The following is a 137,768-nucleotide window of genomic DNA, read 5'->3' as shown; positions in this document are numbered from 1 at the left end:
GGATGAGTTAAAGTCTTCAAATTTGAAACTTAAGTGGCATTTGACAGATGTAAAAGTTCCTATTGTGCCCTGAAAGAAAATCTTATTTCCTGTGGCTGCAGATTTGAGATTTTTGAAAACTAGAGCCAGAGTCTCATTGTGCCTATAGCAGATTTACAGTGAAAACTATAATCTCAACCTCACAAGGTGTCTTCTGTTAAAGTAAAGGTATTGATTGGAAAAGAGTGGGATCCTGAAACTTGGGATGGGGAAATATGGATTCATAATAATGGCTGTGAGCTCACTGAAACCCTGGATTCTGCTGTGTCTTTGTTACATATACCTGTAGTGGTCTGCCCTGAGGAAACAGCCAACCAACCTCCAGTCTGTCCTGAGTAGAGATACTTAACCTCAAGCCTGCCTTGAGGAAACAGCTTCCTGAACTCCAGTCTGCCCTGAGGAGCCTTCCATACAACCTCCATCTAAATGGTTAGCCCTTCGATTTCTTGCTAAACCTATAGTCACCTCCCCTGAGGAATCAGCCCTACCTCCTTTGTCTGGAGAGATTAATCCAGTTTCATGAGATGAAACTGCAATTGGATGTCCTGAGGTAAATGGCTTGAGGGATAATTCTAATTCTTTTTATGACCCACCCTTACCATCAGTCTTTGCTTCAAGACCTATAACTAGACTAAAGTCTCAACAGGCCCTGAAGGGTGAGGTACATAGTGTGACTCATGAGGAAGTACAATATACCACAAAAGAACTGCATGAGTTTTCCAATTTATATAGACAGAAACCAGGGAAATGTATGTGGGAATAGGCATTAAGGGTGTGGGACAATGGTGGAAGGACAATAAAGGTGGATCAGGCTGAATTTATTGATATGGGCCCACTAAGCAGGGATTCTGCATTCATAATTGTAGCTCAAGCAGTTACAATGGGTGTTAACAGTTTGCCTGTGTGGTTGGCTGAAATATGGATTGTGCTGTTTTGAATGTATTATGTCCCCCAGAAAAAGCCATATTCTTTGATGCAATCTTGGGATTAAGTTAGAATGTTTGGATTAGGTTGTTTGCATGGAAATTCACCCCATCCAACTGTAGGTGATAACTCTGATGAAATATTTCCATGGAGGTGTGTTCACCCATTCAGGGTGGTCTTGATCAATGGAGCCATATAAATGAGCTGACAGGCAGAGGGAAATCAGTGCAGCTGTGTGACATTTTGAAGAGGAGCTATAGCCAAGAGGAACACTTTGAAGAAAGCACAGGAACTGCAGATGAGAGACAGTTTGAAGATGGCCATTGAAAGCAGCCTCTTGCTCCAGAGAAGCTAAGAGAGGACAAATACCCCAAGTGCAACTAAGAGTGACATTTTGAGGAACATAGAGAGGAACATCCTGGGAAAAGCCATTTTGAAACCAGAACTTTGGAGCATAAACCAGCCACGTGCCTTCCCAGTTAACAGAGGTTTTCTGGACACCATTGGCCATCCTCCAGTGAAGATACCCAATTGCTGATATGTTACCTTGGACATTTTATTGCCTTAAGACTGTAAATGTGTAACCAAATAAACATCCTTGTATAAAAGCCAATCCATCTCTGGTGTTTTGCATTCTGGCAGCATTAGCAAACTAGAACAGATTTTGGTACCAGAGAAGTGGGGTGCTTTTGCTGCTGAGATTGCAAATTCCAAACATGTTGGAGTGGCTTTTTAAATGGATAAGGGGAAGATTCTGGAAGAATTGTGAGGTGCTTGATAGGAAAGTCCTAAACTGCTTTGAAGAGACTGTGGAAATATGGACTCTAAAGATACTTCTGCTGAGGCCTTGAACAGAAATGATGAATGTGTTGTTGTGACCTAGAAGAAAGTTGATCCTTGTTTTAAAGTGGCAGAAAATTTGGCAAAATTGAGTCCTGATGTCAGATGGAAGGAAGGATTTGAAAGTGACAACCTGGAATACTTAGCTGGGGTGATCTCCAGACTACATGTGGAGGATGTACTCTGGTTTCTCCTCGCAGCTTACAGTAAAATGTGAGAAGAGAGAGATAAACTTAGAACTGAACTCTAGAGTTCAAAGAAACCAGAAGCTGATGGCTTGGAAAATTACAGGATTCCAGGGGGTGGAATCCCAGAAGCTACAGCCCAACATCAGGATGTAACCAAACATGGAACCCAGCCACCATTTCAGTACAAGCCAAGATTGAAAAAGGAGTTAAGCAGAAAGGATTTGTGGAAAGTTCTATTGTCTGATGGCTTTGACTCCTGTGTGCTTCATGTGAAGCCAACAGAATTTTTGTGAGATCTTTATAGCAGAGCCATTGCCAGTCTGGACTGGAGGAGACAGACAAGGAACAAATTGAAGGAAAAATTTCTTCAAAGACAGAGCCATGGAAGTTGAGGTCTGAAGTCAAGGTGTCTCAGGCTGGGAGAGCAGAGTGGCCCACATGCAATGAAAGGATGAGGTTGTCCCAGAGGTCAAGGGTGGGTCTTCTGCCTCAATGCTCCAGAAGAGTTTTGTCATCCTAGGCCCCAGAGGGTAGAGCACATTCCCAGGGGAATGGGGAAAGCCTGGCTGCCACCCCACTGTTCTGAAGGGGTTGAGCATGTGTTCCAGAGCTGGAAGGGATTCCTGGTGCTGCCCCAATGTTTGAGGAGGGTGGGCCCAAAAAGTGGTCTCCCCAATGTGTAGATATGTTGGAGAACTCACCACAACATTTGGAGAGGAAAGAGCTGCTGAGAAAGCCCTTAGGAAGGGTTAGACTCCCACTCTCTCAAGCCCCAATGATGCAACATCTTTCTGTTAATGACTCTCAGACTTTGAAATCTGATGAAGTTTGTCCTGTGGGTTTTAGGAAGTGTTTTGGTCTTGTTAACCCTGTTTTCTTTACTCTTTCTCCTTATGGCAATGGGAATGCTTATCCTATGAACATCCCTTCTTTGTATATTTGAAGCACATAACTTGTTCTATGTTCACAGATCCACAGCTAAAGGAAAATTATGCCTTAGTACTGACCATGCCTATAATTGATTTTGATGGGGTCTTATTGTTACTGAAATGATTTAAGTTTCTGTGATATCATTGTGGGATGAATGTATTTTGTATTTGGAAAGAATATGTTTTTCAGGGGGTCCAGGGAGTGGAATGTGCTGGTTTGAATGTATTATGTCCCCCAGAAAAAGCCATATTCTTTGATGAAATCTTGTGGGGCAGACATATTAGTGGGGATTAAGTTGGAATATTTGGATTAGGTTGTTCACATGTAAATTCACCCCACCCAACTGTAGGTGATAGCTCTGATGAGATATTTCCATGAAGGTGTGGCCCCACCCATTCAGGGTGGGCCTTGATCCGTGGAGCCATATAAATGAGCTGATGGGCATATAGAACTCAGTGAGTGATATTTTGAAGAGGAGGTACAGCTAATAGGGACACTTTGAAGAAAGCACCAGAGCTGCAGATGCGAGACAGTTTGAAGATGGTGGCTGAAAGCAGATTCTTGCTTCAGAGAAGCTAAGAGAGGACAAATACCCCAAGTGCAACTAAGAGTGACATTTTTGAGGAACTGCAGCTTGGAGAGGAACATCCTGGGAAAAAGCCATTTTGAAACCAGCACTTTAGAGAAGACCCCAACCAAGTGCCTTCCCAGCTAATAGAGGTCTTCCAGACACCATTGGCAATCCTCCAGTGAAGGTACCCAATTGCTGATATGTTACCTTGGACACTTTATTACCTTAAGACTGTAACTGTGTAAACAAATAACCTCCCTTTTATAAAAGCCAATCCATCTCTGGTGTTTTGCATTCTGGCAGCATTAGCAAACTAGAACATGGATCAAAAGATGGCCAACATTACCTGACATCCAAATGCCAGAACTGCCCTACTATAATGTAGAGGAGGGGATTCAAAGGCTTGGAGGGATTTGAATGTTGAAGTGGATTTATCATGGAAGACCTGCTCACACACCCCAGAATGTCCAGAGGACACAACTTTTAACAAGGACTGTGAAGAACAAATTTGTGAGACTAGCTCCATAATCCCTGAAGAGCTCTGTAGTCACCCTTCTTTGTAGGTCAGATGCAACTTTGGGAACCAGTGTCACTGAGCTGGAACCCTTAAACACAATGGGGATAATCAGATCCCAAAGCAGCAGAAGCCATGTGGCAGCAGTTAATCACTGAAGAAAAGGTGGGCATGGCTACCATAATGGAAAATAGGCTCAAAGCAACAGTCAAACTAATCTGACTTGCAGAGGCTTATAGCATTGGCTAGTGAAGCATGGAGAACCTAGAAGTAAAATAAATGGGCAGTCTACTAAGTTATTTTTTGCTCTGTATAAGCCAAAATATTCAAGGTCAAGTGAAAAAAAGTCTACATTGAATTAAACAACTGAGAGCAATGACCCCTTAATTCTCAGACCTGAGACAGCTTACAAACCAGAGAACCATGAATTAGGAGAAGATGGGTACCCTTGGGAAAGGACCCTCTTACACTGACATATTTATATAATTTATCTTCTTCCCAGCCTTCCCCAGGGGTCCTACAGCCTTTTACAATGGTAATAGTGCATTGGGTGAAAGGAAATGATCAAATATTTCAGGGATTACTAGACACTGGTTCAGAAGTGACATTAATTCCAGGAGACCCAAAACCTCAATCTTGTCCACCATTTAGAGTTGGGCCTGATGAGATTCCCACCAAAATACCCATTCAACTCTCCTTTTTGGCCTATGCAAGAAACAAATGGGGTCTGTGGAAGATGAAAGTGATTATCATAGCACAACCAGGTGATGAATCCAATTACAGCTGCTGTTCCAGATGTGGTATCAATGCTTGTAGCAAGTCAACACATGTTCCGGTGCCTGGTAATGAAGCTTTGATCTGGCTAATGCTTTTTTCTCCATAGAGGTTAGTAAGGCCCACCAGAAAGAGTTTGCATTCAGCTGGCTGGCCAACAGGGAACTTGATCATTTATGCCTCCCACAAGACATCACACTGTTCAGCTATATTGATGATATCATGTTGGTTGGAACAGGTGAGCAAGAAGAAGCAACTACTCTAGATTGTTGGTAAGGCATTTGCATACCAGAGAATGAGAAATTAATGCAACAAAAATACAGGGGCCTTCCACCTCAGTTAAATATCTAGGTGTCAGTGTTGGTGTATGTCAAGATATCCCTTCTAAGGTGAAGGGTAAGCTGCTGTATCTGGCCCCTACTACAACTGAAAAAGAGGCACAATGTCTAGTTGGCTACTTCGAATTTTGGAGACAAACAAATTTCTCATTTGACTGTGTTACTCAGGCCCATTTACTGAATGACCAGAAAGTTTCTAGCTTTTGAATGGGAACTGGAAAAAGATGAGGCTGTTCAACAGGTCCAGGCTGCTATGCAAGCTGCTCTGCCACCTGAATCATATGATCCAGCTGATCCAGTGGTGGTGGAAGGTCAGTGGCAAATAGAGATGCTGTCTGGAGACTTGGCAGGCTCCTTATAGGAGAATCACAACATAGGCCCCTTAGGCTTTTACAGTAAAGCCTTACAATCCTCTGCAGATTCACCTCCCATTAAGAAATAGCTTTTTGGCCTGCTATTGGGCCCTAGTAGAGATAGAATGCATAACCATGGGTCACCAAGTTCCCATGTGACCTGAGTTACCTATCATGAGCTAGGTGTTGTCCCAATCCACCAAGCCATACCATTGGGCATGCACAGCAAGCACTCCCATCATAAATGGAAATGGTATAAACATAGGGCTTAAGATGGTCCTAAAGGCAAAAGTAAGATACATAAGGAAGTGGGCCCAATACCCATGGCCCCCACTCCTTCCACCTTCCTTTCACTTTCCCAGCCCCCACCTATGGCATCTTTGAGAATTCCTTATGATCAGTTGGACTGAGGAAGAGAAACTTGGGTCTGGTTACAGATGGTTCTGCATGATATGCAGGCATGACCCAAAAGTGGACAGCTCCACGCACTGCAGCCCCTTTCTGGGAAGTCCCCTGAAGGATAGTGGTGAGTCATAAATCCTCCCAGTGGGCAGAATCTTCCCAGCAGTGTATCTGGTGGTTCATCATGCTTGGAAGGAAGAAACTGGCCAGAGATGAATTTGATTAGTGATTCATGGGCTGTTGCTAATGGTTTAGCTGGATGGTCAGAGTCGGTGGAAGGAACCTGATTGGAAAACTGGTGGCAAAGAAAGCCTTGGGAAAAGGTATGTGGATAGATCTTTTGGAATAACAAAGATCATGAAGATATTTGTGGTCTCCATGAGAATGCTTAACACAGGTGACTTCAGCAGAGGAAGACTTTAATTATCAAGTGGATAAGATGACATGTTCTGTGGATATGTCTTTCCCTTGCCACTCCTGGCATTGCCCAATGGGCTCTTGAACAAGTGGTTCATGGTGGTAGAGATTGAGATTATTCATGGGCTAAGCAACATGGCCTTCCCTCACCAAGCCAACCTTACCACAGCCACTGCTTGATGCCCAATCTGCCAGCAACAGAGACCCAGACTCAGTCCCCATATGGCACTTTTTGCTTTGAAGTGATCAGCTTGCTACCTGTGGCACATTAATTTACATTGTTCCACTTCCCTCATGGAAGGGGGCAGCAATCTTTTCTCACTGGAATAGACACATACTCCAAATATACTTTGCATTCCCTGAACACAATGCTTCTGCCAAACTACCATCCATGGACTTATGGAATGCTTATCCACCATCTAGTATTCCAGACAGGATTGCTTTTGACCAAGGAACCCACTTCACAGCAAATGAAGTGAAGGAATGGGCACATGCTCATGGAATTTTCTGGCCTTACCATGTTCCCCATCATTCAGATGCAGCGTGTTGATAGAAATGGTGAATGGCCTGTAGAAGACTCAATTATGGTGCTAACTAGGTGACAATACCTTGTAGTGGTTGAGACAGTGCACTCCAGGAGGCTGTGTAATGCTTTGAATCAGTGTCTACTCTATGAGGCTGTTTCTTCCCATAGCCAAGATTCACATGTCCAGGAATCAAGGGTGGAAAAAGGAAGTGACACCATTCACTATCACTTGCAGTGATCCACTAGGAAAATTTTTGCTTCCTGTCCCTGCAACCTTAAGCTCTGCAGTCTACAAGTCTTAATTACAAAAGGAGGAGAGCTTACACCAGGAAACCAGCAATAATTCCATTGAACTGGAAGTTAAAACTGCCACCTGGACACTTTGTGCTTCTTCATGGCCTAAATCAACAGGCAAGAATGATTGGCTGGGATGATTGATACTGACTATCAAGGGGAAATACCACTGCACCTACACAATGGTGATAAAGAAGTGGTTTCCTGGAATACAGGAGATCCCTAGAGCATCTCTTATTACTACCATGCCCTGTGATAAAAGTCAATGGAAAACTGCTACAACCCAATCAAGACAGGACTACTAATGGCCAAGAAGTTCAGAAATGAATTTTTGGTTCACCCCACCAGGAAGGAACCATGGCAGCTGAAGTGCTTGCTGAGGGTAAAGGGAAACATGGAATGGGTAGCAAAAGAAAGTGATAAAGATGAAACTAACAAACATGTGACCAGGTTACAGAAACAAGGACAATGAGGGCATGCATATTTCCTCTTTGTTTTGTTGTATGTTTGTATTTGTCTGTAATCAATCATCTTTGTTTTTTCTCAATCTTATCCCCTTATCATATGACATGGGCTGTGTTGTTCATTTTCCAGCATTTAAGTTAAATGAAATCAAGTTTAAGAGTCAATGTTACCCAAGGACTTGCAGCCAATTCTGGACAGATTTAGTTTGCTTCCAGTTGCTGCCAGGACAGCTGAGTATTGTTAGGTGAAATATATGTCTCTTATTGTGCTCTACTTAGAGATAAATTATGGTTTAATGTGATATGTATAACTGCCAAGACTGTGATGGTTAGATTTATGTGTCAACTTGGCCAGGTGATGTTGACCAGGTCATGCAAGCATTGGTCTAACCATTATGGCAAGGATATTTGCAGCTGGTTAATAAACCAGAAGGCTGGTTTATTAAATCTTCAGTCAACTGACTGCACCTGTGACTGATTACATCAATGAAGGGTATGTCTTCTACAATGAGAGATTTAATCCAATCAGTTGAAGACTTTTAAAGAAGAGAAAGAGAAGATCTTCATTTTTTCTTCAGCTAGCCAGTGAAGCATTTCCTGAGCAGTTCATCAAACACCTTCATTGGAGTCACCGGTTCACAGCCTGAGGAGTTCAATGAACACCTTTCTCAAAGTTGTCAGTTTGTTGCCTGCCACATGGAAATTGGAATCATTGCATGAGACACTTTCATAAAATTTTATACTTACAGATATCTCTTGTTCCTTCTGTTTCCCTAGAGAACCCTAAGTAATACAGGGCTCTAAAGCATTTGAAACTAGGTTGTGCAGAGTGGAGGTCTCTGCTGCTCTCTCCAAAGGTCCAGAGGATTATCTCCTCCTTCTCTGGGGAATAAGGAGGGAAGGTGTAAGGTCATGCTTCCAGCCAGAGATGGCTTTTCTGCCCCTCAGAGATTCCTCCAGTTCCTCACTGTTTACTCTCCTCTTTGCATAGCATTTGGAAACAAGCAATTTCTTGAGTCTTAGAATACAATTATTTGGGGGACAGGAGCTCCTCATCCTGACAGTAGAAAAGATTTGGATTAGCTTCAAAGTTAGGGTTTTGTTGAGGTGGCAGCTGAGGTGGCTGAAAAAACTGCCCCCAAAATCTAAGGAGACAAGGCCTCTATGGGTAGAAGGGATATGTTTGTACACACTTAGGGCAATGTGCCCAGTCAGGGATGAAATTTCCTGGGCAGAAGGAAAGAAAGGCTGTGAAAATTTCTCCCATCTCCAGGACTGAATAAGGTCTTATGTAAGGGATGAGAAAGGGCTCTACCAGCCTCAGAACCTTGGTGAAACTCACCACAATTCAGTGAAGGGTGCAAAGGAAAAGCTCTACTCCTGAGCCATGGACAGATATATACTGAGCCTACACCTCTCTTTGTAGCCTTAGAGGGATGGGAAAACCAAAAGAGCCACACCCAGGACTGAAGGCCACAGTACAGGGCCCATGATGGAAGCTTCCTCAAAACCAATCACACAAAGGTCTTATCATTGTCAGCAAAGCAGCAGCTCAGGATCAGTATTTGTGCCAATTCTGGGGTGTAAACAACCACAGGGAATGTAATGAGGACCAGAACTCACCCACATATGTTGGGGTTGAGTTAGAGAGGAAACCCCAGGCTGAGGTCCCTGAGGTCTTTTACAATCAGCTGCCTGTACTTTTCCCTGTAAGAAGACATCATCATGGTAATAAAAAATAATGTAAAAATTAATACCTAAATCTGGCAAGGAATGCCTAGTTAAGTGCTCAGAGAAAACATTAAGTAGGAAGAAAATCGAATGGGGCAAAGAAAAAAGAGCATAAGAAAAGTCAAAGCAATCTCTTTTCCCAAATAAAGATATTGCTCATTATAAAGAAGAGAATAAAGCCCTCTTTTATCAAGGTAAAAATCAAACAGAAAATCTCCATAGAGGCTTCAAAGTGCCTCATGCAAGAATAAAGCATTTGCAAAAGAGCTTCCTAATGACATGCTGAAGAAAGTTGATCTAAAAACCTGAATGCATGCCTGACGCTGTCTGGTCAAGCATTTGGGATTGACACCCATGAATAACATGGTAAATGTTTGGAACTATTATGAAAACAACAATAAAAGAGCTTTCAAAAGTGATAAATAAATAAATAAATAAATAAATAAATAAATAAATAAGATATAGCTGATGATTAAAATAAAAGGTGAGCAGAATGAATGGGATGGAGAATAAACAGATGGAACCCTTCAGGTTGGGTGGTCCAGGAGCACCTTAAATGATTTGCTGGAGGAGGATATCAGTGGGTCACTGAGCTCTCTTGCGAAGCATGTTTTGGGCAGCAAGAGGCTCAAGGACAGGCCTGGGAGGTTGGAAGTTGATACTTGGAGAGCTGCAGAGGCAGTGAGGAATCCAGTGGGGCTGTAACTGAAGGAGGAAGGATGCATGGGAAATGGCATCAGGAATACTGGCCCTCTGGTTTTTGACCACATTCAGCTGTGACAATTATCTGAGGGTATTTTGGCTCTCCATTTTCTTCCTGGGGTTTGCAGCTGCCCTTTTATCACCTGCTGCTCTTCTATCACCTCAACATCATAAGTGTGTTTTATCAAGTTCAAGTGCTTATAGATCTCTGCTGTATTTGTGAAATCATGGTGAGTTGTTGCTTTCTGGTCATTGACTGAGGTTCTGTTTCTGGACCGGGTTCCTTCTCTGTCTTGCCACTTCTCCCCATCCAGCAAGAGTACATCTTCCAGGCTCTTTCTGGTCATTTCACCCAGGTCTTCTGTCTTCACTGGGTGGCAGGGGACTTCTGGGCTCTTCTTTCTGACAGAATCTAAGGTATCTTCCTGTAGCTATAGGGAAAGGCAAAGGGGTGGGGGTGGCTGAGATGGAGGCAGCCTCCACCATGCAGAGCATTCCTGGGGCCTCCCATCCATCTAGAGAAGTATCTCCTGTTTCATGGTTTCTCCCAGCACCTGTTTCTAAAACTCTATTCATAAAGGAAAGGAAACAACCACAAAATGGCTGATGTCACTCAGTGTATCTCTTCACATGTTTGGAGAATCAGGAACAAGTCTCAAGATCTTGTCTCCATGTGGATGGCTCCCAGGAGGCTGGGAGGGTGAGGAGCTGAGCTAGGCAGCATCTCTCCAGAACTTCCTTTTCTTATAGCACTGTTGGTTTCAGCTGCTGTTTCTATTCTCTTCACCTCATATCATTCATCAGAGCTGGAAAATTCTGAGATTCAAATGTCAGAGTCCAGGGTCCTGTAGCCCCAGGAGATGGCCCCTTCAGCCCCAGAAGAGCTGTGACCTCTGCAAACTGACACCCACAGCCCACCCTGGGTGCTCCTCACCACACCCTCCCCTCCTGTCAGTTTGGTCTCAGAGAATGTTCCATCATCCTCACCTTCCCCTATTCACACAGGCTTGGGTCCCAGGTTGTGGCTGCCTGAAGACAACATCCCACCTGAGATTACTGTAAGGCATGAACCAAGTAATCAAATTCCCATAATCATCTTTATGAATGCATTTTTACTGTGAACTTTAACACATATACATAACTGATAACTTTTAAAATATCATTTAACAAGTAGTTAGCAAATTTTGAAGAACATTATGGGTTATATTTCCACAATTGCAGTTCTTTCTTTATTATGAAATATAGCACATATACAGAGAGGTGAAAACTTTCAAAGCAGAATTCAACAAATAGCCATAGAGCAAATTTCAAAGAATGTTGTAGGTTACAGTTTCAGCACTTCAGTTATTTCATTCCAGCTTTTCTAATACCCTAGCATCTAAATATATACCACCCTAACTTTTTCACATTGAAAGGGGGTGTTGACAGCATGGGGAAGGGGAATGTATCTGATTCATTTCTTAGAGGCTGTTGCCTCTGGTTTTTATGACTGTCAGGCATAGGAACACTCTGGTGGATTTAAGTTTCTGAGAGATAAAACTTAGTGAGTGAATCTTATGTAGAACCTCAGAAAGGGACATAGATATTTTGGGACTGCTTTTGGTAAGGGCATGGCATACTGTGGCCATTTGGGATGTCTAGCTGGAGCTTGCATAAGGGAAACCTCCAGGATAGCCTCTCAATTTTATTTGTGATCTCTTAGCCACTGTAAACTTATTTTTTTACCTCTCTTTTTCCCCCTTTTGGTCAAGTAGACATTTTCAATCCCTTGCTCCCAGGGCCAGGCTCATTCCCGGGAGCATGTCCCATGTTGCCAGGGATATTCATTCTGCTGGAAGTCATGTACCACATGGGAGTTGAGGAGGTTAATGAATTTATTTGCTGAATTGGGCTTAAAGAGAGAAAGGTCACATCTGAGCAACAAAAGAAGTTCTCTGGGGGGTGCCTCTTAGGCATAATTTTAGGAAGTCTTAGACTCCCATTTACAGCCTTAAGTTTCACAAGAGCAAACTTCAAGTCTGATTGATTAAGTAGAGGGTTCCTAATTTCACATAATATAAATTCTGTCCCAAGATAAATGGTCAGTTTCTCACATTATCTTCACTTACTTGTAAAATCAACATCATTCTCAACTTTAAGCAATTATAAAACATCCCAGAGTTCTTATCAGCTGCTAATTATTCATCCCTAGTATTAGTGTAGTGCTGATAAGATACTCCTATTAAATATAGTCTATAATATGTAATGGGTAGTTTTCCATATACCACTCTGTTATTAACTCTTGGTACCAATGTCATACCTTTTAAGTATATCATGCTAAAACTTATTTATGTATTTAGTGTCACTCTGTGGATTACATGCCTTTCAAGAATCATTTATGAACGTATTCACCTTCAATGCATCACTGATACTTATAATCCTGTTAACAAACCATAATCACACCTGACCATTCCCATACCATTAAGTTCACCCTCATTATCATATCTCTACACACTAGCTTATCATTCCCCCTTCACTAGCTTCTATTTCTAGACCCCCTATATTCTACATTATAATACACTTATTTTACCTTTTTTAAGGAGTTTACATTAGTGGTAACATATGTGATTTCTCCTTTTGTGTCTGGCTTATTTCACTCAGCATTTTGTCTTCAAGTTTGATCCATGTTATCATATGTTTCACAACCTTGTTCCTTCTTACTGCTGAATAGTATTCCATCACATGTATATACCACATTTTGTTTATCCACTCATCTGTTGAATGACACTTGAATTGTTTCCATCTCTTGGCAATTGTGAACAATGGCACTATAAACAACAGTGTGCAAATGTCTGTGTCACTGATTTCTGATCTTCTGGGTATATACCAAGAAGTGAAATTGCTTGATCATAGGGTAACTTAGTATTTATTTTTCTGAAGAACTGCCAAACTGTCTTCCACAGTGGCTGTACCATTATAAAGTCCCACCAGCAATGAATATGAGTTACAATTTCTTCACATCCTCTTCAGCATTTGTAATTTCCTGTTTATTTAATGGCAGCCATTCTTATTGTTGTGAGATGATATCTCATCAGGTTCTTGATTTGCATTTCCCTAATAGCTATGGGAGATGAACATATTTTCATGTATTTTTTAGCCATTTGTATTTCTTCTTTGGATAAAGGTCTTTTCATATCTTTTTCCCATGTTTAACTGGTCTGTTTGTACTATTGTCAATGAGTTGTAGGATTTCTTTATAAATGCAATGCATCAGTCTATCAGATGCATGTTTTCCAAATATTTTCTCTCATTACATTTTTGCATTTGCTGCCTTTTCACATTTTTGCCCAAAAATAGAGAACACTTCATGAATTTGTGTGTATCCTTGCACAGGGACCATGATGATCTTCTCTGTGTCATTCCAATTTTAGTATACATGCTGCCAAAGCAAGCACCAATAGTCATATTTTAAAGAAAAAGAGACTGCAGAGAAGTCATTTCCTCAGTGATGTAGAAAGTAATTCCATTGCTAATCACCCTTCACATGGGGTGGAGGATTGCATGTCAACTTGCAATCCAAAAAGTAGAATTCTCTGCCTACAACAGATAATTATCACATCTTCCCTGAATGGCTAAACTTAGCAGGGATGCTCTCTCTCTCTCTCCAGAGTGGTGCTCTGCCAAAGCCGGTTGCCACATGGAGGGTGAAGCTGAAGATTCCCCAAGAGGAGTGTTTGGGAGGTGTCCATCCCTCTTGCCTTGGAGAAGGATGGAGGGACAGGACATGAGGCAGTGACATGTGGAAGGGGCTGGTAGGGGGTATGACCAGGTTGTGACACCCACTCTCTGGACATCATCCATTGCCTTCAGACCACTCATCTCTCTGGCTGGTCCTCACACTCACCATGCTCATGCCCACCTCTGGGCCACTGTCTGTTCTGTCCCCTCATCCTGCAGTGCTTGCCCACACTTTCCCTGCTGCTCAGATCCCCTCTTCTCAGAGGCCTCCCCTGACCTCTATTCTGAAGAGAGACCCTTTCCCCAAACTCATCACCCATTGCTCCTGCCCTCCCCTGCTCATTCTTCTCCATCACCTTCTCCTCTCCTAACATCCTGTGTATTCTCCTTAATTTTCATGTTTCACAGCTGCCCTCTACCTACCCGCCTCCCAAAATATATCAGCTCCAGGGAATAAGGACTTTCTCCTCTTCACTGCTCTGTCCCAAGCCCCAGCCTGGTTTACTTTCTGTCTTTTGAGGAGGAATCACTTACTTTCCTGTAACACTTTCTCTGCCATTTATCTCACATAGTGGGTCCCCCATCATTTTTAGAGTGTCACTTACTTGCTGCTTTTCCTCCATAGTCATTAATTCCCCCAGATATTTTCATTGCCCACCATGGTAATGTCATTTGTGACAAAAACAATTAATTCTGTGGATATAATAGGATTGAATATTCCTGTTGACTTTTGAAAGTCAGTTCTTGCTAAAGTGAAAAATTTTCAAATAACAATAATAAATATAATATATAGGGAAAAAATAGAAAAATTGACTTATAGCTTAAAAGATAAGTAAACAAATATTGACTTGAGAAATGTAGTTTGATTGCATCCACTTGAGTAAAATGAGTCTCTTACAGAGCCTCAGTTTCTTGAATGCTGAAGAGAAAGTCCCTTATTTCTGGGTATGTTCCCTGAGGTCAATACTCTGTTCATCTGAAGGGGGAATAGACTATGGAGGAGCTCACTCCTGGGCCCAAGAGGTGAAGGTGGAGGAACTCCAGCCCACAGAGGGTCCCCTAGGTCCACTGGCCTTGGTGACTCTCAGATGGAGCTTGGGGTGTGTGAATGCCCCTGGCAGGTGGGAGCCTGAGTGGAGGGGAGAGTCATAAGAAAAATTGGAGTATAGAATGTAAGCTTTATATCAATTCTTCAACTACAAAACTGCACTTAAGGGAATACCTTTGTTTGTCGGAAATGCACATGGAAGTATTGTTTTCAAGGGATATAATGTGTGCAACCTGCAGCATTTTCTTTTTAACATTTTATTTTGAAATACTTTCAAACTCTCAGGACAGTTACAAAAATAATACAAAGTAAATTATACTTAATGCAAAGTGAATTTTGCATTATTTAATTTATATAAAAATTTAATTTTTATTAATAATAATAAACCAATAAATAATGAGATAATAAAATAAAATTTAAATAATATAAAATAAAAATAAAATGATAAATAGCAAAATTAATTATTAATAATAAACTCCATGTATTAATTTTATTTTTATTAATTATTGTAATTATTTATTATTAAGTGTATTGTATACATCATACATAATACAAAGTAAATTATACGTAATACAAATGTATTATGTATAAATACATAAGGTGTACAATAACCGATCTTCCCCATGACGCTCAGAAGAATGCAGAAGTTCACTTAAGTGGTTCTTCTGTCCCACGTGGTCTCCACTGGAGACAATTGAAGGAGTTCAGGTGGTGTGACCTCAGGTTTCATAAGCCCTGATGGGTTCACCAGGCCTCGAAAGTCGTGAACAGAAGGCTGGGATCTGCTGGGACCCTCAACAAGTTACTTGCCCGCGGTCCCTCCAACATGGTGGCCTCAGGGTGGTCAGACTCCCTACATGATGGTTCAGGCATTAAAAAGTGTTCTAGAGGTGGAAGAGAAATATACCAGTTTCCCAAGAACTGGATGAGAAGCCTGTGAATGCCGTGCCCCAGTGAATTCCTTGTGCTTTACTGCCATCTAGTGGCTAAATCTTCTTTTTGGTCAACTCTAAAATCCTGAATTTGAAGTCCCCACAGCTCCTTATTCTGCTGAACTGATTCCTCCGATCACTGAGCAAGTGAATTGTGGTACCCCATTTCCGACCCCTACGGGGCTTTTCTTGGTGTTCCTTTGCCCGTTCTTTAGTTGACCCTCGGGTAGGGAAGGTGGATCTGGGTGGGGAACAGAGACCTGCATCTGGGCCCCAGTCCCCAGAAATGGGGCAGTTCCGGGCGGCCTTCTCAGAGGGTCAGCCTTGAGGGGAGTCGGGAAGGAGGCGTCTGCCTAGGAGCAGTCCGCGGGGGAGCAACCCCCTGCACCCAGACCCCACCGTCCACATCAGCCCCACATCCCGGGCTTTTATCCTGCTCCGGCTCTCCAGGCCAGTCTCTGGCTGAGGCTCCAGGGATGTCACAATGGGTCGTCTATGACGTAGTGCTGACCCCCACTCTATATCACTCCCCCACATGACTCCTTCTCTGAGAGCTGCCCTCCCAGAGTCCTCCCCCACTTCCTGCCCACAAACATTCCACATCAGATGTCCGCAGAGATCCCTGTGTGGACACAGAAATTTCCCATGTAGAAATAAAGGTCTGCCTCCAGGTGGGGGAGAAGGGCAGAGAGGGGGCCAGCTATGATTTTATGTATACAATTGTTAGGGTTTATATTTGCTCAAAGCAACGTTTTAAAGCGTCCATAACTATGGTACGGAAGGTAAAAGAGTCCACCACAAGGTGACTATGTTTAATAAGAATAGTTACAAGAGTAACACTTCCTAGAGGGGCGGGCACTGGGACTTGGATATGCAGGGGGAGGAGGCGAGGGCCCTCCAGGGAAAGTGCTGTGAGCCTCCCTGTCTTGTGGCTGCCTGTGCCTGGGAAGCCAGGGTCTCTGACTGAAGTGCATCCTCCTCGCGTCCTGCCGGAGCAACCCCCGGATACATAGGAGCTGAGAAGAGAAGCCGTGTTTGAGCAAGGCTGCCGGGTAAGCTGGGGACAGGGACTTACCTATAAAAAAATTTCCGTGAGTCTCTATTAAAGGGGCCAGTCCAGACAAGCTGTTCAGAGGCTTTCGGAGTTCGTTGGGAATTCATCATCATCATGATCATCATCATCAGTTTTTAGCCGATCAGCATGGCCAGCTGTTTTCCTCAGTCTGGGACTGCCATTTTCTTTCTAGAAAGCTCTCTCTGCTTTTCGCTTGTGGTGGCTGTTGCTTTGAATTTTTTTTTTTTTTTTTTTTTTTAAGAATGGCTTCTTTTTTAAAATAATGTTATAGTTTACAATAAGGAAATAGCTGAAACTATGGTATTGTAAATCAATACATCTTGGGAAATTTCCTATATAACTACTTGTTAAATCATATTTTGAAAGATATTTTCTTTTTTCATCTATGTTATATTTCACAATTTGGAAATAACTGAAACTGGAACTGTAACCCATAATATTCTTTGAAATTTCTACTCTAGCTACTTGTTAAATTGCATTTGGAAAATTATTTCTTCTGTGTAAATATGTTATATTCTACAATTTAAAACTGATTTTTTAAAAAAAGAATGGCTTCATTCTTGTATGGTATGTCAACAATCTCAATTAAATTAAATTTAAAGAAGTCTTCAAATGTGCACATATATTTCAATTCTTTAAGAAATTTGAAATTGGGAAAAATAAATGACTCCTCTTTTCTTTCTGTTCCCTAACCCTCACTTTTTATCTTCCCAACAATGCACAGCACTGCACCCTAACACCTTTAATGCTCTAATGATTGAATTCTCCTGCTGAAACATCAGCCCCACTACTGACTGTAAACTCCTGCTCTTCCAATCTCTTTCACATATATTCACTGCATCCCATAGCCAATTGCAGGCATTAGCATGATCAATGAGTGAATTAGTTCTCCAATGAGGAAATGGGCTGCATGAGAAATAAGCCTTTCTCATCTCTCCAGTGAAAAAAGAACCTTAAAAGTTTGGAACAAATTTGTGTAAAGTTGGAAAAGATTTTACTTATATTTTCCCCAGATTTTTCTTTTTATTGTGAACTTCAACTTATATACATAACAGTGATAACTTTCAATGTACAATTTTACAAGTACTTAGCAAATCTCAAAGAATGTCTTGGGTCACATTTCCACAACTTCAGCCATTTCTACTATTGCAAAATATAACATACATACAGAAAGGTGTCATCTCTCTATGTTCAGCTCACCAAGTAGTCATATAGGTAATTTTGTAAACTGTTATGTGTTACAGTTCCACAATTTCAGTTCTTTCCTTATGCAAAACAAGGTATTTATAGAGAGGTACAATTAAAGGAGCAGCTATGGAGCAAATCCAAAGGGATGCTATAGAATATAGTTCCACCATGTAAAATAATACATCCCAGAGCTCTTATCAGCTGCTAATTATTCATCCCTTTTATTAGTATACAGTCAGAACATTATTCCTATTAAATATAGTCATTAGTATATAATGGGTAATTTTTTCATAACCCTCTGTCGTTAATCCTCTGCACCAGTGTTATACCTTACAAAGCCAAAATTTTACAGTTCTAAGACCATAAAAGTGTCCAAACTAAGGCATCAACAAAAGAATGCCTTCACTGAAGAAAGGCTGATGGCATTCAGAACACCTCTGTCAGCTGTGAAGGCATGTGGCTGGCATCTGCTGGTCCTTTGCTTCAGGATTCTGGCTTCAAAATGGCTTTATCCAAAATGTCTCTGGACTTCTGTTTCCCTTAGATACTCTCCATTAGCTCCTGTGCACCCTTGCTCATTCTGTGAGGATGTTTCTCTCTAAGCATCCGGAGATCTTCTCTTAGTTTCTCTGAGGCAAACTCTGGGCTTCATGTTTTAGATTAGCATCTCCAAACATCTTTCTGCTTGCATCTCCAAGCATCTCCAAACATCTAGGTCTCTATGGACTCTCAGTTCTCTTAAGGACTCCAGTGATCTAATTAAGACCCACACTGAATAAGCAGGGTCATGCCTCCATGGAAATAATCTAATCAAAATATCTCACCCAAGTTGGGTAGCTCTCCATGGAGACAATGTAATCAAAAGGTCCCATCTATTAAATATACCAACTTGGGAATTCCTTGTAATCTCAGAAACATTGGGGACCACCAATTTAGTTGTCTGAGCCCTCAATATTTGCTTATGCCCTTATGAAGCCTGTTACTGCAAAGGAGAGGTTAAACCTACTTATAATTGTACCTAAGAGTGACACCCAGAGAACCTCTTTTGTTGCTCAGATGTGGCCTCTCTCTCTAAGCCAACTAGGCAGGTCAACTCTCTGCCCTCCCCGTTATGTGGGACATGACTCCTAGGGTTGTCAATATCCCTGGAAATGTGGGACACGACTCCCAGTGATGAGTCTGGACCCAGCATTGTGACATTGAGAAAAACTTCTTGACCAAAAGGGGGAAGAGAAATGAAACAAATTAATATTTTAGGGGCTAAGAGGCTTCAAATGGAGTCAAGAGATCATACTGGAGGTTTTGCTTATGATTATATAGATATCCCTTTTAGTTTTTAGTGTGCTAGAATATCTGAAAGGAAATAACTGAAACTGTTGACCTACAACCCAATAGCCTTGTTTCTTGAAGATGAGTGTGTGAGCATATAGCTTATACGTTGTGACCAGGTGATTGTAGAAAATGTTGTGATTCACCCTTCCTTTATGCAGTGTATGGACAGATGAATAGAAAAATGGGGGCAAAAAAGTAAATAAATAATAGGGGTGATAGGGAAGATGGTTATTTTGGATGTTCTTTTTTTATTTTTGTTATTTTTTTGGAGTAAAGAAAATGTCCAATAATTGAATATGGTGTTTTATGCACAACTATTTGATGATACTGTGAACAATTATTATACTCTTTGGATGACTGTATGGTATGTGACTATAGCTAAATAAAATTGCAACAAAAAATAAATTATAAAAAATGGTCCCACCCACAGTAAGTCTTCATCCAAAAGACTGGATTAAAAGAACATAGCCTTGCCTGGGATGCATAACAGTTTCAAACTTGCACACTTTGTTAAATCCTATCTTGTCATTTTCTAACCCTCACTCATTTGATCATTTTCTCAATCTTCAGGGATATTTGGGCAGTGAACACCTGAAATTGTTCATACTGAAAAAGGGTGTTGACATTATGTGGAAGGAAGATGTATCTGGTTAATCTTTTGTAAGGGATGTTGCCTGCGGGTTTTTGGACTTACCTGGAATAGGAACACTCTGTGGGATAAGTTTCTGGAAAGTAAACTTAGTGAAAGTTTTATAGAATCTCAGAGAGGGATCTAGGTATTCTTTAGCATTTTGGGGACTACTGTTGATTATGAATTAGCATACTGTGGGCATTTGAAATATCTTGCTGGAGCCTGCATAAGAGTAAACTCCAGGATAGCCTCCCTACTGTATTTGAAATCTCTTAGCAACTGAAACCTTATTTTGTTACCTTTCTTTTCCCCCTTTCAGTCAAAAAGGCATTCTCAATCCTTCCATACCAGAGCCAGGCTCATTCCTGAGAGTCATGTCCCACATCACCAAGAGGATTCACTCCCTGGAGTCCTGTCCCACATAGGTGGGAGGGTAATGAATTTATTTGCAGAGTTGGGCTTAGAGAGATAAAGGCTACATCTGAGCAACAAACAGATTCTCTGGAAGTGATGGCTCTGTGTTATTGTATATAGGCTTAGCCTCCCTTTTACAGCCATAAATTTCATTACAGCAAGGCTCTAGCTTGAAGGCTTGACTTATTAAGTAGGGGATCCTAATTTCACCTAACATATATGTGTCTTACATTATCTTCACTTAGTTGTACAATCATCAGAATTCTCAATTTTAAACAATTATCATAACTCAAAACACCCCAAAGTTCTTATCAGCCCCTAGTTATTTATCCCTAGTATTAGTATGGTTCTGGTTATGTATTCCTATTAAGTATAGTCTGTAGTATAAAATAGGTAGTTTTTCCCAGTTAACATTCTGTTGTTAACACTTGTTCCAATGTCACACCTTAGTAGTAGATCATGCATTTATATTTGTAGTGATAATCTGTGGGATACAGAACTTTAATCAACCCTTTCAATCATGTTCACCTTTAGTGCATCACTGATGCTTATCATCCCATTAATGAACATTCATCACCCTATCCATTCCTATACCTTTAAGCTCACCCTCATTAAGATGTCTCTACATACTTGGTTGTCATGTCCCCTTCACTAACTCCTATTTCTAGGTCCTTTCTATTCTACATTATAAGACACTGATTTTACATTTTTCAGGAGTTCACATTGGTGGTAACATACAGTATTTCTTCTTTTTGTCTGTCTTATTTCACTCAGCATTATGTCTTCAAGCTTCATCTCTGCTGTCATTTGTTTCCAAATCTTGTTCCTTCTTACTGCTGCCTACTATTTCATCATATGTATGTGTCACATTTTGTTTATCCACTTGTCTGTTGAAGAACACTTGGATTGTTTCCATCTCTTGGCAATTGTGAACAATGCCACTGTGAACATTGGTGTGCAAATGCTTGCTCATGTCACTGCCGTCAGATCTTCTGCATATATACCCAGAATAGAAATTGCTGGATTGTAGGGTAATAGATACCTAGCTTTCTGAGGAACTGCCAAATTATCTTCCACAGTGACTGTACCACTATGTATTCCCACCAGCAATGAATAAGTTTTACAGTTTCTCCACATCCTTTTCAGCATTTGTAGGTTCCTGTTTGTTTAATGGCAGCCATTCTTACTGGTGTCAGGTGATGTCTCATTGTGTTTTGTTTTCTTGCAATTATTTTGAGTTATGATCACATACCATACAATCACCCAAAGTGTAAAAATCAATTATTCACAATATCATCATGTAGTTGTGCATCCATCATCACATTCTATTTTTTAACATTTTCATTACTCTAAAAAAGATAAAGTAAAAGTAAAAAAAAAAAAACACCCAAAACAACCCATCTCCCTCATCCCATGTTATTATTCATTTGTTTTTCTCCCCATTTTTCTACTCATCTGCCTATACACTGGATAAATAGAGTGACAGCCACATGTTTTCTACAATCACACTCAAATCATATAAGCTATATGCTTATACACTCATCTTCATGAAACAAGGCTACTGGGTTGCAGTTCAGCAGTTTCAGTTATTTCCTTGTAACTATTCTAATATGCTAAAATTAAAAAGGGATATCTATATAATACATAAGAAAACCTCCAGAATGATTTCTTGACTCCATTTGAAACCTCTCATCCCCTTAAACATTACTTTGTTTCATTTCTCTTCTCCATTTTGGTCAAGGATACTTTCTCAATCTCACAATGCTGGGTCCAGTCTCATGCCCAGGGGTCATGTCCCACATTGCCAGGGAGATTTACACTCCTGGGAGTCATGTCCCATGTAGGGGGGGCATTGTGGTTCTGATTGGCATTACCCTAATAGCTAGTGATCTATTTTTCATGTTTTTCAGCCATTTGTATTTCCTGTTTGGAAAAATGTCTTTTCATGTCTTTTACCAATTTTATAACTGGGCTGTTGTACTATTGCTATTGATTTGTAGGATTTTCTTATGTATGCTGGATTTCAGTCTCATCAGATATATGGTTTTCAAATAATTTGTCCCATTGAGATTTCTGCCTCTTCACCTTTTTATTTTTTAATGCAATTTTATTGAGATATATTCACATAACATACAATCCTTCAAAGTGTACAATTGGTTTTGCATAGTTGTGCATTTATCACTGCATTCTTTGAATATTTTCATTGCTCCAAAAAGCAAAATAAATATTAGGATATAAGAGAACATCCCTCCATTGTTCATTTACTTTTTGTCACACTCATTCATTGTTTTTTTTTAATTTACCAAAAAATTAAAAAACAAACAATAAAAAAACAACAGTTCAAACACAACTAAATCATCACCTTTTATCCAAATCCTTTGAGGCATGGAAGTTTTTATTTTGAGGAGATTCCATTCATTTTTTTTTTCTTTCATTGCCTGTGCTTTCAGTGTAAGACATTAGAAGCTTCCTTTTATTACTAGGTCTTGAAGGTGTTTCTGTATATTATCTTCTAGACATTTGATTGTCCTTCCTCTTATATTGAGGTCTTTGATCCATTTTAAGTTAATTTTGTTTATGGTTTGAGACAGGGCTCTTTCATTCTTTTGGATGTGGGTATCCAGTTCTCCCAGCCCCATTTTTAACAGGCTGTTCTTTCTCAGTTCAGTGGATTTGGAGGCTTTATCGGAAATCATTTGACCATATATCTGGTGTCTATTTCCAAACTCTTGATTCAATTCCATTGACCAATATGCATATCTCTGTGCCAGTACCATGCTGCTTTGACCTCTATGGTTTTATAATAGTCTTTAAATTGAGGAAGTGTAAGTCCTTACATTTCAGTCTTCTTCTTTAGAATTTTTTTGTAAATTCAGGGCTGCTTTCCCTGCAAAATAAATTTGATACATACTTTTCCATGTCTGCAAAGTAGGTTGTTGGAATTTTTATTGGAATTGCAATGAATCTGTAGATCAGTTTGGGGTAGAATTGACATCTTAATGATGTTGATGCTTTCTATCCATTAACACCAAATACCTTTCCACCTATTTATATCTGTCACCATTAAGTACTATGCAGGCTGTGGGTTTTTCATATGTACCCTTTATCATATTCAGGACATTTCCTTCTTTTTTTATCAAAGAAAGATGATGAATTTTCTTGAATGTTTTTTAACACCTATTGAATTGATCACTCGATTTTCCCCTTTCAGTTTGTCAATGTTTTGTGTTTCATTGATTGATTTTCTTATGTTGAAACACCATTGCATGCCTGGAATGAACACTTGGTTGTGGTGTATGTTTCTTTTAATGTGTCTTTGGATTTGATTTGCAAATATTTTGTTGAGAATTTTTCAATCTATATTAATTAGGGTGATTGGCCAGTAGTAGTCCTTTATTGTGATATCTGTATCTGGTTTTGACATTAGAGTAATGTTAACTTCATGAGTTTTGGTAGTGTTCCTTTTTCTGCCATTTTTGAAAGAGTTTGAGCAGAAATGGTGTCATTTCTATTTGGAAAGTTTGGTTGAATTCCCCTGTGAAGCCATCTGGCCCTGGGCTTTTATTTGTGGGAAGCTTTCTGATGTCTTATTGGGTCTCTTTATTTGTTATAGGTTTGTTGAAGTCTTCTATTTCTACTTGAATCAGTCTAGGTTCTCATGTGTTTTTCAGTAAATTATACATTTCCTCTAAATTGTCTAGTTTGTTGGTGTACAGTTCTTCATAATATTATTTAATGACACTTTTTTATTTTTTTCAGGACCCACAGAATGTCCTCCCTTTCATTTCTGAGTTTGTTAATTTGTCTCTTCTTTCTTTTTTACCTTGTCAGTCTACCTAAGGCTTTGTCAATTTTTTTTGATCTTCTCAAAGTAGCAACTTTTGTTTTTATTCTAATGGGTTTTTTTGTTCTCCAAATCATTATTTCTGCTTTAAATCTTTTTATTTCTTTTAGTCTACTTGTTGTAGGGTTAGTTTGTTGATCATTCTGTAGCTTCTTCAAATGTTCTGTTAGGTCTTTGGTTTTAGCTCTTTCTTCATGTTTAGTATATGCACTTATAGCTATAAACTTCTCCATCACCACTGACTTTGCTGTATCCCACATGTTTTGATATTAGTGTTCTTGTTTAAATTCATCTCTAGATATTTACTGATTTCTCTTGCAAATTCTCCTTTGACCTACTGATTAGGAGACTGTTGTTTAAACTCCACATATTTGTGAATGTTCTAGTTCTTTGGTGGTTATTGATTTCTAGTTGCATTCCATTATGATCAGAGTATGTGCTATGTATTTCAACCTTTTTATATTTATTGACTGTTTTTGAATCCCAGCATATGTTCTATATCCATTTCTCTTAAAGATTCATTTTCATGAACTTTAAAATCAGGCTGTAGATGGTGTTTGCAGGGAAGAGAAAAGTGCTCAGTATGAGGATGGGTGGTGATCATGGTGGTAAATCTGGGTTCTTCATCTGCTAAGAGGCAGTGTGGTATAATTGAAGGACAAATTCTTGTGGGTCACAGTTCTCTGAGTTCACTCCAGGGACTTCCCATTTAAGTCATTAATCTTGTTGAGTTGAGTTTAGCCTGCATTCACTTCATTTTTGTGCCCTTACAATCTCCCTCTCAGGGTGAATTTGTTAGAATTTAATGGGATCCTGAGAAATCCCCAGGAACAAATTCTGGTGCTTATTTGTTACTCCTGAAATAGATTTCCCAGTCCTTCTTGTGTCTTCTACTATATCTGTCTTCCCCAGTAACCTACAGACCCCACAATTTCCCTTCGGATACATGGGAAGTGGATAAAACATCTAAATTATAAGACACTGATCTTTGCAGGTGGACTGAGGAGTTAATATAAAGTTTTCCTAGTATGAATCTAGGAGTTTCTGTCACACAGTTGAATTCATAAGCCCTAATGGGTTCACTCAGTTGCCTGAATGGAAAGCTGGGATCTGCTGGGACCAACAAGTCACCTGCCACCAACGTGGTTGTCTCATTGTGTTCAAACTCCTTACATGATGGTTCAAGCATCAAAAAAGAGAGTGTTCTAGAGAAGCCAGTGAAATGTGCTAGTTTCCCAAGAACTGGGTGACAAAGCTGTCCATCCTGCACCCTAATGAATACCTTGTGTTTTACTGCCATCTAGTGGCTAAATCTTTGGGTCATCTCCAAAATCCTGAAAAAAAAAGACAAAGACAGACAGAATCCTGAAAGCAGCAAGAGAAAAGTGAAACATCACATACAAAGGACACTTGATAAGACTATGTGTGGATTTTTCAGTAGAAACCATGGAGGCAAGAAGGAATTGGTGTGAAATATTTCAGATACTGAATGAGAAAAAGTGCCAACCAAGTATCCTATACCTGGTAAAACTGTCCTTCAGCTATGAGGGAGATTTTAAAATATTTTCTGACAGACAGACAATGAGAGTTTGTGAACAACATACCTATGCTACAGAAAATACTAAAGGGAGCACTACAGGCAGATAGGAAAAATACAGGAGTGAGAGATTTGGAACACAATTTTGGGTGATGATAGCACAGCAATGTAAGTACACTCAACAGAGATGGCTGTGAGTATTGTTGAAATGGAAAATTAGGAGCATGTGGGACACCAGAAGGAAAGAGGAAAGATAAAGACTGGGAATATATAACTCAGTGAAACCTAGAGGGCTCAACAACTGTGATAAAATGTACAAATATATTTTTACATGAGAGAGAAAAAATGAATACCAACATTGCAACATGTTAGAAATAGGGAGGTATTGGGGAAACACACAATCAAGAGAAACTAGAGACTATAGTTTACAGAAAAATTTATTATGCTTCCTTTAATGTAACAATGGCAACATACCAAAGCTAAAAGCCTATAAGAAGGGGACATAAGGGAGGAGTAGGGGACTCTTTTCATTGGTGATGTTGTCTGACTCTAATTGTACTTTAGTTTAATTCTATCTTTTCTTTTGTTTCTTTTTAGCTGTCATGTTTTTCCTTCTTTCTTTTTCTTTTTCTTTTTCTTTTCTCTCTCTAATTTCTTTGACTCTTCCTACTTCTTTGTTGGAGCAATCAAGATGTCCTTATATAAATAGTGGTGATGGTGGTGAATGCATAAATATGTGACTATCAGGGAACCATTGACTGTTTACATAGGATGGAATGTATTGTGGGTGAATAAGCCACCTTAAAATGGTTTGATGGAGAAATCTTGAGGGCACTATATTGAGTGAAATGTCAGAAACATGAAGACAAATATTTCAGAGTCCCACTGGTATGAACTAATTATATTATGTAAACTCATAGACATGAAATATGTTACCAGGATATAGAATAAGGCTAAAGAATGGGAGTGGTTGCTCATTATGAGCAGAAGTTCAACTAGGTTGAACTTTAGTGTTTGGAAATGGGCAGAGGTGATAGTAGCACATTATTGTGAGAATAACTAACATTGTTGAAGTGTATGTGAATGTGGTGGAAAGGGGAAGCTTAGAGTCACATAGTTCACCAAAAGGCAAGTAGTTTAAATTATGGGAATGTATAAACAGTGAATCTTGTGCTGGACAATGTCCATAACTAACTGTACAAAATTAGAAATCTCTTTCATGAACTAGAACAAATGTAGGACACTATTATTAGAAGTTTATAATAGAGAGGTGTATAGGAAAAATATATCTGTTGCAAACTATGTACTACAGGTAGAGGTATCTTAACATTCATTCATCAACACTCACAAATGTACTATACCAATACTATAAGTTAATAATGGAGGGGGGGCTTGTTAGGGGTATGGGAGGATTTGAGTTTTCTTTTTTGTCTTTATTAGTTTTCTGAAGTAATGAAAATGTTCTAAAAATTTTAAAAAATAATTATGATGGATGCACAACTGCATGATGGTACCATGCACAATTGATTGTACACTTTGGATCTTTGGATGATTTTATGGTATGTGAAAAATCTCAATTAAATTAAATTAAAAAATTGTTACCAAATGTGCACATATATCTTCATAGTTTCAGAAATTAGAAATTGGGAAAAATAAATGACTCCTCTATTCCCTCTATTCCCTAACCCTCACATTTTATCTTCCCAACAATGCACAGCACTGCCCCCTAACACCTTTAATGTTCTAATGATTGAACTTTCCTGCAGATATATCAGCCTCACTACTGACTGTAAACTTTTGCTCTTCCAATCTCTTTCATATATATTCACTGCATCCCATAGGCAATGGCATGCATTAGCATGATCAATAAGTGCATTAGTTCTCCAATGAGGAAATGGACTGCATGAGAAATAAACCCCTCTGATCTCTCCAGTGGATAAAGAACCTTAAAAGTTTGGAACAAATTTGTGTAAAATTGGAAAAGAGATTATTTATTTTTTTCCTAGATTCTTTTTTTTTACTGTGAACTTCAACTTATACACATAACAGTCATAGCTTTTTCAGTGTACAATTGCACAAGTAGTTAGCAAATCTCAAAAGAATGTCTTGGGTCATATTTCCACAACTTCAACCATTTCTATTATTGCAAAATATACATACAGAAAGGTGTCATCTCTCAATGTACAGCTAAACAAGTAGACATGTAAGTAGTTTTGAAAATTGTTATGGTTACAGTTCCACAATTTCAGTTCTTTCCTTATTATGCAATAAAAGGTATTTACAGAAAGGTATAATTCAATGAGCAGCTATAGAGCAAATCCCAAGGGATGCTATAGGCTACAGTTCCACCATGTAAAATAATACATCCCAGAGATCTTATCAGCTCCTAATTATTCATCCCTATTATTAGTATGGAGTCAGAAAATATTCCTATTAAATATAGTCATTAATACACAATGGGTAATTTTCCATAACCTTCTGTTAACCCTCGTCACCAGTGTTATACCTTACAAAGCTACAATTTTACAGTTCTAAGGCCACAAAAGTGTCCAAACTAAGGCATCAATAAGAGGATACCTTCACTGAAGAAAGCCTGATGGCATTCAGAACACCTCTGTCAGCTGTGAAGGCATGTGGCTGGCATCTGCTGGTCCTTTGCTTCAAAATGGCTTTATCCAAAATGTCTCTGGACTTCTGTTTCCCTTAGATACTCTCCATTAGCTCCTGTGCACCCTTGCTCATTCTGTGAGGATGTTTCTCTCTAAGCATCTGGAGATCTTCTCTTAGTTTCTCTGAGGCAAACTCTGGGCTTCATGTTTTAGATTAGCATCTCCAAACATCTTTCTGCTTGCATCTCCAAGCATCTCCAAGCATCTAGATCTGTAGGGACTCTCAGTTCTCTTAAGGACTCCAGTGATCTAATTAAGACCCACCCTGAATGGGAAGGGTCACACCTCCATGGAAATAATCTAATCAAAATGTCTCACCCAATTTGGGTAGTTCACACCTCCATGGAAACAATGCAATCAAAAGGTCCCACCTATTAAATGTACCGACTTGGGAATTCCTTATATTCACAGAAACATTGGGGACTACCACTTTAGTTGGCTGAGCCCTCAATCTTGGGACATGCCCTTATGAAGCCTGCTACTGCAAAGGACAGGTTAAACCTACTTATAATTCTGTCTAAGTGTCACCCCCACAGAACCTCTTTTGTTGCTCAGATTTGGCCTTCCTCTCTAAGCCAACTAGGCAGGTCAACCCTCTGCCCTCCCCACTATGTGTGACATGACTCCCAGGGTTATCAATCTCCCTGGCAATATGAGACATAACTCCCAGGGATGAGTCTGGACCCAGCATTGTGACTTGAGAATACCTTCTTGACAAAAGAGTGGAAGAGAAATGAAACAAAGTAATATTTCAGGGGCTGAGAGGTTTCAATTGGAGTCAAGAGGACATTCAGGAGGTTTTGCTTATGATTATATAGATATCCCTTTTAGTTTTAAGTGTGTTAGAATAGCTATAAGGAAATAACTGAAACTGTTGAACTACAATCCAATAGCCTTGCTTCTTGAAGATGAGTGTGTAAGCATATAGCTTATATGGTGTGACCACGTGATTGTAGAAAATGTTGTGACTCACAATCCCTTTATCCAGTGTATGGATAGGTGAATAGGAAAATGGGGGCAAAAAAGTAAGTGAATAATAGGGATGATGGGGAAGATCATTATTTTGGATGTTCTTTTTTATTTTTGTTATTTTTTTGGAGTAAAGAAAATGTTCAATAATTGAATGTGGTGTTTTTGCACAACTATATGATAATATTGTGAACAATTGATTATAACCTTTGGATGATTGTATGGTATGTGATTATACCTTAATATAATGGCAAGAAAAAATAAATTAAAAATTATCCCACTCACAGTAAGTCTGCATTCACAAGACTGGATTAAAAGAACATGGCCTTTCCTGGAGTGCATAACAGTTTCAAACTGGCACACATTGTTAAACCCTTATCTTTTCAATTGCTAGCCCTCTCTCATTTGATCATTTTTCTCAATCTTCAGGGATATCTGGGCAGTGTCCCCCCATAAATTGTTCATATTGAAAAGGGGTATTGACACTATATGGAAGGGAGGGGTGTCTGGTTTATCTTCTGTGAGGACTATTGCCCCTGGGTTTTTGGACTTATCTGGAATAGAAACACTCTGCAGTATGTTTCTGAACAGTAAACATAGTGAAATATTTATTGAGTCTCAGATAGGGACCTAGGTATTCTTTAGCATTTTGGGGACTACTGTTGATTATGACTTAGCATACTGTAGGCATTTGAAATATCTTGCTGGAGCTTGCATAAGAGTAACCTCCAGGATAGTCTCTACTCTATTTGAAATCTCTTAGCAACTGAAACCTTATTTTATTACCTTTCTTTTCCCTGTTTCAGTAAAAAAAGATATTCTCAATCCCTCCATACGAGGATCAGGCTCAATCCTGAGAGTCATGTCCCACATCAACAATAGGATTCACTCCCCTAGGAGTACTGTCCCACATAGGTGGGAGGGTAATGAATTTATTTGCAGAGTTGGGTTTAGAGAGAGAAAGGCCACATCTGAGCAACAAAACAGGTTGTCTGCAGATGATGCCTCTGTGTTATTGTATATAGGCTTAGCCTCCCTTTTACAGCCATAAGTTTCACTATTGTAAGTCTCAATCTTGAGGGCTTGACATATTAAGTAGGGGGATCATAATTTCACATGACATGTATTCTGTTGAAGATAAATAATGTGGCTGACATTATCATCACTTAGCTGTACAATCATCATAATTCTCAATTTTACACTAGTATCATAACTCAAAACACCTCAAAGCTCTTTTCAGCCCCTAGTTATTTATCCCTAGTATTAGTGTGGTACTGGTTAGGTATTCCTATTAAGCATAATATGTAGTATGCAATAGGTAGTTTTTCCCATTTAACATTTTGTTGTTAACACTTGTTCCAATGTCATACCATAGAAGTAGATCATGCAAACATTTATATTTGTAGTGCTAATCTGTGGGATACATACCTTTAATCAACCCTTTCAATCATGTTCACCTTCAATGCATCACTGGTACTTATAATCCCATTAATGAACTTTCATCAACCCTGTCTATTCCCATACCTTTAAGCTCACCCTCATTAAGATATCTGTACAGCCTAGGTTATTGTGACCCCTTAAGTAACAACTGTCTATTTCTACATCTCCTATATTCTACATTATAAGACACTGATTTTACATTTTTTGGGGAACTCACATTGGTGGTAACATACAGTATCTCTTCTTTTTTGTCTGGCTTATTTCACTCAACATTATGTCTTCAACATTCATCCCAGCTCTCATTTGTTTCAGATTTGTTCATTCTTACTGCTGCCTACTCTTGCATCTTATGTATGTACCACATTTTGTTTATCCACTTATCTGTTGAAGGACACTTGGATTGTTTCCATCTCCTGGCAATTGCGAACAATGCCTCTGTGAACATTGGTATGCAAATACTTGTTCATGTCACTGCATTCAGTTCTTCTTCATATATATCCAGAAGTGAAATTCCTGGATTGTAGGATAATAGATACCTAGTTTTCTGAAGAACTGCCATATTATCTTCCACAGTGACTGTGCCACTAATATATTCCCACCAGCAATGAATAAGTTTTACAGTTTCTCTGTGCCCTATTGAGCATTTGGAGGCTCCTGTTTGTTTCATGGCAGCCATTCTTATTGGTGTCAGATAATATCTCATTATATTTTATTTTCTTGCAATTGTTTTGAGATATAATCACATACCATACAATCATCCAAAGTGTAAAAATCAGTTATTCACAATATCATCATGTAGTTGTACATCCATCACCACATTCTATTTTTTAACATTTTCATTACTCTGAAAAGATAATAAAGTGAAAGTAAAAAAGAACACCCAAAACAACCCATCTCCCTCATCCCCTCCTATGATTCATTTGCTTTTGTCATCATTTTTCTACTCATCTGTCTATACACTGGATAAATTGAGAGCCACATGTTTTCTACAATCACACTTTCACACTGTATAAGCTATATACTTACACAATTTTCTTCATGAAACAAGGCTCCTGGGTTTCAGTTCAACTGTTTCACTTATTTCCTTTTAGCTAAATTCTAATATGCTAAAATTAAAAAGGGATATCTATGTAATGCATAAGCAAAACCTCCAGAATGAAATCCTGACTCCATTTGAAATCTCTCAGCCCCTGAAACATTGCATTGTTTCATTTCTCTTCTCCCTTTTGGTCAAGAAGACTTTCTCAGTCTCACAATGCTGGCTCCAGTCTCATGCCCAGGGGTCATGTCCCACATTGCCAGGGAGATTTATACTCCTGGGAGTCATGTCCCATATAGGGGGGCATTGTGGTTCTGAGTGGCCTTTCCCTAATAGCTAGTGAACATTTTTTCATGTTTTTCAGCCATTTGTATTTCCTCTTTGGAAAAATGTCTTTTCATGTCTTTTGCCCATTTTACAATTGGGCTGTTTGTACTTTTGCCATTGATTTGTAGGATTTCCTTATATATGCTGGATTTCAGTCTCATCAGGTATATGGTTTTCAAATAATTTCTCCCATTGTGTTTTCTGCCTCTTCACCTTTTTATTTTTTAATGCAATTTTATTGATACATTCACATAACATACAGTCCTTCAAAGTGTAAAATCAGTTTTTCATAGTTGTGCTTTTATCACCACAATCAGTCTTTGAACATTTTCATTACTCCAAAAAGTATAATAAATATTAGGGTATAAAAGATTATACCCCTATTGTTCATTTTCTTTTTTCACAGTCATTGATTGTTTTTTTTTAACTTTATCAACAAATTAAAAAACAAACATTAAAAAACATTTCAAACACAACCAAATCATCACCTTTTAAACAAGTCCTTTGAGGCATGGAAGCTTTTAATTTTGAGGAGTTTCCTTTTATCTATTTTTATTTTCTTTCATTGCCTGTGCTTTGGGTGTAAGACATAAGAAGCTACATTTTATTACTAGGACTTGAAGTTGTTTCCCTATATTATCTTCTAGGTCTTTTATGGTACTTTCTCTTAAATTGAGGTCTTTGATCCATTTTGAGTTAACTTTGTATATGGTGTGAGGTAGGGGTCTTTTATTCTTTTGGATGTGGGTATCCAGTTCTCCCAGCCCCATTTCTAACAAGCGGTTCTTCCCAGTTCAGCGGATTTGGAGGTTTTATCAGAAATCATTTTACCATAGATCTGGTGTCTATTTCCAAACTCTTGATTCAATTCCATTGATCAATATGTATATCTCTGTGTCAGTACCATGGTGTTTGGACGTCTGTAGTTCTATAATAGTTTTTAAATTCAGGAATTGTAAGTCCTCACACTCCATTCTTCTTTTTCAGAGTGTTTTTGTAAATTCAGGTCTGCTTTCCCTTCCAAATAAATTTGATATATAACTTTCCATGTCTGCAAAGTAGATTGTTGGAAATATTATTGGAATTGCAATGAATCTGTAGATCAGTTTGGGTAGAACTGATTTCTTAATGATGTTTATCCTTGCTATCCATGAACACAGAATACCTTTCCACCTATATAAGTCTCTCACCATTGAATACTATGCAGGCTGTGTGTTTTTCATACATACCCTTTATCATATTGAGGAAGTTTCCTTCATTTTTCCATCCTTTCACTTTCAGTTTCTTTGTGTCCCTGTGTCTAAGATGAGTCTCTTGTATGCAACATATTGATGGTTCATTTTTTTTGATCCATTCTGCGAATCTATATCTTTTAATTGGGGAGTTTAATCCATTTACATTCAACGTTATAACCGTGAAGGCATTTCTTGAATCAGCCATCTTATCCTTTGGTTTATGTTTGTCATATTTTTCCTCTCTGTCTATTAATATCCTTTATTGTACCCATACCGAATCTCTTTAGTACTGAACCTTTCTCCAAGTCTCTCTGTCCTTTCTTTGTTTCTCTGTATGTAGGGCTCCCTTTAGTATCTCCAGTAGGACAGGTCTCTTGTTAGCAAATTGTCTCAGCATTTGTTTGTCTGTGAAAAATTTAAGCTCTCCCTCAAATTTGAAGGAGAGCTTTGCTGGATAAAGTATTCTTGGCTGGAAATTTTTCTCACTCAGAATTTTAAATATATCATGCCACTGCCTTCTCGCCTCCATGGTGGCTGCTGAGTAGTCACTACTTAGTCTTATGCTGTTTCCTTTGTATGTGGTGAATTGCTTTTCTCTTGCTGCTTTCAGAATTTGCTCCTTCTCTTCTGTGTTTGACAGTGTGATCAGTATATGTCTTGGAGTGGGTTTATTTGGATTTATTCTATTTGGAGTTCGCTGAGCATTTATGATTTGTGTATTTATGTTGTTTAGAAGATTTGGGAAGTTTTCCCCAACAATTTCTTTGAATACTCTTCCTAGACCTTTACCCTTTTCTTCCCCTTCTGGGACACCAATGAGTCTTATGTTCGGACGTTTCATATTATCTATCATATCCCTGAGGTCCATTTCGATTTTTCCAATTTTTTTCCCCATTCTTTCTTTTATGGTTTCATTTTCCATTCTGTCATCTTCCAGGTCACTGATTCATTGTTCAACTTCCTCTAGTCTTGTACTATGAGTGTCCAGAATCTTTTTAATTTGGTCAACAGTTTCTTTAATTTCCATAAGATCATCCATTTTTTTATTTAGTCTTGCAATGTCTTCTTTATGCTCTTCTAGGGTCTTCTTGATTTCCTTTGTATCCCATACTATGGTCTCATTGTTCATCTTTAGTTCTTTGAGTAGCTGCTCTAGGTGCTGTGTCTATTCTGATCTTTTGATCTGGGTGCTTGAGCTTGGGTTATCCATATCGTCTGGTTTTTTCATATGCTTTATAATTTTCTGTTGTTTTTGGCCTCTTGGCATTTGCTGAACTTGATAGGGTTCTTTTAGGATTTGTAGACCAATTGAAGTCCTTATCTCTAATTTATCACATCTACAGCATTGTGGAGTACACTTTCTCTAACTAACCAGCAGGTGGTGTCCACGAGCCACCTGTTCTCCACAAGCCAGTTCTCCCCTGCTTAGCCTTTTTAGTGAGTGGGGGAGTGAGTCTTGTGGGGTCCAATTGGTGTACCAAGCTTGCGTGTGTGGTTGGTGTTGCCTGCCCTGTATATGGGGCGTGTTTCTGGGCAGTCAGGGAGGGGGGGTGGCCGTAACAATCAAATCTCCCTGGTGATCCTAGAGTTTTAAAGCTGCTGCAATAGTCTAATCCTTCAGTTCAGTCCTGCCACAGTTTGTCTCTGCCACTGACCCACAAGTCCTTGGTATTGGCATATGGCTCCTGAGACTTGCAAGTGGGCCCCTCTTCCAGGCTGTGCACCCCGGGTCCTCTGTTGAGGGATGACTGTGCTATGTCACAGGTGAGTGCCGTCCCCCCAGGGCAGTTCTGGGCTGCTGGGCTGTGTATGGAGGCTCCCAGTCTGCTGAAATGATGGCTGAATGGGGCTTTGTTAATTCACACTGCTCCACCTTCCCAACTCTGGGTCAATCAGCTGAGGTTGCAGGGAAGGCTAATGTCCACGCCCAGTTTTGTGGTGTGTGCCTGTTATTTGAAGCACTTCCATCACACTGGGTTGTCTGGGGCAGCTCTGGGCTATGGGGCTGGCGATGGGCAGGAGTGTTTCCTGTCCACCAGGATGATGGCTGTGAGCGGACACCCCCCCTTTTCTTGGGAAGTTGTGGTGTTTAGTGAATTTTCTCAGCCACTGGATTATTGCCTTTTGTCTCAGAGCTCTCTTAGTTCTGCTCTTGACTTGACCTGCCCAAATTGCAAGTCTTTGAAGCTTTCTGTATTGGGCTTCTTAGAGTAATTGTTTTAGAAAAAGAAAAAAGGATTAAAAAAAAAAAGGGCCCTCCTCAGAGATCTAATGGGTTACTGAAATGCTAAGAGACAAAGCAACCAGGGCCATTAAGGAAAGGTCCACAGGGCAGAGAGATCAGCTTTTCTTCGGGATTTGCATATGCACCTCAGGGCCTGAGCTCTGCCCTTCCCCTTTCTATGTTCACCATAACTCCAAAAATCCTCTGCTTTTATTTTGGAGTTTTTCGTGTTGTTTTTTTTTCTATGCCTGTCTCCTCTCTGCTGGGCTGGCTGCTCTCAGATTCTCTGGTGTCTGGTCTCAGTCTATCTATGGTTGGAGTTTGGATCAGTAGAATGAGATTCCGATAAGGGCTGCCACTGCAGTTCTCCCTTCTCCTTCCCGGAGCTGACAGCCCCTCCTCCCACGGGACTGAGCCTGGCAGGGAGGGGCGCGGGTCCCCTGGCTGCAAAAACTTACAGATTTCGCTGATCTCAGCAGTTCCATGTTTTCATGAGTGTTGTATGAAGTATGCCCAAAGTCAGATTGCTCTGTGGTGTCCAGTTCACGCAGTTCCTGGCTTTCTACCTACTTTCCTGGAGGAGTAACTAAAACATACAGCTCACCAGTCCACCATCTTGCCCCCTCCTTCATTTTTTAATCAATAAAGGATGAGGAAATTTCTTCATTGTTTTTCATCTATTGAGATGATCATTTGATTTTCCCCTTTCAGTTTCTCAATGTTTTGTGTTGTATAAATTTATTTTCTTATGTCGAACCATCCTTGCATGACTGGAATGACCACTACTTGTTCATGGTGTATAATTCTTTTAATGTGTCCTTAGGTTTGGTTTGCAAATATTTTGTTGAAAATTTTTGCATCTATATTAATTAGAGAGATTGTCTATTAGTATTCATTTTTTGTAGTATCTTTATCTGGTTTTGGTATTAGAGCAATGTTAGCTTCATGAGTTAGGTAGTGTTCCTTTTTCTGCCATTTTTTGAAGTATTTGAGCAGAAATGATGTCATTTCTATTTGGAAAGTTTGGTTAAATTCACCTGTGAAGCCATCTGGCCCTGGGCTTTTATTTGTAGAAAGCTTTTTGATGTATTATTGGATCTCTTTATTTCTTATTTGTTTGTTGAGGTCTTCTATTTCTTCTTGGATCAGTCTAGGTTTCTTATGTATTTTTCAGTAAATCATATATTTCCTCTAGATTGTCTAGTTTGTTGGTGTATAGTTCTTCACAATATTCTTTAATGATACATTTTTATTTTCTTCAGGACCCTCCCTCTCATTTCTGATTTTGTTTATTTGGTTGTTCTCTCTTTTGTACTTTATCAGTCTACCTAAGGCTTTGTCTATCTTTTTGATCTTCTCAAAGAAGCAACTTTTGGTTTTTATTCTATTGGGTTTTTTGTTCTCAAAATCATTATTTATGCTTTAATTCTTATTTCTTTTAGTCTACTTGTTGTAGGGTAGTTTGTTGCTCATTCTCTAGCTTCTTCAATTGTTTAGTCAGGCTTTTAGTTTTAGCTCTTTCTTCCTTTTTAATAAATGAACTAATAGCTATAAACTTCTCCAACACCACTGATTTTGCTGCATCCCATATGTTTTGATATGTAGTGTTCTTGTTTTCATTCATCTCTAGATATTTACTGATTTCTCTTGCAATTTCTCCTCTAACCTACTAATTAGGAGTGTGTTGCTTAACCCCACATATTTGTGAATGTTCTAGTTCTTTGGTGGTTATTGATTTCTAGTTGCATTCCATTATAGTCAGAGTATGTGCTATGTATAATTTCAATATTTTTATATTTATTGACTTGTTTTGAGTCCCAGCATATGTTCTATATCCATTTCTCTTCAAGTCTCATTTTCATGATCTTTAAAATCAGGCTGTGGATGGTGTTTGCAGGGAAAAGAAAAGTGCCCAGTATGAGGGTGGGTGGTGACCTTGGTGCTAAATCTGGGTTCTTCATCTGTTAAGGGGCACAGTGATATAAGTGAAGGACAAATTGTTGTGAGTCACAGTTCCCTGAGTTCACTCCAGGGACGTCCCACTTAAGTCATTACATCTTGCTGAGTTGAGTTCAGCCTGCATTCACTTTTTTTTCCCTTACCATCTCCCTCTCAAGGTGGAACTGTGAGAATTTAATGGGATCATGAGAAAGCCTCAGGAACAAATTCTGGTGTTTATTTGCCACTCAAGAAATAGATTCCCAAGTCCTTCTTGTGACTTTTACTATACCTGTCTTCCCCAATAACCTACATGCACCCCAATGCCCCTTCAGATCCATGGGAAGTGGATAAAACATATAAATTATAAGACACTGATCTCTGCAGGTGGACTAAGTTAATATAAATTCTTCCAAGTATAAATCTAGGAGTTTCTGTCACAGAGTTGTATTCATAAGCCCTGATAGGTTTACTCAGTCACCTCAGAAAGCACGAATGGAAGGTTGGGGTCTGCTGGGACCCTCAACAAATCACCTGCCCGTGGTCCCTCCAACATGGTGGTCTCAGGGTGGTCTGACTCCTTACATGATGGTTCAGGCATCAAAAAGAGTGTTCTAGAGAAGCTAGTGAAATGTACTACTTTCCCAAGAACTGGGTGAGAAAGCTGTCCACACTGCGTCCCAATGAATACCTTGTGCGTTACTGCCATCTAGTGGCTAAATCTTCTTCTGAGTCAACTCCAAAGTCCTGAATTTTGAAGTCCCCACAGCTCCTCATTCTGCTAAACTGCTTCCTCTCGTCTCCGAGCAAGTGGATTGTGGTACCTCCTTTCCGACCCCTACGGGGCTTTGCTTCGTGTTCCTTTGCCCGTTCTTTAGTTGCCCCGCTGGTAGGGAAGGTGGATCTGCTTGGGGAACACAGACCTGCATCTAGGTCCCATTCCCCAGAGAAGGGGCAGTTCCCAGCGGCCTCCTCAGCAGGGTCAGCCTTGAGCGGAGTCGGGAAGGAGGCGTCGGGCTAGGAGCAGTCTGCGGGGGAGCACCCTCCCTGCACCCAGATCTCACCGTCCACATCAGCCCCACATCCTAGGCTTTTATCCTGCTCCGGCTCTCCAGGTCAGTCTCTGGGTGAGGCTTCTGGGATGTCACAACAGGTCGTCTATGACATGGTGCTGGCCCCCCACTCCGTGTCACTCCCCGCCTGACTCCCTCGCTGGAGGCCGCCCGCCCAGAGCCCTCCCCCTCTTCCTGCCCATAAACATTTCACTTCAGATGTCCGCAGAGATCCTTGTGTTGACAGAGGAATTTCCTTTCCCCTGCTAGAAATAAAGGTCTGCCTCCAGGTCCGGGGGTTGGGCATAGAGGGGGCCAGCTATGATTTTATATATGCAATTGTCACATACAATTTTTATTTGCTTTCAGCAACGTGTTAAAGCGTCCGTAACTATGGTACTAACGAGAAAGAACCCACCGCAAGGTGAGGATGCTTAATAAGAATTGTTAAAAGAGTAACACTTCCTGGAGGGGCGGGTACTGTGACTTGGATATGCAGGGGGAGGAGGCGAGGGCCCTCCAGGGAAAGTGCTGTGTGCCTCCCTGTCATGTGGCTGCCTATGCCTGGGAAGCCAGGGTCTCTGAACTGCGCCCTCCTTACTTCCTGCCAGAGCTTCCCCGGGTCCATAGGAGCTGAGAAGAGGAGTGGTGGTTGAGCGAGGCTGCCGGGTAAGTTGGGGACAGGGATTTACCTATAAAAAATTTTCCATGAGTCTCTCTTAAAGGGGGCCACCCCAGAGAAGTTGTTCCGATGCTTTCGGAATTCGTTGCCACTCATCATCATCATCAATTTACAAATAAAAGTAAGTCTGTTCTAGTCACATATTGGAAATTTGGAGACAGAAGACTCATCAGAAATGGACAGTTCAGAGCTTTGGCCTCTTTCCGGTTTCCTTCCAGTCCTATTGCCTCTAAATCTTTCCCAGCTGCGCCCTCCTGAAGTCCAGTCGCTGTGGTGTGCAACATTCCTTTCCTTTGTGGACTTCCCTTGCTGGGAGCCGTTTTGCATCTGCTGCCAGTCTGGAGTTCCTTTCACTGGTTTTGAGTACCTTTCTGAGCACTGATTTCTTCAGACTTTCTAGTTTCTCTTCCTGCAGTTTCAGTAATTTTTGTCTTTTGAAGAATTTTTCCACTTCCTCTCAGTGATCTACTTTGCTGACATACAGTTGCTGGTGGCAGTCCTTTGTGGTCTTTTTAGTTCTCTAACCTTGGTGGCGTGCCCCTTTTCATTTCTGACAGTGTTCAGTGGAGTCATCTTCCTGTTTTTTGTAGTCAATGTAGATAAAGTTCTGTTTCTTTTGTCCTTTCAGTGAAGTCCCCACGAGTTTCCTTTATTTTCTGTGTTTTTTTACCCTGCTTAGTTTGTTCTACTTTGTTCTGTGCTTAGTTTGGCTTTTCTTTTGGTCTAATTATTCCATTGCCTTGGGGTGTAAGGTTAGGTCATCTGAGCTCCATACCTTCTCGATGTGAGCATTGGCCTCCATAAATATCCCTCTAAGTCCTGCTTTAGGTTCATCCCACCCATGCGTTTTTTGGAGGTTGTGTCCTCATAGTTTTACCTCTCAAACGGTTTTGTCCTTCTCGTTTGACACGTTGGTTGGTTGGTTGGTTGGTTGGTTGGTTGGTTGGCTGTGCTGTTTCATATCCACCTATTTATCATTTTCAGACTTTTGAAGATGGATTCCTGCTTTCTTTCCATCATGACCAGAGAACATTTCTGTGTGGTTTCTCTCCTTGTAAATGGATCAAGGCTTGTTTTCTGGGCCAGCGTCAGATATATCTTGGAGGATGTTTCCTATGCAGCTCAAAAGAATGTACTTCTGCCCTTGTTCGTTGGAGTGTTCTCTAGTTGTCTCCTAGTCCTAGCGCTGGGTTTCTAGGGCTGTTCAACTAACTTTTTTTAAATTTTTGGTGAAAAATATCAGAGAGTTTTATTTTTAAGATAATGGTTGATTTGTCTCAATTTAAACTCTTCCATACAGAACAATACTCTATATGTAGAAGGAATGACAGAATTAGGGAATCAGCATTTTAACTTTTATTTTAAACTTTATTAATAAAAATTTAAAAAATACATTTCAAACAAGACAAAGGAATGAGAAAAAAAATAACCTAAAATAACTATATTGCTTCCAACAAGTTCCTACCATACCCCAAGAGAATTAACAAACCATAGTCCTTCCTCAGCATTCCCATAACATTAAGATTAACTTACACAACTTATCTGTTCTTATTAAATTATGTTCCCTCTTCACTAGTTGCTATCTCTAAGTCCCCTACATTCTACCATATGAAACTTTTGTTTTACATTTTCCACAGTTTCTCATTAGTGATAACATACGAATTCTCTCTTTTTGTCTCTGGCTTCTTTCAGTCAGCCTTATCTCGAAACTGACTTCTGTTTCCTCATTGATCTTATTTCTAGTGTTGCTATCCATCATCAGAGTTGAGAGGGTGAAGTCTTCTCTTTGCCTATGTGATCCCCCTCCCCACTCCCCACCGCATCCTCCCAATGCATTTTTATCCCAGAGGGTGTCTTGTGTGGACACCACACGATTGGGGAGTATAGAACTCTGGTCTGCTCATCTCTGCCTATGGTCCCTGTTTCCTCCATTCCTGTTTATGCTATTATTGGTAGAGTCAACTATGTCTTCCCTTGTCCACTGTGCTTCCTTTTTGCCTCATATCGATTTTTTCCCCTCTTCTTCCTTTAAATGACTTTCATGATTTGTAGATAGGTCTTTGAGTGTCTGAATGGACGGCTCTAAGGCGTAACACGTACACCCCGTCTTCTTAGGATCTGCTTCGTATTTAAACTTGGTCATTCTGGTGATACCAAGAAACCTCCCTCTTAGGTAGGTCTGTCCCCCCTCACTCCTTTTAGGTGTGATAGTTCTAAGGACTATGCCGATTAATGATAAGGACCCAAAGAACGTTGCCTGTGTACTATTTTCCCAACCATCGTGGATTCCTTATCTAGCACCGGAGACCTCTGCTCCTACCAACCCCCGATTTGATGTTTTGGCAAGTAGAATAAGTTTCTATTCATTATTGGATGAGTGAATAAGACTTTCTGTAAAGATCAATTCGTTACATTTATCTTTCAATCAGTGAAGAGAAGGGCGAAGTAAACACATGGACTCACACAGTGTGGGTCGTGTATTCAAATATACCGCCTGCGTTCACCGGCTTCCATCCCGGAAGAACTGACTTTCTGTCCGTTTTGTTTAAGGGGGGAGGTCTGCAAGCCACGGTTGATTGTTCAACTGGGAAAGTCTTTATTACACTTTCTATGTTGAAAGTTGGTTTTCCTGGATGAAAGGTTATTCATGGACAGTTATTGTCTGCACCACCATGCCACACCACACCACGCCACCCCACCCCACCCCCGCTTCGAACTCTTTGAATCTGTATCATTTCCCCTCCTGTTCATGGACAGGGTGGGGGTGGGGGTGGGGGCTTGGGGAAGTGGTGGGGCGTTTCCCGGCAGGCAGGGCAGGTCGGGGCTAGGAGGTGGAACCGGCCTCGAGGGTGGGTAGACGGAGCCGGGGCAGGTCTTGCACAGGCCTGGGCCGGTGCCCCAGAAGGGAGGTTGGGGGGAAGGGGGGCTTTCAGAGGTGGGCAGGAGGAGGAGGAGGGCAGGACCCGGGCCAGGTGGTGCCGGGGCCGGCGAGCGGCCTCCTGGCAGGCGCCGACCCCCCACATCTGTCAGTTCCCACCCACCCGACCTGGACTCGGCTCCCTTCTCCCTCTTGATTCTCCCGCCCCCCTCCTTACACCTGGGGAGGCTTCCTGTTTTACAGTCTCCCTCGTCAGATGTTCCCGCAGCTCTGCCTGGGTTCTGTTTGGCTTTCCGTTCCATAGTACACCTTTACCCATCTCTTTGTAAAAATAAAACAAAACAAAACAAAAACATTTAAACACACAAACAAAAAACACCCACCTGACACTCACGCAGCCTGTCTCTGTTTTTGTCAGGCTTCTGATGGTGTCCAGCCTTCTACTTAAGAATACTAGCCACCACAATGAGATACCATCTAACACCGATTAGAATGGCTGCCATTAAACAAACAGGAAACTACAAATGCTGGAGGGGATGTGGAGAAATTGGAACTCTTATTCATTGTTGGTGGGACTGTATAATGGTTCAGCCACTCTGGAAGTCAGTCTGGCAGTTCCTTAGAAAACTAGATATAGAGTTACCATTCGATCCAGCGATTGCACTTCTTGGTATATACCCGGAAGATCAGAAAGCAGTGACACGAACAGATATCTGCACGCCAATGTTCATAGCAGCATTATTCACAATTGCCAAGAGATGGAAACAACCCAAATGTCCTTCAACAGATGAGTGGATAAATAAAATGTGGTATATACACACGATGGAATACTACGTGGCAGTAAGAAGGAACGATCTGGTGAAACATATGGCAACATGGATGAACCTTGAAGACATAATGCTGAGCGAAATAAGCCAGGCACAAAAAGAGAAATATTATATGCTACCACTAATGTGAACTTTGAAAAATGTAAAACAAATGGTTTATAATGTAGAATGTAGGGGAACTAGCAATAGAGAGCAATTAAAGAAGGGGGAACAATAATCCAAGAAGAACAGATAAGCTATTTAACGTTCTGGGGATGCCCAGGAATGACTATAGTCTGTTAATTTCTGATGGATATAGTAGGAACAAGTTCACAGAAATGTTGCTATATTAGGTAACTTTCTTGGGGTAAAGTAGGAACATGTTGGAAGTTAAGCAGTTATCTTAGGTTAGTTGTCTTTTTCTTACTTCCTTGTTATGGTCTCTTTGAAATGTTCTTTTATTGTATGTTTTCTTTTTAACTTTTTTTTCATACAGTTGATTTAAAAAAGAAGGGAAAGTAAAAAAAAAAAAAAGAAAAACAAGGAAAAAAAGATGTAGTGCCCCCTTGAGGAGCCTGTGGAGAATGCAGGGGTATTCGCCTACCCCACCTCCATGGTTGCTAACATGACCACAGACATAGGGGACTGGTGGTTTGATGGGTTGAGCCCTCTACCATGGGTTTTACCCTTGGGAGGACGGTTGCTGCAAAGGAGAGGCTAGGCCTCCCTATGGTTGTGCCTGAGAGCCTCCTCCCGAATGCCTCTTCGTTGCTCAGATGTGGCCCTTTCTCTCTGGCTAAGCCAACTTGAAGGGTGAAATCACTGCCCTCCACCCTACGTGGGGTCAGACACCCAGGTGAGTGAATCTCCCTGGCAATGTGGAGTGTGACTCCCGGGGAGGAATGTAGACCTGGCATCGTGGGACGGAGAACGTCTTCTTGACCAAAAGGGGGATGTGAGGGGAAATGAAATGGGCTTCAGTAGCAGAGAGATTCCAAAAGGAGCTGAGAGGTCACTCTGGTGGGCACTCTTGCGCACACTTTAGACAGCCCTTTTTAGGTTCTGGAGAGTTGGGGTAGCTGGTGGTGGATACCTGGAACTGTCAGACTACAGCCCAGAACCCATGAATCTTGAAGACAGTTGTATAAAAATGTAGCTTGTGGGGGGTGACAATGGGATTGGGAGGGCCATGGGGACCACACTCCACTTTGTCTAGTTTATGGATGGATGAGTAGAAAAATAGGGGAAGGAAACAAACAGACAAAGTTACCCAGTGTTCTTTTTTACTTCAGTTGCTCTTTTTCACTCTAATTATTATTCTTGTTATTTTTGTGTGTGTGCTGATGGGGGTGTCAGGGATTGATTTGGGTGATGAATGTGCAACTATGTGATGGTACTGTGAACAATCGAAAGTGCGATTTGCTTTGTATGACTGCATGGTATGTGAATATATCTCAATAAAATGAAGATAAAAAAAAAAAAAAAAAAAAAGAATACTTAGCCGATCAGCTTGGCGGACAGTTTTCCTCAGTCTGGGACTGCTGTTTTTTTCTGGAAAGCTTTCTTTGCTTTTTGTTTGTGGTGGCTGTTCCTTTGGATTTTTTTTTTTTTAAGAATGGCTTCCTTTTTTAAAGAATGTTATAGTATACAATAAGGAAATAACTGAAACTATGGTATTGTAACACATAACAACTTTGGAAATTTCCTATATAACTGCTTGCTAAATCTTACTTTGAAAGATATTATCCATTTGTATATATGTGTTATATTTCACAATTTGGATATAACTGAATCTATGGAAATGTAACCTATAGTGTTGTTTGAAATCTGTTCTTTAATTACTTGTTAAATTGCAATTGGAAAGTTATTCCTGCTGTGTAAATATGTTATATTGCTTACTAATAGGAATTGCCTACATTTCACAATTTGTGCATAAGTGTACATGCATATTTGTGTGTGTGTGTGTTAGAGAGAGAGAGAGAGTCTCCATCGTGTAAGCTGGATTTCCAACGTTGTGTGCTTCCATCTCTGTGCTTCAACATTGCAGGCCTAAGGATTTCATAGAACGCTGAGCCACTGTTTGCTGTCTGCAGGCCCTGTAGGGAATATGTCTCTTTCAAGTCTTCATTTGTTTAGTATTCTCCCTCTCAGTAGTTGGACCAGTGGCTTATGTTTATTCATTAAAAACAAATTAAAAAAAAATTTAAAAAGTATTGTCGCTTAGTTCATTTGTTTCTGGTATGTGCTTCTTTTCATTCATTCATTCATTTTCCCATTTCTTAAATCTGAAGAAGGAAGCAGAGATGACTGAACTTCTTTTCTAAAATCTTCTGTGGAGTTTTGTCCAAAGAATTGCACCTCCAATGAGACAGAAAAGGGAGCTTTGTGAACAGTGTGGTGGTCAGTGAACTGGGCCAAGTAAGAGCTGCTGCTCCAAAGCTTTGGGGGGGAATCATTGGATATACATGATCAAAATAACAACAACAACAACAATAATAATAAATTTGCAAATAACAGGAAATCTTGCTCATCACATGAGGTCTATTCTAGCTCCACATTGCAAGCTGGAGACAGAAGGAGCCTTGTCAGTGATCAGAAATGGATTGTTCAGAGCTTAGACCTCTTTTTTCTTGTTTCCTTTGGGTCCAATTTCCTGTAAATCTCATAACCTGAGCTGTACCCTCCTGAAGTCTGATCAGCACAGTGTGGGGTGCCCCTTCCTTCCTTTTTGAGTCTCCCTTGCTGGGAGACAGACATTTTGTGGCCAGGGCCTGAAGGTCAATCTGGAGTTGCTTTCACAGGTTATGAATTTCCTTCTGAGCACTCATTTCTCTCATGGTTTATAAGTGTTCAGGGTTTGTCTCTTCATTGAGTTTGAACTCATTCATTTCTAAATTTTCCTGTCAATGCTTCCTTGATCCCATGGGTGACTTTGATCTGTAAAACTTGAAGTTTCAGCATTGGAGTTTTTCTAGTGATTCCTTTCCTATCACTTTCCAGTCTCTTTCTGCAGTCTTCTGAGAGTGTACTCTAAGTGGTTTGAGTGATTTGAAGTTAAAATCTTTTTCATTTGTTTGTCTTTTTGTTTAAACCAACACATAGATAGACATACAGACCAAGAAACAACTGCCTGGTGCTCAATTAGCCTATTTCTGTATTGGTTTGTTTTCATTTGTGCTTCTGAAAATATCCTGACTTCTATTTACAGTACATGGTTGATTTGCCTTTGATGCCACTACTAACATAGGTGGGTGTTTTTCCTTCCATGATTGGAAGGTTTTTCTCAGTCTGGGACTGTACTTTTCTTTCTGGAAAGCTTAATTATTTTGCTGGTAATTTGGATTCTAATAATGACTTCAGTTTCTTCAACTAACAGGAGTTTCCCACATTTTATGATTTGTGTGTGTGTGATTGTGTGTGTGTGTGTGTGCATATTGGATGTGAAAGCTGGTTTTCAAACTTGGTGCATTTTGATCTCTGTGGTCAAACTTTGCAGGCCTCAAGACTTCATGGAACCCTGAGCATCCAGTTACTGTAGGGAATGTGTCTGTTTCCAGTCCTCATTTGGTTAGTATTCTCCCCCTCATCAGGTTGACCAGTGGCTTGTTACTTTTATTCATTAAAAACAAACAAATAAATTTTTAAAAAACAGGATTGTGGCTTAGTTCCTTTGTTTCTACTATGGGCTTATTTTCTATTTCATTAATTTTCATTCATTTTGGCCCTTCCTTTTTCTGTTCACAAAGCTTCCTTCTCCCTTTCCTGGGAGTGGGGATAATTGGGAATTCATAGTCAGAATAGTAATAATAATAACAACAACAATAATGAAGTTTCAAAATAGCAATAAATGGTGGTTGTCAGGTGAGGTCTGTTCTAGCCCCATTTTGAAAGGTGGAGACAGAGAGACACTCATCTGAAATGGATTGTTCATAGGTTAGGCATCATTTTCTGGTTTGTTTGGGTTGTATTTCCTGTAACTTTCACTCCCCGAGCTGTGCCCTCTTGAAGTCTGACCACTGTAGGGTGGGACACTCCTGCTTTCCTTTGTGTGCCTCCCTTGCCAGGAGCCATTTTGGGTCCCTGGCCTGAAGGACAGTCTGGAGTTCCTTTGATGGGTTTTGAATGTCCTTCTGAGCACTGATTTCTTCAGACTTTCCTCTTCCTGCATTTTCAGTAATTTGTGTCTTGTGAAGAATTTTTCCATTTCATCTCAGTGATCTACTTTGCTGGCATAAAGTTGCTCATCACATTCCTTTGTGATCATTTTTATTTCTCTAACATTGGTGGTGGTTGTGTGCTCCCCCTTTTTTTTCTTTTTATAAGATTAAAAGATTAACTCTTTTTTTTTCATTTTTATAGAGATTGTTCAGATACCATACAATTATCCAAAGAGCCAAAGTGTACAATCACTTGCCCCTGGGACCCTCATACAGCTGTGCATCCATCACACTTAATTTTTGTTCAATTTTTAGAAACTTTTCATTACTCCAGACAAGAAATAAAGTGAAAGATGAAAAAAGAAAAAAAGGAAAGGAAACTCTAATCCTCCCCTATCCCTAACCAACCCCCCTCAATTGTTGACTCGTAGTATTGATATAGTACATTTGTTACTGTTTATGAAGAAATGTTGAAATACTACTAACTGTAGCATATAGTTTGTAATAGGTATATAGTTCTTCCCTATATGCCCCTGTATTATGAACTTCTAGTTGTATTGTCATGCATTTGTTCTGGTTCATGGAAGTGATTTCTAGTATTTGTACAGTTGATCATGGACATTGCCCACCATAGGATTCAGTTTTATACATTCCCATCTTTTGACCTCCAACTTTCCTTCTGGTGAAATACATGACTCTGAGCTTCCCCTTTCCACCTCATTCACACACCATTCGGCACTGTTAGTTATTCTCACATCTTGCTACCAACACCCCTGTTCATTTCCAAACATTTAAGTTCATCCTAATTGAGCATTCTGCTCATACTAAGCAACCACTCCCCATTCTTAAGCCTTGTCCTATATCTTGGTACCTTATATTTCATGCCTATGAGTTTACATATTATAATTAGTTCCTATCAGTGAGACCCTGCAATAATTGTACTAATGTGTCTGGCTTATTTCACTCAGTATATTGCCCTCGAGGCTTTGTCATCAACCCATTTTTTTTAAATATGGTTTTGTTCACTCACTATACATTCCATCCCAAGTAAATAATGGATGGTTTTCTGCATGGTCATACATTTATGTGTTCACCACCTTCACCACTATCTATATAAGAGCATCTACATTTCTTCCACAAGGCAGGAGGGAGAGTCAAAGAAGGTAGAGAGGCAAAAGAAAGAGGAAAAAGAAATGACAGCTAGGAAGCAGCAAAAGGAAATATAACCTTAAATCAAAGTAGAATAAAGAATCAGACAATACCACTAATGTCAAGTGTCTAACATGCCTCCCCTATCCCCCCCTCTTATCTGCATTCACCTTGGTATATCACCTTTGTTACATTAAAGGAAGCATAATACAATGCTTCTATTAGTTACAGTCTCTAGTTTATGCTGATTGCATCCCTCCCCCAGTGCCTCCCCATTTTTAACACCTTGCAAGGTTGACATTTGCTTGTTCTCCCTCATAAAAGAACAATTTGTACATTTTATCACAATTGTTGAATACTCTAGATTTCACCAAGTTACACAGTCCCAGTCATTGTCTTTCCTCCTTTCTTGTGGTGTCTCACATGCTCCCCATCTTCCTCTCTCAACTGTATTCATAGTTACCTTTGTTCAGCGTACTTACATTGTCGTGCTACCATCACCCAAAATTGTGTTCCAAACCACACACTCCTGTCTGCTATCACCCTGTAGTGCTCCCTTTAGTATTTCCTGTAGGGCAGGTGTCTTGTTCACAAAGTTTCTCATTGTCTGTTTGTCAGAAAATATTTTGAGCTCTCCCTCATATTTGAAGGAAATCTTTGCTGGATACAGGATTCTTGGTTGATGGTTTTTCTCTTTCAGTATCTTAAATATATCACACCACTTCCTTCTGGCTCTCTTTGTCTTTGACATTTGATAATCTGATTATTAAGTGTCTTGGCATAGGTCTATTCATATCTCTTCTGTTTGGAGTACACTGCGCTTCTTGGATCTGTAATTTTATGCCTTTCATAAGAGATGGGAAATTTTCATTAATTATTTCCTCTATTTTTGCTTCTGCCCCCTTTCCCTTCTCTTCTCCTTCTGGGACACCAATGATATGCACATTATTGTACGTTGTTTCATCCTTGAGTTCCAGGAGATGTTGCTCATATTTTTTCATTCTTTTCTCCATCTGCTCCTTTGCATGTAGGCTTTCAGGTGTTTTGTTCTCCAGTTCCTGAGTGTTTTCTTCTGCCTCTTGAGATCTGCTGTTGTATGTTTCCATTGTGTCTTTCATCTCTTGTGTTGTGCCTTTCATTTCCATAGATTCTACTAGTTGTTTTTTCGAACTTTTGATTTCTGCCATATACATGCCCAGTGCTTCCTTTACAGCCTCTATCTCTTTTGCAATATCTTCTCTAAACTTTTTGAATTGATTTAGCATTAGTTGTTTAAATTCCTGTATCTCAGTTGAGGTGTACATTTGTTCCTTTGACTGGGCCATAACTTTGTTTTTCTTAGTGTAGGTTGTAATTTTCTGTTGTCTCGGCATGGTTTCCTTGGTTATCCAAATCAGGTTTTCCCAGACCAGAACAGGCTCAGGTCCCAGAGGGAAGAAATATTCAGTATCTGGTTTCCCTGTGGGTGTGTCTTAGAAAATTGCTCCACCCTTTGATGCCTCGGGTCACTGTGCATTTCTGCCCAACAGGTGATGCCTGTTAGCGTGTAATTCTTGACTGGTGTGAGGAGGTATGACCATGTTCCCGCAGGCTCTGGGGTCTGGTTCTGAATGGAAAGGGCCCCACCTCTTTCCTCCTAGAGAAGACAGACCCCCCAGGTGGAAGTCATTAACATTTCAATGGTCTTGATCTCTGCTTGTGGTGTCTCCACCCTTCCCAGAGTCACAGCCCTGGAAACTGAAAATGACTGGGGCTCTCTCCACTGAGCCGAAAAAGAAACAGATAGTCCCCTTCAGACCCAGCCCAAGGTGACCCTCCAGCTCTCCCAGGTCAGTCATCACCCAAAGCTTCTGTCTGTTTTTTGGGGATTCGTACCTGTAGTGAGCAGATCACACTCGCTACTTAAAACCCCAGTTGGAGCTCAGCTTGCTGGGAGAGAGCTTCTCTCTGGCACCACGAGGCTTTGCAGCTTGGGCTATGGGGGAAGGGGTCTCATGACTTGGTTCCACAGGTTTTACTTACAGATTTTATGCTGTGTTCTCGGGCATCCCTCCCAATTCACGTTGGTGTATGTTGAGATGATGGTCTCGTTTGTCCCCCCGCAGTTATTCTGGATTATTTACTAATTGTTTCTGGTTTTTTGTAGTTGTTCCAGGGGGACTACTTAGCTTCCACTCCTCTCTATGCCACCATCTTGCCCGAGTCCCCAAAAGATTCTGTGTGCCTCTTTTCATTTCTGACTCTGGTCATTGGAATCATCTTTCTGTTTTTTGTGGTCTATGTAGATAAAGATCTGTCCATTTCTTTTATCCCTTCCAATAAGCCCCCATGAGTTTCCTTTATTTTCTATATTCTTTTTCCCATGTTTAGTTTCTTCCATGTAGATCTGTCCTTGGTTTGTGGTTTCATTTGTTCTACTTATTCCAGTGCCTTGGCATGTAAGATTATGTCATAGTCTGACCATTTCAGGGATATGAAATCTTCCAATCTCAGTTTTACCTGGGACCTCCAGATACTCATGTTCATTGTGTCTCTTTTATCTTTGCCTCATCTTTATGTTCAAGGGCAAAAGAAGCCTCTTGATCCATTCTGGTCTCTAATTCTTCAACAATTTTCACAAGGCCATAAATTGTACTGTACATCCTATACTCCTACCCCTCAATGCATGCGAAAATTAAAGAAAAATTACTACTTAAAATTACTTCCAATTTTTAATGTATGAATAAAAGTTATCTACAAAATTGGAGATTGGGCAATTGTCAACAAGTGGGTAAGGAGTATTTTAGATATTTAAACAAAGCATTTCCAGGAGAGGGGGCAAGATGATGGCACAGAGAGGAGTTGAATTTAGTTAGTCCCATTAAGCAAATAATAAACAACAAGGAACAACTAGTAAATAATCTGGAATAACTGCTAGGGCACAAACCTCACTGTCCACACATCATACACAAGCCTGCATTAGGAGGGATGACTGAGATCACAACATAAAATCTGTAAGTAAAAACTGCAGAAACACACTGTGAACTCCCTCCTCCCACAGCAGGCTGAACTGCAAAACCTCTCTGTAGTAGAAAGCAGCATTCTCTGAGCAAGCAAATAATAGCTCAGCCCAGCTACAACTGGGGTTTTAATTAACATATGTGGACTGTTGAATACAAGCCACAAACCCCTAACACACAGATGCTTTTAGGGATAACTGACCTTAAAGAGCCAGAAGACTCCTCTGTCCTGGGAGGGGGAGCCCAGAGGACCAGGTGTTACCTCTGGATGATGGGTGAAATTGGGGGGCCATGGACTGCCTCTGAAAAGGAGCCTTCAGACCCTTTTTCTCTCTCTCAGTCTGAGTGGTACATTGGAGAGAGCCTCAGGCACTTTCAATTTTCAGTGTTCTGATGGAGACAGGGGTTGAGATAACAGAGTCAGAGAGACAAAGGAGCTATTCAAATGCAGATGATAACTCCCTAGGGTGTATATCTTTCCTAAGAGAAAGGAAGTGGGGCCCCAAATCTACTACTGGCCTTCCCTTCAGAACCAGACCCCAGAGAAAAGCCAAAACAGAAACTAAAGGTGCCACAACTCCTTACACCAGTTGGAAGGAACAGGCTTACAGGTGCCAACTGCTGGGCCAGTTAGGAATAGCACAGCAGCTAGAGACCTCACAGGAGAGTCTGTCAATCTCTAAGACTCACCTGCAGGGATACTGAAACTAAATATAACCCCATTCTGAGATCTGAACCTGTTCTGGTCTGGGAAAGTCTGATTGGGGTAACCACAGAAATCCAGAGGCCTGGGCAACAGAAAACTACCATCTACACTAGGAAAAACAAAAACATGGCCCAGTCAAAGGAAAAATCTTACACCTCAAGCAAAATACAGTTGGGATATTGCTTCCCTTTAATGAAACAATCTATTAAAAATTTTCAAAGAAATATGCTAAATCAAATAAAAAACAAATCATTTTGAGCTATTGTATGATAGTTATTCTCCAAAAACTTCAATTCCACCCCTGCCAGGGGATATTGAAGTACAGAAAGATAAGGAGTCAGTGAGAAAGAAGAAGCAACAAAATGTAGGGAAAAATGTTTTTTGGAGTTAGGGAATGAATGTCTGCTTTTATGTGATCACGCTTCTCAGACCCAAGCCCTTCTTTATAACCACAGCTCAAAAAATTAATTTGTTAATTAATTTTGCAGTTGAGGCTGGGTTGAGTCCCACTTCTTGCCCTCAGTGGATTGTTTATTATTTTTTCTTTCAGGGAGATAGCTTCAAGACAGCCCCTGGGGTCTGGGTGGGGAGCAGCACCAGATCTCTTATCAGGGGTACTTACAAAGTTTGCTGTCATCTCATCTTTTTCTCTGGTTCCAAACTTATGTATGATGTCTGACTGGTCACTGGAGACCCCAAAGACACTGTTTCATACAGTTCCTGGGTAATTACCAGCTGTCCTAGAGGAAATACTAAATTCCACACCTCATCACTCCACAATTTTGCCCCACCCTTACTGTCTACCATTTTGTCTTTGGATTTTATATATTATTTATTCTCTGTCTCTCTCACTTTTTAGCATTACTGATAGTCTTCTTTCTACACTATTCACTAAACCTCTCTCTCCTTCCTTTTCCTATCTCCCTGTACTGCTCCCTTTATTATTTCTTTTAGAGCAGGTATCTTGTTCAGAAGCTCTCTCAGTGTTTGTTTGTCTGAAGATATTTTAAACTCTTCCTCATTGTTGAAGGACACTTTTACTGGATACAGAATTCTGGTTTGGTTATTTTTCTATTTCAGTATCTTAAGAATATCATACCACTACCTTCTTGTCCCATGGTTTCTATTGAGAAATCCAGCCATAGTCTTATCAAGCTTCCCTTGTATGTGATGGATTGCTTTCCTCTTGCTGCTATCAGATTTCTCTCTCTGTCTTTGATATTTGGTAATCTTATTAAATGTCTTGGAGTAGGTTTATTCAGATCTATCAGTTTGGGGCATGCTGCACTTCTTGGATACATAATTTTATGTCTTTCATAAGAGATGGGAAATTTTCAGCAATTGTTTCATTGATTATTCTTTCTGTTACCTTTCCCTTCTCTTCCACTTCTGGAACCACATGACATGTATATTCCTGCACTTCATGTCATCCTTCAATCCCCTGAGTCCCTGCTCATATTTTCCTTTCTTTTCCCAACCTGTTGTTTTGTGCATAGGATTTCAGATGTACTGTCCTCTAGTTCATTAATCCTTTCTACTGCATCTTCAAATCTGCTGTTGTATGTCTCAATTTTTTAACCTCTTCTATTTTGCATTTCATTTCCCTAAGTTCTGCCAATTTTTCCTCAAATTTTTGAGTTCCTTCCTATGTTTGCCCAATATCTTCTGTATATCCTTCATAACTTTTGCAATATCTTCCCTCAACTCATTGATTTCATTTTTGAATTGATTTAACATATTTGTTTGAACATCTTTAAGCAGTTGTTTCAACTCCTATATCTCATATGAAATGTAAGTTTGTTCCTTTGACTAGGGCATATCTTCATTTTTCCTACTGTTGCTTGTAATTTTTGCTGTCTAGGCATCTGATTTCCTTGATTACCCCAATCAGATTTTCCCAGACTAGATAGTCCATGGTCTCAGGAGGAGGGTGTATTCAGAATAAAGTTCCCCTGAGGATGAGACTTAGAAAATTGTCAGACTTTCCTGTTATCACTCTAGAATCCGTGTCTTCCCTATCCTGCCCAGTAGGTGGTGCTCCTCAGCTTACAGCTCACAAACAGCCTAAAGAGATGTGGTGCCTCTAATTCTCAGCAGACCCTGTTCCCTCCTGGGTTTGAGGGTGTGTCAGAAGAAAAGCTTAAGTTGTTTCTGTTTCATTTTTGTTTTTCTTTTTCCCAGGCCCTGTGGTCTGAATTCTATGAAGAAGGACAGCACCTTGAACTTGACTCCCTCCCTTTTCTTAAGGAACATAAGCCTTTAGGGAATTATCTCCTTCACTTGACTTTTTCCTTTGTTTCTCTATCTTAACCCAACCTTGCCTGGGTCAGTTCTGACCATTGAAAATGCCTGAGGTTTTCTCTAATGAGCTACTTAGAATGGTAGGAAAAAAGAAAGAAAATTCCCTTTTCAGAGCCAGTCCCCAGCACCCCAGTTTCACTGGTGGACCAGAGTTGGTACCCAGTTCCTTTTTCTTGCTACACAGAACTTTTCCAGTTTTCTGAGCTAAGCCAACTCCAAAGGCCTTTGTTTTTATATGTGTGCGTATGTATGTATGTATGTATTTCTCCTTCAGCCCTGCCTGCTTTCTAGTAGGGGAGAACTTAGGGCTACTCTCCTGCTTGCTCCAGGTTTATCTGTGCATATAGCTTGTATTCAGTAGTCCAGATTCATTAATTTAAACAACAATCAGAGCTTGGTTAAGCTACTTTCCCTTGCTCCCAGCAGAGATTGCTTCTTTTTCCAACAGGGAAATGTTCCAACTTAGCCTGCCATGCCAGTGGGTAAGGGCCACCAGCTCCACGGTTTGGGGAGCTTTACTCACAGTTCTATGCTGCAATTTCAGCCATTGCACCCCTCCTAGACTGGTGTATGATATGCATCTGGACATGGATGTTCCCCAAATAGTTGTTTCAGGTAATTAACTAGTTGTTCCTGGCTATTTATTAGTTGGTGTAGGGAACTGACTAAATTCCACAGCTCCCTATGCTGCCATCTTGCCCTGCCTTCTCAGCTTAAGTTGTTAATGATTCCAGCTTTACAGAGAAAATGATAAATTCATGGAATTCATTGCCTTTCTCCATACAGTCACAATATTTCCATGTGACACACAGTAGCCCAAAACTCCTTAAATCCATGCCAGTAAGAATTACTCTCTAAATTTTAAAAAACCCATTTTATCCATGTTCTGATATAGAATTCAGTGATAATATTTTCACAATATTGTGTCTTTTGCACCAATTCATATCCAAGACAATGCCCAAAATGCTTGCTCTTGCACACACACATACTCAATTCACTCTTCCCACAACCCAGAGGAATAGATATTAAATTTGAGAATACTGCTTAGTAGCTATCAAATGTCTAGTGTGACAGCTGTGTGGCAGGTTGGAAAATGACCCCCAAATATCCATGTCATATTCCCTGGGATCTGTGAATATCTCATATGGAAAAGGAATCTCATATATGATTAAATTAATCATCTTAAGAAGAGGATATCATCCTGTATTCTCTGATTTGGCCCTATAAATTTGATTACAAGCATCCTTATAAGGAAGGTAGAGGGAGATCTGACTACAGACCAGTGAGAAGACCATGTGGTAAAAGGTGTGAGATGCTTGGCAGAAGGCTTTGAAAATGGAGGAAGGGGTTGTGAAAAAAGAAATGCCATTCTTGGTGCTGGAAAAGGCTAAGAAAGGGATCTTGCCCTAGAGACTTAGAAGGGAGTGCTGCCCTGTCACACCTTGATTTCAGCTCACTTAAACAGATTTTGCATTTCTGACTTCTAGAACTGTAAGAAAATAAGTTTTTCATTCATTCACCCATATACAGAATTCAGTCATCAGTGCAAACAAATCTTCATTCTCTCTGGTCCATATTCCAATCATAAGTACATAAACTGTAGCCAGAGTCATCAAAATCAGCAACATAGGCAGTGGGGAAAGATGGCAGCATAGAGAGGTGTGCAGTTTAGTTAGTCCCCTGGATCAACTATTAAACAGCCATGAGAACTGGTAAATAATCTGGAACAACTGCTAAGGGATAACAATGACTGTCTACACATCATACACCAACATAGATTGGGTGGAATGGCTGAGATCACAGCATAGAATTTGTAAGTAAAAACTGCAGAACCATGCTGGGAACCCCCTTCCCCATGGCATGCTGAGCTTCAAGACCTCATTGTAGGAGAAAGCAGCATTCCTGGAGTCAGTGAATATAACTCAGCCTAGCTCCAACTGGGGTCTTAATTAGCAAATGTGGACTGCTGAATGCAAGTTACACACATAGACATACCCCTAACAAGCAGCAAACTGCCCTGAGTTTGCTCCCAATGGAGAGAAGGTGGGCCTCATGGAGAGAAAAATATTAACTAAAAAAGAAAAATTATGCAGAGACTTTTATAGACTGACCTTAGAGAGCCAGAAGGCACCTATGCCCCAGGAGAGGGAGCCCAGGAGTCCAGTTATTGTCTCTGGCCAACAGGCAAAACCAGGTTGTCATGGACTTGCTCTGAAAAGGGGCTTTATTTCCCTTTTTTCTCTTTCAACCTGAATGGCTCAGTGGAGACAGCCTCAGCCACTTCAGTTTGCAGTCCTCTGACCCAGACAGGGGTGGAGTTAACAGAGTCAGAGGGAAAAAAGAGTAATTCAAATGCAGAAAATAACACCCCAAGGAATGTATCTTCCAGAAGAGGAGGGAGGTTGGGTCCACCCCAAGGTCCTGCCCTCCCTTTGGAACTCATACACCAGGGCACAGGGTATAACAATCAATCCAGAAAAATTAACCTGAATATTAAAGGGGCCACACTTCTTTACACCTCTTTATCTGTCAGTAGTGACAGGCACCAGCTGCTGGGCAGGCTGGGAAAAGCACAGCATCTAGAGCCTCACAGGAAATCATCTTCTAAGACACACCCTCAGGGAAACCTGATACTGAATATTCCACCCCCCAAGACCTGAGCCCATTCTGGTCTGGAAAAATCTGATTGGGGTAGTCAAGGAAACCAGATACCTAGACAACAGAAAACCACAAAATCACACCAGGAAAACAAAGGTATGGCTCAGTCAAAGGAACAAACTAACACTTCAAGTGAGATACAGGAATTGAAACAACAAATGCTAAATCAATTCCACAAGTTTAGGGAAGATATGGCAAAAGAGATGAAGGATATAAAGAAAACATTGGGTGCACATAAGGTAGAAATTGAAAATTTGAAAAAACAACTGGAAGAATCTATGGAAATGAAAGGCACAACACAAGAGATGAAAAACACAGTGGAAACATAGAAAAGCAGATTTCAAGAGGCAGAAGAAAACATTCAGGAACTGGAGAACAAGACACCTGAAATCCTACACACATAAGAACAGATAGGGAAAATAATGGAAAAATAGTGGTCTCAGGGAATTGAATGACAACATGAAGGACAGAAATGTACATGTCATGGGTGTCCCAGAAAAAGAAATGGGAAAAGGGGCAGAAGCAGTAATAGAGGAAATAATTAATGAAAATTTACCATCTCTTATAAAAGACATAAAATTACAGATCTGAGAAGTACAGCATACCCCAAACAGAATACATATGAATAGACCTATGCCAAGACACTTAATAATGAGATTATCAAATGTCAAAGACAAAGAGAGAATCCTGAAAGCAGCAAGAGAAAAGTGATCCATCACATACAAAGGAAGCTTGATAAGACTGTGGATTTCTCAGTAGAAACCATGGAGGCAAGAAGGCAGTGGTGTGATATATTGAAGAGACTGAAACACAAAAGCAACCAACCAAGAAACCTATATGGCAAAACTGTGCTTCAAATATGAGGGAGAGTTTAAAATATTCTCTGAGAAACAGACAATGGGAGAGTTTGTGAACAAGATACCTGCTCTACAGGAAATACTAAAGGGAGCACTACAGGTGGATAGGAAAAGATAGGAGTGAGAGGTGTGGAACACAATTTTGGGTGTTGGTAGCACAACAATTTAAGTACACTGAATAAAGATGACTCTAAGTATGGTTTAAAGAGGAAGGTTCGGAGCATGTGGGACACAAGAAGGAAAGAAGGAAAATAAAGACTGGGACTGTATAACTTACCGAAAACTAGAGTGCTCAACAATTGTGACAAATGTACGAATATGTTTTCACATGAGGGAGAACAAATGATTGTCAACATGTCAAGGTATTAAAAATGGGGTGGTATTGGGGGAAAATAGTCAATGAAAATTAGAGACCAGAGTTCACAGAAACATTGTTTTATGCTTCTTTAATGTAATAAGGGCAATATACCAAAGCTAAATGCCTATAAGAGAGGAATATAAGGGAGGGGTATGGGACTCTTGGCATTGGTGAAGTTGTCTGACTTTTATTGTACTTTAGTTTAATTCTATCTTTCCTTTTATTGCTTTTTACCTGTTATTTTTTTCTTTCTTTTTCTTTTTCTTTTGTCTCTACCTTCTTTGACTCTTCCTCCTTCTTTGTGGAAGAAATGCAGATGTCCTGTAATAGGTAGTTGTGATGGTAGTGAATGTATAAGTACATGATTATACAGGGAACATCAATTTTTTTTTCTTAGAATGGAATACACGGTGTGTGAACAAAACCATCTTTAAAAAATGGGTTGATGAAGAAACCTTGAGGGCACTATATTGAGTGAAATGCGTCAGACACATAAGGAAAAATATTGTATCGTCTCACGGATATGAACTAATTATAATATGTAAACTCAGACATGAAATATAAGTTACAATAATATAGAATGATGCTAAAGAATGGGGAGAAGTTGCTTGTTATGAGCAGACTGTTGAACTAGATTGAACTTAAGTGTTTGGATAAATGGACAGAGGTGAAGGTAGCACATTATTGAGAGAATAACTAACAGTGCTGAATGGTGTATTAATATGATGGAAAGGGCAAGCTTAGAGTCATGTATGTCACCAGAAGGAAAGTTGGAGTTTAAAATATGGGAATCTATAAAACAGTGAATCTTGTGGTGGACAATGTCCATGATTAATTGTACAAATATTAGAAATCTTTTTCATGAGCTAGAACAAGTGTATGACACTATAACTAGAAGTTAATAATAGGAAAATATATACCTATTGCAAACTATGTACTACAGTTAGTTGTGTTTTAACATTCTCTCAACAATAAAAAATGTACTATACCAATAATACGAGTCAACAATGGAGTGGGGTTTAGGGACACGGGAAGATTTGTTTTCTTTTTTGTTTTTATTTCTTTTCTGGAGTAATGAAAATGTTCTAAAAATTGAAAAAAATTGTGATGGATGCACAGCTGTGTGATGTACTGTGGGCAATTCATAGTGCACTTTGTTTTTTTTTTTTAATTCAGTTTTATTGAAATATATTCATAAACCATACAGTCATCCATTGTATACAATCAACTGTTCACAGTATGATCATATAGTTATGGGTTCATCACCACAATCTATTTCTGAACAATTTCCTTACATCAGAAAGAATCAGAATAAGAATAAAAAATAAAAGTGAAAAGAGAATACCCAAACCATCCCCCCATCCCACCCTATTTGTCATTTAGTTTTTACTCCCATTTTTCTACTGATTTTTTTCAATTTTTTAACTTTGTTTATCAAAAAATTAAAAACAAACAGGTAAACAACAACCAAAAAAAACCCCACAACATTTCAAACAAAGCAATGGATTAAGGAAAACAAATAACCTAAAATAACTACTTTGCTTCCAATATGTTCCTACCATACCACAAGAAAATTAATAAACCATGTCCAAACAGAGGAGTAAGAAAAACAAATAATCTAAAATAACTACATTGCTTCCAACATGTTCCTACCATACCCCAAGAAAATTAACAACCCCTAAGAAAACAATGGAATAAGAGAAAAAAAAAAACCCTAAAATAACTCTATTGCTTCCAACATGATCTTACTATATCCAAGAAAGTTTACAAACCATAATCATTCCTGAGCATTCCCATAACCTTGAGATTACCCTCCATAGTTTATCTGTTCTTATTAGATTATCATTCCCCCTCCACTAATTGGTATCTCTAGGTCCCCTACATTCTACAGTATAAAACATTGTACATTTTTCACAGAATTCACATTAGTGGTAACATACAATATCTCTCTTTTTGGGCCTGGCTTATTTTGCTCAGCATTATGTCTTTTTTTTTTTTTTTTTTTTTTTTTAATCTTCATTTTATTGAGATATATTCATATACCACGCAGTCATACAAAACAAATCGTACTTTCGATTGTTCACAGTACCATTACATAGTTGTACATTCATCACCCAAATCAATCCCTGACACCTTCATTAGCACACACACAAGAATAACAAGAATAATAATTAGAGTGAAAAAGAGCAATTGAAGTAAAAAAGAACACTGGGTACCTTTGTCTGTTTGTTTCCTTCCCCTATTTTTCTACTCATCCATCCATAAACTAGACGAAGTGGAGTGTGGTCCTTATGGCTTCCCCAATCCCCTTGTCACCCCTCATAAGCTACATTTTTATACAACTGTCTTCGAGATTCATGGGTTCTGGGTTGTAGTTTGATAGTTTCAGGTATCCACCACCAGCTACCCGAATTCTTTAGAACCTAAAAAGGGTTGTCTAAAGTGTGCGTAAGAGTGCCCACCAGAGTGACCTCTCGGCTCCTTTTGGATTCTCTCTGCCACTGAAGCTTATTTCATTTCCTTTCACATCTCCCTTTTGGTCAAGAAGATGTTCTCCGTCCCACGATGCCAGGTCTACATTCCTCCCCGGGAGTCATATTCCACGTTGCCAGGGAGATTCACTCCCCTGGGTGTCTGATCCCACGTAGGGGGGAGGGCAGTGATTTCACCTTTCAAGTTGGCTTAGCTAGAGAAACAGGGTCACATCTGAGCAACAAAGAGGCATTCGGGAGGAGGCTCTTAGGCACAACCATAGGGAGGCCTAGCCTCTCCTTTGCAGCAACCGTCTTCCCAAGGGTAAAACCTGTGGTAGAGGGCCCAACCCATCAAACCACCAGTCCCCTATGTCTGTGGTCATGTTAGCAACCATGGAGGTGGGGTAGGCGAATACCCCTGCATTCTCCACAGGCTCCTCAAGGGGGAACTACATCTTTTTTTATTCCTTGTTTTTTGTTTTTTTTTTTTTTAACTTTCCCTTCTTTTTTAAATCAACTGTATGAAAAAAAAGTTAAAAAGAAAACAAACATACAATAAAAGAACATTTCAAAGAGACCATAACAAGGGAGTAAGAAAAAGACAACTAACCTAAGATAACTGCTTAACTTGCAACATGTTCCTACTTTACCCCAAGAAAGTTACCTAATATAGCAACATTTCTGTGAACTTGTTCCTACTATATCCATCAGAAATTAACAGACCATAGTCATTCCTGGGCATCCCCAGACCATTAAATAGCTTATCTGTTCTTCTTGGATTATTGTTCCCCCTTCCTTAATTGCTCTCTATTGCTAGTTCTCCTACATTCTACATTATAAGCCATTTGTTTTACATTTTTCAAAGTTCACATTAGTGGTAGCATATAATATTTCTCTTTTTGTGCCTGGCTTATTTCGCTTAGCATTAATTATGTCCTCAAGGTTCATCCATGTTGTCATATGTTTCACGAGATCGTTCCTTCTTACTGCCGCGTAGTATTCCATCGTGTGTATATACCACATTTTATTTATCCACTCATCTGTTGAAGGACATTTGGGTTGTTTCCATCTTTTGGCAATTGTGAATAATGCTGTTACGAACATTGGCGTGCAGATATCTGTTCGTGTCACTGCTTTCCGATCTTCCAGGTATATACCGAGAAGTGCAATCACTGGATCGAATGGTAACTCTATATCTAGTTTTCTAAGGAACTGCCAGACTGACTTCCAGAGTGGTTGAACCATTATACAGTCCCACCAACAGTGAATAAGAGTTCCAATTTCCCCACATCCCCTCCAGCATTTGTAGTTTCCTGTTTGTTTAATGGCAGCCATTCTAACCGGTGTTAGATGGTATCTCATTGTGGTCTTAATTTCCATCTCTCTAATAGCTAGTGAAGCTGAACATTTTTTCATGTGTTTCTTGGCCATTTGTGTTTCCTCTTCAGAGATCTGTCTTTTCATATCTTTTGCCCATTTTATAATTGGCCGACTGTACTATTGTCATTGAGTTGTAGGATTTCTTTATATATGCAAGATATCAGTCTTTTGTCAGATACATGGTTTCCAAAAATGTTTTCCCATTGAGTTGGCTGCCTCTTTACCTTTTTGAGAAATTCCTTTGAGGTGCAGAAACTTCTAAGCTTGAGGAGTTCCCATTTATCTATTTTCTCTTTTGTTGCTTGTGCTTTGGGTGTAAAGTCTAGGAAGTGGCCGCCTAATACAAGGTCTTGAAGATGTTTTCCTACATTATCTTCTAGGAGTTTTATGGTACTTTCTTTTATATTGAGATCTTTGGTCCATTTTGAGTTAATTTTTGTGTAGGAGGTGAGGTAGGGGTCCTCTTTCATTCTTTTGGATATGGATATCCAACTCTCTCAGCCCCATTTGTTGAAAAGACCATTATGACTCAGTTCAATGACTTTGGGGGCCTTAACAAAGATCAGTCGGCCATAGATCTGAGGGTCTGTCTCAGAATTCACAATTCGATTCCATTGATATATATGTCTATCTTTGTGCCAGTACCATGCTGTTTTGGCAACTGTGGCTTTATAATAAGCTTCAAAGTCAGGGAGTGTAAGTCCTCCCACTTCGTTTTTCTTTTTTAGAGTGTCTTTAGCAATTCGAGGCATCTTCCCTTTCCAAATAAATTTGATAACTAGCTTTTCCAAGTCTGCAAAGTAGGTTGTTGGAATTTTGATTGGGATTGCATTGAATCTGTAGATGAGTTTGGGTAGAATTGACATCTTAATGACATTTAGTCTTCCTATCCATGAACATGGAATATTTTTCCATCTTTTAAGGTTCCCTTCTATTTCTTTTAGTAGAGTTATGTAGTTTTCTTTCTATAGGTCTTTTACATCTTTGGTTAAGTTTATTCCTAGGTACTTGATTTTTTTAGTTGCTATTGAAAATGGTATCTTTTTCTTGAGTGTCTCTTCAGTTTGTTCATTTCTAGCATATAGAAACATTACTGACTTATGTGCATTAACCTTGTATCCCGCTACTTTGCTAAATTTGTTTATTAGCTCTAGTAGCTGTATCGTCGATTTCTCAGGGTTTTCTAGATATAAGATCATATCATCTGCAAACAATGACAGTTTTACTTCTTCTTTTCCAATTTGGATGCTTTTTATTTGTTTGTCTTGCTGGATAGCCCTGGCTAGCACTTCCAGCACAATGTTCAATAACAGTGGTGACAGCGGGCATCCTTGTCTTGTTCCTGATCTTAGAGGGAAGGCTTTCAGTCTCTCACCATTGAGTACTATGCTGGCTGTGGGTTTTTCATATATGCTCTTTATCATGTTGAGGAAGTTTCCTTCAATTCCTATCTTTTGAAGTGTTTTTATCAAAAAGGGATGTTGGATTTTGTCAAATGCCTTTTCAGCATCTATTGAGATGATCAATTGATTTTTCCCTTTCAAATTGTTAATGTGTTGTAATACATTGATTGATTTTCTTATGTTGAACCATCCTTGCATGCCTGGAATAAACCCCACTTGATCATGGTGTATGATTTTTTTAATGTGTCTTTGGATTCGATTTGCAAGTATTTTGTTGAGGATTTTTGCATCTATATTCGTTAGGGGGATTGGCCGGTAGTTTTTCTTTTTGTAACATCTTTGCCTGGTTTTGGTATTAGATTGATGTTAGCTTCATAAAATGAGTTAGGTAGTGTTCCATTTTCTTCAATGTTTTGAAAGAGTTTGAGTAAGATTGGTGTCAGTTCTTTCTGGAAAGTTTGGTAGAATTCCCCTGTGAAGCCATCTGGCCCTGGGCATTTATTTGTGGGAAGATTTTTGATGACTGATTGGATCTCTTTGCTTGTGATGGGTTGGTTGAGGTCTTCTATTTCTTCTCTGGTCAGTCTAGGTTGTTCATATGTTTCCGGGAAATTGTCCATTTCCTCTACATTATCCAGTTTGTTGCCATACAGTTGTTCATAGTATCCTCTTATAATTTTTTTAATTTCTTTGGGATCTGCAGTTATGTCACCTTTTTCATTCATTATTTTGTTTATATGGGTCTTCTCTCTTTTTGATTTTGTCAGTCTAGCTAGGGGCTTGTCAATCTTGTTGATCTTCTCAAAGAACCAACTTTTGGTGATATTTATCCTTTCTATTGTTTTTTTGTTCTCTATGTCATTTATTTCTGCTTTAATCCTTGTTATTTCTTTTCTTCTACTTGGTTTAGGATTGGTTTGCTGTTCATTTTCTAGCTTCTTCAGTTGATCCATTAGTTCTTTGATTTTGGCTCTTTATTCCTTTTTAATATATGCGTTTAGTGCTATAAATTTCCCCCTTAGCACTGCTTTTGCTGCATCCCATAAGTTTTGGTATGTTATGTTCTCATTTTCATTCGTCTCTATATATTTAGCAATTTCTCTTGCTATTTCTTCTTTAACCCACTGATTGTTTAGGAGTGTGTTGTTTAACCTCCAGGTATTTGTGAGTTTTCTAAGTCTCTGATGGTTATTGACTTCTAATTGCATTCCATTGTGGTCAGAGAATGTGCTTTGAATAATTTCAATCTTTTTAAATTTATTGAGGCTTGTTTTATGTCCCAGCATATGATCTATTCTGGAGAAAGTTCCATGAGCACCAGAGAAGTATGTGTATCCTGGTGATTTGGGATGTAATGTCCTGTATATGTCTGTTAAATCTAATTCATTTATCAGATTGTTTAGGTTTTCAATTTCCTTATTGGTCTTCTGTCTGGTTGATCTATCTATAGGAGAGAGTGATGTGTTGAAGTCTCCCACAATTATTGTGGAAACATCAATTGCTTCCTTTAGTTTTCCCAGTGTTTCCCTCATGTATTTTCTGGCACCTTGGTTGGGTACGTAGACATTTACGATTGTTATTTCTTCTTGCTGAATTGCCCCTTTTATTAGTACGTAGTGGCCTTCTTTGTCTCTCAAAACATCCCTGAATTTGAAGTCTATTTTATCTGAGATTAATATTGCTACACCTGCTTTCTTTTGGCTGTAGCTTGCATGAAATATTTTTTTCCATCCTTTCACTTTCAGTTTCTTTGTGTCCCTGTGTCTAAGATGAGTCTCTTGTATGCAACATATTGATGGTTCATTTTTTTTGATCCATTCTGCGAATCTATATCTTTTAATTGGGGAGTTTAATCCATTTACATTCAACGTTATAACCGTGAAGGCATTTCTTGAATCAGCCTCTTATCCTTTGGTTTATGTTTGTCATATTTTTCCCCTCTGTCTATTAATATCCTTTATTGTACCCATACTGAATCTCTTTAGTACTGAACCTTTCTCTAAGTCTCTCTGTCCTGTCTTTGTTTCTCTGTCTGTAGGGCTCCCTTTAGTATCTCCAGTAGGGCAGGTCTCTTGTTAGCAAATTGTCTCAGCATTTGTTTGTCTGTGAAAAATTTAAGCTCTCCCTAAATTTGAAGGAGAGCTTTGCTGGATAAAGTATTCTTGGCTGGAAATTTTTCTCACTCAGAATTTTAAATATATCATGCCACTGCCTTCTTGCCTCCATGGTGGCTGCTGAGTAGTCACTACTTAGTCTTATGCTGTTTCCTTTGTATGTGGTGAATTGCTTTTCTCTTGCTGCTTTCAGAACTTGCTCCTTCTCTTCTGTGTTTGAGAGTGTGATCAGTATATGTCTCGGAGTGGGTTTATTTGGATTTATTCTAATTGGAGTTTGCTGAGCAGTTATGATTTGTGTATTTATGTTGTTTAGAAGATTTGGGAAGTTTTCCCCAACAATTTCTTTGAATACTCTTCCTAGACCTTTACCCTTTTCTTCCCCTTCTGGGACACCAATGAGTCTTATATTCGGACGTTTCATATTATCTATCATATCCCTGAGGTCCATTTCGAGTTTTTCAATTTTTTTCCCCATTCTTTCTTTTATGCTTTCATTTTCCATTCTGTCATCTTCCAGGTCACTGATTCGTTGTTCAACTTCCTCTAGTCTTGTACTATGAGTGTCCAGAATCTTTTTAATTTGGTCAACAGTTTCTTTAATTTCCATAAGATCATCCATTTTTTTATTTAGTCTTGCAATGTCTTCTTTATGCTCTTCTAGGGTCTTCTTGATTTCCTTTATCTCCCATACTATGGTCTCATTGTTCATCTTTAGTTCTTTGAGTAGTTGCTCTAGGTGCTGTGTCTTTTCTGGTCTTTTGATTTGGGTGCTTGGGCTTGGGTTATCCATATCGTCTGGTTTTTTCATATGCTTTATAATTTTCTGTTATTTTTGGCCTCGTGGCATTTGCTGAACTTGATAGGGTTCTTTTAGGATGTGTAGACCAATTGAAGTCCTTATCTCTAATTTATCAGATCTACAGCTTCGTGGAGTACACTTTCTCTAACTAACCAGCAGGTGGCGTCCACGAGCCACCTGTTCTCCACAAGCCAGTTCTCCCCTGCTTAGCCTTTTTGGTGAGTGGGGGAGTGAGTCTTGTGGGGTCCAATTGGTGTACCAAGCTTGCGTGTGTAGTTGGTGTTGCCTGCCCTGTATACGGGGCGTGTTTCTGGGCAGTCAGGGAGTGGGGGGTGGCTCTAACAATCAAATCTCCCTGGTGATCCTAGAGTTTTAAAGCTGCTGCAATAGTCTAATCCTTCAGTTCAGTCCTGCCACTGTTTGTCTCTGCCACTGAGCACAAGTCCCTGGTATTGGCGTATGGCTCCTGAGACTTGCAAGTGGGCCCCTCTTCCAGGCCGTGCACCCTGGGTCCTCTGTTGAGGGATGACTGTGCTATGTCACAGGTGAGTGCCGTCCCCCCAGGGCAGTTCTGGGCTGCTGGGCTGTGTAGGGAGGCTCCCAGTCTGCTGAAATGATGGCTGAATGGGGCTTTGTTAATTCACACTGCTCTACCTTCCCAACTCTGGGACAATCAGCTGAGGTTGCAGGGAAGGCTAATGTCCACACCCAGTTTTGTGGTTTGTGCCTGTTATTTGAACCACTTCCGTCACACTGGGTTGTCTGGGGCAGTTCTGGGCTATGGGGTTGGCGATGGGCAGAAGTGTTTCCTGTCCACCAGGATGATGGCTGTGAGCGGACACCCCCCTTTTCTTGGGAAGTTGTGGTGTTTAGTGAATTTTCTCAGCCACTGGATTATTGCGTTTTGTCTCAGAGCTCTCCTAGTTCTGCTCTTGACTTGACCTGCCCAAATAGCAAGTCTTCGAAGCTTTCTGTATTGGGCTTCTTAGAGTAATTGTTTTAGAAAAAGAAAAAAGGATTAAAAAACAACAACAACAACAACAACAACAACAACAAAAAACGGGCCCTCCTCAGAGATCTAATGGGTTATTGAAATGCTAAGAGACAAAGCAACCAGGGCCATTAAGGAAAGGTCCACAGGGCAGAGAGATCAGCTTTCTTCAGGATTTGCATATGCGCCTCAGGGCCCTTCCCCTTTCTATGTTCACCAGAACTCCAAAAATCCTCCGCTTTTATTTTGGAGTTTTTCGTGTTGTTTTTTTTCTATGTCTGTCTCCTCTCTGCTGGGCTGGCTGCTCTCAGATTCTCTGGTGTCTGGTCTCAGTCTATCTATGTTTGGAGTTTGGATCAGTAGAATGAGTTTCCAATAAGGGCTGCCACTGCAGTTCTCCCTTCTCCTTCCCGGAGCTGACAGCCCCTCCTCCCCCGGGACTGAGCCTGGCAGGGAGGGGCGTGGGTCCCCTGGCCGCAAAAACTTACAGATTTTGCTGATCTCAGCAGTTCCACGTTTTCATGAGTGTTGTATGAAGTATGCCCAAAGTCAGATTGCTCTGTGGTGTCCAGTCCACGCAGTTCCTGGCTTTCTACCTACTTTCCTGGAGGAGTAACTAAAACATACAGCTCACCAGTCTGCCATCTTGCCCCGCCTCGATAGTGCACTTTGGATGATTGCATGGTATGTGAGCAATCTCAATAAAATTGAATTAAAAATAATTATTAGCATAGCCCCAACAGCAGTTATCAGAACACAGAGGCTTGCTAAGGATTTTACTGCATCACTGCTCCCCTTTGACAGCTTTTAACCCAGAAACCCTGTTGTCATAGTGATACACACACTTCAATCCCAGCGTAGCATAATGGACAAAGAAACAGTCTCCAGTGAATAATTAAAAAATAAGTTACTTGCATTTTTCTTTCATCATTAACTGTGTATGTAGTTAACAGCACTAATCCTTAATATAATTATTTTCTCTCCCCTTGACTAGTCTCATTCACTCTAGCTACACTGGATCTCTCTACACTTTATGAACTGTTCTTCTCCCTGCTCTTCTTAATCTCTCCTCTTTCTTCTTCAGGGCCTGTAATGGTTAATTTCATGTGTCATCTTGGCTAGGTTAAAGTGTGTGGTTGTTTAGTCAAGCATGCACTGGTATGATTGTTATAGTGAAGTTATGTCATAGAAGTATTAGCATCAGTAACCAGTTGATTGCCTCTATATCTGATTGCCTCTACAGCCAACAAAGGAGACTGCCCTCAGCAACATGGAGATACTCCTCATTCAATCAGTTGGAAGAGTTCAACCAGACCTGAGGATTTCAGTAGGAAGAATTCCTCCTCAATTTCACTCAGCCAGCTGCTTCTAGGAAATTCCATGTCACCTTCATCAGAGTTTCCATATTGTGGGCTACCCTATGTAATTCAGACATGCCAATTCTATGGTAGTGAGAGCCACTTCTCTGTTCTGTTTCTCCAGAGAAACCTCATACAGTGTTCACAAGTTTATCTTTCTCACCAATTGAACAAAATTTCCAGACATTGCCTTTATACTACCTTTCCACATATTTCATCATTTCATTGATACCACTGCATGCAGTGTGGGCTCCTGGGGTTTCCTGTAAGTTCCCTTCTGTTCCTGGCTCAAGGCTTCCTTGTTCAACTTGGCATGGGTCATTCCTAGAGAATTTTTATTCTCAGTTTCCTGGGAAGTTCATGCCTTTGGGGGAAGTGGTGGGGGTGTTAAAAGAAGTAATAGGCACAAGATTAGATATATTCTAGCCCAGGTTTTTTCAACATTGGCACTGTTTACATTTGACACTGGATATTTCTGTTGGTGATTGTGTCAGTTTGTATGTATTGCATCCCCCAGAAAAAGCCATGTTCTTTGGTGCAGTCTTGTGGAGGCAGGCATATTGGTGTTTATTAGTTTGGAACATTTGGATTGGGTTGTTTCCATGGAGATACACCCCACCCAATTGTGGGTGATAACTCTGGTTGGATGGTTTCCAAGAGGGTGTTGCCCTGCCCATTCAGTGTGGGACTTGATTGGTTTATTAGAGCACTATATAAGCTCAGACAGAAGGAGCAAGCTTGCTGCAGTCAAGAGGGATATTTTGAAGACTGCAGTTGGAAGCTAATGTAGACATTTTGGAGAATGCATATTGAAATGCAAACTGGGAGCAAGCAGATGCCAGCCACATGCCTTCCCACCTAATAAAGGTTTTCCAGACAGCATTGGCCATCCTCCAGTGAAGGTACCCAATTGTTGATGCATTACCTTGGACACTTTATGGCCTTAAGACCATAACTGTGTAATCAAATAAACCGCCTCTCATAAAAGTCAAACCATGTCTGGTGTTTTGCATTTTGGCAGCATTATCAAACTGGAACAGTATTGGAGGGTATTTGTTCTCTGTATTGTAAGGTATTTAGCAGCATCACTGGCCTCTGCACTCTAGATGACAGTAGCAACTACCCTCCCCACTGTGATAATCAACAATGCCTCCAAACATTGCCAGATGTTTCCTAGGGGAGAAAAATTATCCCAAGCTTACAATCACTATGCTCTGGCCCAACCCCTCATTAAGAGATAAGATATATTGGACTAAAAAAGACTTAATGACTTGTCCACATCACTTAAGTGGCCCATTACCTACCCACTTCACCAAGAATTTAGCAGCTCTGTGAGTTTGTTTTAAATGGGGAAGATGGTAAGAAGAAATTATGACAAGAAATTAATGAATTCACACTCTGGATCTTAGGGAAAAGGCATTTGCACTAAATGATTTAGGACATCCTCAGGGTGGGGAGGCATGGTGGAAGAGTCTTAGAACACAAATACATAGTCAAATACTTCTGGTTACCCATAACTTCATCAGAAGGCCAGAGAGGAAAAGATGAGCTCTGTCAGCATCCACTTCCCTAGGGGTTGAGTTTCCATCTCTCCAGCACATCCTGGATATTCAAATTGTTCACACCCATCTCACTGCCAAATTACTTGTTCAGGGCTCTGTTCAAAGCTGCTGATTCTGCCACAAGGACACAGAAAGAGTCTTGGGAATCTATAAGCTAAGTAGAGAGTGGATGAGCTTTGGAGGTCCTCTGGTGTAAGTCTGAATTGAGAGCTAAGCTTTGGGATCCATCTACCACCATGTGCATGGTTGTGAACAGCATGAACATCCAAAAGAGAAATACAGTATTTGGGACAGTGAACTTCATCTCTATGCCTTTTAGCAATCAGTCAGTTGGGTGGTTCTGCAAAAATAAATATGACAGTCAATCAGCCCCAAAGTGAGTCCTCACCCTCAATGCTGGCTCTCAACTTATGTCCTCTGAAAGTCACTGCATTGGGTGTGTTGGTAACAAGACCAAGAGAATGAGGAGGAAGATAATGGTTACAAGACAGACCAAGGTGATGATCAGGCCTTCTCTGTATTCTAAGCCTGGGGTGTACAAATGCAAGCATTTTCCCCATAATTCCCTTTTCCCCTTCTTCCTTCTCTCTTCCATTCATTTCTCTAGCATTAAGCTCACCAAAAAGTTTCTCTGCATTCAGTGCTTTCCAAATCTATAATATTGAGTTGTATACACTGAAGTTGTGTCAAACTGAGATACAAAGTCTGATTCATGTCTGGAAGTGTGGGAATTGAGAAAATTATGGGGACTTAGATGACATGGGCCATGACCCATCTTTAATTTACAAATAACAACAACAGAAAATAAGTGAGTGTTTTTAGGAAGGGAGTAGTTGAAGGGGTTTCCACTGTGTCCCACCCACCAAAATGGCAATATGCCTCTTTTGAGCCATGAGCTAAGAGGTGTTGTCATTGTCCCTAATGATGTGTGGTTGTTTCTAAGACTCTCCTTAGGATTGGTTCATAAAAAAGAAAATAGAGAATTTCTCCCTCTAGGGTTTCCCTCTTACCTCTTACCACCAGTCCCAGGGAGTTTCTGGGCTGTTATTGGATGGTGCTGAGTGGGCTGGGGTAGTAGTGGCCACTGTACTTCCTAGAATGTCCAATGCTCACAATGATGATGTGGTATTCATCAATATCTAGAGTAGATGCCTTAGTGTCATGGATTTATCTCTTTACACCTCAAGCCTCTGATCCTCATTAGAAAATGCCTGGGACTTTTCAGGTTGTGATTCAGTTGTTTTGGGCTTCATTCAAGCAACCTCCCACTCAAATAAGAGTATAGGGACAGAAAATAGTTGACAATAAATAGCACCCAGCACAATTCAAATCCAACACATATTTACTAAAGGAGCACATAAGGCTAAAGGAAAAAGTTTATGATATAAAAATAAATTGATACATTATCAAACTTGGGGAATTCTGCCCCTTCCAGATGCAGCTGGATATGAGATCAAAAGACCCCATGAGTCTAAGTTACAGTGTATTTATAGAGTTCTTGACTTAGGATACATTCAATTAAGACATATCCTATTTTTATGTTTGAACCACAGGTGGTGTCGTGAATCAGAGGTGGTGAACCACAGGTGAGTCAAGATCAAAAGGGGTATTTACAGTGTTATCAAAGATTCAAACTTACCTTTACTTAAAATATTTCTACTAATTAAGCTATGTCTTCTGTAAGAGTGATCTAACACACCTTTTACTGATTTAAAAACTAAAAATTAGAAGAGATTACTTTCACTAAATCAGTATAGTTTTCTTATTTCATTCTATAAATAGTTTAGCCTTCACATCATGTTGATAAGCATGTTTGATTAAAACTGTATTCAGCCTTGTTACATTACTCATGACTTATCTATGATTGAAGTAACAGCTACAGCTCTATCCTGTTTTCTTTTTACACAGAGGATAAGATAATTATGTGTTATCTATAAAAAGGTTGAGAAAGGCTTTTGCTTTTCTGAAAATATTCACAGCATTTAACAAGCTCTGAAAAACTGTCCCTCCCTTCTTGCTTGGACTTGCTTAGCTTCTCCTTTAGTTACAATTTTCTACTACAGGAATTGAAGGACATGAATCATTTGTCCTGGTTATTACAGTAAGAACTTGCCACTTTGTATTATTTGGAAATTTTGTGTATTTTGGGTAGAAGTTCTGTTAAATATGCTTTGATATTTAAAGAAATAACTGGTTTTTCACTATTAGAACAGAAAGTATTAGGTGGTATATGAGAGCAGCAAGGCTCCTCAGCTATCTGATCCTTACATAGAGAGTAGTTCAGATTACTTCATAGATAGCATCCTGCAAAAATGGGAAAGTAAAATGGTGCAGCTGCTGTGGCAATGAGTTTTGGTTCCTCACAAAGTTAAACCTGGGGAGATTTCAAGACCACCACAGATCAATTAATTTAGAATCACTTAGTAGGGGCCCAGGAGATTTCAATGTGAGTCCCAAATTAAGGATGAGTAACATAGAGGGGCCATGGCACCTAGGGAGAAAGTGTGAGTGATGGAAGGGAAGGACCTGCTCCACCCTGGGTCCCAAGGGCCAATCACAGAGCTTAGGCCAACAGAAGAACTCTCTTATTGGAGCTTTCCTCTGACTGTAACCTCTGATGAAGTTGGGGCAGGCAGATGACACATGATGGTCCTTAAACCTCTGCAGCAGACCACACTAGGTACCTGGACAGGGTGGTGGGTGAGAGGGGCTGGCCACCACCTCGACACTGGTGTGGCCAAATGCCACCACTGCCCATGGAAACAACCAGGCACTGCCAATGACAACACCCAATACTGGGCCCCTCAGACCCCCACCAAACCCTGCTCACTGGCCAGCCACACTCCTGCCTTCCCCATACCTACTGAGGACAGAGGCCATGGGCAGGAAGTTCTCCCCTTACCAAGGTGAGTGCCCACTCTTCTACCTACTTATATCCTCAGTCTCCTCTTTTAAGTGAGCAGAAGCAACTATTGGTTGAGTCTTCACTCTGGTCTAACTTTGCAAACTTTAATCAATGTAATGAGATGAAAGATTTTTTGGTCCTCATGTTGAACTCTCCCATTATAAGTATGAGAAATGAGTTTGGAAGGGACAGTTGCTAGTGATTCCATATGCAGTTCTTTTCTTCTAAAGCTTTTTATTTTTAAGAATTTTATTAAAGTTTGATTTATGTACCCTAAATTATGCCATGTGAAGCATATAACTCAGTGACTTTTTTGGTAGACCTATGGAGTGTCCAGCCATCACCACAATCTATTTTTAGAATATTTGCATCACCCAAAAAAGATCCATCAGCCAACACAGTCAACCACATTCCTACTGTAACTTTAAGTGGAGTATTTCTCTACACTTCAGTCTTTTCATTTATAATTGGACTGTTGTGACTCCTTGATCTTGAAAGCAGAATGCAAACACTGCAGCCTTGGAGGCTAAAGGTGAGTGCTTATGGAGTTCACAGGTTTGTAACTTCTCTGCTCAAACACCTGCGGTGACAGAGCTTCAAGGAAAACTGAAAAACTAGGGGCTACTGCTAATTGTGCGAGAAGACTTTAATAACTGTAGTTTTAGGGCTATGGTGCATTAACTCCTCTTGGAAGATACCTTTGTCTTAGTTTCAGTGATGATACAAGCTCTTCAGCTCATTCTAGCTCAGTCCCTATGTTTATCAGCACCAGGGTTATTTCCAATGAGTTGCTTTGTCTCCCTTCCTAGGGTAAAGCTCTTCCCCTGTAATCCCACTGGGGCTTGGCTCCATCAATTCCCTTGCTCCTATTCATTTTCCAAAGCTACATCTCAAGTGGCTCTTTTAACTGCCTATGAATATACTCAAGTCACTGGCTCCTGGATTTGTCCTTCTCCCCAATGCACTGTGGGTGGAAAAAACCCTCTGTCACAATGTCAAGGACCAAAAGAATGATCTAAGCAAGGGAGTTCACCTCTCACTGCAATCAAAAGGCACCCACTCAGGAATGAGCCTTTCCGTTCCTTGCAGTGAACCATTTCATGGATAGCGGTGGGCTGAACAGGTGCTTGGATGGAAACTAGAATTAAATTTATTTCTATGTTTTCTTGAACAGGGTGAGTGGGGGAAGCAGAACAAATGCAGTATTCCCCACCCTGAGGATTCTCAAATGAACCTGTTCATTTTTATTTTTGCCAAACTAGAAATTCCTACTGTTTCCTTCTCTGATTTCATTTGGGATTTATGTTCTTCATTGCCATGCACCATCCCCTGAGGATCCCACAGCAAACTGCCTTGGGTTGCCATTTGGGCTTGGGTATTCACATTCTTGTTTTACCCTATGGCTATAAAAAGACTTAAAGTGTGGTAAAATGAAACAAAAATAAAATTTGCTACTTTAGCCATTTTAAAGTGGAAAATTTAGTGACATTAATACAGTCATGATATTGTCAGAAATTTGGGGGCACACAGTTATAAAGGGTATGGAGACCAATCAGCTTTCAAGCAGGAAAGTTTTATTTGAGCAGCAGCATGGTAGGGGTCAGAAAGAAAAGTGCCATTGGCATGGCAGGGTCTGAAGTAAATCTTCAGCCAGCTAGAGACAAAAGGAGAGCTGTATTTCTGTTCAGCTACTAGGGGTGGTCAGTTTAGCTAATGGGTCAAATGGTGATTGGACCTGGGGGCCTGCAGGGGTAGGATTTGAGGGGAAATGTCATTGAGCCAATGGAAAAGTGAGTAGTGGGTTTTTAGTGTCCTTTTAAGGATTGGAATATATATAGCTGGGGGAAGGGCATTTGGAGCAAGATGCAGTGGCTGATTACCAGGAAGTTTCACAGAAAAGTCTTGTTTACTGTGTCCTTTTTGAAAATTTGCATTTGGAGTGGAATTTTCAAACATTTTATGTAAGGTAGTTTGGTTTGAAAGACAGACAATGAAGCCAAGTGGGCAGATACTAAAGAAAAGTTTTATTTGAGAGAAGCCACAGGGCAGCCCCTGCCAGCAGAAAAGCTGTTTGGAGGGGAAAGCATGCGGTTGGGTGGTGGGATTTCTTATTATAGGGCTTTTTGCCAACCAGGAGTGTAAGATACATGAACTTTGGCCAATAGAGGTTACACATAGTTTATCTTATAACTTTGGTAAGCCTGATTGTGCATTTGAACAAGAGAGGTGAGGGATGAGGGAATGAACATCTGAAGGAAATGGAGGAGGCAGTGATGGATGAGAACAAAGCAAGTGGTGTGAAAATGGGGAAAGGGAGGGGACAGCAACCAGAGGTATGGTCTGATCTGCAGCCTGGTTTTGCAAAACACGGAAATGTGGAAGGCGCCCAGGGCTCACACCTAACCATTGTGCAACTTTTGCTGTCTGGGCTGCCTTGATTAGTTGACCAAACACATACTTAGTTGCTGTCAACACTAAACCTAGCTGGCTATGAGTAGACCCATATGGTGACTTTCAGCCTATCTTAAGTGACATCTTTGATATAGTGTTTTTTGTTTTGTTCTGTCTTTATATTCAAAACTGCTTTACACATCACTTTTCCCTTGCCATGGCAATTCTTTCCATGGAATTCCCTCCCTTTCTTACCTCATGGGCATTTAAATCTGGATTCTAAGTCCTAACTTCTTCAATCAAGTTTCTGTAAAATGCTGATGATCTCCACATCATAACCACTCCAATTTTCTTGGTCCAGTCAAATATGGTTTCTAACCTCATCATGCTCCTGAAATGCTTTTTTCAAAGATAGTAACTAAAAGAAATCAAAACAAGCACATTGGGTTCCTTGTCTGATGACTCTACGACCTGGCTGACCCATTCTTTCAATTTTTTTCCTCAGAAAATCAAATGAATGCTGATCCAGGACAGAGTCAAGAAAAGAGACTAAAAGGTTAAACTCACCTGTGGTACTGATGCTCAAAGAAAATTACTGAATTTTAGGTGTATATTCTTCTAATACTTTCCTATCGAAGATCATTGTTTCATCTTGTTTCAACTGCAGCACTCTAAGTGTAGCTTTACTTTTTGATTTTTTCTTCTTACTTAACATTTTAGCATGAATATTGTTAAATAGCTCCTAATGATCATTAGCCTATAGTCAGTTGTGCATTGAAATGCTTTGCATAATCATTCTTCTGATTGGCTATCTTCCCCTCCACCCTCATACTTATTAAACAGTCTATTGCATCTTTTGAATCATTCCTAAGTTTTGACTATTTACCATCTGAGGATGTAAGGAGTTTTATTTGCTTTAATATTTGTTTGGCTGAGGCTGTGTGCTGAGCAAGGAGAGCACAGGTTATGGGGTAAATTGTCTTGATTATCTTGGCTTCAGCTTTAGTAGCTATGTGAACTTGGGCCTTCAATTTCCCTCAGTGGTCCTCAAACTTTAGCTTTTATCACAGTCACCTGGAGGGTTTGTTAAAACAGATTGCTGCCCCCCCAAAGTTTCTCACTTGGTAGGTTTGGGGTGGGGCCTGAGAATCTGCAATTGTAACAAATTCTCAGGTGACACTGATGCTGCAGATCAAGAGATGCACATTGAGAATTACTGCATCAGATTCCTCATACGTATCATGGGTAATAGAACTTTCCTGGTAAGAGTTACAAGGGTTACTTATGGTCTATGGAAGAGTTTGGAATACTGCCCAGCACATAGAAAATACTCAGATGTTAATTGGCATAATATCTCCTTAAAAAGACAGGGATTACAGAAAAATGTGAGGGAAATTATACAGATACAGGGTTTATGTCTATAATGTGACTATCTTATGCAATCATATTTTGTCCTTTGCCTTAATTGTGTCACTTCTAAGTAAAATACCAGTATTTTCCCTTAATTTCTTGACATATTTACATTATCTGTGCATTTGTGTGTCCATGTAAATACAACCTCTATTTGGGAATATTATAAATATCAAGATATATTAATGTATCACCTTACATGAATCTGATTAGTGACTATTTGGGTGTGTAAAACTTGTAGGAGATTTATATACACTTGTTGAAATTTCTGTGGTCTAATGAGTTGAGCACCTTCCCCTGTGTTTATTGTGTTGTATTGAATATAAATTCTTGATATCCACACAGGCTAGGGGTGTATATTGTCACACACCCATGTAATAACTAACCAGATCAATAGACAACTTTTGCAGCACCACAGACGTCCCCTCTTTTCTTTCCCAGTCAAAAATCCCAAGGATAATAATTATTTTGACCTCAACTACCATAGATTAACTTTGTGGTGGACTTATATAAATTAAATTGTAGGATATTTTTTGTTTGGCTTTTCTTGGATATTCTGTGAGTCTTCCATATTATTGCATGAAAAATCTCTCCTGTTATGGTCTACACTATAGGAAGTGATCAACAGGAGTACTCTGAATAGACTTTCATGTATTATTATTTTTTAATAGAACTGCCCCACACCCTCCCTAAATCTTCTTCCACCCTGAAATCTAAGCTCTCACACAGGAAAATATGACATCTCTATAGTAATTTATTTGGGATTATATACAGGAGTAAAACTGCTAGAGCATAAGGTACATGTGAATATTTAACTTTGGCAAACTTGATGGTTTTTACTAATGTAGTTTCATCAACCTAACCCCTGCCAGCACTGTATGAGTTCAGGTTCTTCTACATTACATACAAGGTGGAATGATGTTTGCTTAATTAACATTCTGGGGGTGTAGTCCTCAATCATTAGGTTCTTAATTTGCATTTTTCTGTGGTCTAATGAGTTGAGTACCTTCCCCTGTGCTTATTTCCATTTGGGCATTACCTTTGGTGATGCACCTGTACTAATCTTTTTCTTTTTCCATTGAAAACACCTACCTTTTTTCATATATGTTTGTTCAAATTCCTTATATTGATCCTTTTAAAAAATGCATCTGATACACGTATCCTCTGAGTTTGTGGCCTGCACTTTGCTCTCAGTGGTAACATTTTGATGAATCCAGATTCCCAATTTAAAATCAAATGTGGTTTGCCAGCCTTTACTTTTATGGGTAATACACTTTCTATCCCATTTAAAATATCTTACTTCAAGGACATAAGGATATTATATTTTTCTTTCTAGATGCTTGTCTTGCCTTTCACAATTAGGATCATAATCAATATTAAATTAGTTGTATGGTGTAAAGTATGGCTCAAATTTTTAAATATTGATATCTCACTTACAATATCATTTATTTATATGAATCATTTATGCCAGACCAGAAAGTAGAAGGAAAATCCTGCATGACTTTTACTATTGTTGGGTGGGGGTGGTTTCTCCCAAGTTTGTAAGAACAACCCCACTCCTGATACCTCAAAAACTGATCTTTTATATAAAGATACTGATTTAGTGATTTCTTTTTCTTCACCTGCCCCACACTCTCCCTAATTCTTCTTCAACCCTGAAATCTAGGGTCTCACACAGGAAAATATGACATCTCTATACTAAGAGTTTCATCTGCAACCTATTTTGGAGCAGCTGAACACTGATGAATTAAGAAAGTTCAAATCTCTACTGAGTCCTTCCCATGAAAGGTGAGCTACAGCAGACCCCATGGTCTGAGGTGGAAGAAGGTAGTGGCAAGCAACTGGCAGAGATTCTGATCAATGTCTCCCCAAACTATTGGATGATTGTGATTATAAACATCTTGAAAAAGATGAACCTCACAGATTTGTCCAAGTTAGCGAGAAGCTCAATCCTGGGTAATTAGAACTCAGTCTACACTGGACATTTAAAAAAAAGAATTAAGTCCTCATGGTTTTAGAAACATCAGGAATATCATTGCAACTTGTAGGAGTTTTACATACACTTGTTGAAATTTCTTTGTGGTCTAATGGGTTGACCCTGTGCTTATTGTGTTGTATTGAATATAAATCCTATTCACACAGGCTAGGGGTGGGAATGGACAAAGTTCAGGGATTCTGTCAATTTCTCTCTTCTACTATCTACACTAACATTTTCCCTATACTCTCTCATGCTCTTGGCTAGTTTCCCACCTATCCCAGCATTTTGTGTGTTCTCATGACTTAATTGGTTACTTTTACCAGTTCCTTTCCCAGGTAGAATAAATTCATCCAAGTCTATTATGTTAAAAGAAAGGTTCCTCAAATCAACATGTTCTTCTAAGCAGGAGTTAGCAAACCTTTCCTGTAAAAGGGATGTAAATATTTTAGGCATTGTAGGCCACAGTCTGTGTTGCAAATGTTCATCTATACTGTTCTAGGGTGAAAGCAGCCATAGAAGATAGTAAATAAATGGGCATGGCTGTGTTATAATGAACTTAATTTACACAAGCAGGCAGTAGACTTGATATGGTCTGTGAGCCATAGTTTGCCAATCCCTGTTCTAGAGCAGTGAATTTCAAACTGGGCTGCTTATGAAACTGCATAGAGAACTTTAAAATCACTGCTTCTGTGTGGTCCTACCCACAGAGATTCTGACTTAATAGGTTAGATGTTGACTGGGAATATTTTTTAAATTTCAATTATTTTACTAGTGACAAATTTAGGATTTAAGGATTTTTAAAATCCAGGAATCCACAGCCTCTACTTATAGGAAAAAAAGTATCTCAATTCCTTTGCTACTCCATGTGATACTGGAATTGTCTGGATTTAAAAGTGAAATCTGTGTGGAGATATATGATTTCATTGCAGGGTTTTTCAGCAAATGATTATGGCTCATACATTCATTAGAGTAAAATTGTAAAACTTCTCTTTGCCATTTGATGACCTAATAATGATGGCCTTTTAAAAAAGCATTTTTCTTCCACTTGTATAAATTTCCATCAGATATCTAAAACCATTCTACTTCTCTTTCTATCAGTTCTAAAACCTGTGCCATCAGACTATTACTGAGACATTAAGTGTGATCTAGCAGAAACCTCCCAAGGATGAACTAATTTACTTGAAAATGGAAAGTCTAAGTTATAGACTCAGAGCTACTATAGAACAAATGTTTAGTATCACCTGCCCAGTTTAGATTTTAATACCTTATTTCTGACTTCCATGTCAATTATGTTGTCTTCATTTTCTTCATTTCTATAGGGCTATAAATTCTTTAAGAGCTCATGTTCTTTTGCCTACTCTTTAAATTAGGTATATCCCAGTGGGCTGACCAGCTGTTTGCACATTCTACTTGTCCTGGTTGACATCTCCTATTAAACTTTAAACTATGCTGACCCTCCCCAAAGGGTAACAGAGAATCTCCCAGTCTGCATTATTCCCTAAATTTCAGAATACTTTATCAATCCTCTTCTGTATATCTTCCCAGTTCCATAGTAACTTCAATTCTTCCATCAAAATTTGACCATGTATTACTCCTCCCTTCCTTCTAAGCACTATCCACTCTATATTATTTCCCAGTTTTCATGGTAGCAATGCCTGTCTACAAAAGGGAGACAGGGGGATTAGAAGGAAATCATCCTGTAACCCTGGAATTGTGGTTTGCCACATTATTACTATCACCCTAAGGTAGCTTAATTGGCACCCAAGGCTGAATTCAGACCACCTTGAAGTCTCTTTGTTTTCCCAGTTTATATTTCAATGATGCTGCTATAACAAGCCCAATTCCACTCTTTTTTTTTCAGAGTACATGTGGGCCTCAACAGCACTCCTGGCTGCCAAGGGCATTTGGACAGACAATGTTGTTTGATAGAGAAGACCTTAGGAGGATTGGGATACAGGACAGTGATCTCTGTCCCTTCCTGGACAAGGCTATCCTTCAGAGGGACAGACTATGAGGACTGGTACTGCTTCATATATGTCAATGTCCAGCAGCTTCTTCCTGCCATGTTCTATGTTCTGGGGTGTGAGGAGGAAGAAGATGGGGAGACCTGCAGGTGGGATATTGGGGATGTGGAGAAACTGTTCTCCACAGGAGAAAGATTAAAGAACCCCAGCCTGATCCATGAGATACTTCTTGTTTGGTCTTTTGAATGAAAAGAGAGTCAAGGAGCTGGAGACAATTTTCAACTGCCAGATGTCAATGGAGGTGAAACAGAATTGCTGAAATACAAAGGACTTTCCAATGAGAATAAAACTTCTCTTCAATAATGGTCATGAAGGAACTGTTTTCTGTTTCCATGAATCTCAGAAGAGGTTGTGAAGGATGTAGTGGCACAATTTAAGGAAATGTCTTTTCATTTGAAAAATACATTTGAAGTGATGTATTCTTCATTCCACCTCAAGCACTGTCAAAATTTACAGAAAATCTCACTTCAGGTGGGAAATGATTCTGCATCAGAATTACATTCTTAGTTTGAGAGGTAAGAATTCACTTTTACTCTCCTCATTCTCACATCTTCAATCTTATGTCAAATTCCATTGAGAAAAGTTCAGAATCACTTCTACTCTCTGTAGCTTAGGATCTGAATTCTCCCTGTTGCTGGACTTCCTGCCTGATGAACATTCAAAGCGGGAGGCATGGTGTCATGACTAGGAATGAGTGCTTTGGAACCAATGCTTGTTTTAATGTGAGGTAGGTCTGGGCCATCAGGCATCCATAACACTGTCACCATTTCAAATATTTTCCCCTCCATACACTTAGTTGTTAAAATTTCTCCTTACATACCTTTTAGTAGATCATCTTTGCTGTCTTTCTCACAGGTTCCAGAAAGATTATCACTGGCTTTGTCTCTGGAAGAATCTCTGCTCTGTGTTTAGATCAAATTAGAACCTGAGCTTTCTGCAAGTAAGTCAAAGCTTTATCAGTGACTCCTTGTTGCAGATACTTTGTGAGCAAATCAACCATGGCACCAGAATCACCAGAAAGTGGTGTAAGTAGAAACTAATCCTGGGATGGAGAAACCCTAGCCATGGCCATGCTTCTTGCATGCATCATATAGGAGAAATATTTGAATCTGTGGACAGGCTTCAACCAGGTACTCAAGGTAAAAGGAAACAAAATGGTTCTTATTCTCAAATTTGTCTTTTGGGAGGACTGAATTACATCAAGTCATTTTTATGAAATATAGCAGAGTTTAGATGTTCTCAAAGTTCTACTCTGGGCATATTTGATTAGATAAATCTTAGAAACAGATGGACTAAATGGCATGCTGAGAATTTTAGATGAAGATACTTGGTTGGGATGTGTCTCCAAAAGTTCATGTCTACTTGGCATGTGTGACTTATTTGGAAGTATATGGTCTTGTAGATATACTCAAGTTACAATGAGTTTGTCTTGGATAAGAGGGGCCCTACATCCAATGACTGGTGGCCTTATAAGGAAAAGGAAATTTGGACACACACAGGGAAAAATGGCTAAGTGAAGTTGGTGGCAGACATTGGAGTGAGGCAGCCACAAGCCATACAGTGCTAAGGATTGCCATTAACCATTAGAATTTAGAAGAAGCAAGGAAGTATTCTTCCCTAAACACTTCAAAGGAATCATGGCCCTGCTGACACTTGTATTTCTGATTTCTAACCCCCAGAACTGTGAGAATGAACTTCTATGGTTTAAACTAAAAAGTTCATGTTAATTTGTTCCAGCAGCTGTAGGAAGCTAATGTGAATAAGTTGGTAATAGTGAGAAAATATGGGCTCTGTAGCATCCATTTCTCACATATAAAAAGGAACCAAACTTACATGGTATCAAATATTGGACAAGGTTTGTATCCAGATCCCAAGCTTAATAAATTGTAGTGCTTATAACATAGGATGAGTGTTCAGAATTGTGCCTGTACCTAGTTATCACTGATCAAATGCTAGATATTTAAGTAACATTATTTGGGCCAATCACTAGGAAAAAATAAGACCTAATCTCTTCTTTTGGTAGATGACAATTTACAATCTGCCATGAAAGGGCACTGGGGGCAGTTGTATTCTGTTCTACAGCTTTAGATCTGCACAAGGAAAAGAGATGGGATTGACACAGAGGTGCATAACTGAGAACTAGGCATAGGAAAGACTATCGCTTGACACAGAGGCCACAGGTCTACCTGAAAGTGACAAAGGTCAGAAATGTACCATTGGTGTATTCATCAGCTATTGCTGTTTAAAAAATCTCCCTGAAACTTGTGACTTAGAACAATACATGTTTTTCTCATAGCATTGGGTAAGGAGTCTGTGCATGGCTTAGCTTCAGAGTCCTATGTTTCAGTGTCTCTCACCAAGCTGTAATCCAGTTATTGTTCAAGGATGTGGTCTTCTCTGAGGCTTGGTCCTCTTCCAAATTCATATGGTGGCTGGCAGACTTCAGTTTCCTGCATGTTGTCAGATTGAGGGACCCAGCATCTCCCTGTTCCCTGCCATGTGTTCCTCTCCATAGAGAGACTTAAATACCTGAAATTTGAACTAACTTCTTCCTGGAATTCAATATAGTTTGAATAAACTATAGGCTATTAAAGGCCTTCATGGTGATTTGAAAACAGAATAAACACAATTTAATTAGCTATGTTATAGCTTTGTTTCCCAGTAAGGACTCAGTTAAGCCAAGACCTCATGTAAGCTGCAAATATCTTTGTGGGTTTCCTTTTCCCCAGTGTGATGAGGAGTCTCTTGTTGATCTACCTCTTCATTAGCAGTGGGCTGCTAAATCTCAGTGCAGAAGACTTCCTTATGAATCCCTGTGAGATGTGTGGATGAATGTTTCCAAAATCTAAGGAAAATGATATTTCCTCAATTTTTCCCTTTGTGAAAAAGACTTAGAGCAGGATGTTATCAACATGGTGATGTAAACAGCTACTGGAAACTTCTCTCCAGAGACTCAATGAAAAAAATGATAATTCTGAATGGTTTAAAACTCTGGAAGAGGATGGAGACTGGAGAAAGACACTGCAAAAGCTGAACTGAAGAAAGAAGAAATGTCAGGTAGGAATTTTCTGTCTGAGACTAGAGGTCCTCTCCTCTACCCCTCACTTGGTCTCCATGTGGGAAAGGCACTGAAATGGCAGACAGGACCTTTTTCACCATGGACACAGATTTTAAAGCCCCACAGTGGTGAAAAATGCCCTCACTGTTTGAAGACCTGATGGACACGGGAGGACATTTCAAGGCCCAAATCAATGAGGTACAAAGAGACTGAGACAACTTGTCCAGAAGCATGTTTCCAGCCCTGGGTCTGAAAGCTATTCCCCACCCTAGGGAAGAGGCAGACTATCCTCTGAGGGTGATTAAGTTACTGAATAGTGCCATCTGCTGGAAAGTGCAAAAAGTGCAAGGATCCTTTCTTTGGAATACACCCTGTATGGGAACCCAGCCCTGTTTAGGCTGAGAAATAAAGAAGACCCAACTGTTAAAGCAGGGACCCTAATCAAACCCAGGTCTTGCTAACTCAAACCATGCTGAAAGATATCTGGGTCTTTGATTTTTCGTACAGGAATTTTTGCTTTCAGACTCAAAGACACAGCCAAGCTTTCCTATGATATTTCTGAATTGGTGATTGGAGCAATTCTAGAGCTGCTTTTTCTAAGAGCAGACCTTCTGGGTACTTTACTTTGCTCAAGTGATCTTTCCCCCAGATACTGGCTATAAAGAGAAGTCTTAGTTCAAAAATGTGCATCACATGGGCTTATGACTTGAACTATTTTCTCTGGAAAATTTTATAAACCACATTCCCAAGAATTTAGAGATAATATCCCATCCAGTGTCTCCTCAGTAACCAGTATTTCTGTATACAAGTTAATCAAAAGGGCTTTAAGTAAAGTTTTCAGATCTAGGACTGGGTGATTTTCTTGTCTAGTCAGCCATAAATTAGATGTTTTTTAAATTGGGCCCAACTGGGCTTGGGGTCAGAGCTGCTAAAAGATCCCACATTCATTGCTGCCCTGGAATTGTGTAGCTTCCCATAACTATGTCCTCCAGTCACAATAATTGGGAAGTAATAAGGAGTCATCAGGGTCAAAAGTCAGAGTTATGGAAGGTGATAAAAGAAGACAGAGCATAATCTAAGACTTTGGAACTTATTTGATGCTGCAACCAGAATCCTACCAAATGATACAAAAAATGCCTTCTTAATTCAATACACAAGATTTTATAAAATTGCTTTTACATTAAATTCTCCATGTTGAAGAACCAGCATTATAAAATTGGAATCTAACCAAATGATGCAATTTTGCTAGATTCATTTCAGAACTTTATTACCACCAAGGGGCCCAGTGGAAAATCATAAATCCCAGAATGGTGACATAATATAAATATTCTGAAAAGTAAATGAAACAATAAATTAATTGATAGTAGTGAACATATTCCAGTATTTAAGTTTTCCCTGTATTCATGTTCCATAGAAATGGATGAAATCCATAAGACAAGGATGAAGAGTTAAAGGATGAAATCTCATAAGACAATGGAAGAATGAAACATATCTTATGGATAAGGGGTGATTACTGAATATCTTAGACATGCCTATACATTGTTATATTTTACATTTCAAAGAAGTTAAAAAGAAGAAAAATTGAGAAGGAAGAGTAAAAGCATATGAAAAACCTGGATAGATAAAGAAGGAAAATTGCAAGCAATATCCAGAAAGATGGCGTGAACATGGATCAGATCTACCTGGGAAAATGACCATTCGATTGTGATCACTGATCCTGCCCATCCTACACCCACAGCTCATTTCACTTACTTGTGTGCTGCATTGTGGCCCACACTGACCTTTCCTCAGTGAGCTCATCCTCTGAAACTTTCAGCTCGCTTTGACCTCTCCTCCAGGAGAGCCATATTCATCAGTTAGTAAGCTTGGGTCCCAGGATAGATCTGGTAACTATGGAAGAATGAGATTATGAGGAGGTTGTTTGCTTTTCATCAACACCTACTTGGCAATTTTGCTGGATGCCTATCTCTGCAACCCTACCATCTATTCAGGATCTTCCATTATCTCCTATATATTTTTGAGTTATTCTCTCCTGCATGCTAAAGGGTACAGCACTGTGAGTACCTGGGGAATATGAGGGGTGAAATTTCTAATAAACAGATGAAATATATCTCCACTATTGGATGACTTTCTTGAGATAGTGTTTCTCTCTGAAAGTTTTTTTTTCCCTTTTATTTGTCATTTGGTCTGCAGGAACTCATGTTCTTCTCAAGGCTTTAAAAGTGAAATTACAGAGCTCAGAATACCTGTTTTCTCACATAAAAAGAAATCCATTATAATAAATCAAAGTTATTCTTGAAATCCCTCCTTCCAAGATAAGAGGACAGTATAAGTCAACAGTGGAGGAACTGCCCTGCCTATGAGTCATTTGATAAGAAAAATTCAGGGTGAGGTCAAGTAACTGTGTTGGCAGCAGCTTCAATAGAACTGTCTCAGTCTTACCAGTGACCCTCTAAATGGCAATTTATCCTCCTGCAGTCTCCAATGTACTCACCAATTCCTGAGTTTCCTTGAAGCTCCTGGGAACCAGAATAGAAAAGACAAACAGCTGGAGTTTTCTTCAGTCTTTTCTGCCCACTATTACACTCTGAGTACTGCTTGAGAAAATATTAAATTTCCTCTTTATGAATAAAAATGCTTTTAAAAAGTTAAACCTCCTTTCTGCTGTCTTCCCTGTGCAGTAGATTGGAAATATTCTGGCCTTCTATAATTGTTTATACATACACTTGGCCTGCCTTGTGGTGAAAGTTCCACTCCTGTTCAGTGGTAAATCTTGTGGCTACAAGCTTAAGCATTGATTAGGAAATGACACATATGTTTCCAACCACAATGATGTATTCTTTTTTTTTTTTTTTTAAATTCATTTTATTGAGATATATTCACATACCATGCAGTCATACAAATCGTACATTCGATTGTTCACAGTACCATTACATAGTTGTGCATTCATCACCAAAATCAATCCCTGACACCTTCATTACCACATACACACAAATAACAAGAATAATAATTAAAGTGAAAAAGAGCAATTAAAGTAAAAAAGAACACTGGGTGCCTTTGTTTGTTTTTTTCCTTCCCCCATTTTTCTACTCATCCATCCATAAAGTAGACAAAGGAAAGTGTGGTCCATATGGCTTTCCCAATCCCATTGTCACCCCTCATAAGCTACATTTTTATACAATTGTCTTCAAGATTCATGGGTTCTGGGTTGTAGTTTGATAGTTTCAGGTATCTACCACCAGCTACCCCAATTCCTTAGAACCTTAAAAGGGTTGTCTATATTGTGCGTAAGAGTGCCCACCAGAGTGACCTCTCAGCTCCTTTTGGAATCTCTCTGCCACTGAAGCTTATTTCATTTCCTTTCACTTCCCCATTTTGGTCAAGAAGATGTTCTCCATCCCAACATGCTGGGTCTACATTCCTCCCCGGGAGTCATATTCCACATTGCCAGGGAGATTCACTCTCCTGGGTGTCTGATTCCATGTAGGGGGGAGGGCAGTGATTTCACCTGCCAAGTTGGCTTAGCTAGAGAGAGAGGGCCACATCTGAGCAACAAAGAGGCATTCGGGAGGAGGCTCTTAGGCACAATTATAGGGAGGCCTAGCCTCTCCTTTGCAGCAACATAAATGACTTCTTTTTATTACATGGGTAAAGAACCAGCTGTACTGACACCGTGGGCTCAAATGGAAGGTGTGATCTGACATAGCGATTTGTGCATGATGTACAAGCCAAGTGCAGAGAAACCCCTGCTGTCCACATGCCTCTCCTATGAGTGACTCCCAGCCCCAGCTTCAGATCCCACCTAAATGACTCCAAACACAACTGCAGGGCAGTTTCTGGTTTAAAAATCCAATCCTCAGATTGAGCATGTGACTCCTACCAATGATGTATTCTTTTTACTGTTGAATATTAAATTCAGGAATCTGGACTGAGGTCAGCTTCATCATCTGGAGTTAAGAGTTCCTGCTTACCATTCATTTAATCCAGAATCTATGGTGAGAATTTGGGAATCCCAGTGATCTAAGAGTCAGGGAAACAAATGGATAAGAGATGGATGGTTTTTCTACTCTCCTTCATAGAAATGTAATTCCTCTCCTGGTTCTGCATTATACAATTTCTCCTGTCTTTCACTGATCATGTATATGTTATAATGCTTAGTTCTAGAAAGTATGAGTAAGGTAGTGAACAAGAAAGCCAACACTCAGTTCCTCATGACACACAGTCTTGTTAGTGAGACTATCCATGAAAAGTTAAAGTGCAGAAAGTAAAAGCTACCCACATTAGAGACCAGTGACCCCAACTGATTATTCTACCCACATAACAGTGATCATAAATTGCCCAGCCTCATTCACTATCCAGCCTCAGAGGATGGTGAGGAAAATGGTCTTCAAGTTTGTTTAACCATGAAAAATGCTACAACTCATTATAGTCAGATTGGAAAACCAAAAGAAACCCACATTATCAACACAATCCTTGTGGAGGCAAAAACACCCTCAAACACTTCTTGTGGGAGTACAAATTGGTACAATCTTTTTGGAAGACAGTTCAGCATCATGGAATGCCAATGATTCTGCACAAATCCTATAGACTACCAATTCTGCCCAGAAAGGTTTATGCTAAGGTAGTGATTGGCAAAGTGTGGCCAACCAGTCAAATCTAATCTGCTGCCTATTTTATATGGCCTCTGAGCTAGGAATTTTTTTATTTTACATTTTTAAACAGTTGAAAAAATTCAAAAGAAGAATAAATTTCATGACACATGAAAATTATATGGTATTAAAATTTCAGTGTCTACAAATAAAGTTTTGTTGGAACACAAATGCACTCACTCATTTATACATTGCCGATGGCTGCCTCAGCACTACAATGACAGCACTATTTGCTACAGCAATCATAAGGCCCTCAAAACTGAAAATATTTTCCAGCACAGTATAGAAAAAATTTACTTACTTCTTTGCTAAAGGAGCACACATGCACAGAAACAACAGGAAACCTCATGAGGCTTTCCATAGCAACATTGTCTATGATAGCAAAAACAGTGGAAAATGCAAACCTGTATCAGCATTGCTTTGGCTAAAATGCACATTCCTACAACAGAGTGCTTATGTGCAGTGTAAATTAACAAATTGCAAGTGCAATAATCAAAATTAATTCATTTTTTAAACATAATAAGCAAAAAGAGCAAGTCACAAAAGAACATAAACACTATGGTCCATTTAGATAAATTCTGAAAGCACCAAAAGTAAACAATTCATTGTTTAGGGATATGCAGATGCTAAAATGAGCAAGAAAACCATGGAATGATCAATCCCAAAATCATTACCCTGTTTTATTGTTTTTGGCCCCCCAGCAGGGAGGTTGGAAGATGATCACATGGGGGTATAGCATGCTTAAGACATAAGGCATTTGCAAACCATATTTCTTTATTTTGGGTGATGGTTACTTGAATACTATTAATCTTTAACTATACTTATGCATTTATAACTCTGCTGTATGCATAAATATTTACAATTATTAAATAATGAAATAAAAGACAATCCCAGTTAATTCATTCCCTTTATTTATCAGCTATGTAATCAGACCCTCCTTCTTCACCTGTTTCCATCTTTAAATTTCAGCACTTTTGTTGAAGTTCATTTTTCTAAATGTTTCAATGAAAAAGAAAAAAAGTAAACAATACAAATCAAAAGCAGATCTTTTCTGTCCTAGCTAGCAACAGAGAACAGAGGCTCCAGAAGTCCAATTGGGGACCCCCTTGGGTGATCACTGTCTGACTTGAGTTGTCTACACAAGTATGTCAGGTCAAGTGAAAGGGTGATGGAAACACAGACATTTTAAGAGAACAGGGAAGAGGAAGGGAGCAGGGCAGTGACTACATTCCTTCCACAGAGCAACCCACCTTCTCTTTCTCCAAATTGCTGTTTCCCACATTTCTTTCTACTTTCTGAACCTTGGGTTCTTAGCTTGTCAAATGACTGATGTGATGTTTTTTGGCAAGGCAGATGTGAGACATGAATGTGGTTGCCCTGCTTAGAAATTGCCAACTGCTTTCTTCTGTTATAACTCTTGTCTTTTCTCTTTGGGCTGAGTGATGTATGTAAACAACAGACAAAATGGTCTCATTATAGAGTTTTTGAGATTCCTTCCTGTGAGCCAAAAACCCAAGTCAACCATTCTCAGTAAATTTTAGAACTACAGGTTAGTTTAAGGACACTCAGATGCAAGTAAACATGTGGAAAAGAGAAGCAGGAGATCCTAGGTTGTGTCTGATGATCTACCATCTCAACATGGCCTGATAACATGTGATTTTTGATATTGACCTCTTCTTTCTCAATAGATCACAAGCATTCAAAGGGTGGGAAATTCATGCTGTGGGTGGGAAACTCTTCTCTCTTCCCAGTACTCTGAGCAAGAGAGTATTATCCCAGTATTATTTCTCATGTCTTCCTATTCCTGCCTGGTGACAAGGACCTTAGCCACCAGTATGGAGCCCCAGGAAGGAGAGAGGGCTGGGCTGGGCTGTATGACCTGCAACAACTTCCAGAGGCATCACTTGGGGCTGACTGTACATAGGGGTTGCCACTGTGCCAGTCATAAGACCTGTAGCTCCCTGCAAAGCTGGAGATCACAGGGCCCAGGGTGAAAGTGGCCTGGTTCCCCAATTTTAGTGCTGTGGCATGTCAGCTCCTCCCTCCTTGGCCAGTGAAAACTTGACAAATGGGATATGCACTGAATCACAATAGAGGAAAACATTCTTTACCAGCATCACAGCAAGGTTCTGGTCAGCTGAGAGGGAGGTTTGGTCCTACAAGCCTGAAAGAGAAGAGAGGGAGCTTTTAGTGTGATTTTTCTTTCTTCTTTGTATCTACCTCCTGTGTTGGATCCCTGCAAAGAGAAGGAAAGGTGTTTTTCTTCTTGCTTCAGAACTATGGGAGTTGAAAGCATCCCTTTTTACTAACATGGAACCCACAGTCTATCCCAAACTCCTGAAGGCAGATCTGAGTCAACAGGCAATCCATGGGGCTTAGATAAGATAAGGTTTGCAAGAGACATATATTTGCCCTCTAAAGCCATAACAGTCATTTATTGGGAAAAGGGGGAGATGGTATCCAGAGAACATGAGGAACTGTATCAGGGTTCAAAGGTGTAAAAAATGTCATCAGATGAAAGGACCTGGAAATTTGGGGTTCACCCTTCTAGAGACAATAGTGCCCAAGCCACCCTGAGGACAGAGTTTGCAAATGAAGTCTGAACTCAAGAAGGGGGAGCATAGCTCCATATTCCTTATATAAGGGATACATAGAGTGACTTCCTTCCAAAGAATTCAGTACAGAAAATGTGGGGACTGGGGAAACTTATACTGGAGAGAACCAGCAAACATCTCAGCCAGGTGTTCAAAGTCAACACCAGCAGCCATATCCATGATGACAGTATGTACCCTTGATATGATGTAATAAAAATGGCAGGTTACCTCTGTGCTCTTTCTCCCCTAAACCCATAATCTCAGTCTAACCATGAGAAAAATATCAGAAACATCCCAACAGAAAGACATTCTACAAAATGCCTGACCATTCCTCCTCAAAAATGTCAAGGTCCTCAAAACAAAGTTTGAGTAACTGCCACAACTTGGAGGAGTCTCAAGGAGACATGATGCATTTCCTAAGCTCTCCAGTTAGTACAGGCAAGATTCAGGAGTTCCCCAGCACAGAATCTTCAGTCTCATTCCAGGGAATCAAAATCTGTTAGGGTTTGCTAATGCTGCCTTTCCACAAAACACCAGAAATGGATTGGCTTTCATAAAGGGGTTTCATTTGGTTACAAAGTTACAGTCTTAAGTCCTTAAAGTGTCCAAGATAAGGTGTCAACAATCAGGACCTTCAGTGGAGGATGGCCAATGGCTTCTGGAAAACCTCTGTTAGCTGGGAAGGCATGTGACTGGCATCTGCTCCAGGGTTCTGGTTTCAAAATGGCTCTCAGGACGTTCCTCTCTAGGCTGCAGCTCTTCAAAAATGTCTCTCTTAGTTGCTCTTGGGGCATTTGTCCTCTCTTACCTTCTCCAGAGCAAATGTCTGCTTTCAAAGGCCATCTGCAAAATGTCTCTGTAAACTGCAGCTCCTCTTTCAGCTCCTGTGTGTTCCTCAAAGTGTCCCTCTTGGCTGTAGCAAGCTTGCTCCTTCTGTCTGAGCTTATGTGGTGCTCTAGTAAACTAATCAAGGTCCCAGGTAAATGGGCAGGGAATCACAGAACTTGGCACAGCTGAGATGTTAGGATTGGGCAAATCCCCAAGAAGAGAAATTGAGCCCAGACTCAGGTGACCTGCCATGGAGAAATCAAGCTTCATTCCTTCTCTGTAGGGAACACAAATAAATTGGAGTGGGAAAGACCTAAATTTTTCTCTCCCTCTCTTTCAATTTTGGTAACACATATACAATAACCATTTTAACATTCTTAGGTATACATTTCTGTGGCATTAATTGTATTCACAATTATGTGTTACCATGTCTTCCAAACATTGCCTGAAATTTTTATGACTCCAAATAAAAACTCTGTACCTATTAAGTAATAGCTCACTATTGTCCCCTCCCCCAACACTCATGATGTCTAATCTACTTACTGTCCCTATATATTTGTTTATTCTAGGTATTTAAAATAGTTGGACTCATATAATACTTGCCCTTTTTCTTCTGGCTTATTTTACTCAAAATAATGATTTCAAGATTCATCTGAGTTGTATCATGTATCAGAACGTCATCCCTTTTTTACAGCCGAATAATATTTCATTGTATGGATATACCTCATTTTGTTTATGCATTCATCCATTGATGGTTGTTTGGGTTATTTCCACCTTTTAACTAGTTGTGAATAATGCTGTTATGAACATTGGTGTACAATATCTGTTTGAGACCCTTCTTCCAATTCTTTTGAGTATATACCTAGAAATGCAAATTCCAGGTCATATGATAAATCTACATTTAATTTTTGAGAAGTCATTAAACTGCACTGAGGTGAAATTCACATAAAATTAAATTTACCACTGTAAAGTGTGTAATTCAGTGGCATTTAGTGCATTCACAACTTTGTGCAACTATCATCACTATACAATTCCAAAACATTTTTTTTACCCTCAAAGGAGATGCTGTACACTATAAGCAATCACTCCTCCATCCTCCCCTTCCCCAGTCTCTGGCAATCACTAATCTATCTTGAGGTTTGCTTGGTTTTTTGTTTCCATGATAATCTTTATCAATACTCAGTACCACACTTCATTCCAAAATGAAGGCATTGAAACTTAGAGAAATCATGTCAGTTTCTCAAGACCACAAAATTGAAGAGTAGCCAAGCCTGGTTTGGAAACTTGGAATATTTTACACCAGATTCTGAACTTACTTGCCTGCAATGCGGAAAGCTCTCCATCTTAGAGTGGCTGTAGAATGCAGTGTGAGGGAAAACTAGCAAGAACACCAGATACATATGTTTAGTTCTCTGAGGCAGGGCCAGGAGGCTGGGACCTGGAATGCAGACAACTCTAGGAGTGGGATTTAGGACAGAAAAGAATTTGGAAAGGGTTTGGAAGTCAAGACATTGCTGGTTAACTTCCTGGCTCCAATTCATTCATGCTGGCTGGCCTTAAACATAAGACTATGCATTTTGAAGATTTCTGTTCTCAGCTTTAACCTTGATGCAGAAATTGACAAACAGAGGTTGGGGCACTGAAAATCTGCTGGCTCCCTTTACCAAGGTGCATCTTACATTTGTTGCAGCATTGTATTTTCAGTATTCATTTTAGGCTTATTATCAATGTACTTAACTGGAGCTCTGTGGAAGAGGATAAAAGGGGAGTTTGCCACAACTCTTCTCCAAAGATTATTGTCAAGAAAAACAAATCTGATATAACAGGTGGTGATTGAAGGGGTTAGCTGTACTGACTTCAGCTTTTGGGAATTTTAACATACTCAATATTATTTGTGCATCAGTATAGCCATGCATTTATCACTCCATCTTATATTGAGAGATGGTTTTGTTGCTCCACTCACACTGTTAATCACTAGGGCCATGAATATGATATAAATCAGTGGTTTTCAGTGAAGGACAATTTTGCATTCCAGGGGACAATTTGGCAATGTTTGGAGACTTTTTGGTTATTATAACTAGGGGATGGGAATGATACTATTGGCATCTAGTGGGTAGAAGTCAGAGATGCTGCTAAACATCCTATAATGCAGAGGACAGCCTCCAACAACAAAGAATTATCTGGCCTTAAATTGCAATATGCTGAGGTTGAGACATTGTGACCAAAAGAGACCTGGTTAATGTCTTCAAAGAAATGATGTGAAAAATATCAGATATTACTAAAAATTATACAGGTATATAATTATAGATCTTGATATTGGATCTGCTGTATAAAGACAGAACTTGGAGATCTGATAATAGATGCAATGCTTCAGCTGACATATGCAAATAAGTAGTAATTACATAGGTGATGTGGGCAGGCAGAATGATGACTCAGAAGTTCCAGTTTTGGCCATGTCTGCCAATGGAGGTTCAATTGTGCCTGATGCCTACATTGGTCTTACTCATTTGTCTGGAGGTTGGTTAAAGTCAATTGGGCTGACAGGAATGACTGAAATTATGACTGGGGTTGATTATGATTTTGGAAAATGATTCACCTATCAGGTGAGTTTTTAAAGACCCTACTATCCTTCACACATGTTACTGCAAAGGACAGGCTAAAGCTGCTTATAATTGTGCCTACAAGTCTCCCCATGAGTACCTCTTTGTTGCTTAGATATGAACCTCTATCTCTAATTAACCAACTCAGCAGATGAACTCACTTCCCTCTCCCCTACATGGGACCTGACTCTTAAGGCTGCAAATCTTCCTGGCAATGCAGGATTTGACTCCCAGGGGTGAATATGGACCCAGCATCATGGGATTGAGAATATCTTCTTGACAAAAAGGGAGATGCAAAATGAAATAAAGTTTCACTAGCTGAGAGATTTCAAATGGAGTCAAGAGGTCACTCTGGTGGACATTCTTATGCACTATATAGATAACCATTTTTAGGATTTAATGTATTAGAATAGCTAGAAGTACCTGAAACTATCAAACTCCAACTGAGTAGCTTTGACTCTTGAAGATGATTATATAACGATGTAGCTTACAATGGGTGACAGTGTGATTGTGAAAACCTTGTGGATCACACTCCCTTTATCCAGTGTATGGATGGATGAGTAGAAAAAGGACAAAAACTAAACAAAAATGGGGTGGTATGGGAGGATGATTTGGGAGTTCCTTTTTACTTTTATTTATTACTCTTATTCTTTCTGATGTAAGGAAAATGTACAAAAATAGATTGGGGTGATGAATGCATAACTATATGATGGTACTATGAACAATTGAGTGTACACCATGGATGATTGTATGGTATGTGAATATATCTCAATAAAGCTGAATTTAATTAAAAAATTTCCTTCACAGAGAGGCTAGGCCTCCCTATAATTGTGCTTAAGAGCCTCCTCCCAAATGCCTCTTTGTTGCTCAGATGTGGCCCCCTCTCTCTAGCTAAGCCAACTTGAAAGGTGAAATCACTGCCCTCCCCCCTATGTGGGATCAGACACCCAGGGGAGTGAATCTCCCTGGCAACATGGAATATGACTCCCAGGGAGGAATGTAGACCCCGCATCATGGGATGGAGAACATCTTCTTGATAAAAAGGGGGATGTGAAAGGAAATGAAATAAGCTTCAGTGGCAGAGAGATTCCAAAAGGAGCTGAGAGGTCACTCTGGTGGGCACTCTTATACACAATATAGACAACCCTTTTTAGGTTCTAATGAACTGGGGTAGCAGTGGTGGATACCTGAAACTATCAAACTACAACCCAGAGCCCATGAATCTTGAAGACAATTGTATAAAAAATGTGGCTTATGAAGGGGGCAGTGGGATTGGGGGGGCATAGGGATCACACTCCCATTTGTCTAGTTTGTGGATGGATGATTGGAAAGGTGGGGGAAGGAAACAAACAGACAGACAAGGGCACCCAGTGTTCTTTTTTACTTTAGTTGCTCCTTTTCACTTTAATTATTATTCTGGCTATTTTTGTGTGTGTGATAATGAGGGTGTCAGGGATTGATTTTGGTAATGAATGTACAACTATGTAATGGTACTGTGAACAATCAAATGTATGATTTGGTTTGTATGACTGCATGGTATGTGAATATATCTCAATAAAATGAATAATAAAAAAAATTTCCTTCACAAAATGGAGATGCTTGGGAATCATCTCACATGACAATTCAAGAGAAAGCAAAGCCACAGAAACATCTGAATGTTTTTCCAACATGAATGGAAGAAAAGGCAAGAGCATAAGTATATTTTGAATGATATTAAATAACTATGACTATCTTTGTGGAAACATTTATTCTTCATGCATGTTAGTTTTAATTCTATCTAGTTATTTCTGATTTTAAAAAACCCAAGTAAAAGACAATTTTAGTTAAAATACAATATGTGTTGTGTAAAAATATTACTAAATCAATTTCCAACATGTATTAGTCAGGGTTCTCTAGAGAAACAAAACTGACAGGAGATACCTGTAAACATTATGATATTTCATAAAAATGTCTCATGTGACTGTGGAAAAGCACAAGTCCATATTCTGCAGGGTAGGCTGCAACCTGGGAACTCTGATGGTTTTCAAAGAATTCTCCAGGAGAAGCTACCCTCTAGAAACAGAGATGACAATTCTCTCCCTGACTGCTGAAGTCATTAGTTCTCCTTTTAAAGCCTTCAAATGATTAAATATCTCTCACTGCTGAAGGCAAACTTCTCAGTTGATTATAGATGTAATCAGCCATAGATGTAATGAACTCACTGATATTTTAAGTCCATGAAGTGTCCTCCAAGTACCAAGCCAGTGCTTGCTTGACCAAACAACTGGGAACCATTACCTGGCCAAGTTGACACATGAGCCTAACAATCACACAACACAATTAAAATAATGTATTGATAGAAATAACCATTTTCTTTCTCCTACTAAAAAACATTGACACACAATTTTCAAAATATAGGTTGGCCAGCACCTTGAAAGATCAGCCTTCTCAGGATAAGCCATTTGCCACATTACTTTTACATATTTCATAACAATTATTTAACTCTTTAAGAATCTAAACTCCTAAGTTACAAAGAAATGAAATTTCCACATTTTCTCTGAAACTCTGCACTACTAATGACAAACTACTGTTATATTCAGAAAAGAGAAGATGGATAACAATAGAAGTTCCTGGAACCATGTAGCTGGTCAGGGTCAATGAAATATTCTTCAAATTCTCTCTATACTAGACATATTAACCCAGACCTGTTTCACATACCTCTTCCTTACCCAGCATCTCCTCCTGGAAGTAAAAGATGACCTGGGGCTGAAAGGAAGAAGATAGCCTATCATTATTAGGGTAGAGGATGTCTGGGATATGGAGCGGGGATCTTGACATTTTTGTGTGTGTGGCTTTAGTTTTCTGATGTTTCTTTCAGAAAGAAAAGTAGACATTTTCAGGAAGTGAAACCATATCTCCACATTCATACTTGTGAGTTCAGTCCAAATGATACCAAACATTCTGCCTTAATCTTATTCTAGGCTTATCGCCAGTTATGTGTGAACAACAAAACACAGGGGGGAGAGCCAGTGGGATCATAATAAACTAATTGGTATTTTGGTTACCTTGATGGGAATTTTAAGTCTGACACCAAAGAAGTGCTCATATATTGAGCATCTCTTTGTGCCATGTATATGCAACTCCTCTATGGCTTTCCCCCACTCAAATTTAATTCAAACATAATTATTACAGAACATATTTACTAATCTTTATGACCATACCATGGGTCATAGAATCCACTTTTGGTAAAAACAAAAACACAACAAAACAGAAAACTGAGGCTCAGACATGAAAAGGAGATGCTCAATATTATGCAGTTAGAGACAGAATCAAACCCATGTATATACAACTCTGACATGTTTTTGTCACTGTCCCATGAACAAAGAAATAGGTAATGCTGTCTCAGCAAACTACAGTGGATTATCTTCCCATATTAACCCTCTCCACAAATACAACTCTGTGACAGAAACTCCTGGATTTATATGTGAAAGACCTTATATTAACCTGTCAGTCCTCCAGCAAAGATCAGTATCTTATAAATTAGATGCTTTATCCACTTTTCATGGATCTGAATGGGCATCAGTGGGCCTGTATGTTAGTGGGGGGAGACAGATAAAGTAGAAGTCTCAAGAAAGACTGAGAAATCTACTATTTCATGAGCAGCAAATTAGTACTAGAATTTGTTCCTAGGGCTTTCCCTTGGACCCATTCAATTCTCACAAATTCACCCTGAGAGGGAGAACATAAGAGCACAAATGTAAAGAAAATGCATGCTGAACCCAGCAAGATGTAATGACTTAAAGGGGAAGACCCTGGAGTGAACTCAGGGAACTGGGATGCACAAGCACTTGTCCTTCAATTATACCACTCTGCCTCCTAGCAGCTGAAGAACCTGGATTTAGCACCAAGATCACCACACACCCTCCTACTAGGCACTTTTCTCTTCCTTGCAGGCACCATCAACAGCCTGATTTTAAAGACCATGAAAATGAGTTTTTAACAGAAATGGCTATAGATCATATGCTGGGGTACAAAACAAGTCTTAATAAATATGAAAAGATTGAAATTATTCATAGCACATACTCTGACCATAATGTAATGCAACTAGAAATCAATATCCACCAAAGCATTAGAACATTCACAAATATCTGCAGGTTAAACAACACATTCCTAAACAACCAGTAGGTCAAAGAAGAAATTGCCAGAGAAATCAGTAAATATCTAGAGATGACTGAAAATGAGAACAAAACCTAAGGGATGTAGCAATGTCAGTGGTGAGGGAGAAAATTATGGCTGTAAATGCATACATTACAAAGGAGGAAAGAGCTAAAACCAAAGGTCTAACTGAACAATTGAAGAAGCTAGAGAATGACCAGCAAACTAACCCTAAACAAACTAGACAAAAAGAAATAAAAATGATTAAAGCAAAAAAAAAAAAATGTTATGGAGAAAGACTACAATAGAATAAAAACCAAATTTGCTTCTTTGAGATCAGCAAGACTGACAAAGCCTTAGGTAGACTGACAAAGTAAAGAGAAGAGAGCCAAATAAACAAATCAGAAATGAGAGGGGGGACATTACTTTGGATCCTGAAAAAATAACAAATATCATAAGAGGATATTATGAAGAACTGTACACCAACAAAGTAGATAATTTAGAGGAAATGGATAATTTACTGAAAAACACATGAGAAACCTAGATTGACTCAAGAAGAAATAGAAAACCTCAACAAACCAATCACAAGTAAAGAGATCCAATCAGTCATCAAAAAGCTTTCTACAAATAAAAGCCCACGGCCAGGTGGCTTCATGGGGGAATTTAACAAAACTTTCCAAAAGAACTGACATAATTCTTGCTCAAACTCTTTTAAAAAATGGAAGAAAAAGGAACACTACCTAACTCATTTTACGAAGCTATCATTACTTTAATAACAAAACCAGATAAGTATACTACAAGAAAGGAATACTACAGGGCAATCTCCCTAATGAATACAGATGAAAAATTCTCAAAAAAAAATTGCAAATCAAATCCAAACACACATTGAAAGAATCATAAACCATGACCAAGTGGGGTTCATTCCAGGTATGCAGTGGTGGTTCAACATAAGAAAATCAATAAATGTAATGGAAAACATTAAGAAACTGAAAGGTAATAGCAAATGTTCATCACAATAAATGCTGAAAATCATTTGACAAAATTCAGCATCCTTTTTTGATAAAAATCACTTCAAAAGGTAGGAATTGAAGGAACCATCCTCAATATGATAAAGGGCATATATGAAAAACCCAGAGCCTGCAGAATATTCAGTGGCAAGAGACTGAAAGCCTTCCCCTAACATTGGGAATGAGAAAAAGATGTCTGCTATCACTACTGTTATTCAACATTGCGCCAGATGTTCTAGTGACAGCAATCTGCCAAGACAAAGAAACATAATCCAAATTGGAAAGGAGGAAGTAAAACTGCCATTATCTGCAGATGATAGGACTTTAAATTTAGAAACTCCTGAGAAATTGATGACAAACCTACTTGAGCTAATAAAGAAATTCACCAAAGTTGTAGGATACACAATTAATATGCAAAAGTCAGTAATGTTCATATACACCAGAAAAAAAAAAATCCATTCCCAACAGCAACTAAAAAATCAAGTACACAGAAATAAAGTTAACAAAGGATGTAAGACACCTCTACACAGAAAATTACAAAATTTTACTAAAAGAAATCAGTGAGGACCTAAACAGGTGGAAAGATATTCCATGTTCATGGATAAGAAGGGTAAACATCATTAAGATGTCAATTCCAGCCAAACTGATCTACAGATTCAATGCAATTCCAATAAAAGTTCTAACAACCTACTGTGCAGATTTGGAAAGGTAGCTATCAAATTTATTTGGAAGGGAAAGTGGCCCTGAATTGACAAAAACATTCTAAAAAAGAACAAAGTGGAAGGACTTACACTTCCTGAATTTAAAGCCTATTATAAAACCACAGTGTTCAAAACAGCATGGTACTGGCACAGAGATAGACATATTGATCAATGGAATTGAATTGAGAGCTTGCTAACAGATCCCAGATCTAATGTCAAATGATTTTTGATAAGGCCTCCAAATCCACTGAACTGAGAATTTTGTATAGGGGCTGTTCAAAAAATTGGGCTGGGAGTACTGGGTACCCATATCCAAAGGAATGAAAGACCCCTATCTCACACCCTACACAAAATTAACTCAAAATGGATCAAAGAACTCAATATGAGACAGTAAAATAAAAGCCCTAGAAGTTAATATAGGGAAACACCTTCAAGACCTAATAATAGGGGGTAGCTTCTTATGCCTTACACCCAAAGCACAAGAATGAAAGAAAAAAGATAAATGGGAACTCTTCAAAATAAAAAGCTTCCATGCCTCAAAGGACTTGGTTCAAAAGATGAAGAGGCAGCAAACTTAATGGGAGAATTTATCTGAAAACCATATATCAGATAAGAGACTGAAATCCAACATATAAAGAAATCCTACAAATAAATGATAATAGTACAAACAGTCCAATTATAAAATGGGCAAAATATATGAAAAGACATTTTCCTGAAGAGGAAATACAAATGGCTAAAAAACATGAAAAAATGTTCACTAGCTATTAGGGAAATGCCAATCAAAATCACAATAACCCCCTACATGGGTCATGACTCCCAGGGGGATGAATCTCCCTGGCAATGTGGGAAATGACTCCTGGGGATGTGCCTGGACCCAGAATTGTGAGATTAAGAAAGACTTCTTGTCCAAAAGGGGGAAGAGAAATGAAACAAAGTAATGTTTCAGGGACTGAGAAATTTCATGTGGAATCAAGAGGTCATTCTGGAGGTCATGTGTCTTATATTGTAGAATATAGGGGTCTAGAGATAGATAGCAACTAGTGAAGGGGAAATGGTAATCTAGTTAGAGCAGATAAGATATTGAGGGTAATCTTTAATGATATGGGAATGCTCAGGAGTGACCATGGTTTGTTAATTTTGTTGGGGTATGATAGGAACATACTGGAAGCAATGTAGTTATTTTAGGATATATGTTTTTCTTATTCCATTGTTTTGTTTTGCAATTCCAATAAAAGTTCCAACAACCTACTTTGGTTGTAAGGCATAAGAAGCTACCTCCCATTATTAGGTCTTGAAGGTGTTTCCCTATTTACCTTCTAGATCTTTTATTTTACTGTCTCATATTGAGTTCTTTGATCCATTTTGAGTTAATTTTGTGTAGGGTGTGAGATAGTGGTCTTCTTTCATTCCTTTGGATATGGCTACCCAGTACTCCCAGCCCAATTTTTTGAACAGCCCCTATACAAAATTCTTAGTTCAGTGGATTTGGAGGCCTTATCAAAAATCATTTGACATTAGATCTGGGATCTGTTAGCAAGCTCTCAATTCAATTCCATTGATCAATATGTCTATCTCTGTGCCAGTACCATGCTGTTGTGAACACTGTGGTTTTATAATAGGCTTTAAATTCAGGAAGTGTAAGTCCTTCCACTTTGTTCTTTTTTAGAATGTTTTTGTCAATTCAGGGCCACTTTCCCTTCCAAATAAATTTGATAGCTACCTTTCCAAATCTGCAAGGATCTTGGACCAGGGAGAAAAACTCAATGATTTTCATGTTCTTGTTTTTACAATGAAAGTATTCATATCTTCTTTTTTACTTAGAGTTGTGAAGACCTTCTTACTCTTGATACTGGGATAGGGGGCTGTTCCAGTTTGCTAAGGCTGCTGTTATGAAAGATACCAGAAATGGATAGACTTTTATAAAGGGGGTTTATTAGGTTCCACATTTACAGTTCTAAGGCCATAAAAGTGTCCACAAACTAAGGCATCAACAAGAGTAAAGAAATGTTGATGACATGTGGAACACCTCTCTCAACTGGGTAGGCAAGTGGCTGGCATCTGCTTATCCTTTGCTCCAGGATTCTTGTTTCTAAATGGCTTTCTGCAAAATGTCTCTGGGCTTCTCTCTTTTTTAGCTTCTCTCAGCTCCTGTGCATCCATGTTTGTTCTCCCAGTGTTTCTCTCTAATCATTTGGGGGGCCCCTCTTAGCTTCTCTGAGGCAAATTCTGGCCTTCTACCCTTATATTAGCATCTCAAATCATCCTTCTGTCTGCAACTCCATCTGATTCAGATCTTAGCTTCTCCTGGGGGAAACCTGGTATTACATATCTTAGTTTATCTCCAAAATGTCTCTTTCAGATTCTCTGAGCTCTTTCTCTCCGTGAGCTCTTGTAAATGACTCCAGTAAAGCAATAAAGACCCACCCTGAGTGGGCAGGTTCACACCTCCACGGAAATATAATTTGAGTTCCAACCCACAACTGGGTGTGTCACATTTCCATAGAAAAATTTAATCAAAGGGCCCATCCCAAAAGTTTTGATTAAAAGATCATGGTTCTTCTGGGATGCATAATGGATTTAAAGCAGCACAGGGTTCCCCTATTTCTGTTGGAGCACACTTCATTTTCCTATTGATTGGGCCAGGTTACTTCCAGGTGAAAGGGTTAGATTCATGGCAGGTGGGTTTGGAAATTTGTGACAAGACCAGAGTTTCACAGGTCCTTTCTCCATTTTCTGCTTTGTTTACTTACTGTTTATCTAGTTCTGAGTGAAAACTTAAAGACAGTAGTCAGCTGAGCTATTCACAATGTAACCATTAGTGAGTACGGAATTCTTCCTACTGAAATTCCCCTTCCATTGTCAGCAGATGGACATGGATATTCTAATTTCATTTAGGATATAGTCAAGGATCAGGCTGCAGTAAAATTTATCCAGTCCTCTGGGATGGTGATGGTAGGTTAGGGGTTCATCAATAAGTAATCCCTTTCCAATTTAACACAAATTTGTTCCAAACTCTTTTAAGGCTCTTTATTCACTGGAGAGATGAGAGAGATTTATTTCTCATCCAGCCCATTTCCTCATTGGAGAATTAGTGCACTCATTGATCATGTTAATGCCTGCAATTGGCTATGGCATGCAGTGAATATATGTGAAAGAGATAAGAAGAGCAGAAGTTTACAGTCAGTAGAGGCTGATGTCTCAGCAGGTTAGTTCAATCAATAGAGCATTAAGATGCTAGAGTGCAATGCTGTGCATTGTTGAGAGGAGGAAAAGTGAGGGTTAGGGAACAGAAGGAAAAGAGAAGTCATTTATTTTCCCAAATTTCTAATTTATTAAAGTATTGAGACATATTTGCACATTTTGAAAATGTCTTTAAGCAATAATCTAACCACAGTTTTGATATAAAAATGCAAATCATGTATATTGTATGCCATGTAATGAGTTGGTAAATTTACTTGAAATTGGTGGAAAAGTGTGTTTTAGTTACGAATGTTCATGCAAATTGTGTAGCACCATCTGGAAGTTATAATGACCAGTTTATTAGCAAATATCCAGATTTTATCATACATAACTTCTAATAATTCTTTTACAATGGAAATTTAAATATTCATTGTGCCTATGTGTCTCTGTGTGTGCAAGGCAAATGACCTTTCAGGACTGAGAATGATCTGATTTGAGAGTCAAACTCTGTAAACAGTTGCCACTCCCTCAGTGTTGTTCTCTACAACATCCTACTCTGGACATTGGTAGATACAGCACCCTCTGAGCTGAAGAATCTGTGATGCTTTCAGTAGTTAGTGAACTTGGAAGATGTAGTTATAGACTTCACACAGGAAGATTGGGCACTGCTGGAAACATCCCAGAGAAAGCTGTTCAGAGATGTAATGCTGTGGAGTATCAGTTATCTGGTCTCAGTGGCTGATTCTCTCAAATTTTTCTATAAATTCCTCTATTTTCTCAAGAAGCATCTAGAACAGCTTGTTCATATTGTTTTACATTCTTTAATGTTTTATTTTATACTTTATATATATATATATAATATTATATATCATTTTACAACAGGAACAATGACCTAAAAGGAATTTTTTTGTACTTATTACTTATATCTATCTTTTCACCCCAGTAGAATGTAATCTCTTTGAACACAAATTTCATGATTTTCTTCTAGTCAAGGTCCACACAGTGCTGGGAATTCAATGAATATTTTCTGAAGGAATCAATAAGTTGATTAAATGTGCCCTAAATAGTTATTCTGCTCTGGGAATTTGGTATGGATTCAGGCTAAACTAGTAAAAACAACAGGCATATCCTTTTTCATATAAACTGTCATAGGAGGCTTACATTATTGGATCCTTTTGAAAATAATAATGAATTATTGTGAAAACATAAAATTTCTCCCTGTCTGAAAATACAGAGAGTTCTTCAGTATCTCTGAACTTGAGTTTCAGCAAACAGAGATCCTCACTGTATTTGGGCACAAGGTCAAGAAGTCACCCTTTGATGGTAAAAAATGTCAATATTCTGTGTTCTAGGTATGCTCCCTTTACTGACCTTCAATGTTTACCTTATTATTCTTTAATCATGGTAGTAGTTTGAAACTATATATACTGCTGAAAAGCATGTCTTTAAATCTAATCCATTCTTGTTCATTTAAACCCATTGTACAGAGGACCTTTTGATGAGGTTACTTCAGTCAAGATGTGTCCCACCTCAATCAAGAAAGGCATTAATTCTATTAGTGGAGCCCTTTATCAGAAAATAAAATTCAAACACAGAGAGAAATCCATCAGAATAAGCTGAAATTGATGAAACACATAAGAAAGACCAGGAGATTTCACCATGTGCCTTCACATGTGACAAACTAAGGACCAAGGCTTGCCAGCTGCCAGCCCAAGATTGCCAGTCTTGGGGAGAAAGCATTGCCTGGATGATGCCTGGATTTGGATGTTTTCCTGGCCTCAAAACCATAAGCTAATAAATTTTCATTCTTCCATCCAATGAATGCATTGGATGAAAATTTTGCAACCATAGGAAAAGTGGTCCTGCTGTTAGAAATAAAAAAAAAAAAATGTGGAAATGACTTTGGAATTGGTAAATGGGTAGAGGTTGGAAGAATTGTGAGGAGCTTGGAAGGAAAGGCCTAGATTGCTTTGAAGAGACTGTTGGTAGAAATATGGTTGATAAAGGTATTTCTCATGATGTCTTAGAAAGAAATGATGAACACATTATCAGAAAATAGATGAAATGTGATCTTTGTTAAGGTGGCATAGAATTTGGTGAAAATGAGTTCTGATATAAGATGGAAGGCAGGACTTGGGTGATGAAGTTATATATTTAGCTGAGGAGATTTCCAAAGTGTGGAAAGTACATCCTGGTTTCTTCTTGTAGCTTATAGCAAAATGCAAGATGAATGGGGTAAGTTGAAAAGACAACTAGACATAAACCAGAAAAATATGATTTGGAATATTATGAAATTCTGAAAAGTAAGTGCCCAGAGAAGAGTGCTTCATGCAAGGGTTTAAGTGAACATGACCCCAGTCAGCAATCTCCATGCAAGACAGGATTGGAAGTGCAGTTATTCAGGAAGGATCTGTGCAAAGTCCTTCTGACTGATGATTTGTACTTCTGTATACTACATAGAAACCCAACATCTTTTCTGCAAGGACTGTATGAAACAAACCACTGCCAGCCTAGACTAAATGGAAAAAGAAAAGGGAGAAACTGAAGGAAAAATCACTTCAAGGCAGAGCCATGGAAGCTGATGTTTGGACAAAAGACATCTTCTCAGGCCAAGACAGTGGGTCCACCCATGTGTGTTGAAAGGGTGAGTCTGTCCCAGTGCTTGAAGAACTGGGCCTTCTACCCAATTGTCCTGGAAGAGGGCTGCCACCCCTTGTTCTTAAAGGGCAGACACTGTGCTGCAGGGAATGTGGAGAGTCTGACCACTATCCCAGTGTTCTCAGAGGATGGGGTCTTACCCCAGTGTTCAGGGAAAGCCCTTGAAAGGGGTGGAACTGCTGCTTGAGCAAGCCTGTAGGATAAAGTATCATTCCATAGATAACTCTCAGACTTTGAAATCTAATGGAATTTGCCTTTCAGGCTTTCAGAATTATTTGGGACTATTCTAGTTTGCTAATGCTGCCAGAATGCAAAACACCAGAAATGGATTGGCTTTTATAAAAGGGGGTTTATTTGGTTATACAGTTACAGTCTTAAGGCCATAACATGTCCATCAACAAAGGGTACTTTCACTGGAGAAAGGCCATTGGCATCTGGAAAACCTCTGTTAGCTGGGAAGGCACATGGCTGGCATCTGCTTGCTCCTAGGTTGTGTTTCAAAATGGTCTTCTCCAAAATGTCTGCATCAGCTTTCAATAGCTGTCTTCAAAATGTCTGCCTCAGCTCCAGCTAGCTATAAGCTCCTTCTGTCTGAGCTTTTACAGTGCTCCCATAAATTAAACAAGGCCCATGATGAATGGACAGGGCCACACCTCTACAGAAATTATCCAATCAGAGTTATAACCTACAGTTGGGTGGATCACATCTCCATGGACACTGAATCAATAGGTTCCAACCCAATCCACACTAATATGTCTGCCCCCACAAGAATGCATCAAAGAATATGGATTTTTCTGGGGGACATAAATATACAAACCAGCACAGGGACCCATGGCCCCTCTTTCACTTTCAATTTCTTCTCATGGGAATGGAAATGTTTATCCTATTCCTGCACCTCCATTCCATTGTATATGGGAAACAGATAACTTTTTCACTTGCTTTCACAGGTATATAGACAAAAGGGACTTGTGCCCCAGGACAGACCACATCAATATCTAATTTTCATAAAATTTTTACTAAGCATTGTTTCTGAAATGATGGAAGGTTTCTGAGATATTGTAATGGAATGAGTATTTTACCTATAGAAATAATGCACCATTTTGAGATCTAGAGCTTGGATTCTGGTGATTTGAAGTTGTATGTACCCCAGAAAAATATGTAAATCTAATCCATTCCTGTGCTTATAAACCCATTGTAAATATGACCTTTTGATGAGTTTCCTTCAGTTAAGCTGTGTCCCATCTCAATCAGGATGAGTCTTATTTGTATTACTGGAATACTTCATAAGAGAATAAAACTCAGACACAGACAGAAAGCCATCAGAAGTAAGAAGCTGAAATCAACAAAACCCAGAAGAGATGGAAGAGACCAGGAGACACTGCCATGTGCCTTGTCCCATGATTAGCTAAGGACAAAGGGCCACCAGCTGCCAGCCCCAGAATGGCACTATCTTGGGGAGAAAGCATTGCTTTGATGATGACTGGATTTGGAAATTTTCCTGGCCTCAAATCCATAAGTTAATAAGTTTCCATTGTGTAAGCCACACCATTTCATGGTATTTGCTTAAGGAGCCTAGGAAACAAAACAGTCACCCTCCCTGGATTTGATGATATGTTAAATACACAGAACCTAAAATTCCATTTTTTTCCACAACCAGGATGGCAGTTCTGCCAATCAGATGTAGCATCCAAGTTGGATCAAGAGGAACTATGGAAAGATAGAATTGCATTTCTCCAAAGTCAGAATTCAGGTGAGCTCTAGGAAACTTTGCTTCATGAAAAGGAGGAGCACGTCAGTACATGTAAAGGTTCTTGAAAATATCAACTGAAGATTTCCTTAAGTTATAGTTTTTGAAATGTAGGTGTTGATATTGGAGAAATTTTCCTCAGTTGTGGTCATTATTCTGTTTGCTTATCAATCTGTATTGAAGTGTCCTTTGTTTTGGGAAAATAGAAATTTATGCACTATTGGATTTAAACTTTCACTCAATGGCTCTTATTCTGGTCCTTCTCTTCAATGGTTTTCACACTCTTTACCCCCAACATATATTTTTATATATTTTTAATATTTCAATCTTGAAAACCTTTTCTAATTGTCAATGTCATATGAAGTTTCCTACTGACTAAAGTAATCCTTAACTTGATGTTATTTCCAAGATAAATATCATATTTGAAACAATCATAGGGCCTTTTGCAACTTTTCAACATTTTCATTTCCCTAATGTTAGTCTAGCAAATAATTGTTTTTTTTTGAATTTTTTCAGGCAGGGAAAGTGGTTTCAAAAAAAGAGAAATGCTAGCCATCAAGGCATCTTCAGGATGCAGAGGGTATATTGAAGTAGATATTTTGCATTAGTAGCCTAAACAGGGAGATCCCTGGTCTCCACTCCCTCAAAACTCAGTATTTCTCAATGTACATTCCAGTGCCTTGTTTTCCTTACAGTGCAATGTTCATTGCTAAGATATTAAAAATGCAAGTTTAGATGAAGACTTACCCTTGATTGTTTTCCACAGCATGGGTCCCAGAGGTGTGCCAATATCTTTCCTGGCTGTCTCTTCTTCCATTTGTTGTGATATTTGACCATGTTGAGCACAATTCTACCCTGATGATAGCCAGTTTTAAGAAGAGAAGTGATATACTATATGCCAAAATTCATTATCAAACCATTTTAATAAAGATTTTACTTTATATTTCCCTTTTAAATGCAGTTTAATTGAAATATAATTGCACACTGTGCCAGTTTGAATGTATTGTGTCCCCCAAACACCATTATCTTCAATGTAATCTTGTGTGGGCAGACATTATCGGTTTTGATTAGATTTCTTTGAGTGTTTCTTTGGAGATGTGCCCCACCCAAATGTAGGTGATAACTCTGATGAGATAACTTCCATGGAGGCATGGCCCCACACATTCAGGGTGGGCCTTGGTCAGTGGAGCCATATAAATGAGCTGATGGGCAGAGGAAACTCAGTGCAGCTGTGAGTGACATTTTGAAGATGAGCTACAGCCAAGAGGGACACTTTGAAGAAAGCACAGGAGCTGCAGATGAGAGACAGTTTGAAGACAGCCATTGAAAGCAGACTCTTGCTCTGGAGAAGCTAAGAGAGGACAAATACCCCAAGTGCAACTAAGAGTGACATTTTTGAGGAACTGCAGCCTAGAGAGGAATGTCCTGGGAGAAAGCCATTTAAAAACCAGATCCTTGGAGCAGACACCAGCCATGTGCTTTCCCAGCTAACAGAGGTTTTCCAGACACCACTAGCCATCTTCCAGTGAAGGTACGTGATTGTTGATGACTTACCTTGGACACTTCATGGCCTTAAGACTGTAAATGTGTAACCAAATAAACCCCCTTTTATAAAAGCCAATCCATCTCTGGTGTTTTGCATTCTGGCAGCATTAGCATACTAGAACACACACCATGCAAAACATCTGAAGTATACAATCAGTGGCTCAGAGTACCAGCACATAGTTGTGTATACAGTTCCATGGTCAATTTTAAAACATTTTCATTAATCCAGAAAATAAATAAAAATTAAAAATCCTATCTTCCTACATCTCTTGTCCCCCAATTGTTGACCCATAGTATTGCAGTACATTCAATACTGTTGATGAAAGCATATTAAAATATTACTGTTAATCATAGATCATACTTTGCAATAGGTACATTTATTCCCATATACCCATCTATTACACACCCTGACAAAGTTGTTTTATCCCAGGTATGCAAGGGTGATTCGAAGTACAAAACATTAACTGATGTAGTACAACACATTAACAAAAGGGAATACCACATGATCATCTCTATTGATACAGAAAAGATATTTGGCAAAATTCATCATTCTTTCATGATAAAAAAAATCATTGCAAGAAGAATCAAAGGAAACTACTACCTCAATATGATAAAGGGCATATATGAAATCCCACAGCTAACATCATACTCAATGTTGAGAGACTGAAAGCTTTCCTTTTAAGATTGGGAAAATGCAAGAATGCCCACTGTCACCATTGCTATTTGTCACCACTGCTATTCAGCCTTGTGCTAGAAGATCCAGCTAAAGTAATTAAGGATGAAAAAATAAATGACATCCACATAGGAAATGAAGAAGTAAAATTTCATTGTTTCCAAATAAGATGATTCTTTATTTAGAAAATCCTTAATAAATGAGTTCAGAAAAAGTGGCAGGATAGAAGACAAGCACAGAAAAATGAATGGTGTTTCTATACACTGAAAATGAACTATGTGAGGAGGTAATTAAGAAAAACCTCATTAAAAATAGCAACTAAAAGAATCAAATAATTAGGAAAAACTTATTCAAGGATGTAAAGGTCTTGTTTACAGAAAACTACAAAACACTGCTAAAAGAAATCAAAGAAAACCTGAATAAATAAAAAGACATTCCATGTTCATGGATTGGAAACCTAAATGTCATTAAGACATCAAATCTATTCAAAGCAATATTAATCAACATTCCAACAGATTACTTTGAAGAATTGAAAATTTATTTGGAAAGCTAAGGGACTTCAAATAGCTAAAAACTTGTTGGAATGAAGATGTGAGGAATGAAGTCTGAGGTATTACATTTCCTGTATCTAAAGCATTTTATAAAGCCATAATGGTCAAAGCATGAAACTGGCATAAAGATAAGCATATTGATCAATGGAATCTAATTTAGACTTCAGAAATTGATGCTTAGATCTATGGTCAATTGATTATTTTTTAATTTTTTTAAAATTTTCATTTGTGAACTTATATATACACATGGCAGTGACAACTTTCATAGTATAGTTCACCAAGTAGACAGCAAATTTCAGAGTACGTCTTGGATCACAGTTCACAACTTCAGCTATTTCCATTATTATAAAACATAACATACATACAGAAAGGTGTTAATTTTGATGTACAGCTCAACAAGCTGTATATCAAATTTTTATGGGTTACAATTCCACAGTTTTAGTTCTTTCCTTATTGCACAATGTATGGTATATACAGATAGGTAAAGACTTTCAAAGCACACAATGAGTAAACAAGTAGCTTTAGCACAAATTTCAAAGAATGTTAGAGGTTAGACTACCACCATGTCATTTATCTCCTTCCAGCTATTCCAACACCCCAGCATCTAACATCTAATATATATGAATACTGAAACATTTGTTAAATCTTATTGTGTTGCTTCCCCTTCCTCTCACTTACTCTCCTCCATCTTCAAGAGTGTCTAGGCAGTGAACACCCTAGCTTGTTCATATTGAAAGGTGGTGTTGACAGTACAGGGAAGGGGGCTGCATCTGTTTGTCATTCTTAAACAGGCTGTTGTCTCTGGGTTTTAGGTCCTGTCTGGCATAGGAACTCTCTGGTGGACTTAAGTTTCCAAGAGAGAAAACCTAGTGAGCAAGTCTCCCATAGAATCTCAGGATGGGACACAGGTATTTGGGGGCTACTCTTGGCAAGGGCATGGCCTACTGTGGCCATTTGGGATGTCTAGCTGGAGCTGGCACAAGAGAAACCTCCAGGATAGCACCTTCACTCTATTTGGGTTATTTCAGCTATTTAAACTCAACTTGTTACCTTTCTATTTTCCCACATTTGGTCAAGTAGGCATTTTCAATCCCTTGCTGCCAGGTCCAGGCTCATTCCTAGGAGTCATGTCCCACATCAACAGGAAGATTAATTCCCTGGGAGTCATGTCCCTCATGGTGGGGGGGCAGAGGTTAATGAATTTATTTGCCAAGTTGGGCTTGGAGAGAGAAAGGCCACATCTGAGTAACAAAGAGGCTCCCTGGAGGTGCCTTCCAGGCACAATTAGAAGAAGGTTCAGCCTCCCATTTACATCCCTGTTTCACAAGAGCAAATCTCAAATCAAGAACCTGATTTATTAAACAGTGGACTACTAATTTCACTAATATATATTCTATCCCAATATAAATGGCCAGTTTCTTAAATTATCTTCACTTAGTTGTACAATCATCATCACTCTCAACTTTAAACAATTATCCTAACATAATATATTCCAGAGCTCTTATAAGCTGCTAATTATTCATCCCTAGTATTAGTGTAGTGTTGGTAAGATATTCCTATTAAATATAGTCTTTAATATGTAACAGGTAGTTTTCCATATATTGCTCTGTTAACTCTCTGTACCAGTGTCATACCTTATAAGTGTATCATGCTAACAGTTATTAAGGTTTGTGGTGCTAGTCAGTGGGTTATATGCCCTTGAACAGCCATTTATGAACATGTTCATCTTCAATGCATCACTGATACTTATAATCCCATTAATGAACCATAGTCATACCCAACCATTCCCATACCATTAAATTCACCCTTATTATCATATCTGTACATATTAGATTATCATGGCCCCTCCACTAGTTTCTCTCTATCTCTAGGTCCCCTATATTCTAAATTATAAGACAGTTATTTTACATTTTTCATGGAGTTCACATTAGTGGTAACATACAAAATCTCTCCTTTTGTGTCTAGTTTATTTCATTCAGCATTACATCTTCAAGGTTAAACCATGCTATCATATGTTTAACAACCTCATTCCTTCTTAGTGATGTACTATATTCCATGTATGTATATACCCATTTTAGGAACTCATCTGTTGAAAGATATTCTGATAATTTCCACTTCTTGGCAATTGTGAACTATGCTGCTATGAAGATTGATGTGCAAATATCTGTTCATGTCACTGCTTTCAGATATTCTGGGTATGTATTGAGAAGTGAAATTGCTTGATGATAGGGTAACTTGATGTCTCATTTTCTGAAGAACTGCCAAACTGCCTTCAAGAGTGACTATACTAGGAATTCAATTCTGCTGAACATTATTGCTGATGTTTAAGTGTCACTTATGGCTAAATAGTATATATTTTAAATTTACAACAGAATATTCAAAATACATAGGTATAATAATAAAATATAAATAGTTCACTTATAATTAATATAATTAATGTAGAAATAATACTTATAAAATACTGTTTTGGGAAATGTAATTTGGTCCAGTTTCCATTTGATTAAATGTTTAAATTGTAGCAGTTTTTTCCACTATTTGGAGATACTTCAAACTTTCTTTGAAAAGAAAGTTCAACACTTCCTGGTATTTTCCTTGAAGTCTTTTCATCTAAGATGAATTAACCATGGCTGTATCTAGGATGAAAAGGTAGAGGAACTCCAGCCAGTGGAGGGGTTCTGTTTTATCCACTGCGGGACACTGATTACGTGCTTCAACTTGGCGGGCCTGGGCTGGGGGACCTGATCAGCCCCTGGGGAGGGTGGTGGGCACGGGCGACAGCGCCCTCCGCAGCCCCCCGGGCCTGGGAAAGTGAGGCCGGAGGCAGGCCCCATTTCCTCACCCAAAATAACACTGTTAGGGGAGGCTTGCCGGAGGGAACCGCCTTTTCCCCACCCCCTTATCTTGCCCGGACACTCCCCGTTGCCAGTGCAACTCCCATTACCACCAGTGCGCATACATTGTTGCCAGACACCGTTACCGGAGCAACTCTCGCCCCTTTTCAATTAACCTCCGCACCCTCTCAGAACCAATCCAAGCCTTTAACCTCTACAGCTACCCTGCCCTCTAAACGCCCGATATAAGCTTGTACTCTCCCCTAATAAAGCTCTCTCTTGGCTTCTTCACCCTAAAAGAACCGTGTCCCACCTGTTCCTTTCTCGCCGCCCTCCATACTTTGCACGCCACCCCGCCGGGGACCTGGCCAAGTCCCCCGCCTCGCCCTCGCCTCCGGGAAAGAGCCCCCGCCGCCGGTACCCTCCGAGCAATCCTGGGAGCCTAGGATTTAGCAACCGGCCACCACCCCCCCCCAGACGAATCAACTGCGACCGCAACTGGCGCCCAACGTGGGGCCCCTGGAATTAAAAGTCCTCTCCATGCAGCGGTCCAGTAAAACCACCCGCTCGCCCGGACGCCTCTCCAGCTCCCCTTCTCCTCGCCTGCAAAGTAAGGGCCGCCTCTCCCTCGCCGCCCCGTGGAGCCGCCTCTCCCTCGTCGCTCCACGTCCGGAGCCGCCTCTCCCACGCCGCTCCGCGCCCGGGCCGCTCTTCCTTTCCCGTGTTAACCTAACTCTTACCCCCGACTACCTTTCGTCTTCTCTTCCTATGTCCCCCCATTCCTCCTAACACTCTTCCTCCAGTAGCTTTCCCTCTTCCCCTCCATTACTTTGCTGTGGTCCTTTGTGTCTTTGTTTCTTTGTTTCGCGCGGTGTGCCTCTTTGCGACCGCCCCCCCCAAACTGCTCTCGCTACTAGAGGCTCCTGCCTTCTATTCTCGCCATTTCCTCGGTTTACCTCATTTTCTTTACTCAATAATCAACCCCCCTTTTTCTTTTCTCACTCCGCTATGGGTAATCGTCTATCTGCACACCAAGCACCCCAAGTTCGTGCTCTGGCTGGTCTCCTAGACACACATCGCTGTAAGGTGTCTGTCCGGCAGCTGCAAGTATACTGGGACCTCCTGCTGCCCTTTAACCCATGGCTCACCACTTGCCATCTTTGGGACCCTGTTACTTATGATCGCCTTATTGATCGGGTCACCAACGCCATGGAACATGAGAGCAAGCGCTTCCCTCCCGGCTTGCTCCCCACCTTAATAACCTTCCGCTCCTGCCTTCAAGGCTCCCTCCCCCCTGATCGAGGCCCCATTAAATCCAAGGAGGCCCTATCAACCCAGTCAACAGATTCAGACAGCGATACTAATGTAGACCACGATTCGGACACAGAGTCCTTAGTCGAGCAGATTAACAACGCGCTCGAAGTGACTCCCAAAAAACAAAATAACACTGAGCCTCGCCAAGATGGCGAACTTCCTCCTCCTCCTTCTTCTTCCATCGAGGGGAGGAAGTGCTCCGGCGATGACGTCAGCCCTAAGCTGGGCCGGAAACCGCAAGCGCTTTACCCCGCCCTTTCACAGGGCGGAGCTAGTCCACCATCTTATGCCTTAGCCACTCCCACCGCGCCGCCGTCTTGCGACGCTTGGGGCCTCCCACTTCTGCCTCCCCCTCCGGCGAGCTCCCCCTCGGAGCCGCTACTGGCAGCTGCCGCCGCTCCTCCCACCCTGCTGACTAACAACCCCTGGCTGCCTTCTACACCTCAAGGCAACCCTTGGGGCAACGCTCCCCCTACCCCCACTCCCGCGCCAAGCCCTCTGCAAGCGCATCCTCCTTTCTCTCGTGCTTTTCGCTGCTTTCTTCTTAACCTTACCCCCACACCACAGAAACCGTACGACTGGTATCCCATTGACTCAGATACTATCAAGCAGCTTCGCAGGGCCGTCAAGGAGGACGGGTTAAGTAGCCCATACGCTTCCCAAATACTGCAGGATCTCGGCATGAACTTTTGCCTCCCCCAAGACTGGGCCTCGATTGCCCGTTCCATTCTTAACCCCGGCCAGTTTGTTGATTGGCGTGCTCACTTCCAGGCGGATGCAGCTAAGCAAAGTGAGCAAGACGCAGCCACTGGAGTCTATCATCACCCCGAAGCCTATCTAAGCACGGGAGCGTTTCTAAATGCGTCTGCTTATATTAATGTCCCTGCCACCTTCTGGACTATCCTCAGAGGCATCGCCTTGCGCGCGTTTGCCAACTGCTCTGCCCGTCGACCTGACAACTTTACCAAGCTCTTCCAGGAGCCGAGTGAGCCTTTCGCCACCTTTGTCTCCAGAGTCGAAGAAACCTGCGCTCGAAAGCCCTCCAGCCGCACTTCAAGTACAAGCAGCGCATCCGGAAACCGCACCTCAGCTACAAACAGCGCATCGCCAACCCCACCACCTCAACCTTTTCTACCCCCCTCTCATTACTCTTCTCCCCTCCTCGGCCTTATCCAAGCAGCCTTCACCTCAGTGAATTCCTCCAACCCCAATCTTACCTCCTCTTGTTGGCTTTGCCTCTCCACTTCCTCCCCCCTGTATGAGCCAGTTGCCTCCAACCTCTCCTTTTCAGAAAACACAGAGGACAGCCCCTTGGAATGCAATTGGAATACCTCTGCCGTCCCCCTAACCTTTCATTCAGTCTCCTTTACAGGAAAGTGCATCCGCCCTTGCTCAAGTAACTCTCCCAACCTCACAGCTTGTGCCGACTACTCATCTCCCAGCAGCTCTGCAAAATTTCTCATTCCTCATAACTCCTCCCAATGGCTCTGCTCCTCTACAGGGCTTACCCCCTGCCTTAACGTGCAAACCCTCAATACAACTAATGAAACTTGCCTCCTAATTGTCCTTATCCCTAGGGTCCTATACCACAGCGAGGAAGATTTCTTCCTCCGCCTGGAAAGAACTGCAGTTCCTGCCACTCTGCAAAAGCGAGAACCCATCACCGTCCTCACGATTGCCTCCCTCCTAGGTCTTGCAGGCGCTGGTACCGGAATCGCTGCATTAGCCAGTCAAGGCTCCGCCCTAACTCACCTCCGGGCGGCTGTTGACGAGGACATTCGTCACCTACAAGACGCTATTTCCCATCTTAAAAATTCTGTCAATTCCCTCTCTGAGGTAGTGCTCCAAAACCGCCGAGGTCTCGACCTTCTCCTCCTCAAAGAAGGAGGCCTTTGCGCCGCCCTAGGAGAAGAGTGCTGTGTATATGCCAATTCCACGGGTCTCGCCGAGGACAGCCTAAAGAAGGTCCGAGAGGGACTGGAACAACGCAAAAGAGACCGTGAAGCCACCAGCTATTGGTCCCACATCTTTACCCCCCTCCTCCCTTACCTCCTCCCTCTCCTCGGCCCCCTACTAATGATTATTCTAGCTCTCACCTTAGGACCCTGCATTATCCGCAGAATTGTCCAGCTTGTAAGGAAACAAACGGATGCTATTTTCTCCTCGTTCGTGCAAGTCCAGTACCAGCGACTCGCCACCTCTGACGCTCCCTACTCTGAGATGACAACCAACCCTCCGCGACCTCACCACCACCGGTCAACCCGCCGACCGCGAGGCCCTTCTCGATCGCCTGAACATCGCACCAACCTCGAGCTCCAGCTTCTCTGAACCTCCAACTTTAAACCCCCCACCCTCGTCCATCCCGCAAGCAGCAAGGCCCCTGTCGAGCACCCGGGCGCCACACCAACGCCGAGCTCCAGCCTCGCTGAGCCACCGTCAACCCCTTTTCCCCTCCCCGGCCTCCCCCTTCCCTCATCCCTTAGCGGGCCTCTCCGGTAAGCTTCTTCCTTTAATTAGAAAAGAAGGGGGAAATGCGGGACACTGATTACGTGCTTCAACTTGGCGGGCCTGGGCTGGGGGACCTGATCAGCCCCTGGGGAGGGTGGTGGGCACGGGTGACAGCGCCCTCCGCAGCCCCCCGGGCCTGGGAAAGTGAGGCCGGAGGCAGGCCCCATTTCCTCACCCAAAATAACACTGTTAGGGGAGGCTTGCTGGAGGGAACCGCCTTTTCCCCACCCCCTTATCTTGCCCGGACACTCCCCATTGCCAGTGCAACTCCCATTACCACCAGTGCGCATACATTGTTGCCAGACACCGTTACCGGAGCAACTCTCGCTCCTTTTCAATCAACCTCCGCGCCCTCTCAGAACCAATCCAAGCCTTTAACCTCTACAGCTACCCCGCCCTCTAAACGCCCGATATAAGCTTGTACTCTCCCCTAATAAAGCTCTCTCTCTCTCTTGGCTTCTTCACCCTAAAAGAACCGTGTCCCACCTGTTCCTTTCTCGCCGCCCTCCATACTTTGCACGCCACCCCGCCGGGGACCTGGCCAAGTCCCCCGCCTCGCCCTCGCCTCCGGGAAAGAGCCCCCGCCGCCGGTACCCTCCGAGCAATCCTGGGAGCCTAGGATTTAGCAACCGGCCGCCACCCCCCCCCCCAGACGAATCAACTGCGACCACAATCCACTGTCCCCAAGGACCTTCAGAGGGAATGGGTGGGTGAATGTGACCTGGAGGCTCCTGAGCCTGAATGGAGGGGAGGGGACAGCACTGCTTTAACTCACAGACCCACTCCTAGGAATGGGCCTTCAGAGTGTGGATGAGGTCCCACATTGGGTTTGGAAAATGCCTTGTGCTGTTGTGGCTCTCATGACCCCTTTGAGAGGTGTCATGTATTCAGCATTTCCATTATCAACTCTTTTTAGTTTGGAGCATTTGGTTCTCTCTTCCTCTAGTTTCTGGGCCAGAGAAGTAAATCTCATCAGCATCACTTTCATTCTCTTTGCTTTTCTGTAGGCATCTGAAAGACTGGGTATTTTTAAAGTCTCTTTCTCTAGTCTGACATATAAAGATGCCACAGTCTCTGTAGAACCCTGTGAGGAAACTGATCTTATCAAGGAGCTGGCTGTTAGGTTCAGAGCCATTCAAGAATCCACACAAATGCAGTGAGTCATGGTTTAAGTAGAGAGTTTAAGTTTTATTAGAGGAAGAAAACAGAAGAAAGCAGGTGGGCGCCATCAGAAAAGAAAGGAAAGGAAAAATGTCTCCAGCCCCTTTTCTGAGAGCAGCATTTTTTAAAGGAAACACCCACATTGGGAATTGGGAGGGAAGGGTCCTGCTGAGTGTGTTCTGGCCTTGATTGGGTGAGTGCTTATCAGTTTCTGCTGACTGGTTACTAGTGTTCTAACATACTACTCTTCTTTGATGTGCACTATGACCTCTGATTGAATGTTTCCATACAAGTGTGGCCCTGCCCATTCAGCATGGGCCTTCCTTAGTTCACTGCAGTCTTGTAAAAGCTCACAAATAGAAGGACTTGAGCAGCTGCAGCTGAGACAGATATTTTGAAGATGTTCATTTAAAGCTGACACTGACAACTTGGAGAATGGCATCTTGAAACATAACCTGGGTGCAAGCAGGTGCCAGCCATGTGCCTTCCCAGCTAACAAGTTTTCCACATGTCAATGGCCTTCCTCCAGTGAAGGTACCCTATTATTGATGCCTTACCTTGGACACTTAATGGCCTTAAGACTGTAATTTTGTAACCAAATAAACTCCCTTTATAAAAGCCAATCCATTTCTGGTGTTTTGCAAACTGGCAGATTTAGCAAACCATAACAGTACATTATCCAATCACAATGGAATAAAACTAAAAATTAATAAAAGAAGTAGAACTGGGAAATACCCAAATATGTGGACATTAAATAATACACACTCTTAAAGATCCAATTCTTTAAAGAAAATGGAAGGAAAATAGGAAATACCATGATATGAATGAAAAAGAAAACTTATGAAATGCAGTAAAGACATAACTCAGAGAGAAATATATAGCTCTAAGTTCTTATATTTTAAAAGAATAAAGATCTCCAGTTACCTAACCTCACACCTAAAGGAAATAGAAAAAGAGTAAAGTAAATCCAAAGGGAGCAGAAGTAAGCAATAAAGATTAAAGGGGAGATAACTGAAATTGAAAATAGAAAAATAGAGAACCAATGAAAGCAAAGTTTAGTTCTTTGAAAATACCAATAAAATTGACAAATATTAGACACACTCACAAAGAAAAAGAGAAGACAAAATGAAATAAAGAGAAATGAAAGTAGGGCATTACTGTTGATCTCACAGAAATGAAATGGATGCGGGTATTAAGAACTGTAGGCTAACAAATTAATAAATGAAATGGACAAATTACCCCAATATACTAATACCCTAAACTGATTCAAGAATAGAAAATCTCAAAAGACCAAAAAGAAGTAAAGATTGAATCAATATCATAAACCTCCCAATGAAATAAAGTTTAGGGCCATATGGCTTCACTTGTAACTTAAGAAGACATAACTCCAAACAAAATATATAAAAGCCAATAGTACATGAAAAGATACTCAACATCTGGTTAGTGGAGGAATGAAAATCAAAACCACAATGAGACACCACCTCACACTCACCCACAAGACAGCTATTACTATCAAAAGAACAAAGCCTTGGGAAGAATATGAAGAAATGGAAATCTTATACATTGTTGTTAGCTTTGTAAAATGGTGTAAAAACTGTGAAAATGAGTTACACACTTCTGCAGAAAATTAAAAACAGAATTACCATAAGATGCAGCAATCCCACTTCTTGGAATATACCCAAAAGAACCAAAGGCATGGTGGAACACCAATGTTTAGAGCAATATTGTTCAAAATAGAAAAAAGGGGGAAGCAACCCAAGTATTCAATAACAGATGGATGGGTAAATAACATGTGGAAAACTCACAATGGAATATTATTTAGTTGTAAAAAGAATGAAGTTCTGATACATGGTACAACATGGATAAACTAGAAGTCTTCACACAGAGTGAAATAAGTCAGATACATAGATGTATAATTTCACTTATGGTAATAACTGGAATATGCAAGTTCAGAGAGAAAGTAGATGACAGCTTACATGCTGCAGAGTGTAGGAGAAATGGGGAGTTAATGCATAATGGGTACATGGCTTCTTGTTTAGGATGATAGGAATGTTCCAGTAATGGATGATGGACAGCATAGGACAGCATTGTGAAAACATCCATCCCAGTGAATGAAATGCTTGGGAGTGGATGAGATGAGAAAAGCTATGTTGTATATATGTTTTCACAACTAAAAAAAGAGCAGCTAAAGAATCAATGGCAACTAAATGCAATAAATTATACTAGATGGGATCTAATAATGGAGAAGAAAAGTCTCAAAAGAATATCATAGGGACATTAAGAAAAATGAATATAGATTAGGTATTGTAGCAATATTAAATTTTTAAACTTGATAACTGTACATCAGGCAGTTACAATAGTGTATATCCATGTTCTAAGGAAATGTACATGGAAGTATTGTGTTCAAGGAACAGAACATGGTTATCCAACATACTCTCAAATGTTTAGAAAATAGAGAAATGGATGGATGGATGGCTTGATGGTTAGGTTAATGTGTCAACTTGACCAGGTGGTGGTGCCCAGGTATCTGTTCAAACAAGCACTTGCCTAACCTTTACTGCAAGGACATTTATGGCTGGTTAATAAACCAGAGAATGGTTTATTAAATATCAGTCAATTGACAGCACTTGTGACTGATTACATCAAAAAGGGCATGAATTCTGCAATGAGAGACGTCAATCAGCTGGATTTAAACCAATCAGTTGAAGACTTTTAAAGTAGAAACTGTGAAACTTGACATCTTCAGCTAGCCAGCATCTCTGGAGTTCATCAAACACCTTCACTGGAGTTGCCAGTTTGCTGCTTGTCCTATGGTATTTAGAATCATGCATCCTGCCCTATGGAATTTGGATTTGTGCATACTCATGATCCTCTTGTTGTTTCTGTTTCCCTAGAGAACCCTAACACAGCTTGGTACCAGGAGTGGTTCTTGAGAAACAGAATCTTAAAATGGGTTTTTACAATTGGTGTTCTACTCTGATTAGATTCAAAGGCACTAATGACTTCATTTCCAATAATCAAGATGACACTGACAGTCAATGGCATTAGTTGGCAATGGAGATATGCAAAATAACACCATTTGATTTGCCTAATCATACTCTTGTATAAAGGAAGACTCTGGTTGATAGTGTTTGACACCTTAACAGAGTTTTGTGGAGTTAAGAGGGATAATGATGTTGGCTGGTTGCTCTTAGATATACTGGATAAAGTTATAAGAGAAAGGGGTGAGCTAAAGGCTCCAAATTTGAAACTTAAATGCCATATGGCACATGTAAATATTTCTATGTGTGCCCTGATAGAAAACCTTATTTCCTGTGGCCACAGACTTGATATTTCTGAAAAACCAGACCCAGAGTCTCATTGTTCAAGTGGCATATTTACAACATAAAATAAAACCTCAAACTCACAGGGTGTCTGCTATTAAAGTAAAGGCATTGATTGGAAAAGAATGGGATCCTGAAACCTGGGATGGAGTCATATGGATTGATAATGGCAGTGAGGACATTGGAACACTGTATTTTGTTGAGAAATTGCTAGATATACTTGTACTGGTCTGCCCTGAAGAAACAGCCTCCTCACCTCCAGTGTGCCCTGAAAGCCTGCCATCCGACTTCCACCTAAAGAGATTCATCCTTCATTGCCTGCTAAAACTGTAACACCTCCCATGAGGTAGCAGCCCTCACTACTCTCTATCAAGAGATTAATCCTGTTTCATGAGCAACAAAGTGTTCTTAGGTGATTGGCTTGAGGGATACTTCTAATTCTTTTCATGACCTACACCAACCACCACTCTTTTCTTCAAGATCTATAGCTAGACTAAAGTCCCAGCAGGCCCAGAAGAGTGAGGTATGAAGTGTGACAAATGAGGAAGTACAATAAACTCCAAAAGAACTGCATGAGTTTTCCAACTTATATAGACTGAAACCAGTGGAATGTGTGGGAATGGATATTTAGGGTTGGGATAACAGTGGAAGGAATATCAAGTTGGATCAGACTGAATTTCTTGATATTGGCCCACATAGCAGAGATTCTGCATTCAATGTTGTAGCTCAAGGGGTTAGAAATGGCATTAACAGTTTGTGTGGGTGGTTGGCTGAAACATGGATAAAAGGTGGCCAACATTATTTGAAGTTGAAATGTCAAAACTGCCCTGGTATAATGTAGAGGAAGGGATTCAAAAGCTTAGATTGGAAGGCTAGAGCAGCTTTAACAAGGAAGACTTGCTCTCTCAACCCTGAAATAACCAGAGGACAAACCTTTTACCAGGACTGTGAGGAATAAATTTGTGAGCGTACTTTTATAATCCCTAAAGAGCTCTGTAGTTGCCCTTCCCTGTAGGTCATATATTACTGTGTGAACTGCTGTTACTGAGCTGGAATCCTTAAATACAATGGGGAAAACTGGATCCTGAGTTTTCAGAAGCCTCATGGTAGCAGTAAATTGCCCAAGACAAGGTGGCCATGGCTACCATAAGAAAAACAGGCTTAAAGCAGCAGTCAAAATAACCTGACTTGCAGAGACTTACTGTATTGGCTAGCAGACTATGTATTACCCAGAAATAAAATAAGAGGCTGTTTACTCAATTCTTTGATATACATAAGCAGAAATTCTAGGTCAAGTGAACAAAATCATAACTTGAATTACAAAAACAGAGAGTCACAGCCCCTTAATCAATGCACAGCCTTGAGAGAGTTTACAGGCCCAGAGCTCCTTGAATAAGAGGAAGGCTTTGTACCCTTGGGGAAGGATCCTGTTACACTGCTAAAAATTTATACTGTTATATTCCTCCCAGCCTTCCCCAAGGGGACCTACAGCCTTTGCCAGGGTAACAGTGCATTGGAAAAAAGGAAATGATCAGATATTTCAGGAATTATTAGAAACTGGCTTAAAAGTGACATTAATTCCAGGAGACCCAAAATGTCACTCTGGTCCACAACTTACAATATAGGCTTATGGAGGTCAGGTGATTGATGGAGTTTTAGCTCAGGTCCATCTCACATTGGGCCCAGTTTGTCCATGGACCCACTCTGGTTATTTCACTAGTCCCAGAATGAGTAATTGGAATAGACATATTAAGCTACTGGCATAACCACACATTGGTTGCATGACTTGTGGAGTGAGGGCTATTATGGTAGGAAAGGCCAAATGGAAGACACTAGAACTGCCCATGCCTAGCAAAATAGTCAACCAGAAGAAATACTTAATTCCTGAATGGATTGCAGAGATTAATGCCATGCTTAAGGATTTGAAGTACACAGGGCTGTTGATTCCCACCACATCTTCATTCAACTCTCTTATTTGGCCTAAGCAGAAAACAGATGGGTCTTGGAAAATGACAGTGGATTAGTCTAAGCTTAAGCAGTTAGTGACTCCAATTGCAGCTGCTGTTCCAGATGTGGTATCATTGCTTGAGAAAATCAACAAATCCCATAACTGGTATGCAGCTATTGATCTGGCAAATGCTTTTTTCTTAATAGCTATTATCAAAGACCACCAGAAACACTTTGCATTCAGCTGGCAAGACCAGCAGTGTACTTTCACTGTGCTATCTCAGGGTTATATCAACTTTCCAGTCCTATGTCATAATATTGTCTGCAGGGATCTTGATCATTTCTTCCTCCCACAAGACATCACACTGGTCCCTTATATTGATATTGTGTTGATTTGGTCTAGTGAGTGAGAAGTAGCAACTACCCTAGATTTGTTGGTAAGGCATTTTTGTGTCAGAGTATGGAAGATAAATCCAACAAAAAATACAGGGGCCTTCCACCTCAGTAAAGTTTCTAGATGTCCAGTAGTGTGGGGTATTTTGAGATATCCCTTTGAAAGTGAAGGATAAGCTGTTGCATCTGGGCACTCTTATGACCAAAAAAAGACGCACAATGCCTAGTTGACCTCTGGATTTTTGAGACAACATATTCTTCATTTGGCTGAGCTACTCTGGCCCATTTATTGAGTAACCAGAAAGGCTTCTACTTTGAGTGGGGACCAGAACAAAATGAGGCTCTGTGACAGTTCAGGGCAGGTGTGCATATTATCCAGTGATCCAATGGTACAGAAAGTGTCAGTGTCAAATAGAGAAGCTGTTTGGAGCCTTTGGCAGGCTCCTATAGGAGATAAACAATGTGGACCCTTATGATTTTGGAGTAAATCCTTAGCATCCTCTGCAGATAACTGCTCTCCTTTTGAGAAACATTTAGCCTGCTATTGGGCATTAGTAGAGACAGAATTCTTAACCATGGGCCATCAACTTATGACCACATAGAATGGTATTCCACATAGAATTGCTTCTGACCAAGGAACCCACTTCACAGCAAATAAAGTGAAGGAATGAGCACATGATCATGGAATTTTCTGGTCTTACCATGTTCCTGATAATCCAGAGGCAGCTGAGTTGATAGAATGGTGGAATGGCTTTTTGAAGACTCGATAACAGTACCAACTAGGTGGCAATACCTTGCATGGCTGGTGAAGTGTTCTCCAGGAGGCTGTGTATGCTCTGAATCAGTGTCCACTCTATGGGGCTGTTTCTCCCACAGCCAGGATTCATGGGTTCGGGAATCAAGAGGTGGAAAAAGAAGTGGCACTGTTCACTATCACTGCTAGTGATCCACTAGGAAAATTTTTGCTTCATGTTCCTGCAAGCTTAAGCTCTGCTGGTCTACAAGTCTTAGTTCCAAGAGGAGGAGTGCTCCCACCAGCAGACACAACAATAACTCCATTGAAATGGAAGTTATGACTGCGAATTTGGGCTTCTCATTCCTCTGAACCTACAGGCAAGGAAGGGGATTACTTTATGGGCTGGGGTGATTGATCCTGACTATCAAGGGGAAATAGCACTGCAACTACCCAGTGGAGGTAAAGAAAAGCTTTCCTGGAATTCAAGAGATCCCCTAGTGAGTCTCTTAGTACTACCATGCCCTGTGATTCAAGTCAATTGAAATGTGCAAGAACCCAATCCAGGTAGGTCTACCAATGGCCTAGGAACTTCAGGAATGAAGGTTTGGTTCATCACAACAGGCAAAGAACCATGGCCAGCTGAAGCACTTGCTGAGGGTAAAGGGAACATGGAGGGTAGTGGAAGAATATAGTGATAAATATGAAGTGTGACCATGTAACCAGTTACAGAAATGATGATTATGATGGCATGAATATGTTCTCTTTGTTTTGTTATGAGTATGTTTGTATTTGTCTGTAAAGAAAATACCTTTGGTTTCTTCTCCCCTTCTCATATGATATAAGCTGTATTTTTCATTTCACGGTATTTAAGGTATAGGAAATCAAGTTTAAGAGTCAACACTACCCAAGGACTTGCACCCTATTCTGGAGAGAATAAGCGCATTTCTGGTTGTACACAGGACAGCTGAGTATTGTTAGGCAAAATATATGTCTGTTATTGTGCTCTATTTAGAGATAAAGTATGGCTTAAGGTGAGATTTGTAACTGCCAAGTTGAAAAGGGGTGGACTATGATGACTACTTTCATGTGTCAACTTGGGCATGTGATGATGTCCAGGGGTCTGGTGAAGACAGCACTGGCCTAAACATTACTGCAAGGACATTTGTGACTGTTTAATAAACTAGAGGGCTGGTATATTAAATCATCAGTCAATTGACTGTACCTGTGATTAATTACATCAATGAAGGGCATGTCTTCCACAATGAAAGATTTCAATCAGCTCAATTTAATCCAATCAGTTGAAGAATTTTAAGGGAGAAAGAATGAGAACTTTTACTTCTTTAGCTAGCCAGCATCTGAATTCATTTCACAGCCTGCCCTACAGAATTTGGACAAATGCATCCCCACATTTGTGAGAGACATTTTTATAAAATCTTATATTTACTGATATCTCATGTTGGTTCTGTTTCCATAGAGAACCCTAGCAAATAGTGATGGATGTAATGATTTGGCAAATGTGGCAAAATGTTAAAATTGGTGGATCTGGATGTCAGAGGAAGAGGTGTATTGCGGTCTTCATCTTTGCAAATTTCCTATAAATTTTAAATTACTTCCAAATGTGTTTAAAAAATAGAAAATGAGAAGTGAATTAAAATGGTACACCATAAACTATAATAAAGAAAGTATTAATGAAGAAAACAAAATACATATAGAATACAATAAAATGGAAGAAGTCCTAACTTATAATACTAGCCATTATGCCAACCTCTGCATAATTAAATTGTTTAATACAATTTCATTTCAAGTAAGTACTTAATTAGAGCCGAATTTGGGATAATGGATAAAAGATGATGCAACATTTTATTGTCTGTAAGAGGCTCAATTTGGAACCAAAGGCCTAAATAGGTCAAAAGAATGGAAAAGAATGCAATGCTAAAAGTATATAGTAGCAAAGAGACAGCCAGGCTGGCTAGTTATATCAGATGAAATTAAATCAAACATTACAAAAGTCAAAGTATATTATATAACTATAAAAGGGCCAATCATCAAAACATATAATAATTTATATGCAAGGAAAAACAGCAACAAAGTAATATGGATTAAAAAAATGACAGATTTGAAGTGAGAAAGACACAGCTCTACCATAATAGTTGGAGAGTTCAATTTCCCAATTTCACAAATACATAGAAAAAGGTGGATGTCAATAAGGAAATTGAGGACTTGAACAACATGATGAACCAACTATATCCAAAAGGATAAATATTCTTTTCAACTGCATATGGAACATTCCCAGGATAGACCATATGATACATCACAACATACATAGAAAAACTGAAATCATAAGTACTTTCTTTGACCAAAGTGGAATGAAACAAGAAATCAATAACAGAAGGGAAACTGGAAAATTCACAAATATGTGGAAACTGAACAACACATTCTTAACCAAAGTATGAGAGATGAAATCAGAGTATTTTGGAAACATTTTGAGATAAACAGAAATGAATACACAACATATCAAACTTATGGGATGCAAAAAAAACATTGTTAATAGAGAAATATATAGTAAAAAACACCTATATTAAACAGGAATAGGAGGTGGGGCAAGATGGTGGAGTGGTGAGGTTTGGAATCTAGTTACTCCCCTAGGGCAGCTGGTAAATAGTCAGGAACTGGAACTCTCTGGAACAGCTGTTTTTGTGGACTTCAGTGACTGGTAATGCAACATACACCAATGTGGAATGGGCAGAGAGGCTGAGATTGCAGTGAAAATGTGTAACATTCACCAGCCAGGGGGCTAATGCCCCTCCCATAGAGGAATGGCAGACTGTCTTGGAGCTAGCTTCATGAGGGAAAAAAAAAATCTGTGCTGGGAGCAGGAAGGGGTTTCAACATGGATCTAATTAAAAATTAATAACAAATTCAGAGTGCTGAATGAAAGCTTCAAGCACAGGTAAACCAGAAGCAGGTTCAAAAATAGCTCAGGGAATCAGTCCAACAGAGAGGAAGTGAGTTGACAAAAACAACAAAAACAGAGACTTTTTGAATTGGAGGTGTTTATAAAACTGGAAAAGGGCTGGGCTCCAAGAAAAGGGGGCACAAAGAAATGGGTACTAATTTGGACTCTGGCTCCTAAACCTGGAGATCTGGGTTATGGCTCTAAAAAGGGTGTTTTTTTTTTTTTGTTTTTTTTTTCTGTTTTACTTTCTTACTCTCCAACTCTTTATCTTTTTAGTTTTCAATAGCCCATCAGAGGTCCTGCTTCAGCACTGCCCCAGGAAAGGGCAGAATTGAGAATTAAAGTACTCTGAGAATAACTATTCAGGTGAAAGAGATAAGAGCCCAAAGAGCTTATCTTTAAATAGCCCAAACCAGGTCTGAGAAAACTTGGAGGCTGGGGAAAGGCCTTGAAAAGGATTTTCTGTTCTTTTTTGAAACAGCTATTCAAAGTAACATTGAAGAAAGCCTCAGATATTTGCAATAAGCCACTGAAACCAGCAAGGACCTCAACAAACCAAAAACAATTTAAGAGATTGAGCAGTCATCAAAAAGCTCCCAATAAAGGAAAACCCAGGAACAGATGGCTTCACCTGTGAATTCTGCCAAGCATTCAGGAAAGAATTAGCATAATTTCTGCTGAAATTCTTCAAAAAATTGTAGGGGGGGGGGAAGGCTACCTAACTCATTCTATGAAGCCAATATCACCTTAATACAAAAGCCAGAAAAAGATACTACAAAAAAAAAAAAAAATTAGAGACCAACCTCTTTAATGAATACAGATGCAAAAATCCTCAAAAAAAAGCACTCACTAATTGAATCCAGCAGCACATTAAAAGAATTATAAAGCATGAAATTATACAGCATGATCAAGTGGTATTTATTCCATGTATTCAACACTAGTTCAACATAAAAAAAACAATTAATGTAATACAACACATCAATAAATCAAAGTGAAAGAACCACATGATCATTTCAATCAATGCAGAAAAGGCATTTGACAAAATTCAGCATCATTTCCTGATGAAAACACTTCAAAAGATATGAATAGAAGGGAACTTTCTCAATATGATAAAGGCAATATATGAAAAACCCACAGCTAACATATTCAATGGGGAAAGACTGAAAGCTTTTCCTCTAAGATCAGTCACAAGACAGGGATACCCACTGTCACCACTGTTATTCAACATTGTGCTGGAAGGTCTAGCTCAAGCAATTAGGCAAGTAAAAGCAGTAAAATGATCCAAATTGGAGAGGAGGGAGTAAAACTTTCACTATTTGAAGATGACATGATCCTATACATAGAAAATCCAGAAAAATCTGCAGCAAAGATACTAGAGCTAATCAATGAGTACAGCATAGTGGCAGGCTACAAGGTCAACATGCAAAATTCAGTAGTTTTCCTATACACAAATAATGAGCAACAGGGGGAGGAAATCAAGAAAAAAATTCCATTTACAATAGCAACCAAAGGAATCAAGTATTTAGGAAAAAACTTAACCAAGGCCACAGAAGACCTATACAGAGAAAACTGCAAGAAACTGCTAAAAAGTTGAACAGAACCTGAAAAATGGAAGAACATACTGTGTTCATGGATTGGAAGACTAAATGTAGTTAATATGTCAATTCTACCTAAACTGATGTACAGATTCAATGCAATACCCATTACAATCCCAATAACCTAATTTGCAGAACATGAAAAACAAACACCAAATTTATTTGGAAGTGTAGGGTACCCCAAATATTGAAAAATATCCTAAGAGCAATGAAGTGGGAGGTCTCACACTACCTGACTTTAAAGCATACTACAAATCTACAGTGGTCAAAACAGCATGGTACTGGCAAAAAGATAGATATTCTGACCAATGGAATAGAATTGAGTATTCAGAAATAGACACTCTCATCTATGAAAAATTGATCTTTGATAAAGCAGTCAAGCCAAAGCAACTGGGCTAGAACTGCCTCTTCAATAAATGGTGTTTGGAGAACAGGATATCCATACCCAAAAGAATGAAAGAGGGCCCTTATCTCATACTTTATAAAAAATTAACTTGAAATGGATCAAAGACTTAAACATTAGCTCTAAATGTAGGAAAATATCTTAAAGATTTTCTGATAGCAGGTGGTTTCCTAGACTTTACATCCAAAGTGTGAGCAGTCAAAGAAGAAAGAGATAAATGGAATCTCAAAATTGAACATTTTTGTACATCAAAGGACTTTGTCAGAAAGGTAAAAGGGCAGCCTACATGATTTCCAAGATAGCTAAATAGCCCAAATGTGCATCAATGGATTAATGGGTAAACAAAATGTATATACATATGATGGAATATTATGTAGCTGTAAGAGAGAACAAAGTCACAGAGTATGAAATAACATGGATGAACCTTGAGGATGCTATGCTGAGGGAAGTCAGCCAGAAACAAAAGGACAAATAATGAATGGTCTCACTTATATGAACTAATGTTAATGAGTAAACTCTGAGAGACAAAAGCTGAGAACAGAGAATGTTCAACAAGATTGTGTAGATCCAGAAATGGATAGCATAATACTGTGTGATGGCAGCACAATATTGTAAGTACACTGAGCAAAGATGTCTGTGAGTAAAGCTGAAAGAGGAGTGCTAGGGGAAATTATGGAACTAGAAAGAAAGATAAATGATAAAGACTGGGACTGTATAACTTCATGAATCTAGAGTGTTTAATGATGGTGACTACGAATACAAATATAAAAATGTTACATGTAGGACAATGTCAACTTTGCAAGGTGTTGAAAAGAGATGGTATTGGGGAAAAGTATAATCAAAGCAAATGAGTCTATGGTTAATAGTAACATTGTAATCTGCTTCCACTAAATGCAACAAAAGCAAGACACCAAAGCTAAATGTTTATGAGAGGGGGATATAGGGAGGGTATGGGATTATTGTAGAGGTTTTGCTTTCTGACTTTATTATATTGTATTGTATGGCATTTTTAGTTTTTAATCTTTTTTATTAGTAGTTTTAACCTTTTTCATTTTTTTGAAGTAATGAATATGTTCAAGTGCTGACTGTGGTAATCAATGCACTATATGATACTGTGAATTGACTGTACACTGTGGATGATTGTATGGTATGTGAATATATCTCTGTAAAATTGCAGTGAAAATATAAAGAGGTAAAATAGTGTTGGAGAGAACATGGAGGGATGTACCTATTTACTGTTGGTTGGGAAGTAGAATGGTGTAGCCTATCTGGAGGACAGTGTGATAATTTCAAAAGAAGCTAAATATGTGTGTGCCAAAAGATACTGCAACCTCATTATGGAGTATATATGTGGAAGATATGAGAGCAGGGACAAGAATGGACATTTGCACACTGGTGTTTATGGTAGCAGTATTTATAATTTGCAATGGATGGAGGTGGCCTAAGGATACATTGACTGATTAACAGAATGTTGAACTGTCATGCATAAAATAGAATGTTGAGCTAGAAGGAATGAAACTGTGAGACATACAACTAGGCGAATGGATATTGAGGACAGCATTTTGAATGAAGTATGCTAGAAATGAAAGGACACACCTTATAATGCCTCACTAATATTGACCAACTATAATGTGTAAACTCTAAGAATTGAATGTCAGAGCACAGCTTATGAGGGTAATGCTTATTGTAATGGTCCCTAGATTGTAAACTCTTCAAACAGTCATCTCTCTCCTTGAGTTGTAATGGTTATCTCTAAATTCTGAGATGCTGAACTCTTTGTGTATAACCTGGTCAGTCTCTGGAACTTTGCATATCTGTGTGACAACTGAAACTCAGAGCTAGAACTCAGCAGATATGAATGCCAATATTACCTCATATAGCAACTGCTAAGCTGAAAAAGAGTTCAGACTACAATTAGAGATATGAATGAAGCAGATCTTGTTAGGCATAAGGCAAATTCAGCCAAAGAGTAAAGAATGATATTGACTATCTTTTAAAAACTTCAACCTCTGTGTGTGACCAAGGGAAGAGATGTTTATTTGATGCAGGATCTATATTTTCTGCAGCACACTAAATAATTTAACTTGTACTATCAGATTATTCAAACAGCACAATTACATGGAACTTTGAACAGGAAGTGAGATCTGCTAGGTTTGTACAGGTTAGTGGGAAATCCTGAGATATCCCAAAAGTAATTTTGGTAGAGAATAAAAATATATTTGCAGAGTCCCCCCAAGGAACTGGGGGAAAATGCAGAAAGGTTTGATTTCCCCATCTGGGTTATTACTGATATTCTCACAATCTCTGAGGACTACTAATTTTGTAGAATGTTCTCTTCATCTTGGGGCTTGCCCTTATAAAGCTTGTTACTGTAAAGGAGAGTATAAGCCTACTTATAATTGTGCCTAAGAGTCTCCCCCAGAGAATGTCTCTGTTGCTCAGAAGTGGCCTCTCTCAAGTGCACAAGGCAGGTGAACTCCCTGCCTTCCCTGAGTCCCAGGGATGGAAATCTGCCTGGAATTGTGGGGCATGGCATATGGAGATGAGCTTGGGCCCAGCATTGAGAGACAGAAAAAATCTTGACTAAAAGGGGAAAGAGAATGGAGCAAACTAAAGTTTCAGTGGCTGAGAAATTTCATATGGATTCTAGAAGTCACTCTGGAGGGCATTATTATGTGCTATATAGATATCCCTCTTTAGTTTCTAGTGTATTGGAATAGCTAGAAGTAAATACCTGAAACTGTCGAACTGCAACCCAGTAGCCTTGATTCTTGAAGATGATTGCATAACTATGTATCTTACATGGTGTGACTGTGTGACTGTGAAAAATTGTTGGCCCACACTCCTTTTATCCAGTGTATGGACAATAGGTAGAAAAAATGGGGACAAACACTAAGTGAAGAATGGGGTGGGATGGAGGTTATGGAATGTTTTAGGTGTTCTTTTCACTTTAATTTTTATTTCTTTTGGAATAAGGAAAATGTTGAAAAATTGACTCTGGTGATGAATGCACAACTATATGATGGTACTGTGAATAATTGTACACTGTGGATGACTGTAGGGTATATCTCAATAAAACTGTATTTTTTAAAAAAATAACTATCTCAAATCAATAACATAATTTTACATCTTAAGGAAATACAAAAAAAGAGCAAACTAAACCCAAAGCAGGTAGAAGGAAGGAAATAAAAATTAGAGCAGAAATGAACTAGAAAACAGAAACCAACTAGTAGTTGGTTCCTTGAAAAGATCAACAAAATTGGAAAACCTACATATTACACGAAAGTTAGTACTGAAAGTGATGACATTACTATAAACCTCACAAAAATAAGTGGGTTATGAGAGAATACTATGGCCCCTTTCCTTTCCTACCCACCCCCATTACCTCCTCTCACAATTCTCCATCCCCTTCCCTCCTGGGCTCATCAAATCCTGACCTATCTCAGCCTAAAACCTCCACAAAACTATAGGTGCCACACCCTGCCTATTTACCCCCCACCCCCAGCATGGGATCTACACACATGTCCCCTAGCTGCCTGCTCTGCTTGGCTTCTCCCTTGCCAGGGTGGTTTTCTGATCCTTCTGCTCTGTGCCATTCTCTACAGCCACACAGGTTCCACATTTCCCATCCTGGCAGAGGGGATTACATGGGGCCTAGCCAAGCCAGGTCACAGGGGCCCTTGGGCTACTTGTGTCAGGATCATTAGGTTGATGTGGACACAGTATCTTCTGGGGTTATGCTTGTCCATGGCCTTCAACATCAAGCTCTGGAGCTTCTTCATTTACCTTTTGTGGAGGCAGATGTGCACTGTAATTCAGCACCAAACTCATTGATATGATATCCTTCCTTCATCTCCTGTGTCCCAGCATCAGCTGGGCCAGATGAAGAGAAATATCCTAGTGCTGGATCTGGATGAAACACTTATCCACTCCCACCATGATGGGGTGGAGGCCAAGTTTGGCCTGGAACATCTGACTTCATCTTCAAGGTGGTAATAGACAAACATCCCGTCTAGTTTATTGCACATAAGAGTACCCATGTGGATTTCTTCTTAGAAGTGGTAACCCAATAATATGAGTTGGTGGTATTCACAGAAAGCATGGAGATTCATGCCTCTGTTGTGGCAGACAAACTGGACAATAGCAGAAGGATTCTCAAGAAGAGACACTATGGACAACACTAAATGTTGGAGTTGGGCAGTTACATCAAGGATCTCTCTGTGGTCCACAGTGACTTCTCCAGCATTGTGATCCTGGATAACTCCCCAGGGGCTTACAGGAGTCATCTGGACAACACCATCCCCATCAAGTCCTGGTTCAGTGATCCCAATGACCCAGCCCTTCGCAAACTGCTCCCAATGATAGATGCTCTCAGGTTCACAACTGACATTTGCTCGGTGCCAAGGCAAAGCCTTCAATACAAGCTCTGGTGATAGCTACTCCCCCTCCACCTGAGTTGGTGTGGGAGGGAAAAGGATGGTGATCCCTTGGATGCTGTCTCATCCCCTATCCATGGTGAGGACTGCCTGGGAAGGGTCTGTCCCTCCAACTCCTCTCAAACCTAGGAGATGAACAAGGAGAGTCTGGATGGATGCCTGGGCCAGACACTGAAGCAACCTCACTAAATTAATGTTCACACTCCCTGGAAGCCTCAGACTGGGAGATAAGCCAAAGCTTAGGAGAGACAAAAGAAACTATGTGAAAATTCAGGATTGGCCAGAGTGATGGACATGCAGTGATATCACAAGCTCAAAGAGAAGCCAAGCCAGTGTTCTTGTGATTTGATTAAAACCATGCATTATAACTTTGAGACCTGAAAAAAAAGAGAATATTTGAATAATTGTAACCCAACAGATATGGTATCTTAGACAACATGGACTAATTCCTAGAAACACACCATGACTTTTCATAATATTTACTCAAAAAAAATCACTATTTTGGAAACAAGTTGTAGTGCATATTTATAAAAACAGGTATTTTAGGTAATTACTATATTTTTTATGTTACTCATGATTTATTACCTTTTTTTTTGGTTACTATGCAACATTTTTGAGGGAAGCCATGATCACTTTGAGACAGAGTTGTGCCAGTGAGGGAATTATACTCAAAAATAAAACAATCAATCATCTGCCCTGTGGTCTTTAAGTTTAGTTTAGAAGAGATAATTTTAAGTAAAATATCACAAGGTTAACTTGTATACATAACTGGAATTCAAGAAAATTACATTTTTGTGGATCAAAGAACATTATCAAGAAAGTGAAAAAATGCAGAATTGGAGAAATAGTTGCAAATCCTATATATGTAAGGGTTCAATATCTAGAGTGTATGAAGAAAAGCTATAAATAAATGACAGCAAAAATAAAACAAAAAAATTTAATGAGCAAAAGACATAAATCTACATTTTTCTAAAGGTATATGAATGGCTAACAAGAACATAAGAAGACCCTCAACATCTTTAGTCATCAGGGAAATGGAAATTAAAACCATAGTGAGATACCACTTCATGACTATTATTTTAAAAACTGAAAATAACTAATGTCATTGAAGAAGTGGAAAAATTGGAACAATTGTATATTGTTGGGGGAATTTAAAATAGGAGAGCAGAAGTGGAATACAATCTGGCAATTTCTCAAAAAGCATACAACAGGCAATTCCACTCCTAGACATATAAACAAAAGAAATGAGAACAGGGACTCAAATATATTATTGTACACCAATGTGCATAGCAGCCATATATGCAAAAGCCAAAAGGTGGACACAAGCCAAGTGTCCATCAACACATGAGTGGATAAGCAAAATGTGGGAGAAGAGAGAAGATGGTGGATTAGGAGAGATGGGGAAAGATCATCTCCATGACAAATATTAGATAAAAGTCAGAGAGTGTTCCAGAATACCAGTTCCAGCAATGCACCAGCTGGGCAAGGTCTGCTAAATCCACAGGGACTGTGCACTTGGTAAAACCAAGTCTACATTCTGAAATGAGTGAGTGAGCCTGCTGGAGAACTGGCAGCCATGCCACAGTCAGGAGAAACTGGGGTTGGCATTTGAAGACAGAGTAGATTAAAAACCCAAAATGGGTGTGGATCTGGCAGTGAGAGCCCTGCAGTCCAGTGGGACAGCTAACTGTCCTGGAGCTAGGAATGTGGAAGTCCACTAAAGGGGAAAATTATCATGCTCCATACAGCCATCTTTACAGCAGGCTGAGAACACCTCTGCAGGGCCCTGCAGCCCAGAGCTTCCCTTGGGGTCTGTGCTGACCTGTGACACAGCACAGTGTACCCTCAGCAGAGGCCCTAGGTGGGCACAGCTTGGAAAAGGGGCTGCACAGAACTCCCAGGGACCATACACCAATACCGGGGACTTGTGGGTCCATGGCAGAGACAAACTGTGGTGAGACTGAACCAAAGGTTTGGACTCCTGCAACAGCTTTAACTTTCCAGATACACCTGGGAGATTTGATTATTAAAGCTGCCCTACATTCCTAACTGCTCAGACACATCCTCAACATTCAGGGTGGGCAGCATGTACTACACAGGGATATTTTCTGTACCAATTGGACCCCCAGGAGATTCAGACTCCCAAACACCACAAAGAGAAAGATGAGGAGAACTGGCAGAGGGGAATAGGTGGCTTGTGGATGCCTCCTGCTAGTTAGTCAGAGAAAGTGCACTTCACCAAGCTGTAGATCTGACCAATTACAGACTTTTGTTAAAATAAGCCTGCATATCCTAAAAGAACCCTATCAAGAGAAGCAAATGTCAAGAGGCTAAAAACAACAGAAAATTTTAAAGCACATGAAGAAACCAGAAGATATGGATAACCCAAACCCAAACCCAAACACCAAATCAAAAGGTCAGAGGAGATACAGTACTTGGAGCAATTAATCAAAGAACTAATGACAAACAACAAGATCATGGCAAAGGATATTAAGGACATGGAGAAGACCTTAGAGGAGCATAAAGAAGAGTTTTCAAGAGTAAAGAAAAACAGGATCTTATGGAAATAAAATATACTCTCAATTAAATTTAAAAGATTCTGGATACCCACAGTACTGGACTAGAGAAACCTGAGCAGTGAATCAGCGAGCTCAAGGACAGAATGGAAAGTGAAAGAACAAAAGGCAGAATGGGGAAAAACTGAAAAAATCAAAATGGATTTCAGGGATATGATGGACAACTTAAAGCACACAGCATAAGAATCATTGGTGTTCCAGAAGGGGAAGAGAGGGGTAAAGGTCTAGGAATAGTATTCAAAGAAATTGTAGGAGAAAACTTCACAAACTGTCTAAACAACATAAATCAACAAATCATAGATGTCCAATGAACTCTGAAGAGAATAAATCCAAATAAACCCACTCTGAGACATACCTTGATCAGATTGTCAAATGCTGAAGAGAAGAGCAAGTTCTGAAAACAGCAAGAGAGAAGCAATTCACCACTTACAAGGGAAACAGCATAAAATTAAGCAGTGACTACTCAATGATCACTATGGAGGTGAGAGGTAGTAACATGACATATTTAAAATTCTGAGAGAGAAAAATTTCCAACCAATAATTCTTTATCCAGCAAAGCTCTCCTTCGAATTTGAGGGAAAGATTAAACTTTTCAAAGAAAATGCTGAGAGAATTTGCTAAGAACAGACATGCCGTACTTGAGATACTAAAGGGAGGCCTACCAAAAGAGAAACTAAAAAAGGAGGGAGAGATATGGAGAAAG

General features: G+C 39.9%; 2 long non-coding RNA genes, 1 other non-coding gene and 1 pseudogene across 5 annotated transcripts; 2 read left to right on the top strand and 2 right to left on the bottom strand.

The window, feature by feature from the left end:
- Positions 1–13,335: 13,335 nt before the first annotated feature.
- LOC119533547 lies at positions 13,336–13,441 on the bottom strand. The gene has a single exon (XR_005216674.1). It is a non-coding gene; the product is annotated as a U6 spliceosomal RNA (small nuclear RNA).
- A 2,826-nt stretch (positions 13,442–16,267) lies between these two features.
- Positions 16,268–109,112, top strand: LOC119532520. Of its 3 annotated transcripts, XR_005216555.1 has the most exons (11): positions 16,268–16,756; positions 68,577–68,660; positions 71,807–71,839; positions 76,055–76,155; positions 78,626–78,747; positions 80,799–81,476; positions 81,571–81,688; positions 81,817–81,901; positions 106,173–106,356; positions 108,028–108,120; positions 108,884–109,112. It is a non-coding gene; the product is annotated as an uncharacterized LOC119532520 (long non-coding RNA). The 3 variants fall into 3 exon arrangements; XR_005216554.1 differs by lacking the exons at positions 68,577–68,660; positions 106,173–106,356; positions 108,028–108,120; positions 108,884–109,112 and adding exons at positions 83,851–84,018; positions 85,434–86,116 and having other exon boundaries at positions 76,055–76,105; XR_005216553.1 differs by lacking the exons at positions 68,577–68,660; positions 106,173–106,356; positions 108,028–108,120; positions 108,884–109,112 and adding exons at positions 83,851–84,018; positions 85,434–86,116.
- On the bottom strand, positions 89,517–108,877 carry LOC119532522. The gene is made up of 4 exons (XR_005216557.1): positions 108,865–108,877; positions 97,388–97,435; positions 90,780–90,832; positions 89,517–89,660 (listed from the first exon to the last, which is right to left on the bottom strand). It is a non-coding gene; the product is annotated as an uncharacterized LOC119532522 (long non-coding RNA).
- Positions 109,113–127,704: 18,592 nt separating the features above from the next.
- Positions 127,705–134,486, top strand: LOC119533093 (annotated as a pseudogene).
- Positions 134,487–137,768: the final 3,282 nt, after the last annotated feature.

Source organism: Choloepus didactylus, chromosome 4, assembly GCF_015220235.1.
Source record: "Choloepus didactylus isolate mChoDid1 chromosome 4, mChoDid1.pri, whole genome shotgun sequence".
In the NCBI taxonomy this organism is placed as follows: domain Eukaryota; kingdom Metazoa; phylum Chordata; class Mammalia; order Pilosa; family Megalonychidae; genus Choloepus; species Choloepus didactylus.
The sequence above is the reverse complement of the archived record's forward strand: the minus strand, read 5'-3'. Positions and strand labels throughout refer to the sequence as shown.